The 144179-nt window shown below is 43.3% G+C and overlaps 4 protein-coding genes and 1 long non-coding RNA gene across 15 annotated transcripts in view; 1 reads left to right on the top strand and 4 right to left on the bottom strand.

Moving 5' to 3' along the window:
- CDC42BPA (CDC42 binding protein kinase alpha) overlaps positions 1–283 on the bottom strand; it is a 153650-nt gene extending 153367 nt beyond the window's left edge. For all 6 annotated transcript variants that reach the window (XR_014524283.1, XR_014524284.1, XM_083496013.1 and 3 more), the window contains exon 1: positions 1–283. This exon is cut by the window's left edge and continues 1467 nt beyond it. The gene's annotated coding sequence lies outside the window, so the exon portion shown is untranslated.
- Positions 284–49268: 48985 nt separating this feature from the next.
- Positions 49269–115841, top strand: XDH (xanthine dehydrogenase). Of its 3 annotated transcripts, none has more exons than XM_083496033.1 (37): positions 49269–50055; positions 59692–59749; positions 61155–61251; positions 65413–65521; positions 66273–66399; positions 67135–67196; positions 68837–68905; positions 70324–70386; positions 70979–71065; positions 72811–72952; positions 74115–74207; positions 75332–75483; positions 76464–76557; positions 77825–77934; positions 80591–80775; positions 81760–81934; positions 82753–82842; positions 83191–83360; positions 83726–83849; positions 85075–85194; positions 86674–86770; positions 87743–87867; positions 89656–89789; positions 93575–93662; positions 94489–94575; positions 95319–95510; positions 96638–96783; positions 97144–97225; positions 97997–98092; positions 98814–98942; positions 99818–99892; positions 101112–101164; positions 109768–109882; positions 110746–110811; positions 111870–112058; positions 112762–112929; positions 113812–115841. In XM_083496033.1, exons 1-37 carry the CDS (start codon positions 50014–50016, stop codon positions 113860–113862), a joined length of 4062 nt encoding a protein of 1353 aa, XP_083352159.1. In that variant the 5' UTR covers positions 49269–50013; the 3' UTR covers positions 113863–115841. The 3 variants fall into 3 exon arrangements, 1 of the variants encoding a protein (XP_083352159.1); XR_014524285.1 differs by having other exon boundaries at positions 49782–50055; positions 98814–99059; positions 99725–99892; XR_014524286.1 differs by having other exon boundaries at positions 49782–50055; positions 98814–99113; positions 99725–99892.
- A 1949-nt stretch (positions 115842–117790) lies between these two features.
- Positions 117791–119899, bottom strand: LOC310703567 (carbohydrate sulfotransferase 8-like). Of its 3 annotated transcripts, none has more exons than XM_083495939.1 (2): positions 119523–119899; positions 117791–119281 (listed from the first exon to the last, which is right to left on the bottom strand). In XM_083495939.1, the coding sequence occupies exon 2, from the start codon at positions 118702–118704 to the stop codon at positions 117907–117909; it is 798 nt and encodes a 265-aa protein (XP_083352065.1). In that variant the 5' UTR covers positions 118705–119281; positions 119523–119899; the 3' UTR covers positions 117791–117906. The 3 variants fall into 3 exon arrangements, with proteins under 3 accessions (XP_083352065.1, XP_083352064.1, XP_083352066.1); XM_083495938.1 differs by having other exon boundaries at positions 117791–118715; positions 119744–119899; XM_083495940.1 differs by having other exon boundaries at positions 117791–118711; positions 119744–119899.
- A 1108-nt stretch (positions 119900–121007) lies between these two features.
- Positions 121008–122700, bottom strand: LOC310703716. The gene is made up of 2 exons (XR_014524329.1): positions 121803–122700; positions 121008–121753 (listed from the first exon to the last, which is right to left on the bottom strand). It is a non-coding gene; the product is annotated as an uncharacterized lncRNA (long non-coding RNA).
- Positions 122701–123023: 323 nt separating this feature from the next.
- EHD3 (EH domain containing 3) lies at positions 123024–143578 on the bottom strand. Of its 2 annotated transcripts, XM_083496107.1 has the most exons (7): positions 142723–143578; positions 134604–134780; positions 130618–130715; positions 129381–129425; positions 127210–127622; positions 125276–125440; positions 123024–124271 (listed from the first exon to the last, which is right to left on the bottom strand). In XM_083496107.1, exons 1-7 carry the CDS (start codon positions 142947–142949, stop codon positions 123744–123746), a joined length of 1653 nt encoding a protein of 550 aa, XP_083352233.1. In that variant the 5' UTR covers positions 142950–143578; the 3' UTR covers positions 123024–123743. The 2 variants fall into 2 exon arrangements, with proteins under 2 accessions (XP_083352233.1, XP_083352234.1); XM_083496108.1 differs by lacking the exon at positions 129381–129425 and having other exon boundaries at positions 142723–143576.
- Between the last annotated feature and the right edge of the window lie 601 nt (positions 143579–144179).

Here is a 144179-nt window from a genome sequence, read left to right as displayed (position 1 = left end):
GCGGCTGCTCCTGACGCCCTCACGCACAAACTGCCGCCGCCGCCGCTACAGAAGTCTCGGGATCCAACATGGCGGCCTCTTCCCCTCACCCCCCCCTTCTCTCTCGCTCCCCAGCAACTGAGCCAGCAGCGGAGAGGACAAGCCGCGGCTGTTGGGAACGAGAGAGAGCGAGGGGATAGAAGGGAGGGAGAGAGGGAGAGACGAGCTGGCTTCGGAATGGCCGAGCCTGGGAGGGATGATGCTGCTGCTGCCGCTGCCGTCGCCGCCGCTTCTCTCGCAGCACGGAATGCAGGGATACAGGCGGACTGAGGGGAGGGGACGGCAAGCGCGGAAACGCCCTGCGGGCTGCTGCAGGACCAGGTTGCTAAGCAGAGCTGGGAGATTGTCTTGCTGCCTCTTGGTCACCTCGCGAAACTGGCCCCCTGCTTTTTCTTGTCTCATGGATCTCCCCAATCTGCCTTTCCATCCCCCCTCTCTCTCTCACACACACATATACAAACACAGTCGCTTAGGGCTATGAACCCCCATTCCTAGTTTGCATTGTATGCTCCCACCTCTTAAAAAGGGCACCCTCCCGGGTTGGGGGCGCTCTCTGTCCCAGAGTATTTAATAGCCCCCTTTTTATTACTTAAAAACGAACAGGAAAATCTTAGTTCATTTTTTTAGGAAAAGGCACTTGGGTGAGGAGAGCACTCATTATTTCAGAACTACAGCTATTCACTTTTTTTTTAACGAATCAGTTAAAAAGGAGAATTAAAAAAACTAGGATGGCCTTGATTCACCTACATTAAAGGTGTAATTATACCCATTTCCCCAAGAGAAAGTCCCATTGAATTCAGTGGGACTTTCTGAGTAGACATATTTAGCATTGTGCTGTTAATGTTTTCACACGGTGTCATCCACACAACCTTATTTTCCTTATTCCCTTATTTTCAAAGTGCCCGCAGAGGATCACTACTCAAAATGCAGGGTTGCCAAAGTAACTGCCCCATCACACTGATTTGGCACTTCCATCACACACACTGAAGCTTTTGTTGTAGGTCCTTCCAGCACTTTCCATTTTTAGGTAGTCCTCTTTCTATTGTATGTGTATTTTCTCCCCTACTTGCCCATATTCACCCTTACATTTATTTCTAGATCCTGCTACCTCTTCCTCCCCTGTGTCTGCTGCATATGCATGGACGTGGGCAGGGGGGGGGAGCTAATAAATAAAAATACTTAACTAGCTGACCAATCACATCACAGACAGCTCGGTTCTGCCCCCCAATACAAATCCTGCCCCCTCCAACATAAATCCTGGCTACTCCCATGTGCATAGGCACACAGTCTGCAAACACAGTAGTATGGTGGGGACATCATTTTTTAATATAAAGGAAGACAAAGGTGTCTTAACAAAGGCCAACATTTCTAAACAACTTGCACTTTTAGAATTACTATAATTTCACAACTTCTTGCTGAAACACATTTTTCCATATTTTCTCATCCAGGGCAATAGACTGTCTTTACAGCCAAAGCTGCAGTTTGGGGAAAAGGCAGGGTTCGTAATAGAAATTGTCTGAAACTTAAATATAAAAAGGGCTAATGGATTTCCATTATGCTAGCATGTCATGCCAAGGTACACAAAGGTATAAATAAAATCAACACATATTAAGCCCATAAAACTTAGTGTTTTATTCCAGATGTCTTGCATGATAATATCACCCCATCGTAAAGCATCATCCCATTTCAAAAGTTCTAAGAAAATAATGAACTAACAAATCTAAGTTGTGGGAGATAACATTGGCATGGAAGATTATTTCTACACCCAGTGGAGTTTTGCTTTCCTGCAAAGTTTAAATTTTTTTAATGTTATAAAGATTTATGTTGCTATGAAACAACAAAATGAAACCTTTAAAATATTTTGGAGGATTTATGAAAAGATAGTACAAAAGAGGAATGATGTATTTTAAAAATGAGGAATGGTAAGTTGATATTAATAGCACAATTGGAGACATGTCTACGCAGAACCAAGTTCCATTGAGCTCAATGTGATTTACTCCCAGAGGGTTTCTGCTTAATCCTTGGAAGACAAGTATGGGTTTAAAAATATTTTTTCCCTGAGTCAAGCTTTGCATATTTGTGCAGGGAAAGAAAGAAATGGTTGATGCTCTAAATTTATCTAATGGTATGCATTAATTAAGCACTGGTGCTCTGTTTAAGCCCTAATCTTCAAACAGATTCATTTCAGTAGACATTGTCAGTGACACTCATATAATTTAGCCCCTATTTTCAAATCCCACATCTCCCATTAACATTTACTTGAAAGTCCAAAGAACATGGTCCCACTAATTTATTTTTATTTTTGTCGTTGTTGCAGCTTATTGTTTTACATGAGCTGGATCACAACTGATTTTATTATAAGACTCAGCATCCAGTCATATAAACAGCAATAGTCGGAATCTCTTGACTATACTTACTACTTCTAAAGACCATTTCCCAGCTTCCCCACTTCATAAGCATGAGATCTCACTCTGTTTAGAATGCAACAGTGTAATCTAAAGCAGGGCTGTTCTCAACTCTAGTTAAAGTAATTGATTGTAGTTGATTAACCATGTGCGTTTTACATCACAATCCTAACTATGTCTACTGAGAAGTCCTACGGAATTACCCGCGCTCCCCAGGTTTCGGGCTGCAGGCTGCTGTCCATAAGAACTCCCGCGGGCTCCCAAGGCTTGCGGATAGCTTCCTGAAGCCTGGAGAGCAAGAGGGGTCAGTGCGCACCGACCCCTCTCGCTCTCCAGGCTTCAGCGAAAGCCTGCATTCGCCCCATAGGACACACCCAGATTTCCCCTTCATTTTTGGAGGGGAAAAATGCGTCCTATAGGGCGAAAAATACGGTAAATGGTCTCACCCCCAGGTAAGTAGGGTTACGATTGCAGCCTTTAGTCAATAACTATTGACTGTGCCACTGACAGCAGAGGTTAGCAAAGCAGCAGGGCTGCCACTTCATCCACTGCCCTGCCAGCCAGGCATTCCAGCTGGTAAAGAAACTATGGGATAACCAGCCTCATACAACCAACTTGCTTAAGTCTACCTGAGAAGTTCAACTCTTACAAGCTATTCTTGAGTTCCTATACCAATTAATTAGGAACTTACACCACTTTGGAACTAAACTAAGTTTTACTGCATGTGCAACTTTTTCTGAATGCTGTATGGAAAAGCACATGAACCTGACCTTTGGGGAGTTTGTATGTAAACTATTTTTAACTTACCAATTGTGTAGCCTTTTTCTGTGCTAGAAGAAGAGGGGGAACTTTGCAATAAACTTAGAAGGGCATATTTTAAAAGTCTAACAGCCTATATTTCCATGCTTTGCATTGCCGCATATTTTGGGATTACACATTTATTTTATATCCTGGGTAAAGATTAGTGATTTTGGCCCCCTTTGAACAATGGCTTTGGACAAGTCATTATCACCTAGCCTCAGTTCCTTGGTGCATAAAAATGGAATAAACATCTATTTCACAGGTTTATTGCATGGTTGAAAAGACTAAAAATCAGAAAGCAATGTGCAAAAAACCCTATATAAATTGCAACCAAGGGAGTCAGCTCCTAGAGGCTGTATTGAGGGGGGGCTGGGTTTTTTTTTTAGGGGACCAGGCCCCCTCAATGTTGAAAGGGTCCTGCACATGACATTCTGACTTTGTGCGACGTCATGTACATTGGTCCCTCGATCCTCCAGAGAAGGTGGCACCTCTGCTAACAACAAACTGCAAAAGAATACAGTAATGTTTGCTGGTTTGTCTGTCATGATTAACTGTTACTGAATAAGGAAAGGAAAATGGTAACAATGTATTTGTTGGGACAAACCAAGATTAGAGCTTTTTATGTAGAGCTCTTTTAAGTCTGAAGTTTTACTCTGAAGTCACATCAATCAACTGCTTTGCCAACAATGCAAATATCCTCTGTACGACACAGAAGATAAAAGGTGTGTCGCGTGACTTAAAATATCTGTTAAGAATAGCGCGTTTATGTATGTAGATAGCTATCTCAGCTGTGCAGCTGTAGTTAAGTATCTGTCAGTCTATCCATTACATTTGTATATCATATGATATATGTAAATGAATATGTGCTTGTATCATAGCTATTTATGGACATATGCACAGATAGTATGGCAATGTATGCATAGATAGGCATGATATAAGCACATATTAATGCAGAGAATTTAAATATAGATAAAAGTGCTGCGCTGAAAAATACATGCCATCTGTTTTCAATCAAAGCATCCTATTTTAGATGAACAGTGGGATCCTGAGTTTGGATTCTTGGATTCCATCCCTGTTTCCGCAAGGGAGATACTGCGCCATGTGTGTGCCTTCCATGCCCCATGCAACTTTTTTTTCACTATTTGCACAGAATTATAGAAAAGCTAAGAGGAGCACTGAGCATAGAGGCTGTCTGGCAAACGGTAATATGGAAATTGATTTTGAACGTTCCATATTTCCATTTTAATACAAGCAGAGAAAACTTGCATGCTGGTAGACTGTAGTCAACAGAAGCAAGACAAATCTCTTGTCTTGTGTTGGAGTTTGGACTTTCCCCAGAGATGACAGGAAAGGGAGCATGAGTGACACACATGCCACCCCCAACATATTTCTGTTTGAAGGGGGGAAGATACGTGTGTTTTTTTCCCACATTGGGGGAAGAGTCATCTTTTGCTTTCAAATCTGACTCGTAAGTGTGAAGATGGGAAAAGAGACTGAATCCAAAGACATTTGAAGCGGCACTAATTTTGTTTGAAGATTTGGTGTCACTAAACCCACCGAATTGACAAAGGTCATCAGATGTAGACCAATAGTTAACACTTAGTGATATTTATTCACAGTAATGATAAATACTGGACCCAAGTAGAAATGAATTCCTTCAGAATCTCTGCTTACTCCCAAAGGAACAGAATTTCTAACATGGATAACACAGAAACCCAAAGATATCACTGTAGATCAGGATTAAAATGAAATCAAATTTTGGAACACAGATAAGTAACTTAAGTTACATTACAATGGCCTCTCTTAAACAAAACAACAGACAGTGGAGAATTCTGCCTCCACACCTAGAACAATTCCACCACTGGTCCATCCTGTGTCCTATTCTCACTAAGTTTTGGGAGAAAGTGTTTGACTGTATAAATATGACTATATGGGAAAACTTTAAAAATTCAGAGGAAAATATTATTCTGAATTATATACTGTTAAATGGAAGCTGACAACTGAAAAATGAAAATGGACGCTAGCTATGAACCCTGCAGCCAAGAGACTTGTACTGATGAACTGGAAGAACAAAATTATGGTCCTCTTTAATCAATGGATTGAAGACATGGCAGCACTCACAACATATGAACAGATTGCTTGTAGATGTAGACTTACTTTGGGTAAATATATTGAAATTTGGAATGTGTTTACACAGAATATAGTAGGTTCTTATTAATAATATATGTATAAGCAGTGCTTTTTTCTAAAAATGTTTAGGGGTGCTCTCATTTTCCTACTCATATTGAAATGAGGCCAAACTTAGATTCACAAAATGTTTAGGGGTATGCATACTCCTGCGTCTCTCCAGAAAAAAGCACCTTGTATAAGCATATACAGTCAAACTTTGGTTCTTGAACGGCTCCATTTTTGAACATTTCGGTTCCTGAACACTGAAAACCTGGAAGTAAATGCCCCAGTTTTCGAATGTTGCTCGGAACTCGGAACGTCCAACGCGGCTTCCGCTTGAGTGCAAGAAGCTCTAGCAAACCAATCAGAAGCTGCATCTCAGTTGTTGAACGTTTTGGAAGTTGAACGGTCTTCTGGAACGGATTACGTTCGACAACCGAGGTTTGACTGTATAAGAACCATATATGTATTAACTTATATTGCACTTTTTCTTTTTTTATTTTTCTTTCCTTTATTTTGTACAACTGAAAAAGAAAATAAATAAATAAATAAGAATATATTAATCAACTCTGCATTTTTTTTAAAGCACACCAGTATCCTATTGCACTAGTCTTCTTATTCATTTCCTGAACCTTTTAAACCTAACACCAAAATTTAGCAGGATGTAGGCACAAGTGTATGTGCTGAGGAAAACTCAGTGGGCTTTGAGGAAACACATATAGGATCAGGATGCATGGTAACCAAAACAGCAATTCTGCACATAGAAGACAAGACATGAACGCATCTTGACAACTGGGGTTGGGGATGCAGAGTCCTGCAATATGCAGCCAGGTAGAGGAGCAAGTCAAAGTGCAAGTAGATAAATAGGTACCACTCCGGCGGGAAGGTACACGGTGTTTCTGTGCACTGCTCTGGTTTGCCAGAAGCAGCTTAGTCATGCTGGCCACATGACCCAGAAGCTGTACACCAGCTCCCTTAGCCAATAAAGCGAGATGAGCGCCGCAACCCCAGAGTCGGCCACGACTGGACCTAATGGTCAGGGATCCCTTTACCTTTACCTAGAGGAGCAAGTACTGTCTCTAGGGCCACCTCCATTTTCCCTAGTCTAGAATCTAATACCAAGCAGTCATACAGAAAAGTGCCTTTAGAAAGCACCTGCGTGAGAACCCACAGGGAATAAGGGAGGGGAAGCACAGAGGCAAGAGAAATTGCTTTATTGCACTGTTTCCTTTCAGCCATGGCTGTTCAATTCACTGTTTACCAACTGTAAAACTTCATATAGGATAGGCTAGTGGCTCTCAGACATTTCAAGGCCAGAGAATCCTCTCCACATCCACTTGCATGCTGAAGAACCCCTGTGCACTGCAAAGAATTCTAGGGCATTTTCTAGAAAGCACAGACTGCTTATGAAGATGATCTGCCAGGGCTTTTCTGCCTCATCATTGCTTCCTTGCAAACTGGGAGTGTGCCTTAGAACACACCCAGCGCTGCCCCAGAGCGGTGCATTGCACAAGAAGATCAGGAGTGGTGACTGAGCAAGGAGGTTTTTCTGCTTTTACGGATTTTCTCTCTGAGAAACACCTGGTGAATCTTAGAGTTCCCTAGAACAGTTTGGTTACCATTGGGATAGGCCATTGTTTTCCATTCATGTTAGTAGGAGTGTTTAATGTAGATATTATATACTAAATTTAGATACCATCCTTCCTCTTAAAGGAGACCAGGAGAGCAAACATCAGGTGATAAAACAATAAAAACTTATTTTAATTTTTTAAAATAAATTCTGTACAGATGCAGACCGGAAAAGATTTAAACTTAAAAGGCTTCAACTTAGGAGGCACTGAAAAGACAGCAAAGGTGATGCCTGTCTAACATGCAAAAAGAGGGAATTCCAAAGGGTAGGAGCCACAGCAGTGATTCATCCATTGTATACAATAGACCTCGTGATAAGGTGTTATCTGCAGGAGGTCCTCACCCACAGGTTACCAATTCAGTATATAATGGGTTCGCCAATTGTTCAGGTATGCTAGTCCCAGGCTACAGCCAAACCAGCACCTTGAACATAGCCTAGCAGCTAATTGGCAGCCAGTAAAATGCTTCCAATAGCAGCTGACCTAAGACACTTTGTTGCTTGACATGAAGGTAAATACAGTGATACCTCGGGTTACATACGCTTCAGGTTACAGACTCCGCTAACCCAGAAATAGTACCTCGGGTTAAGAACTTTGCTTCAGGATGAGAACAGAAATTGTGCTTTGGCAGCATGGCAGCAGCAGGAGGCCTCAATAGCTAAAGTGGTACTTCAGGTTAAGAACAGTTTCAGGTTAAGAACAGACCTCCAGAACGAATTAAGTTCTTAACCCGATGTACCACTGTATGCAGAAGCCAGCCAAATGATCCTCACTGTAACACTGGTGATTGGCAGCCTCTTCCGCTGTTCTTGAGGGCAGCAGCCTAGGTCAGGGGTCGCAGGGCAGGCCATGTGTCATACATTGTTCTGTCTTCCACTACCTCGCTGCTGCTCCCCACCCACCAGCACTGGCTGTCTGAGGCAGCCATTTCACTCTGCCTATTGGTAGGGCCGGCCCTGAGCCTAGCTAATCCGGAGGCTTCATACCGCATGTGAGACACAGAGGCTGATGTTGTATACTTTGTATACACGTTTGTGCCTGAAGAGAGCGCTGAGGTTTGAGAACCACTTTGTTCAAGGCAGCTCCCCAGGCTAGGTCCCATCCTCACGCCGCAAGTTTTTTGGTTCAAATACCGAGCACCCTGGCAACATCAGACAGAGAGAGCAGTTTGCTGTTATTATAAATCAATGTATGATTAAATGTCTGCATATTCCAAACCACAGTCTTCCTAACATCCTCATTGTTCCAAGTTTGATGAGGATCCAGATGCCAAGGAAATTTTCCAAAAAACAAAATGAAAAAGGTGGAGCGGGGAGTGAGATTTGGCTCTGCTTATTGAAACCTGCAAGGAATCTAATACAGTTCCTCAACGTTTTCTTTGAGGACATTTTCCATCCCTCTGCTTAATGGATCATATTTACTTTTTCCATTTTGTTCATAGCTGCTGCTATGACTATTTTCATAGTCAAGATTAGATGCAGGAGTTCTGTTTTCTCCCTTACCCTCCAACTAATCTCATAATCCTCGCCCAAGTTGTCGACAGAAGCCAAGATGTAACATGTAATTTGAATACTAATTCCTGCTCTTTCTTTGCACTTTTCCTTGTGCATTTATTAGATTAGCTAAAAAATCCTGATGGCTGTTTTTAGCAACACTGGGAAACGGGGAGCCGTGAGAGTACCAAGGGCTGGCTTAGACGACGGAAAATGAAACCTTTTATCTCCACGTGTGGGTTTGAGTCTGGTCTAGGTCAGTAATAAGTCAGAAGCAACCACAATCCAACATCTGGGTGGTGATACATGTGGAAAGAGCCTGTCACAAAGAAAACTCCAGCCAAATGACAGACTGCCATTAAGCTGACGTCTTTGCTATAATTCATTTAAATAATCGAAGGCAGCCATTCCTAAGCAGAATGCCAAGAGAGTACTGCTAGTGTGCTTTGAGGAATAAGTTAAGTGAAATGAGGAAAAGTTCCTGGGATTCCAGAGTGTAAGCCCTCAAAAGAGGCTCCCCATTGCCTCTCTGCAATGATTCACAGCTTTGGCCTTGTTTCCTGAAGCTGCAGGTATGCAATTTTGTTGTGAGTTTGGGGCAGGTGTGAAAGGAGCGTTCAACCACTTTTTATGTACAGAGGCAGCAGAATTATCCGGCCTCTTAGTGTGAGTCAGTACTAATTAGGACATACACCCTGGACAATGAGTCCACATTCGTGGTGACACTTGGCTCAGATGTCTTCAGTCTCTCTTTCTTTCTCCCTCTCTCATTCTCAATTGGAGAGCCAGTGTGGTGTAGTGGTAAAGAGTGGTAGACTCGTAATCTGGGGAACCGGGTTCACTTCCCTGCTCCTCCACATGCAGTTGCTGGGTGACCTTGGGCTAGTCACACTTCTCTGAAGTCTCTCAGCCCCACTCACCTCACAGAGTGTTTGTTGTGGGGGAGGAAGGGAAAGGAGAATGTTAGCCGCTTTGAGACTCCTTCGGGTAGTGATAAAGCGGGATATCAAATCCAGACTCTTCTTCAATGGAATCCAGTGACTGAAGCATGCAGCTGTATTGAGACAGTACTGGGTGTTGACATTTTGTGACCCTAACAATTCTGCACCCAGGGCAACTGCGTCCCTGCCTCCAATGCTACACCACTGCCTCCAGACAGGTCATCTCTTAAGGGGCCTTTGAAAATTACAAGAACCTCAACTTCCTGCCTTCTGACTGCACTAGACATCTAGCTGGGCAGAACTTGGAAAGTGTCTGCAGTATGCAATATGCAATATGCAAAGAGTTGAGAATGGCTGATGCCTTGCTCCATGCTGTATTGTAAACACAGACTGGCCAGAAGTGACTCAACATGGCAGGTGGCAGTCCAACACACTGCCTCACCTGCAGCAATATTAAGGGGAGGTTCGGTTGGCAGAGGAGATAGAGGGTGATACTGGAAGTTCTTAAAGAAATGCAAACAGGATGTCCTTGTCTTGATGAGCACATTCTGTTAGCAATAGTTCCTTGCCTTGCTCAAAGGGCTTGGACTTCACAAGAAAGGCAAAAGCATTATTTGATTTCATAACAGTAAGTAATGCATCCCGGCTGATAATAATTTATTCCCAGTGGGAATTGTTTGCTGAATTAAGGGTGCTGTTTACATTAGATGTGGTGTTGGATTCTGGAATTAGTTGGGTGCTGTAACTCACATGAGCTGGGTATTATCAATGACTCTCACACGTTATCACTTCCTCAGTCCACCACTGTGATATTCTTATGAATCAAGCAAAAAAATTAAAAAATAATATAGTCATGGGGCATGTGCAGAATTCCAGCTGAACTAAGCTACCTGGTTACAGGATATGGCAGAACCCTAAGCAGGAATGGGTTGCTCTGTGGGTTCCAATGTTGAGCTTGGTGTCTGAACTCTGACTAAAAGTAGCAAGGACCCTCTGTCACTCCTCTGAAGTAAGAGGTCATGCCGGAGCCCAATGCACTTTTCAAATCCCCCATCCCAGCCTTCTCACACAGTCATCACTTTTGCTAAAGAAGCAGCTTTCCTCACCAACCACTGCTTGAGTTACCTTTGTATTGATTTCATCTTGGATTTCCATATACCTGAAAGAGCATCTCCATCCCCATCGTTCAGCCAGGGCACTGAGGTCCAGCTCCGAGGGCCTTCTGGCGGTTCCCTCGCTGTGAGAAGTGAGGTTACAGGGAACCAGGCAGAGGGCCTTCTTGGTAGTGGCGTCCACCCTGTGGAATGCCCTCCTACCAGATGTCAAGGAAATAAACAACTATCTGACTTTAGAAGTCATTTGAAGGCAGCCCTGTTTGGGGAATTTTAATATCTAATGTTTTATTGTGCTTTAAATATTCTGTCGGGGTATAAATAAATTATTCTTATTCTTATTCTATGTTATTGTATGTTTTCTTTCACCACCGGACTTTTCCCTACAGAACAAGCCAAGGCTTCATTGGACCGAAAAGAAAGAAAGAAAGAAAGAAAGAAAGAAAGAAAGAAAGAAAGAAAGAAACCACTTACGGTACATCAATAATCAGACTATCCAGAGCTTTGGTATGCAAGATCTGGATGAGGAATCTGTGCTTCCCTGCAATGTTGCTGGACTACAGCTTCTGATCATTGGTCGGACTGGCTGGGGCTCTTGATAGCTAGAGTTCAACAACATCTGGGTGCGGGGAGCAAAGCTCCTCTGTAATGCTATTAAATAGTTTGCCAGCTATATTTGTATATATGCTAAAATAAGTTTCAACTAATATGATACGTGACCCCCATAACATTGTATTATTTCTTTTTACCTTTCTCTACAGTGTTCTAAAAGGCTGCAAGAGAAAGAGAAAGGCACACCAGGAGAGGGAGGGATAAGCTTCAAGCTGAATCCTCACATTTTATGCTCGAGTAGGACAGAAGTCCTTTCTTCTTGCCGCAGACCTACTCTGTGGGCATCTAACTGTGACTGTTGGAAAATAAAAGCCAGCGACCTCGTGTCATAGGATTGCCAGCAAATTCGGGGACGGACGGACTGGAAGTTTGGCAACAGATGCTGGGGTCCAACTGAGCTGAACATACCACTTAATTTGGATGGGAACAAGACAGTAGGAACTGTCTTGGCCTAGAATAGTGCTCTGTCATGCCAAGTTGTACTGAGACGCATAAAGGGTCTTATAGCTCAAGAGTACTACAGCTTCCACTGACTCCTGTTACACAATGTATGCGTGGAACCAACCAGATGCCCCTTGTCTTCTGCACATGGCTGCAAATCGCCCCTTATTTGGCGGGAAAGTCCCTTATCCCAGCACCGTGTCCCGCTGCTGTCCCTTACTGATGATGTCCCTTAAATTTCCCGGGTTTCAAAGGAAGCAGCTCCTCTCCCTCCCTCCCTGCCAGCCAAGGAGGAGGGAGGCTCCAGCTGTGTTGCTTGGCTGCGTTGCTCACCCAATAAGGACTCTAAGAACGACTGGGGGGTGGAGCTTGCATGCCTTGTGCCGATCAAATCGGCCACGTTGCCTGCGGACTCACCTTTGCTCAGCGCTTCCCAGAGGAAAGGTGACAGTGGTTTTCCTTGCTGCATCCTTTGCCGGGTTGCTGCGCTGTGGGACCCACCGCTTGAGGCTTCATTTGGCTGCTGGCTGGGCTTTCTGCCTTTGGCTCGGAGGGGCTCAGAAGCTGAACATACCTGTGCTCTGAAAATCCCTTATTTTGGCTGCTGATCCCTTATTTTCGAGGCTGCTGGTCCCTTATTTTCAAATCTGTAAGTTGACAGCTATGCTTCTGCAACCTACACAACACCAACCTGGACCTTCCCTGGTCCCTGAGGTGACTATACTGTAGGAGCAGCAGGGAGGGTGAACTTTATTCACAGGTTACACCAAGCAGTCCCTGGTGCTGCTCATCAGCCATGCACACCAGAGCCTAGAGGAGTCTGGGAAGGCCCGGCATTTCCTTGCATAAAAGAAGAGATACAGCAGAGCCTAGCAGGAGTGAATAAGAGGCACCTTTCTGGCACCATTGCATTCACTGAAACTGTGGATGGGGCAGTGTGAGACAGCAGTGAGGTCCGGGGAGCACTGTATTGGTGTCTGCATCTTGCAAGTGTGCACGGAAGTGCAGGCCATCACTGCTGCCAATCTACAGCTCCCTTGACCTCTCCTGTGTCTCACCCTGCCCTGTCCCCATGAAGATAGCTGCTTGCCGCTGAGAGGATGCCCCTGCTGCTCCCTCCTTATGCGCAAACCCCAATAATTACCCAGTCTTGGAGTACCAGATGGGTTCGAAAAGTGCACCTGTTGTGAGAGAGAAGGAACTTCCTTATATTTTGCGATTGCTTGCAACAGAGGTGGAAGTTTTCTAAAATATGGATGCTGGGCTCTATGACTAAACATGGTGCAACACGCCTCTCTTCCTCAACACTTGGGCAACCTACAAGAACAAGACTTACTGGATCGCTCGGGATTAAACACACAGTAGGTGTTGTCACCCATGTTATGGTCTGAGTGTTTGGGGAAGCTACCACAGCTGGCGTTTCCATAAAAACTGGGGGGAAATGAAATGAATGCTAATCAAAGAAATAGCTTTAATCCAGTCTCCTTTTTGAAATGAAATCTCCACATCATGTTTATGTACCATAAAAGTCAAGGGAGTGCAGTGCCCTATTCAAACAGGGAGGAGTTCCCCGTAGGCATTTAAGCAATCTTAAATGGAACAATTGCTTTCTTTCCTCTTGAGTTTCCTCCAGGCATTTTATAAGTAAGAGCTCTATAGTTTCTGTTGACTACAGCAGGAAACCAGGGAGATGTCTGTCCAGCAAACCGAAGCCAGACTTCAACAGAAAAGCTGATTAACTCTGGGAAAACAGTAATGTAAATCTCCCCCCCTCCTCCCTGATTTAATTCCCCAGCCTTCCTCAACATGTCATTGTATTGCACCACAGCTTCAGTCTGATATTATCAGGCCCTATAGCGCACTAACCATTTTTTCATCATTAATGAAAGATTTCTGAGTTGCCAGACACAGTGCAAAGGTTTACGGGCTGATATTTCTCTGCGTCCAGAAGGCTAGCACGAGGCCTACAAACCTCTTAAACCACTTAAGCCCTTAAGTGGAGTTAAGTAATACAAGGGACATGCTCTGGCCCTCAGCAGAGAGAGGAATTTAGAGCTGGTCAAATAAGGATTCTTGGATTTATTTATTTTTCTTCTTCTTTTAAAAAACCCTATTTTCTTTGTATTAATATTTTCCAAACGCCATGCATGGGTACTTCTAGGGTCACCAGACAACGGCCAAATTGGCCAGGCTGGTTGTTTTGCTTTCCAGCCAGAAAAGCAAGGGACAATGTTGTTGTTTTCCCCTCACCATTTTTTCCATGTTCTATATTTCTGTATTGCATTGTCATGCATTTGGGGGTGGGTCTGGATGATCTCCCAAAGAGTCTCACTCCTACCCCAGCCGCCCTGTGAGTCGATAGCAGCCTTTCTCAATGTGGTACCCTCCAAACGTTTATTGAACTCCGACTCCCATCAGCCGCAATCAGCATGACCAATGGCTTGGAATGCTGGGAGTTGTATTCAAAAAATCTGACAGGTTGTGGACGGCTGGTTTATGTGTGCCCAGATCTTGCCTGGGCATGTCCCTGTGTTCACTGATGGTTATGTTATGGTTATCGGATAACTATTGTGAATGGGCCAGAAAGGTGGGAAGATGACTCATCCTTTAGTCATCTACCTGGTCAGCAGTTTTGAATTCAGATTGAGTCATTCAGAGCCAAGGGTCAGAGCTGTAGGTTTTCTTGGAAGTTCTGAAGGACCTGAGTGTCCCTACAGAAACCTAATGGGGGATCAGGATCTGTTGGAGTGCCAGTGCTGTGAGACCTTCCATCTTCTGCTCAGACATGGAGCTTTAAAGTATGGACCTGTGCCTGGAAAGAGACGGGCAGAAGGTAAAGTAAGCCCAAATATGCAATCCTATGCCTAAATCCAACTGCTCAGTGGGGCTTACTCTTTGGAAAGTGTGGATAGGGTTGTAGCCTTAGGCTATCATTCTATGCAGACTTTGCTTTCAGGAAAATGTGAACATGCGAGGATTGCTCCATTAGCCTGGAATCCTATGAACATTTACTTTGGAATAAGCTCATTTGAATTCAGTAAGCATTATATCAGAGTAAACTATACAGTCAAACCTTGGTTTTCAAACGTCTCAGTTGCCGAATGTTTTGGAAGCCAAATGCCAAAACCCCGAAAGTGAATTCTTCTGTTTTCGAATGCGTTTCTCAATTTCCCCCATTGAACTTGCTGACAGCCCTTTGATCCTTGGTTTTAGAATGTTTTGGAAGTCAAACGGACTTCCGGAACGGATTACGTTCGAAAACCAAGGTTCCACTGCACATGGATTGCACTATTAGCAAGTTTTCAATTTTGCAATTCTCCATAATCATTAATAAATTTCAGTATGCAGTATAATAAGGATTCCCTTTTTGGACACATTTTTAAAATGCCAAAGAATTCCAGGGAGGAAAGAAAAAACCCAGATGTCAAGGGAGCTAATTATTCTCGATCTTTCCCAATTAGAATATTTGTTTTTGTTTTATTGCTTTCTCTTCAAAGTAGACTACTTTATAAATCAATTCTCCATTTTGTCGACTATTTGAAACACCCCTGGTATTGAAATACCCTGGAAGCTATGAAACATCTTCCATGAATAATCTGACATCACTTACATCCTGTACACAGTTGGGAATCACCTAAATCACTCCTCTTTTAATAATGTTTGCTTTTTGTTTGCTTATCGGTTTATTCATTCATTTGATTTATAAGTGATATCTTTCCCCTCCTCACGCTTGTGAACATAGGCAGGTAACAACAGTTTTTAAAGAAAACTATAACAAAAGTTAAAATGTCACAATTTCCCCAGGAGGACACCATATAGAACAGCAGGCTGCAACAGTTATCAATACCTTCCCTGACAAAATTATATCAATCAGCACCAAAACTTTCCTCAGCAACATTATAGCAGCTACATCCCATAGAATATATTCGACCAGTCCACTCTAAAAGCCTGGGAGAGTAAACGTTGTTTGAACTGGCATTGAGTTGCATCGAACTCCATTAACGGTCCATCAGTGCAAGGATTCCTGCTTGCACAACAGAATGTTCCCTGGCCTCGTGTTCCAGTTTTTCTAGGGGTTTCCCTAACCCTCAGGAGCAGATTTGTGGAGGTCATTGGGGCAAGACCTTGTGCCAGTGGGATGTGTTAGTTGAATACGCGGCAGCTAAAAAAGCCAATGCAATTCTGGGCTGCATCAATAGGAGTATAGCATCTAGATCAAGGGAAGTAATAGTGCCACTGTATTCTGCTCTGGTCAGACCTCACCTGGAGTACTGTGTCCAGTTCTGGGCACCACAATTCAAGAAGGACACTGACAAACTGGAACATGTCCAGAGCAGGGCAACCAAAATGGTCAAAGGCCTGGAAACAATGCCTTATGAGGAACGGCTAAGGGAGCTGGGCATGTTTAGCCTGGAGAAGAGGAGGTTAGGGGGTGATATGATAGCCATGTTCAAATATATAAAAGGATGTCACATAGAGGAGGGAGAAAGGTTGTTTTCTGCTGCTCCAGAGAAGCGGACACAGAGCAATGGATCCAAACTACAAGAAAGAAGATTCCACCTAAACGTTAGGAAGAACTTCCTGACAGTAAGAGCTGTTCGACAGTGGAATTTGCTGCCAAGGAGTGTGGTGGAGTCTCCTACTTTGGAGGTCTTTAAGCGCAGGCTTGACAACCATATGTCAGGAGTGCTCTGATGGTGTTTCCTGCTTGGCAGGGGGTTGGACTCGATGGCCCTTGTGGTCTCTTCCAACTCTATGATTCTATGAATACCGCCTGTCAAAAGGTGGACAAAGGTGGCAGCAATCGTGCTTCAGAATGGGACGGAGTTCCATATCTGTGGTCCTGTCACAGAAAATCTCCTACCTCAGTTTTTTCTTAATTCACTCAAATGGTAAAAGTCTCTTTTTAACGGGGATGCAACTTCTGTCAAATCAGCAAATCCTGGGAACTCTTGTTATTCTGTTCATGTGCAACCAGATGCTGGGAAAAGGATGATGTCTCATTTCCCTCAACATTCTGGTTATTTGTGCGTTTCCTTTTTTCTGTCTGACTTTTTTTTTTAAGCAAAAAGGATGTGTGAGAAAATTGAGCACTGATAGAACTGAAGCCTTTCATCATGGACTAGTCATGTCTCTGAAAGGTTCAGGTGACTGATAATAAGTGGACAGAGCTGATTTGCTTATTCTGTCTTCCTAGCTGGAATATAGCTTTATGACCAAAGTAAAAAAACCAAAACAACCTTGCTTAATAAGGATGCAATCCTGAAATCACTTATGCATGTATCTTAATTTTGGGGAGTGGTGGCGGTGGTGATTTATGAATGCAGGGTTTTAGCACAGGAAAATCAAGTGCACAGAACAGTTCAGCTGGATTATTTTCTAAATGTGCAGTGCCCACAGCCACTGGCGAAGGAAGAGGAGTGCGGGGGGAGCGCACCGGCCCTGGCAGCACAATCACGGCAGGGTGCCATCGCGGCTCCCCCCCATGCTGGGCGCCCCACCCCTGCAAGCGGCGCTACACCCCCAGGACGCGTGTCAGTCCTGCCCCCGCCTGCTCTCCGCACCCCAGTGCAGGAGCATGAAGCTCCGCCACTGCCTACGGCACTGTTTCCCAACTGGTGGTCTGCAGACCCCAGGTGAACTGCATAAACTACCGGGAGGGGGGAGGGGGGATTGTGGCACCAGTCACATACACCAAAAACTACTACAGTGGTACCTCGGGTTAAGAACTTAATTTGTTCCGGAGGTACATTCTTAACCTGAAACTGTTCTTAATCTGAGGTACCACTTTAGCTAATGGGGCCTCCTGTTGCTGCTACGCTGCTGTCTCGCGATTTCTGTTCTCATCCTGAAGCAAAGTTCTTAACCCAAGGTACTATTTCTGGGTTAGTGGAGTCTGTAACCTGAAGCGTATGTAACCTGAAGCGTATGTAACCCGAGGTACCACTGTATAACAAAGCAAGTATCTGCTTCACAAAAAAGCTAAAGGACTTTGGGTACTTTTGGTACTTTGTTCTACCTCCACTCTCAGAGGCAGTGGGCATCTGGATATCAGTTGCAGGTAGACAGAGTGCTGTTGTGCTCAAGACCTGCATGTAAGCTTCCTAAGGGTATCTGGCGGACCACTGTGCGAACAGGATGTTGGACTAGATGGGCCAGTGGCCTGATTCAGCAGGCTCCCCATATGCTCTCCTGTACCTCATTTTGTAATCTGTAGAGAAGGTAAGGCAGCACAATGCCATAGATACGAATGCCAAGACTCCCCATGTCAACGCTCTGAAATCTCAACTACCATTTCCATCAACTCAGTGGGAAGATAATTAACCTATCTACTATACCTGCCAACAGATGAAAATGGAAATTAAGTCGGTGAAACTAGGTCAGGTGTATTAATAACTCCCTTCATTTAGACAGCATTTCAACATTACATGTTAAAAAAAATGAAAGCCTTAGTAGCCTGATTAAATGAGCCACAATACTGGAAAATGAGGGCATAATCCAGGAAAACATTTTGACTTTTAAACACGTGCTTAACTTCCAATTGGACTGTCCAAATACTTTGGATGGGACACAACTCTGGCCCCAGTGTGCCATCTTAACATGCGACATGGTGCTGGTGTCATCAATTGATCCAGGATGGATTAATGCTGATACTACACCAGCATCAATCACTATGGCTGCCTGCATGCACAGAGACTTGGGTAACAGTGGCTAATGAATGGGCATGGGTGAGGCAACGGCAGTGAGGCCAGGGATGCTCTGGGGCTGTGGCCCTGCACGACTGTCACCAAGCTAGAGCTCCCCTGTTGCTGTGTCCTCACATCCCTGTTCTGAGGAGTGCAATGCTGCTGGGGATGCTGAAAGGACACCCTTGGACTCCCACCCCCAAGGAACCACCACTGGAGCTGGGTGACCATAGAACCATGGAATTGTAGAGTTGGAAGGGACCATAAGGACCATCTGGTCTAACCACCTGTGATTCGGGAATCTTTTGACCAATGTAGGACTCAAATCCACAATCCTGAGATTAAGAGTCTCATGCTTTTCCGACTGAACTATCTCTGATGACTGTTTCTTAACCCGTGTGCAATCTGACAAGTAAGAGTTTATTTCTGGTTTAACAACATTTAAAAAAGGACACCCCACACCCATGCTTTATTATTTCCTGCATTCATCACCAGACCTTTTTACCATGGGAAGTGTTACTTTTGCAGCATTCCAGCGGCTGTTTCCTTGGCTCGACACAGTCACCCCCCTCCTTTACCTGTAAACTTTGCCTACATCTTCTTGGCAAATGTGGTATGACATAGTATTACACTTAATATTCATATTTCAGATGTACTTGTCGCTGTATCCCACAATCTCAGGTTGTACATTTTTTTTTAAAAAAAGAAGAATGTACAAATGTAACTAAATATATAATCTCTGTTGACTCAACTCAGAGTTTGCCTGACATAATGTTTTTTTGTGGTTTCATCCTCATGGAAAGTGGGAGTAAGAGCAGCTTGTGGTGTCTCATGTTTTCATGAATTCCAGAAGAGTGTTAGTCTGTTATAAGGGAAACGGTACCAAGTCCTTTGGCACCAAGACTGATACATGTATTATGGCTCGAGCTTATGCAGGCTTGAGCTCACATCATCAAAAGCAGCTTGCATCTGATGAAGAAGGCTCTATTCCAGTCTATTAAACCTTATGTTACAGTCAACATCAGTCTATCACAGGCCTGTAGTAGTTCCCACCCATTGTCACCAATCTTGGGCTAGCTTCATTGGGGGGGGGGGCTTCTAGGAACATAGGAAGCTGCCTTATACTCCATCAGACCATCTGTCCACCTTGCTCTTTATTGTCCACTCCACCTGTCAGTAGCTCTCCAGGGTTTCAGGCAGGAGCTTTTCCCGGCTGTACCTGGAGACAACAGAGATTGAAACTGGGATCTTCTGTGGAAGATTTGCGGTCCAACATAAGTGTGCATGATTTGCTAGTTAGTATATGAAGGGGTTAAGGACCACAGAGTCCTAACTGCTAGAGTAGGCTCAGTGGGGTCATGCCTCCTTATCTCTGTGAGGAAGTGGTGTTTTTCCCCTCTTCCTTTCCTCACTCTCTTCTTCACAATGCAAGCCATGGAGGAGGGCGTGCCTCACAATACCTCCCAGCTTCAGGCACAGGTCTGAAGTTATCTTTCTGTATTTATATCCAAGAACCTGTGTTGCTTTTGCTGCTGCAATGAATAACACATGCAGCAGATCTTGGATTATGTAAGTAAATTATTTTAAAACTTACTTTGCAGTGTGTGGTTTTATCATTGCAGAGACAGGTAGAAAAAGGTTTAACAGTGTATTTAAAGTCTTTAAGGGGTGTCTCCCATCGTAGAGTCTGTTTGGCCCCACACTTTGAATACAGGCAGTAAGCTGACTATTTCTTTGCCCCCACAGTTGGGTATCTAGAATTAAATATTACCTACGATTTATTCCCCATCACCTTCTGTGTGCAAGGCAGATGCTGTACCACTAAGCTATGGTCATTCCCCGAGAGAGATGGCTCCAGGCTTCCACTGAAAAATTGCCACCCTTCACCTGGAAAGTACGAGGTTGTGTGGGTGGGAATCTTTTTTAGGGGTGTGGCTTTGATAAAAACTGGGCCCCTGTAGTTTCTTTACCCTGCAAAGGCCATAGCTTCCTGTCCAGGGCTATTGCCTCTCAGTCCCTTGGGGCCCCCACCTATAAAGAGTGACCACCATGCTCTACCCTCAGGGCACCACTTTACCTCTCCAGACAAGCCTGGCCTCCACTATCTCTTCCTAGCCCTGTCCCTTCTTTTACTAGTATCAGCATCATCACACTGTGGATGTCACTTCTGAGTACCACCTGCCAGCTTGGATGTTGTAGGGGACCTCTGATTTGAAGAATATTTGGAGAAAAATCAACAAAGTGGTCTTCTGTCTCTAGATGAGCAAAAAAAGTGGGGACAGGAGATTTCCAGCCAAGAAAATGTCTTCTGAGAAACAAGTTGCTCTATGATGAGTAGAAGCAGCTTCTGAGATGGCTACAGTACAAAGGAAAGCATAAATGATTCCCTGGGTTACTGATGAACTGCTGAGTCAACAGGGATCAGCCTGAGTGTGGCAGACTTAAGGCTGGCTGTGTCTGCAGTACCTCCTTTGGCCAGCTGCCCCAGTGGTGCTCAAAAGCAGCAGCTAACTAGCTTGATGGACTTGTAGCTTCCCTTTATGGCAAGCCGCCTTTTGTGGCACAGAGAATAAGATGTTGGGAGTCTCCCTGGTTACTCAGCTCACCCGTTCAAGTCTTACAGAGCCTTACTGGGAAAGATCATTTGGATGTAGTTGTCTGTGGGTCCCCCCCCCCCCTGCGCCCTCCATACAGAAAAGTGTGGCTGTACTTTTAGACCTATAATTTATTACCAAGGGAAATATGTGTACAGTGTTATGTAAGAATTTACTGCTGCCTTTTTTTTAACTCAGCCACTTGTCTAGCTCTTGAGGCATTCAGCATTCCATTATAACAAGCACTTGTTTTTCCAAGCAGAGGGTGACAATTGTTTCTGCCTTCACTCATTCACTGGCACTCCTGACTGAAATATCCACCTCCTGAAAAGGAGAAGCCAGCCCTGAGACTTGGTCTCAACTTTCTTCTTGGAACTGAAAAAACAACCAAGAGTCATGCAACACCTTGGACAAATCTATTGTGGCATAGGCTGCAAACCTCCCAGGGGGCTTACTTGATAAAAATGTAATGAATAAAACAAACAAAACAAATGAGCTTTGGTGCATCTGATATGTGGGCAAATGTGTACGCCACATTATATAATCTGTGGGTCTTTCAAAGCACTGCAAGACTCTTTGTGATTTCTGCTGCCGTAAGAGATTTTGTTCGGAAATGGCATCCTTGACAATCTGTCTGAATAGAAATAAACATCAGGAGGAAAAAGCAATAAAGAAGAATGGTGTTGCGGCAGCCTGAGTCACAGCAGGTACGGGACAATCATTGCCAGCCATCATGGTTGAAAGAATCTGCCACAAAGCCAAAACCTAGAAAAAGAGCAAGTGAAATATTGCAGTGTGGAGCGCTCCTGTCCAGGGTGCCAGCCAGCCACACCCTTTCTAAGCACACTCCATTCTATTTGCCCTCCCCACTGGATTTCCATCTCTCCCCCTCCAACAGCCAGTTAGCATTCCATGCTCACTTAGCATTCTCAGTGCTCACTGGCCGGTCCTGAATCCCATTATGGTTCCCACCCAAACCCTCCCATTCTGCCCCCGCCCCCCAAAATACTGAGTTTTCCTCAGACATGCTGATGCTTATCTCTTGTGCATGGATAGTGCCATTTTGGTTACATGCCTATGGCACTCCTTCTAACCATTAGTAGAATATCCAACCTTCCTTAATGTTCTAGGAACATCTGCAGCGCTGGTCAACCCTTTTGTAGGACAGATTCAGACAGCTGGCTTGCAGCCTCTTTGTACAGAGTTAAGGGCATGGAGTTGGACCCTTCTTCAAAGGGCTGATATTTATGGAAGACCCTGGAAATGGAATTTCACACTGTGTGAGGGTAATCAATTTCTGCACAGAACAGGTAGCCTGGAAGCAGTTGCCCTTGGAAGCATCATTGATTTATTGATGATTGAATATTCCCTTCCAGTTATAATTAACATATCATGAGCAAAACGGCCAAGAGAGAAATAACCCCACCTCTTAAGAGCTGCATTTTATTATAGGGCAACCATTCACTATAGCTGTAGGTAATATGAACCATCATTACATTTAAAGAAGGGGGGGGGGGGAGATTCACATTTCACCACAGTGTCATATGTAACCAAGGCAGCAAAACCCAAATCTTCAACACCTGATGGTGATAATGATCTGTCACTTGCCCTTCCCCATGAGGTGCCAGGGCAAGTTGCAACAATTTAAAAGCAAGATATTAAAAATATTTAAAATAAACTACAGTCAGGGTCAGTCCTAAAAGTATACCTCTCAGCTATCAAAGGCCACCAGAGATATAGTGTTTAAGTCTCTTGACTGTACAGTGGTACCTTGGGTTAAGAACTTAATTTGTTCTGGAGGTCCATTTTTAACCTGAAACTGTTCTTAACCTGAGGTACCACTTTAGCTAATGGGGCCTCCCGCTGCCACCGCGTGGTTTCTGTTCTCATCCTGAAGCAAAGTTCTTAACCTGAGGTACTATTTCTGGGTTAGCAGAGTTTGTAACCTGAAGTGTCTGTAACCTGAAGCTTTGTAACCTGAGGTACCATTGTATAACCAAAAAGTATTTGGATCTGTAGACTCTGTCATATTTGGTAGACTGAGAAGTGTTGAACATACAGCTGTCCCCCAAGAGAAATATGAATGGATACTGTCTATTCTTTATGATAAATGATTAAGTTAAAGGGAAATCCTCACAATGTTCTACTGCTCTAAAATTATGGTTACAACTTCCAAACATTCAATCCATAGAAAGGTTGTTAAAGTATGTGTGTCAGGGGGTGATGTAAGAAGGCATCATTTTCCACTCTGCCCTGTAATCATTGCATGCAGCACTGTTTCTCTTCGGCTGCAGCTCACCATATGTCAAACACTACATAATAATAATAACAGTTTTATTATTTATGCCCTGCCTATCTGGCTGGGTTGCCCCAGCCACTCTGGGCAGCTTCCAATACACATAAAACCATAATAAAGCACCAAACATTAAAACCTTCCCAATAAAGGGCTGCCTTCAGATGTCTTCTAAAAGTTGTATAGTTATTTATCTCCTTGACATGTGATGGGAGGGAATTCCACTTTGTTCGTCTTGCTATCCACTGCGGATGCACACATATAATGTCATTGCATTATTCCACCCCATTGATTTCAATGCAAAGGAAACACAATGCAGATGAGGGAAAACTGTAATCAACTACATATCATCTGCAGACGGAAAGAAACTTATCAGTAAATACGAATCATATTCGCTGCATTGATTTCCATTCCATAAATGTGACAAATAAGCCAAAACAGGCAATTTCCTATCCTGTTTTCATTAGAATTCTCTTACATCTCTAGAATTGCCTCCCATATTGCTTTGGGATAAATAGGCAGTTTTTTGTGAGTTCCATGTGATGAACGCTTCAAATGACCCTGCTATCATGTGATAAATTTATCAAGCATGTGAATAATCTGGTACCCTTACTTTCATTTGGATTGGTAAGTATTTGTTCCTCTGCAACTAGCAACTTGAAAAACAGCAATACTGTTTCATTTTTTTGATCTATTTACAAGGTGGGTGGTTGCAATGCCTGTATTAAGGACAAATTCCTTAATTTTTTTTCTTCATTACTTTTTTGTGTATATAGAGCTTCCACACTGTGTCTGAAGATGTGCCATGGTTGCAACAATCATGATGTGGTACATTTTGAGCACGTAAAGACAATAATGGGTCTCCAGATAACTAAATAATTTTTGTTCATTAAACATTTGCCTTTTACCTATTCATAATAAAGCTGAAATACATCTGTACATTTCCAAAACCTTGATGTAGGTACCTTTAAAATACTGAAAGAAAGTAAAGATGACTTACAATGTAAAAAGTACAAGCTACCTCTTGTTGTTTTGACACTTGTTATTTTATCTTTATCCCCGATGGTATAACAGACAAGAACTTAAACTAACCTGAATAAATAAATCACTATTCACTTAACAAACTGTCCATCCTATTAAGATTTGCCCTCACAAAACTTTTCCCACTGCTGATAAATCAACTAAAGCTTTAGTTGATTAATCTACCAATTTAAGTTCTTATAGCTTGAAGCCTTTAATTAGGACAAGAAAAACAAAGTTCTAAACCAATTATTAATCTGTTCTTTATTTTTTATTTTTGTTCTGTTGAAATTGATAAAACTTTGCAGTGCTAGAATGTTTTGTGTCCCACACCTTGAACAATTGTTTGCTTTCTGTCTCCTGACGTTTAGTAGTTCTCATGTTAGGCCATTCGCAAATGCAATGATCTGTATGTTTCAATCTGAAAGGCAGATGCTGACGAATAAACACAAGAGCACACAGACAGCTTCTCTGTGGTGGCGATCTTTGAAATTTGTAACTGCTTTTTTACCTCACCAGGGTATTAACGATCGGGGGATTCCCTTGAAGTTAATAATTTTTTTTATTAAGGCCCGAAAACATACATTCATACTTCTGAACAAAGTTATATGTTCACCAGTGCTTACAGCAAACACTTAAATGTGTGTGGTCTGATTAGCAATTCACATCCTATGTGCAAATGTTATTTTGATGTGGGAAAAGAAAGACAGAACTGAGTCATGAGTGGTAATTTTGAAGTCATTGCTATGCCAATAAAACAGCTGTGATTATCTATGCTTCATGGAAAGAAAGGCTCTGTGAAGCCCACTGTCACCGGTCAATGAGACAATTTGAAGATCTAGGAATATCTGGCTTGTTACTCTGGCTTGTGATCTGAATTTCAGGATCATGGCTGAGGTAAAAATCTTGCCCTTCAGGTGAATCAAACTTGGGTTTTATGCCAGGAACACTGGGTGGTAACTGGGAATGTTTACAGCTGTTGAGATAAAGGTAGCTCAGGAAGAACTTTGTGAGTTTGGTCAGGGAGGAGAAGGAGGCGTATGTAAAAACATAAGATGAGCCTGATAGATTATGCCAACAGTTCTTCTGTTTCCACATCCTGTTCTCACAGTGGCTGAACAGATACCTGTGAGAAGCCTACAAGCTGGACATGATGAGTGCAACAGCACTCTGCCCACCTGCGATTCCCAGAGACTGGTATTCAGAGGCATGATGCCTCTGTAGTGGAAGTAGAAACCAAGCCTAGAGAGGGTTGAGCCGTAGAGACCTGTGAGATCATTGCAGTTGTTGGAAGATGCCTTGCTGACTGTGTCCCAATATACAATATAGCTGGTGGCAACATGGCGGCCAGCATTCTCCACGGTGCTACCCACTTCCTGGTAAGGGGACAAGCAATACCTAGCCAGAGAAGACTCCTCCTTGCACCAATAGGATAGAGAGGATCAGCTGATACTTTCTGTCCATCATAAAAGGTTCCAGGCCAGGCTTCCTTGCTGATATGAGCAACAAAGTGACCAGCCCTGGGTGTCTGCATGTCACCTCCATCACATATCCCTTTACCTGACCTTATTCTCCTCTCCCTTTGTATTGCTCTGCCACAAATGCACAGGTACTGGGTCTAGCAAGGAGGTGGAAGGAAAAAAATAGTATACACAGACCTGCCATTCCAGTTTAAAACTGAAGCTCATTCTACACCAGGAAGGCCTTTGTGGTAGAGAAACTTGTCTCCTCTCCAAGATTTGTACGTTACTCACGAACACCTCTCTGTCTCTTTCTAGCATGACTTTTATGAGACTGATGGTACCAGCAGTGAAATCTGGATTTTTACCGTTACAAGAATTTTCACAGAAGGACACATGAAATTTTAGACACCCCCCTTTCTTTTGGCTTTTTAATCAAAACTTAAAACCAAGGGGAATTATATTGTAATATTCTGTGTATAGTCAGGACTTCCTTGATAAACCAGACTGGGAACCATGCTAGGAAAAAACAAGTGACAATCCTGTGGTACCTTAAAGACCAACAAATTTCATACGGCGCAAGTTTTCATTTGCCAAAGCCATGCATCTGAAGAAGTGAGCTCTGGCCCATGAAAGATTATGCCACAAGACTCTTGGTTATGATTGCTTAAGTTTGCACTGCAGGTGATCCAGAGAGTCCATATCAATCATTATCTGCTAGGAAGTTTGCCGAACAGGCAAACAGGCAGGGTACATCAAAGGAGTTCTTTAAACAATGAGGTGTGATGAGAGATTATTTGCATTCGTTGGCACATAACACTTAGCCAACTCTCATGTCTATAACTAAGGGAATTGAAGTCTATAATTTTGATACACAGCAGCATCATAAACAAACACACACTTTATAAATGTAGGGAATCCTTTTGTCACAGATGTTGAGCTAAACATATCATCACAAGCTATGACACAAAACCGGTAGTGAGCAGCAAAGTACTGTGTATGTTTTAAAAATGTTTATCGTATAGCTAGGGAAAAGATGCATGTCTTTACTCACAGAAATCCTAAAATAAGCTTTTGAGCTGATTTTTTTTTTAAATAAAAAAATACATGCTGAATATTACCTTTTTCTCCAACATGGGGCATAGCTTATTTACTCGATGTTGGGTGGGCATATATGATATGATACGATAATCTTTATTGTCATTGTCCCATACAAAACAACGAAATTGAAAAAATCTACAGAAGAAGAAGAAGAAGAGTTTGGATTTGATATCCCGCCTTTCACTCCCTTTTTTTTAAGGAGTCTCAAAGCGGCTAACATTCTCCTTTCCCTTCCTCCCCCACAACAAACACTCTGTGAGGTGAGTGGGCCTGAGAGACTTCAAAGAAGTGTGACTGGCCCAAGGTCACCCAGCAGCTGCATGTGGAGGAGCGGAGACGCGAACCCGGTTTCCCAGATAACGAGACTACCGCTCTTAACCACTACACCACACTGGTCATCAGACATTCAAAAACCAACAGGCCTGCTATCCCAGCTTATCCCAGCCTGGTTAGCCCCCTAAAAACTCTGATACCCCATAATTAAATACAATATACTCCCATACAGACTACCTTACACTGTGTTTAAAACCAAAATCGCATTTGGATAGAAGCTGTTTCTCAGGCGGCTAGTCCTAGTCTTTATAACCCTGTACCTTCTTCCAGAAGGCAGAAGCTGAAAGAGATCATTTCCGGGGTGTGCACTATATGGGTTAAGGTGATCCTGCAAGTAAACTGGTTGCAAGCTGTTATTACCACAATAAGAATTGTACTTCAACACAGCAAAAACTGAAGAGCCAGAGGTTTCTCACCCCAGGTTTAACCCCTTCAGGAGCTGTTGCCCAAGGAGTCAACTCTCCAGCCAATATTTCACACTATTGGGAATCTGCATTCTTCTTCTTCAGAAAGTCTGATGCTAATTCCAGTTTGCTGCTGGGATTTGAACTCAAACTGCAGTGGGAAAGGCCTCATATGCCTTTGGTGGTTTATGGTGCAGAGCTCCTCCATTCAGCCAGAGCCCAGGTCTTTATTACAACCAGATGGACAAACAGTAGTCTTGCTGCCAAGTGTATGCTCAGTCTTTCAAGAAACATTTTATCCCTGAAGTGGATTAGTGTCAGTGCTGCCAGGGGCAGATTTCGGGAGACATATCAGGAGCACAGAGACCTTCACTTGTATGCAACCTCAACAAACCAAGATGGATTTAGTTTTGGAAAAGGCCTTCTTATAAGTATATAGTTAAAAATTCCAGAAGGGTGAAGCAAACGATGGAAGAAAAGACAGCAGAGCGACTGGAGCCAAGCTGAGACTAGGAACTAGTAAAAATGTTCTGTGTAACTCACCAGCAGATGACTTGTTAAGCATTCAAGGAAGGCCATGTGGAAAATACAGCTGTGGTCTGGACTACAGCTCATTTGCATACTTCATTGGCTTGTAATAGGCGCAGTACGCTTATCATTTCCAGGAGCACAATAGATGCCAAGACATGTTGCACTTATTTTAAGATTTATATCTTCTGGAATTGTTTACCTTATTGGCAAACTCCCACTCCACCCAACACTACTTTAGATTGTCTACCCTCTGGCAAAGATGCATGTCACATCTGGGATAGCATGTATTGTTGCGGCTAAATTAATGCCAAATACACTACGCTTGTGGGGGAGGGGAGTACAGCTGATTTCACAGCTCAGCGTTTTAGGTGGGAAAGGATCACATAATCAGCTCTGGCCTCAGAGCAGCTGCTTGGGTTGGGAACCACAAAGTAATGGTTCCCATGGAGCTTGTGGACAGTGCTATTTTTCTAGAAAAAGAGGTGCTGGAACTCACCTTTGTTCTCTTCGAATGGCAATGGTGCCCACCTGAGAGGTGCCAGAACTGAGTTCCAGTGTGTTCCGGCCGGAAAAAAAGCCCTGCTTGTGGGAATGTGTGTGAAGTGAGTCTTTCAGTGTTTGCAAGTGACCATTCCAGCATGTATTTTGTGACTCCTCTGTGTCTCCTGACTGCTTGGTAGGATGACGCAGAGGAGCCCAGTTTACTGGGCTTGCTCAAGAAGTTGTGTTGCCTTGAGGTGAAGGACAAGATGGTGCCCCTCCCATTCCATACACAAAACTTGACATAACTGGTAATTAAATCTCATTTCGGTTGGTGATGGTTTACTATCCTCCAAAGCACCTGAGGGCAGGAGGCTGGCTGGGAGGTCACAGGGCAAGCTGTGAGGCATAGACAGTGGGATGTTCTCCCAGCAACTGACGGCTACTCCCTGTCCTTCAGCACCTGCTGCACTTCACTCAGCTTAATAGTAAGGCTATCCCTGCTAGTTTTCTTGCCCTTATGAACTTTTTTGCCATGCAGTGTACTGACATGCTCAGAGAGTGTCAAGTGGACATAGTGATAAGTGGATTGCTCAGACTGCATAAGTCAGACTCGATATCTTCTTCCATCCCTCAAACCACCTACAAGCAAACTTTCACCATCCTTTAGTGAATTTTAGCACAATTGTCAAGTGTTTCCTTACCACTAGAGGGCAGACCAAAACAGGCACACAGAAAGTCTTCCACAAATGAGATGTGGTTATTATTATTATTATTATTATTAAAGATTTTCTTGGTTTACAAAAGCATGAGCAATGTCTCTCTTTCCCCCCCGTTACATTTTTACAGATCAGTTTCATTTGTTGAGACATTAGTGTTACATTAGGAAGAAAAAGGGGGAAAGAGGTGGAGGGGGGAAAGGTGAGTGGGGCGGGTGCGGGTGGTGATGTTTCTATTTTACTTAATATATGTGTGGGGTTTTGTGTCAGCGTCGCTTGTGCAGGTTCTCTGCTATTTGCTTGTGTTCCTTTGGTGGTGAGAGAGGTTGGGGTTGGACTAGGGTGTGGTTGTTCGTTTGTGATTGGCTGTGGTGAGCTTTCTTTTCATGTGTGAGTGGGGTGGGTCCCTCAGGAACCTCACCTAAATGCTGGAGAGGGCGCACCTCCACAGGCACATACCTCCACGTATGGTGGGAATGCCCCAACATTCAACTATTCTGGACAACAGCCATACAAGAAATATGTAAAATAACTAAGCAAGTACTAGAAATCACCCCAGAATTGGGCCTACTAAACATCTTCCAAGACAATAACATCCATTTACATCACAAAGAACTCATAACCCACCTACTTTCAGCAGCCAGAAACATCATAACCAGACACAAATGAGATGTTAATCCACAGCAAGGGTCAGCAAACCTTTTCAGCAGGGGGCCGGTCCCCTGTCCCTCAGACTTTGTGAGGGGCTGGACTATTTTTTTTTGGGGGGGGATGAACGAATTCCTATGCTCCACAAAGAACCCAGCGATGCATTTTAAATAAACACACACATTCTACTCACGTAAAAACAAGCTGATTCCCGGAATGTCGGCGGGCTGGATTAAGAAGGCGATTGGGCCGGATCTGGCCCCTGGGCCTTAGTTTGCCTACCCATGATCCAATGCAATAGTAGTAATTGTCACCCATAAATCTAAACAACAACAAATCTAGGAAGAAGGAGGTCAGAGCAATCCAATGATGCTTGTGAACTTCGGAATCCGCCTTGAGAACAATAGCAAGAGCTATCAAGATTTGCCCTTCTGAGCAGGGCGGGAATATATTTTCAGGGATTTGAGGAGGCTGGGCAATTATACTTTTTGAAAATAGATGGGTCAGCCTAGAATCACATGGGCATGATCTCATATGCTGTTATTTCTTCCAACACCCCACCAGGTCAGAAGTAAGTGGTGCTTTGTTCAGTGGGACGGAGTAAAAATGGTGCTAATGGATTGGGGCAGGGAGAGCCAATCACCATAGCTGGCATATTTGGAGTCACCACCAAGCCTGTGGGTTTTATAGCTATAAGATGTGATTATGTAGGAAAAGGGACTGCTAAAGTGGTCCGACTAGTGAGTCCAACCTTCCTGGCTGGAAACGATGCTGCCAGCGAGCATAAGAGAACAACAGGTGAGGGGCCATCTTGTCTTGTAACTGGGCTAGGGAGAGACTCGACTCGCTCTCTACGCTGTCCCTATGTTGTTGGTTTAAGGAAAAGAATAGGTGCGGAAGGAGAATTCCTGGATGCCAAGTTCCAAGTACTCTTTAGGGAGAGAACCCCAGCAGATATTTAAAATACGCATCAAAGTAAAGCATGAAAATATAGGCCATTAGACCTTTAAAATGTGCCCTTGCGGATTCCAAAACCTCTCTGTTCCCCTAGCCTAGAAAAAGACTGGTAAGTCAAAAATGGTTTAAATACAAATGTCAATTTAGAACATAAGAAGAGCATAAGAAGAATGTCCCATCGAGTCCAGCATCTTGTTCTTGCCGTGACCAACCAGGTGCTTGAGCGAAGCCCCAAGCACAAAAGCACTCTCTCCTCCTGCAGCTGATATTCTTCTGGGATTGTGTGGGTGCAAAACTGGGGGTAAGGCCTATTATATATATCTTTCCTGTCATATGCACCCTGAGGTCATGGTTCTATTCTCGATGATAACTGGACAAAGCTGGCTACAGAAAGAAAGGAACTGCATTCTCCCTTGTCTCGAGCTGTCTGCCCTCATCTTCATTTCTCATATAGTCATCGTGTTAGCAATGTAAAGAATGTGCCAACGGCTGTGGTAGTATTCAATATTTACTTAAGCTGGGAGCAACTTCCTGTGTCCACTTTTAGTCATCCACCTCCCTCTGAAGTGAAATTCTGGACATGGTTCCCATATGAAATATCCCCTCACCCCCCCCCCCCCTGCAAAGTAGTTTGTCACCAATTGCTGGCCCTGACATAAGATCCCACTGCTCCCATGGGATTCGTGAATAATTGCTGTTATGCACTGGCCAGGTCACTCCAATTTTAACAAGAACTGTGCTTCTAATTAAGGCGGCAGGCTCAAGCAGAGCATGTCATTTTCTGGAGTCAGCAGCAGGAAATGTCTCAAGCAGCTGAGGCCATCGTGTGGGTCTTGAATGAACTACAACCAACCTGCCAAATGGAGACAGGAACAGCAAATGCGTTGTGCTGAGCACACCCAGCCAAGGAGGACCAATTCAGATTTGCCTGAGAATGCAGACGTTTCTTTTTGACTCTAGATTCTGATTCGAGAACCGTGTCAGCTGATAAGTGATAAGAGTTATCTGTCAATCCTTAAAGCTAAGGTCCAAACCAGATGTTAAATACATCTTTGCATTTAAAATACAGTAAAAAATAAAATAAAAATGCAAATAGTATCAGCCAGGGAGGAGAAGGGTAATATCTATAAGGATTGCAGCAGGCGGGGAATACAGTTTAACCCAGTCCTATTCTGCACTAATCCTGAGAAGTATCTCTCTCTAATGAAGTTACTTGCACTTATAGAGCAGTGCTTTGCAGATGATAGGTGTAGATCACTGACAACCTTGTGCATGTTTTTTGAAGACTGACAAGGCAACATTACAAGACTCAAAAGGCAACCAGCAGCAGAAACGAGCCCACGGGGCTGGCAAAGTGCAATGGAAAACTTGGGCCATGGCCTAATCTATATTGTGGTATTGCCATTACAGGGTTGGGAGACATCCCCTGTAGAGCTTTGTCCTTGAGAAACAGGAATCATGAGATCAGTCCTTGGTGAAAGCAAAGGGTTCTTCCTGATGGCTGCTATTTGAAGTGGGAATCAACCACATACTGGCAAATTCAGGTTGTGCAATTGTAGTTTTACTAGCTTTTACACAACAAACCCAATTACCCCCAAAGTGGACTGTTTGCGATAAGGAAAGTGACAGGAAAATGTGCAGGAAAGTGTGTGTTAACCCTTGCTTGAACACAGCATCCTCTAACCTCCCTGTAAATAAATGGGTCACCTGGAAGCAGCTGCAGTGGTGGAACCTTCTTGTTCCTTTTTATTAAAGCTACTTTTTTCTATCACAAAACCAGCTCAACTTGTTCTTTTGTTGTTTCCTCATCCTTCTCGGCCACCCTTTGCTTCACTGCACAGTACTTCTTCCAACCAAAACAAAGCAGCTACAAGCTTACCTTCAACTTTCTTACTAGAGCATACATGCTCATTACTATAGTGCGCATGCTTATTAACAGCTTCCGTTATTGGGGGAAATTCAGTGTAAAACGATTCCTTACATAACACCTTGATGTTTACAGATCACCTTAATGACATAGCTTGCTCCAGCTTTGAGTTCTTTCACAACACAGGATATATGTGATAAAAGTTGGTAATAGCTTAGTAAACAAAGCAGAGCCATTAAAACATTAGATGAGATGACTATGGTGCGGGCTTCAAATCCCTGCTGAATAAAATATCTCCTAGGGAATTCTTGGGAAGAGTTATGAGTTCTTTCAGCCTAATCTACTTTATAGGATTAGAATCATGGAATCATACAATCTTAGAGCTGGAAGGGACCCCAAGGGTCATCTAGCCCAACCCCCTGCAATGCAGGAATCTCAGCTAAAGCATCCATGACAGACGGCCATCCAACCTCTGTTTAAAAACCTCCAAGAAAGGAGAGTCCACCACCTCTCATGGGAGTCTGTTCCACTGCTGAACAGCTCTTACCGTCAGAAGGTTTTTTTGAATGTTTAGTAGAAATCTCATTTCTTGCAACTTGAAGACATTGGTTCGAGTCCTACCCTCTGGAGCAGGAGAAAACAAGCATGCTCCCTCCTCCATGTAACAGCCCGTAAGATATTTGAAGATGGCTATCATATCTCCTCTCAGTCTCCTCTTTTCCAGGCTAAACATACCCAGCTCCTTCAAGCGCTCCACATAAGGCTTAGTTTCCAGACCCTTGGTCATCTTGGTTGCCCTCCTCTGCACACTTCCAGCTTGTCAACATCCATTTTAAACTGTGGTACCCAGAATTGGACACAATATTCCAAGTGTGGTTTGACTAAGGCAGAATAGACTGGGACTATTCCTTCACTTGATCTGGACACTATACTTCTGTTGATGCAACCTAGAAAAGCATTAGCTTTTTTGCTGCTGCATCACACTGTTGACTCATGTTAAGCTTGTGGTCCACCAAGACCCCTAGATTCTTTCCACATGTACTGCTAGTAAGTCAGGTGTCCCCCATCCTATATTTGTGCATCTGGTTCTTGCCTAAGTGCAGAACCTTACATTTGTCCCTATTGAAATAGATTTTGTTAGCTTGTGCCCAGTTCTTCAATCAGTTAAGATCATTTTGAATTCTGTTTCTGTTTTCTGCAGCATTAGCTACCCCTCCCAGTTTGGTGTCATCTCCAAATTTGATGAGCATCCCCTCAATTCCTTCTTCCAAGTCATTTATAAAGACATTGAACAACAATGGGCCCAAGACAATAAAGGCCATGGGTTTAGTGGACATAAGATGAGCTTCAGGTGCATACAGAGTATCTTTCCCAAGTAACCAGAAACAGGTATACGATGTAAGGCATTCTAGGAGGTAACTTGGTCCGAACTTGTTAGAGCAATATGCCGCTGTTTCAGTTAATGTTGTAATTTATTTCAAGTATGCTCTGTCTCAAAAGTAGTACCAGCAATGGATAGATGAGATGTCTTTAAAGTGTCTGAGTTTGAGACGTTTAACAGCCAACTTCTCTTGATTTCTCAATGGCTTCATTGCACAATGTAGGTTTCCAAGGACATTCTTTTTTAACTTTTCAGGACATCTAGTGAAACCGCAGTTGCAGTATTAGATCAGCAGAAATGGCCAGACAACCATCTCTTCCAAAGACCATGAACAACGGTTGCACGTGGCCCCGATAAACACTGCCAAAGTGCACAAATTCAGCTGACCCTGTTTTGAAAGTCTCTCCCCCTCCCTTACAAAGCTGTTTTCCCACACCAATCAATTCCTAGGTTCACTGGAGGTGTGTCCCTTGCCCTCGCAGCTGCGGCTTCTTCATGGGAATCTTGCATTGGCAGGCACTGTGCAAATAACTAACTCATCCAGAGTTTCATAACATGGCTGTTGTTCACAGTTCAGTTTGCCTGTCAGTCGCTGTCTCAAGTTACACGGTGCGGCAATTTCCTGCAAGCAGCCACTAGATGGCCGAGTGGAATTCTGTGGCCCAGGAACACACTTTTCAGTTCTGTGGAAGATGCCATCATTCTTGTTGTTTTTGATACAGATATAGACATTAGGGTCTAGCTAAATATGTTCATATTGTTCATAACTTTAGCCCTTGAGTGGCTGCCCCCTCAGATAAGTAGCCAGTGTGCCTCTGCCCCATTTTGAGTGGAAGAGTGGCATAGGGTGAGGGGGCATTTACCCTTTGTCCTTGCTGCAATCCTGTCCCGTTCAGGGCCTCCTATGTTTGATAAATGAAATGGGAAAAAAATATCATTGCCATCATTGGGAGCTTTCTTCCCCTGGCAAATAGCAGACCCACCTCCAATTTAGGGGTGCAAAGGGTTAAAGCCCTCTCAATATGGCCCTGGTGCTTGTTCCCCCCCCCCACACCAATTTGGTTTTTAGAGTGATGCGCATACATTTAAAACACCCTGCTCCCTGAATCTTGGGATCTGTAGTTGGTGAGGGATGCTGGGAATTTTACCTTTGTGATGGGTCAGCTACCGTCTCCAGGTTTCTGGGGGGGGGGGGGAGGAGAGTGCTTTGAAAGTATGGTGTGTATTCACCCACCACCTCCCACTGTTCAATTCCTTGGACTCTGATGCAAACTCTGCAAGAACAATTGTATTTTATGCAGACCCTAAGGCTTTGAAAGGGTACGAATAGAAAAGGAAAGAGGGTATGTTTTATCATATGTGGTGGTCATGTGGGGTGGTAAAAGCTTTCTGTGAAATGATATATAATGAGTTGAAAAAAATGTTCAAGATAACTTTTGTTAAAAAAAACCCAGAGGCTTTTTTGTTAGGCATTATAGGTGTGGAACTACCAAAAGAAAATAAAAGACTGTTTATGTATGCAATGGCAGCAGCAAGGATGCTTCTTGCCCAGAGATGGAAAGAAGAAGAAGTACCAACCAGAGAAGAGTGGCAGACCAAGCTGATGGAATATGCAGAAATGGCAAGACTGACGGGAAATATAAGAAATCAGGAAGACCAAGTATTTTTAAAAAGACTGGAATAACTTTCTAACGTATTTGAGAGATCACTGTAAACAGCTGAAATCATTGGCAGGAATACAATTAAATTTGTAATGTAACATGGATTTTGGATACTATGGTTATATAACAGACAGATGACAGTAAAAGATGCAGGAATAAAATTTAGAATTTGAACCCATGGGGGGAAGGAAGGAGGTCCCAAGGTTTGAAAGAACCCTTTTCTTTTGTGTGTGTGAAAATGTTATTTTTATGGTGTATAAGTTTTATGTAAAACTAATAAAAAATGACATATATAAAAGAGTGCAAATAGGATCACACACAACTCCTATCCATTTCAAAAGGGTTTGTGAAAAGACACCCCCCCCCGGCTGAGCTGTGCTTGACTAGGGCTTGTAGTCAGTGCCAGATTTACGTATAAGCTAAACAAGCTATAGCTTAGGGCCCTACTTTCTTGGGGGGCCCAAAAAATTTTAAAGAAAAAAATTTGGGTGTACATTTCCACAATATAAGATAAAAAACAAATAAACTAAAACCTGTGCAAATGGCTTTAGATACCTCTTAGGTCCATAAACTGCCATATAGCATATATTCAAAACAAAAGCAGTGACAATTTGTTGTTGACAAAGGACAGCTGGACCTATAAAGGGCCCCATTACCTTCAGTAGCTTAGGGCCTCATCAAACCTAAATCTGGCCCTGCTTGTGGTTGCTGTGTTTAGACACTTGATGAGTCCCAGGCAGTTTTGGAAGGGGGATTGTGGCACCCTCTCTTACTATGTGCAGAACCGCCAAGCAGGGCTAAGCATAGCACCAGTGGATTCTGCCGCAATTTTTAGACCACATTCACAATCCATATCTTTTATTATGTTCATCTTCATGGCTATGCCATGATGCAGATGGAAAAACATGCTGAAAAAAAATGCCCCTACTAAATTCTGGTCTACACATGTTGCTGAATGAGATGATAAAATCCTGAGGAACTGGATCAACGCCCATGCTACTTGACACTGTTCCCCCCCCCTTGTTGTAAGTTGCCTCGAGCATGGTATGAATTGTGAAAAGGTGGCATACAAACAAAATTATGTACGTGCGTATGTACTGTATAAAGGTATCTTTGTCTTGGGAGAACTGCGATGGACAAACCTTTTAGAAAGTCAATAAAATCTCACAATGCTGCCAAGATCTTCTCATCAGATGCAAAGGGCAGGAGGGTGGAGGCAGGAAGACGTTTAAAGGTAAATGTCCCAAGTCCATTAATACGGATTTGATATTAAAAGGCCAGTACCAAAGTTAATTGTTAAAATTCAAGGAAAGCGGTTGAACTTTGTGTCTGATACTAAAATGAAATGGGTCGAGTTGCTTGAGCATAAAGCTTGATGGAACTTGGTCGGACTATCAGCTATCATGCAATATTAAGAATTGAGGTCAGAGACATGTGGTTATTAATCTGATTCAGTCTTGTTTTGATCACTGCCAATTTATTCAACAGGAATAATAAATAAATAAATAAATAAGTATCATATCTGAAAAACAGAAGAGTTTATGTCTTAGTTCTTCTGCAAAGAGCTGTGCAAAATTTGTAACCACAGAGAATTTTCATAACGATAATAAATTTTATTTACACAAAAGGGCTTGATTCACAGTAAGGCTCTGTGGCTAACAGGACATTGGATATGGTATCAGATGCTTCCATGCTTTGGCACATACCACTCAGTCTCAAAAACTTGCCAGAAATTGTCCATTCTAAAAATGAGTAGGAAGGGTATGAACAATAGATGAGTACACCAAAGTGTTAAGTTGTGAGTGAACATATCAGACGACACAGCGATTCTTCAAACAGCTCTTGCTTATTCACAGGCCAGAACAGAACTGAACTGAAGGGTTCAGCCAGCCTGCTTATATAGAGCTCTAATACAACACAACAGTAACAACTTTCTGTAACTATCCGATCACTGAACATCACTTTCAATTCCTTATTTGCCTATGTGGAACTGAGTGAAAACTATCTACAGTATTCCCCCTGCTGGCCCAGGGTGAGAACTTCAGTACATAACACAAAGGGCACAGGAAGATTTTGGAGACATACAGAAGATTTTGGAGACATACAGAAGACTACTGCTTTTTAGCCACAGCCAAGAAGAAATCTGAATATGTCCATCAGTATCACTATGGCTTTGGAAAGTTAGAGGAGAAGTCTTTTCCCATTGGCAGCAGAAGCTGTGTGAATTTTGGTTGTGTACACAGTCCTGTTTACTCTGGCTCCAGTACACTTCTACCACTAATTTGTGAAGTGTTGTACGCACAATGTTCAACCACAATGCACATCTATCCTGTAGGTTCTTGAGAAATGCTGCATTTTGATGTGCTTTCCCCCAAACCAGCTTTGATCCGATTTGAAAATCCAAGCAGTATATAGACATCCATGCCCCTTGACCATCCACTGGTGTGGACACAGAGTAGGCAACTTGTTTTCCCCTACTGCAGATACTCCTGATTAAGAAAAACAATGGACTATTAACATATCCACACCTGCAGAGTGTGTTCTTTATTGCTATTTTCCCTTCCTTTTTTTAATTTTAAGGCTCCTCCTGTCAACCCCCCCCCCATGCTTAACCAATTACTTCTTCTTTCTACCACAGCTAATCTGATTTCAGGGCTCCTCCTGCTTGCCTGTTGGTTTAATTACAGTCTACCACACCGTACATTCAAAGCACCTGGCTTCCCCTAAAGCATTCTGGGAGCTGTAGTTTACCAGGCACAGAGCTACAATCCTCTCCACCCTTTACAAACTCAACTTCCCAGGATTCTTTGTGGGCAAACACATGCTCTTGAAAAGGATGGGCTGCAAAGAGGGAAGGAAGGAAATGAGTTGCAACGGTTTTAGATGGGCAGAATCTGATTTTTTCAAAAAAAATGTATTAAAGCACACAAAATATTTAACAGCTAGAAGAAAAGGTCCTCTATGCAGATCCCATTACTGTTTCATGCTGAGAATACGTAAGTAACTGTGAGGGGTTGGGGCCCATGCCCACTATGTTGTAGACTGGACATAAAGACATGTACATGGAAAAGCCCTGCACTAGCATAGGTGCTCTATTGTAAATTTTGGTTGCACCATAAAATGGAAAAGCGGCAACTAGACATTGCTGAGCCCTCCCAATTAGAAGACTTGAGAGAAACAGTTTACCAGTTTTAACTAGTTCACTAACTGTAGGCTTTACTTTAAATAATAGAAAGTAGCTTTAGATACTCATTGTAAGGCTCCAGAAGACCTGAACTGGGAAATCTGGCAGCAGATTTCTCTGTACCAGTAAAATGGTTTTGGGCAGAGAAAGTGATTGCTCTGTTCTGCTGTGTTGGCCAGAGAGGGGTATTGTAGCTATTTGGCCCAGGTGATAGGGAGAGCTTACTGGGGTCTGGTTAGCCTTATTTAACTGTTGCCTTGTTCTTGGTTTCTCTTAACAACTTGTCATGTGGTGTATTTGCCCCAGAGACCTCTGTGCATTGCATTGTTTACCTTACCGGGAATTGCGTACTCACCATTCGTCCTTCAAACTGATATCTTGCAGAGCTGATGTTGCAGGGCTGTGACACTCCTGCTCCAATTATGTCCATATCTATTAAGATGTCTTGGAAACTGCAACTGGTCTAAAAGGTGGGTGCCAGAATAATCCCAACATCAATTACAGTGATTCCTTTTCCCCCCTGGGTTCCATTTAATATGCTGGTGCCAACCCTGGAAGCCCTCAACAGCCTTGGTAGGACCAGGTTCCTTTAAGGCTCAGCTTATGAACCTGCCCAAGCCCTAAGACTGACTGCAAAGAGTCTGCTCTCTCTCTCATTATTGCTGGAGGAAGAACAAGTAATAGGGCCTTTTTAATGGCAATGCCGAAACTTAGAAATGCCCTCCCTGAGTATATCCATTGGTTTCTCTTTCTGCCTTTGTTTAGGTGGCTTTGGAAAATGATCTGTTTAAACAGGCATTTATTGTGCTTAGTGATTTGCTGTCTTAAGTTCCTTTTTGTTTAATCCTACTCCTAATAGTTTTTAATGGTAGGATTTATTTCTTGGGGTAGGATTAAGCAATCAATAAAACCTATCCTTTGCCTATGTATTTATTAAATGAAGAAACACTGTCAATATGTAATCTAAATTTATGATCAAGTGTATGTTTACTATGGATATTTTTCTGGCATTCAAATCGGTTTCTTTGTGTTCCAGCATTTGGATATTTTAGGTTTCATCTTCATTCTTATCCCCCCTTCTCCTTTGATCACCATAGTTTACACAGATTCTATGGAATAAACTGAGATGAGATTTTTCTAAACCATTTTTAATGGCTGGTGTGGGTGCACTGATGGCCTTTGGGAAAGCCAGTACAGATCATTTGGAAGATTATTTGTGGTTCTACCTCGCAAAGATTTTGATGTGGCCAACCAAAATGTTTCCTCTTTTTAGGAAATGATTTTATCCTTCTCAGAGCAGTTTTCACGTAAGGGCTCTTAATTAATCTTGGGGGAAATCCCAGGTACTTTAGGCAAAGACCTTTTGTGAGCAGTTTTGACAGTGAAGCCGAGCCAAGGCATTCAGTGCCTGCCTTTCAGGCCACCCAGTTAAAGACTGTTGTTATGCTGGTGCCTGCAGATGTGTCTTTTTTATCAAAGAAGCTTGCGTCTCCCCCTTATTGGGTACAGGACCCCACAAACTGGAAGGAACTCGAGGGATCATGCAGACTGAACCCCCAACTCAAAACAATGTTTTTTTGTGGGATGGGCTACAGAGATGTTTTCCCTTTCACTTCCTCTCCTCGATGTTCCAAGAATACCTGGGGATGGCAGAAGGCTCTTTCACTTCCCCTTCAGCACACCCAGGAAATGCAGATTGAGCAAGGCTGATGGCTTAATCCTCAACAGTCCCACCAGCGGCAAAGCGACAATCCCATCTTTCAGGGATCAAGCTGTCTCCTAGAAGTAGTTCTGTGTTGTGTCTAAGTGAGGAAAGTACTATTTCCAGGTTCCTCAAAATAGTGCAATGACTTCAAAAGTGAACTTGCATCAACTTTCAGAACCATGTGATTCTCACCACACGATGACTGAAAACCTAGACCAGGCGTGTCCAAAGTCTGTTTCGGGGGCCTAATTCGGCCTGCCGGTTGGTTTAATCTGGCCCCTGTGGCAGTTTATTTCCTGGGGTAAAATCACAAAAAAGGTAAACAACTTCAATCCTAACAACAGGTCAACAACTTTGGTTGGCCCTTTGGTCGGCCCTCACAGCCCTTCACTTCATCAAATCTGGCCCTCTTTGAAAAAAATTGGACACCACTGACCTAGACCTTGGGCCATTATAAAGAGATTTAGTGGTTCTTAATTGATTGGTGATGTGGTAATGTTGTATTGTATTATTTATGCAAATTGATTTTCTCTGGAGTTAAAGATCTGTCTGGGACAAACCTTGTTATGTTGAGCTCGTATTTTGCGCAATTTGTATACGGTGTCTGTTTGATAATGTGTGGTTTGCTATGCCTAATAAAGGATATATTTATTTAATAATAGGAAATTGGTGGCCACCTAAAGCTACAAAGGAGGAAAGAGGGGTCAGGCTTGAAGGAAGTGCAGCAATAAGATTTTGCATCTAGCGATGTGGAGCTTGCCTACCTGTCTTGCTAGGTGCTGAATGCGCATACAATATCTGAAGAGTCAAAATGTAGTGCTAGCAAATAGCTTTTGCTGTTTCATTCAGCTCCCTTGGCTCCACCCTTATTCTAATAGGAAGCAGAGCAAGTTCATCTAGAATGAGCTTCTTTGAGAGAGCTGGAATTGCTTGAGAGATGGAGAGAGCAGGTGAGAACACCCACCCCACTGGCCCAGAAAGGAAGGGAAAGAATCAATTGACTTGACCTGGATGATACTGTACCTGTCTACACCTACTGGCTTCCACTAAATGCCTTAATGGGAGCAGCTGCACGTATGCCAGGAGAACAGGACTACGTGCATCATCTTTATCTCAAATTCAGCCCCTCCCTTTCCTCCCCCATCCACTCGCTGCCTGTCATTTTCCTGTGGTGTGTACATTCCATTCTCAAGCAAGGCACAGGGATGTCTTGTGTTTCTGCATATGTGTATCCATCTTCATTTTTAAGGGCTCAAGTCCAAGAAGGGTTTTCCCCCTGTTCCATCCCTTTTCCTGGGAAAACCCACTGTTTACATCAATGAGGGACTCAGCTGCGTTAGTCATAAAACAGTGTTTTGAATGCATTATAAACTTGTAACACTAGATGGTGCTGAAGTGCAAATTTTTTTTTTTGCGGTTTTCCATAGCGGATTTTTTTCTTTTGTTATAACGATTTAGCTTCTGACTGATTTACATTTGTTCCAATTTAATGATATACAATCGGTTTTCCTGGGGAAAGGGGCAGGATGGGGGGAGGGAAACTTCTTGGTCCCATGCCTACAAATCACAAGTCCTGTGCCTAGAAATTGCAGCACAAACAGAAGTGTGGATGAGCCCTATCACTCAAAATGCGGCCATTAGTGGTATTAGGTGCAAGCTCTTGGGATGGGGTGAAGGACTTTTGGCCCATGGCTCTCAGCCAGCCAGTTATTAGGTAGACAGGCAAATCAGTTTAGTTTAACTGTTTTTGGTCTCTACTTTTTATTTCAAATCACGGATAACACTGTGTTAAATGCAGGCCCCATCTGCACGGTACAGTGGTACCTCGGGTTAAGTACTTAATTCATTCCAGAGGTCCGTTCTTAACCTGAAACTGTTCTTAACCTGAAGCACCACTTTAGCTAATGGAGGCTCCCGCTGCTGTTGCGCCACTGCCGCACGATTTCTGTTCTCATCCTAAAGCAAAGTTCTTAACCTGAGGTACTATTTCTGGGTTAGCAGAGTCTGTAACCTGAAGCGTATGTAACCCGAGGTACCACTGTACATTTAAAGCAGTATCATAGCCTTTCTCCTGAGAGTTGCTAGGAGACCCCTAGTCCCCTACAGAGCTATAATTCTTGGAGAGATTTAACAGTCAATGCCTCTTCCCAGGGAACTCTGAAAACTGTAACTCTGTGAGTGAAGTAGGTGCCCCACAACAACTGTCAGCGCCCTTAACAAGCTGGGCTTCCCAGGGGGAAGACATGGCTGCTTAAAGCGGTATGATACTGCTTTAAATGTACAGGGCAGATGGGGCCTTAGTAAGAGCTGATGTAGTAATTGGGCTGGTGGCGGATAGTTGGTAAGGAGCCTTTATTATGCTTATGCAGTGAAGTTTTCTCCAGACAGTTCAGTGGGAGACTGCCCTGTGCATTCAAAGAGTGTGCACAGCGAACTCTCCTTTCCTAAGCCACACAGAGCATATCTGAGTCCCTGCAGAACTTTGGACTGATCTAACTCACCTCTTCCTGCTCCTGTTGTTGTATTGAAACAGGAGTCGCCAGCTCTTGAACTCCTGCCTGCAAAGTTTGTCCCTTAGTACTGAACTACCCACCTTCCCTTTGCCTCCTATGATGCTGCTGCACTCCCCAAAGATCCCACCCCTAATGACTTGTCTCCCTGTCCTTATGCTGTGTTGCTATTTCATGGCAGAGGAACCTCATTTAGAACCAGGAGTTGGCGACATCTTTGCTGGGAGACATATTCCTACTTGGTGAAAAGGGATTACAGAAATGGCCTGTGGGTGGCCTGAAAAGAACACCTAAAAGGATTGCAAAATTTGAAAAAGCTTGGTTATGGGGAGTTGGCATCCATTAGTGATTAGGCCTCTTAATCTGGAATTTGAGTAATGTGGGTTCTGCATCCTGTTTTCCCCATCTCCCCTTGTGATTCTGGGCTACCCAGAATGCAGCCACATGACTGCATGCATTGATGGTTATTAGCCATGCTGCAGCATGTGCTCAGCTCATGTGCTGTGTGGGTTTTAAGTAGGACCAGATACTGTTTGGTAATAGCGGGGGGGATGTGAATGCCATGAATAAATAAAAACCGAGGCCTGCTTCAGTACTGAATGGGTGTGCAGCTGCACCTTCAACCATGCTCCAAATGTCATCCTTGCAACTGCGAGTAAGCAAGGTCATGCCGCCATCCTGCTTTCTCCCTATTGCTTCAGTTTCTTCTTTAGTGTGTTGATGACTGCATTGTCCTGGTTCAGAGCAATGATGTAATGACAACCACAATAAATTTTGTGTGAAGCTGAGACAGTATAGTAATGCCACCATATCATGCAGCCTTGTAATTATATCTGCATTATACAGGTGCGCACTGATACTGCTTGCTCAACGCAGCAGCTGGTGCTTGTGACTAAGATAGGCATTAAGTATTAACAATGGGCATTGCAAAACTGTTAAGAAATACCGTAATCGATGCAGAGAACACAGAGGGTGATGTGGGAAGAACAGAGGAAAAATGAATATAGTTCAGTAAATACTTAAACATCACTTGCATATCATTTGTGGAGAAAGCCCTGCAGTCACTACTGATCAAGTCCACCAGATTGATACCTATTATGGGCATGAGACAAATGTGTGGATGTTAGCAATTTCTGCTTCTGTTTCTATCTTTGTTGGACTGCTGACACCCCTAGTTACTTCTGAGTAAGCCTGCATTAGATTGTACTGTGAGTACCCGTCCTGAACAATTCCTGGTCTTGAGGGTATGCAAAGGTGGAAGGCTGTTCTCTATGCTCGTATGTTTCTTGAAGGCATTTGACTGGTGACTCCTAAGACCCTGGACCCGAGGGACCCTTGATTTAGTAAGACAGGAACCTGGGAATTGCATCACTGTCTGCCTCGCTCAGTATTGTCTACACAGACTTGCAGTGGCCCTCCCAGCCCTTCCTGGAGGAAGTTGGGGATTGAACCTGCCACCTTCTTTCACATTCTTAAGGGTGTGTTTATTGGAACGCTGGCATTTCTTAGATGATCATTATATTTGAAAAAAAAACTTCCTGAGAAGCTGTGTGAATTGCTTTTAATTCTCAGACATTGCTGGGCAGACAGCACCACAGTCACCATCAGAAAAAGAGGACCCATTTTTGACTGGGTATGCAAGTTTCAGCACTTGGACAGATGCCATGGTTTCAAAAAGCAAGCACTGACTGAGGCGACTCACAGTCAGCAGTGGCACCTGCCTGAGAACCTGCTGGAATGTGCCATCTTCTGCATAGACCTAATGTAAACGAAGCCCCGAGAGAGAGGAGCACAGAAGAAACCATGCAGACAAACCAGAGGGGATAGCGACTGCATTCCTAACCAGTGCTTGCACCAACTTTGTTTCACTTTACACCCAACCCCCACAAAATATTGCAAGAAATAAAACCAGGGGCAAGGACACAGTTTTGCATAATTTTGTTTCCACCCAGCAAAGAAAGTTTGAAATGTGGCTCTCATTCCAGTTGTGGCCAATGTGCAGACTTGGGAGTCAGCCCTGCTGAACTCTGGGAGTTGTCTGTGAATCAACATGCACAGGATGCGATAGGACATATATTAATAGTCACAGTAGCTTCAGTTGAGATGCTTGCACAATTGCAGTTTGACTTGAAATACAGAAGTACTGTACAAGAACAGGATTCCTCCCCCCTGCCTCTGTCCGTGAATGGCGTCCGTCAACTCATCAAGAAGCTCAGTTATGCCAGAGATGGTGTTTGGCACAATATTACAGATGTACAAAGCAGAAGCTCAGCAGAATAGAATTCTGGACTAACATTACCTGGGTTTGTAGAGCAGAAGAGAAGCACCCTTGCCACTCACCAAGTGACCTAGGGCCACTGAGACACAACATTTCCTACCTCCTAGGAAGAACACCCATGACAAGGAAGCCAGTGTGGTATAATGGTTAGAGTGTTGGACTCAGACCTGGGAGACCAGAGTTCAGTCTCCACTCAGCTACGAAGCTCTCTAGGTGGCCTTGGCCCCTCACTGTCTCTTAGCTTAGCCTTCCTCACAGGGTTGTTTTAAAAATAAAACAGAGAGGGAGAGAACCATGTTCGCCACCGCTTTGGAGGAAAGGTAGGCTACAAATGTGACAACTGAAAGTAATAAAGAGGATAAGCCAGAGAAGATCCATAAACCAGAAAAAAAACTTCAGAGAGCTCTTTTTCCCCTGCTCACTGAAAAAACCAACAAACAGCCCCTCTCATCTGTTCCAAATGCTAGTTGCTCTAGGACTGCAGAAATTAAGGGAGCAAATTTTGATTTCTGCTACCTGTCAGGACATTGAGAGCACATGGGAGGCTGCACACCAGCCTGTCAGGAAGATCATCACAGTAAAGGGGAGACAGCTGGATGTGGTGTGGGTTCAATTCAGGTACAACAGAAAGTATTTTGTAGCACAGGAAAGAATTCTTGAGTTTACCCTGCCAGCACAGATGGAGGCAAGTAAGCGTCTGATGGTAGGAAACTGATAACACCCAAACTTCAGAGCACATTTATACAGTTCCTAAGAATCTTATCATAAGAAGATAATTACTCACTGCCTAATTTGTGAGCCTAATTTGTCTTACTGCTTCTAAGCAATCCCTACAGTTTTACAATGTGTAAGGGTTTGCCCATGCTCACTGAATTATTTCCCCTAAACATTCCTAAAAGACACATACATGGAGACATGTATATATCTTCTAGTTAAGGAAAGTTCTATGTTTCCTTCAGCAAGTCAGCAAGTGAATCCTAACTAATGCATCAACTGTAGGCTATTCTTCAAAAAATTAATTATAGCTTGATATATACATAACATGTCATCCTAACTTACAATTCTACAGCCATTAAAACGCCAGTCAACCAAAACCAACACAGATTGTCAATTAGTACTCCTCTGTCTTACCCATTCTTCAGTAGGGGAAAATAAACTTTGGTTATATTGGTAGCATATGACTTAGTCCTATATTGGTGGTATCCAACTTTCTTTTAATATGGTACTGTTGGTATCCAATTGGTCTTTTCCTGTTTGCTATCAAATTTATAATCTCTAATTGTTCTTAGTAGTGATGTATGGAAGTGTGAGCTGGACTATCAAGAAGGCTGATCGCCGAAGAATTGATGCTTTTGAATTATGGTGCTGGAGGAGACTCTTGAGAGTCCCATGGACTGCAAGAAGATCAAACATATCCATTCTTAAGGAAATCAGCCCTGAGTGCTCACTGGAAGGACAGATTGTGAAGCTGAGGCTCCAATACTTTGGCCACCTCATGAGAAGAGAAGACTCCCTGGAGAAGACCCTGATGTTGGGAAAGATGGAGGGCACAAGGAGAAGGGGACGACAGAGGACGAGATGGTTGGACAGTGTTCTCGAAGCTACGAACATGAGTCTGACCAAACTGCGGGAGGCAGTGGAAGACAGGAGTGCCTGGCATGCTCTGGTCCATGGGGTCACGAAGAGTCGGACACGACTAAACGACTAAACAACAAATTGTTCCTAGATTTTCCTGACACTTTCCCATTTGCTTGGGTTCCTACTGTTTCCAGCTCATGGCAAAGAATATCTTGGCAATGGTCACATAGAAAATTTGCATCTGGTATTCCTTTATAACTCATCAGCCTTGTTTATAATTTAACAGGAATAGTTATGGTTCTGCCACCATCAGGATCTTTAAAATCTCCCAGACCATCTCCTGTACATTTTCCAAAAGCATTGCACTTTATTACAAGCCTACCACACATGTTAAGAGTCTTACTTTAATTCTTGACATGTCTAGCCATTTCCATCTGCTAACTTGTTGACCACCTTTTTCATGGAGTCCAGTGCCATTGGGCTGCCATCTTAGTATAATTCTCTTTATAAGATACTGCAGTTGAGTAGTTTGAACACATTTGAAACAAATGCTCATACTATGCTTGGAATCTTGCTGTTCAGATCCTCTTTCCATTTTGCCATTCCTCATTCCATTTTGCCATCTATCTTTAGGTTGTTATCTTGCGTATCTTGCTAATTATTGTATACAGTTTTGATAAATACCTGGACTTGTCAGCCTCTAGTAATAATGCTTCAAACATGGTCTGTTTTCTCCAAATATCTTGGCTTCTATCTAAGCTATTCAGGAACTAATTGATTTGTATGTACTTGAATCTGTCAGGTTCGAACCCTAATTTATCTCTTACTTGTCTCACTGACCTTTCCAGTCCTGAAATGTTTCCAACTTATTATCATTCCCAAACTCTTAAGTTGCAAGGCTGCCCATCTCCATGAGTATTTCTATCTTGACATCCATGTACCCAGCTTATCTTGTTTACACATTCCACAATCCAGATTTATTGACCATTAATTGATGAAGAAAACGTTGCCTTTATTACCTTAAATGATGGATCGAGCATTTCCCAAACATCAGTTAAACCTTTAACCTCAAATATTAGTTTTATGGTCCAAAATTAATGTATGTCTATAAAACCGACCATTCCAGCTTGTGAATTAAGCTGATATCTGTCACCCACGATTTATTCTGAGCTTGCTTTGAGTTAGTGTCCTTCCTTCATAATGTCACAGATCCAGGGTACCAGAGTCTGTTAGTGAATGGTAGAAATTACTGTAATAAATGGTAGTATTTAGATAATACAGTGGCACCTTGGGTTACATACGCTTCAGGTTATATACACGTCACGTTACAGACTCCACTAACCCAGAAATAGTACCTAGGCTTAAGAACTTTGCTTCAGGATGAGAGCAGAAATCTGGCTCCTGGTGGAGTACAGGATCAGGTTTAAGGTGCTGGTTTTAACCTTTAAAGCCCTATACGGCCTAGGACCCTTGTACCTAAGGGGCCTCCTCTCCTGGTATGTCCCACAGAGGTCTACAAACAAAAACATCTTGGAGGTCCTAGGCCAGAGGGAGGTTAGGCTGGCTTCAACCAGAGCCAGGGCTTTTTCGGCCCCAATCTGGTGGAACGCTCTGTCACAAGAGACTAGGGCCCTCTGGGACTTGACATCTTTCCGCAGGGCCTGCAAGATGGAGCTGTTCCACCAGGCCTTTGGCCAAGGCACAGCTTGGTAATCCTCACAGAACTCTAGCCCAATGGTTGCCATTAATTTGATTTTGAATTGATTTTAGAATGTATTGATTTTAGAACGCTGTATTACTTTTACTGTTGTTAGCCACTCTGAGCCCGGCTTTGGCTGGGGAGGGCGGGATACAAATAAAATTTTATTTATTATTATTATTAAAAGGGTATCATTGGCTACTAACCATAGTGACTGTGCTCTGCCTCCATAGTTCCTGAAGGCCACAGGTTGTGGGAGTGCTCTTGCACTCAGACTGTACTTGCAGGCTTTTTATAGGCACCTGGTTAGCCACTCTGAGAAAAGACTGGTAGCTAGATGAGCTACTGACCTGATCCTGCAGGTTCTTCTTATGTTCATAATAGTTTTTAACAGAGTTGAAGGTCATACGATGGACCACTTTCTATCATGTTATTTTGTCCAGCTGTTGATGCTTGTCACATTTTGAAATACTGCACTGCAAAACCTACTAAACCTATAGCTGGAGAAGATAATCAGATGGGTGTGCGCTTGACAGATACTTGTGGGGTAGGCACTCCTGGATCCAGCCTTAAGCTACCTTCTAACTCAGGCTTCTCCAAACTTGGGTCCCCAGCTATTTTTTGGACTACAACTCCCATCATCCCTAGCTAGCAGGACCAGTGGTCAGGGATGATGAGAATTGTAGTCCAAAAACAGCCGGAGACCAAAGTTTGGGGAACCCTGTTCTAACTGTGCAAATCACTAACCAAGGGGTCCCACGATCAACATGCTTTTTTTAAAGTTAGTAAAATCTGCTATGAAGCTATAGCTAGGTGGGTGGCATAATGGGGTGGCAGAGACAGCAGGTGTGGTGAGAAAATCTACCCGGGAGCTGAAAGAACAGGAGCACGACTTGTTGGCAAACTTTCTTGTGCCAGGTTCTGGGTGCCCTGATCTATTGAAACAGCAATGTACTTGAAGAGTGATTCAGTCTAATCTTGTGCCATAGAAAGGGGCGGTGACTTTGTTTTGTTCAGCTTCTCCTGTGCTATCATTAGAGGGGGGGGGGGAGAAAAGAGAAGGCACAGCCAAGTGCAGCTGGCACGCCTCCGGGTGGCTCTTATATAACCTGGGCTCTCCCAGGGCACTACCGTTGGAATAAGGTGAAAGATTCTTAAGGAACTCCTTCTATTGCTTGGGCTGCCATTGCAGGGATTCAGATTGCTGTGGCGCTGGGACTGTTCGGAAAAGTGTGATCTGGGATCCTGCTCTGCTCTTGGATCAAGTTAGGAAGCTGAAGAGGATGGCTTCAGATGAGCTGGTCTTCTTTGTCAATGGCAAGAAGGTAGGGGAGATCCCTCACATTTAATTTTCTTTTATTTGTATCTCAACCCTTGGATTAACTTCACAAGTTGCAGATTGCACTTGAGAACTGTGCTCCACATGCAGCTAAACAGCCTTGAACATTTATGAAACTGAAAAACCATCATTTCTAAAACAAGCAAACTTTATTGAACTACTAAAACTTTTTTCAGCGTAGAGTAAGGGAGACACGTTAATCAAATGACCAAGTTTGCTGCTATTGCCCTCTCTCTCTTTTAGAAAGATAGTATCCAACTTTCTTTCAGCCAAAAAATAATAATGATCTGTAATGCTTTTCAGCCTTTTTCTTCCAGAGAATGCTTCTGTTTCATTGCTGAAATAGTTACGTTTGAAAAAAGATAGACCCCAATTCAATAAACACCCACATTTCCTAAACTTACATTGAATAAAGCAGCGTGGAAGAAGGCTACTGAAAGATGCCCAGTGAATGAAGTACATGCAAGGAAAACCATCCTGCGTTTGCTTTCTATGTCATTTTAAAAATATGACTACCTGTCGGATAACATAACTATTCTCAACACCCTCTGCCTGTAGCTTGTCCAGCCAGCAACAAACAACTGAGTGACAGCGCTGGGCAGTTGCTGTTGGACTGATACCCTCCCTAAATTAAATTACAGAAGCAAGCACAATGATTGCTACAAACCCACAGCGATTTCCACCTCTCCTTAAAGAGATCAAATGCTAGCGATTACCAGCGAAGCAGCTGCTTGCCAGGGGTGAGGTGGCAGGTTGTTCCGTTCCTGATGCATTTGAGAGAGAGAGAGAGCATTGCGCCTAGTCGTTCTGTCTGACCCAGCAAGGCTATGCTTAGGTTAATTTAGCCGGAGCTGCCTGACTGTGTGGAGATTTTGCTCCGGCCACGAGACTGCAGTACGCAGACTGAAACGAATCAGCACCTCCCCTCTATAAATAGTGGTATTAATCTGATTCAGCATGGTGGAATTCTGTTCCTCTGCCCGGGGCTGGAGCTGACCTTCCCGAGCAAACAGATGGCTCTATGTTGCTACTGCCCAGTGGTGTCAACCAGGGCGCACCTTTGTGCGCTGGGAGCTCCAGAGAGCTTCCATATGGGTTGCACGGTTGGGAAGGGCCAGGGGTGGAGACGGGGGTTGAGTTGCATCAGCAAATCACAGAGCAAATTGACTTGTCCGCCCTGCGCTTTGTCCTTTAGTGGCAGCAAGGCTGGACCTAGGAAAGCAGAGTGCTGACATCTGACTGCCCTAATATTTGGGCAGGAATCTGGCCCTCTCTGCAGTGCGTGTCCTACAAGTGTCACTGTAGAAAGCAGCAATAATGGAAGGCTTAACAGGAGTCAGCAGCTTTTCCAGAAGCCACCAGGGCACAGCTGGGACCTCATTTACACACTTGTTTCTGAGATGAATTGTGCACCTGCAACTCATAGGGTTGAAGGCTGCATATACCTTGTCCTACCCCTACCTCCCCCCACCCAGCACCTCTTGCTAAAAGGATATTGGGTGGGAAGGCAGGGCATAGGACCTCCAGCCAATGTGGTGTAATGGTTAGAGTGTTGGGCTCGGACCTGAAGGACCAGGGTTCAAATCCCCACTCGGCCAGGAAGCTCACTGGGTGACCTTTGACCAGGCACTCACTGTCAGACCAGCCCACCTCACAGGGTTGTTATGAGGACAAAAGGGGGAGGGAGGAGAACTAGGTACATCGCCTTGAGCACCTTGGAGCGAAGGTGGGATATAAATGTAAAAAATACATCTCTTAACAGCTAAATTGGATCAGGCAATGCTGGGCTAGGTGGACCTGTGGTTTGACTCCGCACAGGGCATAGGAAGCTGCCTTACACAGTTGCACCATTGGTCAAGGTAGCTCAGTATTGTCTGCACTGGCTGGCAGCAGCTCTGCAGGGCTTTGGACAGGAGCCTTTCCCAGCCCTCCCTGGAGATGCCAGGGATTGAGCCTGAGACCTTCCGCATGCCAAGCAGATGCTCTGCTTCGGAGCCGCAGCCTTTTGTACTTGCGCCACTGCCTCCCTCTGCCATTTCCACTTGGGTTAGGGCTGCTTCACACATTGTATATTTAAACCGCATTTAGACTGACGGCAAGCGCTGTTTGGCAGTGGAACGGTCTCCCTTGGGAGGTTGTGGATTTTCCTTCCTTGGAGGTTTTTAAGCAGAGGTTGGGTGGCCATCTGTCACGGATGCTTTAGCTGAGATTCCTGCATTCCAGGGGGTTGGGCTAGATGACCCTTGGGTCCCATCCAACTCTAAGATTCTATGATTCTAAGTGCACACTTGCATTTCACAAATCCAGGAAATTGCCTAAGGTTAGTACCTCCAGATAGGCTGGTATTTTACCCATCAGCCCATCCATAAGGATAACTTACAGTAGAACCTCAAGTAAGAGTGGTGGACTCGTAATCTGGTGAACTGGGTTCACGTCTCTGCTCCTCCACATGCAGCTGCTGGGTGACCTTGGGCCAGTCACACTTCTTTGAAGTCTGTCAGCCCCACTCACCTCACAGAGTGTTTGTTGTGGGGGAGGAAGGAAAAGGAGAATGTTAGCTGCTTTGAGACTCCTTCGGGTAGTGATAAAGTGGGATATCAAATCCAAACGCCTCGTCTTCTTCTTACCACAGCCCCATTCGCAAACAATCCAATTCACGACTGTGGCAAACCTGGAAGTAAATACTGGGTTTGCTGCGATTCCTGCATGCGCAGAAGCAGCATCTGCCGACTGCACATGCGCAGAAGCAGCTGCTGATGTCTGCACATGCGCAGAACGCCGCTGCCACCGAATGTGCACACACAGAATGGCGCCTCTCACAGCAACCCGGATCGACTCACGAACAGACCTCTGGAATGTTTTCCATACCTGAGTAGAGTTTCCACTGTATTTAGCACCATGCATGTGCTAAATAAAGCTGACCAAACCTGCAAGAGGTGTAGTGGTTAGAGTGATAGACCTGAGGGGCCAGGGTACTCAGCCAGGAAGCTCCTTCGACCAGCCATTTACTGTCAGCCCAGGCTACCTCACAGGGTTGTTGTGAGGATAAAACGGGGAGGAGGAGACCATAACCTGGAAGCTCTGAAGATTGAGCTCTGTTCCAAACCGTTTGTTCAGATCCTTGCTAACACGGCAGCAAGCAAAGGCCCGTCATTATGCAATGCTTGAAGTACATATGGGTGGAGCATTGCAACACACCCCCTGGGAATGTTGACCGAGAGCCTGGAACAGAACATGATACCTTGTCCTGCAGCTGGTGAGAAAGGTTACTTCGTCTCTGTTGCCGATAGCCTGACATCGCAAAAATAACCAGTGCTGTATTGTGCTGCGTGTGACTTCAAGGCTATGGGGCCGGGCGATAAGGGACAAACGATAAGATACGGCTTTTGCAGAGGCACACAAGCTACAATGAAACTTCACCAGCCAACTCTTATTTCACAGGCAAATCTGCTGGTGTGTCTTTAAGCACCTGTTTCATTTCTGCTATGTATCGGCTGCTAAGATAACGTCCCTTGACCGCTTATGAGAGTGCAGCATGATTGTAGCTGGAAACTGTTTTTTCTTCTTCTTTTTTAAACATCTTGCTCTTGGGGAAATAGGTGTGTTTACATGTTAACCACATAAAGATAAAGAGCAGTAGCATGGGGAAGGCTTGTAAACCATTCATTTATTCATTTACACACTGCTGCCCGGACAAAATGAATTTACCTACTAAAGCTGCTAGCGCTATCTGAGGGGGAAGCTGCTATGGGAGCTCTGAAGGGGACTTTCCTTGGGATAACAGCACCAAAAAAACTCCACCCGCTCCTATGCTGTAGCTCCAATCCTGATGCCCCTCTCCCTTGCTTCAATTTCAAAACATGCCCTCAAAACATGTACAGGGCCAAACTATATGGTGCCTTAGGGAAGCCCCCAAGCTAGGCTCTGAGGTTAATAGCTCTTTGTTGGTTTTCTGCTCTTCCCCAGCTTGTGTTCAGTGGTATACGGCCTCTGCATATGGAGGTTCCATATGAATAATCAATCCACCATTACAGCGAATAGCTGCTGCCATCCATATATTTGTCTAACTCACAATGAAAGCTGAATGAGTAGGTGTCTCCATGTCTCGTGGCATATATGAGTTCTGCGTATGATTCAAAACTTGACTGAACCCAGTGACCATGAAATATACTCGGAGTCGAGAGTGGATTTCATGCTCTTTTTTCAGCTCATAGTGGTGAGGAGGAATGGAAGTTCCCCCAGAGTGTCTGCTTTATATACATTATTTACACAATGGGCCCCATGTGATTGGCTAATTCCAGGATTCTCCTGTACGCCAATCAGGTTGCGGATTCACTTCCACCTGGAGCTGGATTGGGTGGCTCCTGTGGACCAATCAGACTGCTGCATTTTGGATCCTATTCAACTCAGTACATAACAGAGCAGGATTAAGAAAGGAAGGGAGAAATAAAAAAAAACCCTGAAGCACTTTATCCTAAAGCGTATAATAGAACTGAGATGGCTCAGTTGGTTAGAGCATGTGGCTCTTAATCTCAGGGTTGTGGGTTCAAACCCCACATTGGGCAAAAGATTCCTGCATTGCAGGGGGTTGGACTAGATGACCCTGGTGGTCCTTCCATCTCTACAGTTCTATGATTCTAGGGTAAAATAAGATGAAGAATTCCCATAGATCTCAGTAGAAAGGGTAATGCAGGAATCATAGAAATTGTAGAGTTGGAAGGGACCATGAGGGTCATCTAGCTCAACCCCCTGCAATGCAGGAATCTTTTGCCCAACGTGGGGCTCAAACCCACAACCCTGACCTACACGAGCCACAGATTCCATAGATAAATTATGTGTTATGTTTGTCTGCCCTGAGTCTTCTGCCCATCTAGGTGATGTAAACATCGAATAAACACTTTTCAGTCGCCTGTGCAGTGGCAAGAGCTAGGAGCACATGATCACCTTATTGCGCATGACTAGGAAATGTGCTTAGATAATCTGTTAATAATAATCACAACAGAGACTCCATGCCCTACGGCCAGGAAGAGAAATGCAAAGGAATGTTCTCCTTCTGACCCTAAGGGCAAAGTCTTTGAAATAAAACCTAAGTGTCTAGCTAATAAGGGCAGATAAAAGTGAGCAGTGTTGCTAACAACAGAGGCTGATCTGGCTGGGTTGTTTCTGATTAATAGTTCTCCAGAACCAGCTCTCGCCTTTAGAGGTTCTGAATGAATTAAATTAATCAGGGGTCAGCAGACTTTTTCAGCAGGGGGCTGGTCCACTGTTCCTCAGATCTTGTGGGGGGCCAGACTATATTTTTATTGGGGAAAAATGAACAAATTCCTATGCCCCACATATAACCCAGAGATACATTTTAAATAAAAGCACACATCCTACTCATGTAAACACATACTGATTCTTGGACGTCCGCCGGATTTAGAAGGCTATTGGGCCGGATCCGGCCCCCAGGCCTTAGTTTGCCTACCCATGAATTAAAAGGTAATAAGGAGTTGCGTCAAATTGTGCTCCTTGGCCGGAGCAACATTTTGGCCTCAGGAGGCTGTGTTGTGGGGACATTTGCCCTCGTTCTGACTGGTCATTATTAAGTCAATCAGACCTGAAGTCAATGCTTCCTGCACTCACTCTGCAGTCTCGTTGTGAGGGAAGAGGATCTCCCAGAGGCACTGTCACCACTAAAAGGTAAAGGGACCCCTGACCATTAGGTCCAGTCGTGGCCGACTCTGGGGTTGTGGCGCTTATCTCCCTTTATTGGCTGAGAGAGCCGGCGTACAGTTTCCGGGTCATGTGGCCAGCATGACTAAGCAGCTCCTGGCGAACCAGAGCAGCACACGGTAACGCCATTTACCTTCCCACCGGAGCGGTACCTATTTATCTACTTGCACTTTGATGTGCTTTCAAACTGCTAGGTTGTCACCACTGCCAGGTTGATAAAACAGGTGACAGCAGCTTAAAGTTGGCAGGGCAGTTTTGTGAAACTTTCCGCCTTTCCCAAGGGATTTCAGTTTCAAAAGACAATGTGAGAAGTCAGAACAAAGAAACTGCAAATTTTTACTAAAATATACAAAATGGGACAAACTATAACAATGAATGCAGTCGAGAGGCGGATTAGCTGCAAATTTACAGCCTAATGCAGCCAAATATCAAAATGAACAGGCTTCTAAGCACCATAAAGACATACATTGTATACAGAAAGATGGGAAAAAACGGCCCAGGAAGCTATCCTAGATAAACCACCACCTTCAGTTTGCCACAACAGTCAGCAGGCAAATGGAACTTTCAATGGCCAAATGTGTTTCTTCAGTAGCACAGCTTGAAACATTAAGTCCTAGAATAGGCAGTGGATACTTTCCCCCCCTGAAGGTGGATGGATACTCTAGTGCTGCTTTTAATCATGCCTGTAAAGCAGCTTGCATATACAACAATAACATGCAATTCTTTCTGTTTTAGTATAATTTGTAATTTTATTAAAAAATATGGAAGGGCTTGATGGAGGCCAAGCGTTGGAAGGAAAGAAGGGGTTCTGTTTCCAAAGAGGAAAGAGATGTCAGGAATCCTGCCTAGCAAACTGCAACAGTTACGACGGTTGGGTAAATTGTTAGGTGTGCAGGGCATGGAATACCAGGGCATAGCAGGAAAGGATTAAAAAAGAAGTTGTAGAGCAAGTCAAACCAAATGAGAGACAAGTGGTTATTGTCTTGACACGTTTGGAAAATCAATCTCTTCATTGGGGAATTTCCTTCAGTGTTCCTTAAGAAGCTGCTTGGCACACCTTCTCTTCCTGCTAGAATTCTCAGAATGCACTGGGACAGCAACAACTTGTACGTAACTGAGCACCCCGAAGAACACAAAGAAGACCCTGTGGGATCAGACCAAAGGCCCATCTGGGCCAGCATCCTTTCCTCACAGTAGACAACCAGATGCCTGTGGGAAGCAGGAGCAAAGCACAACAGGGCTCTCTCTACCCAGCAATTGGTATTTGGAGGCTTTACTGCCTCTGGCAGTTAATGGAGCATGTCGCCATTTTGGCTACTAGCCACTGACAGCTTTGCCATTCATGGATTTTTGTCTAATCCTATTTTAAAACCAGACAAGTTGGTGGCCATACCTTCCTCCTGTGGGATTGAGTTCTATTGCTATAAACCCTGTAAATTAATAAATGGTAGGATTTTGATTATTTGGAGTATTGAAGGGAAGATTGGAGGTCAGCGGAAAAATACAGGCTAAGCTTCCTTTCCAAGCCAGGGCCTCAGCTGGGATAAGAGGCATCCTCGAAGCTACTAACATGAGTTTGACCAAACTGCGGGAGGCAGTGGAAGACAGGAGTGCCTGGCGTGTTCTGGTCCATGGGGTCATGAAGAGTCGGACATGACTAAACAACTAAACAGCAACAACAACATGACAAAAGGTGTTGATGGCCACTGTGAGAGGAATCTTGGGCCTGGGCAGACTGAGGTTGCCATGGTGAAGAGGTGTGTGTGAGAGAAGTGGCAGGAAAAGACTGCTTTTGAGCAAGGTGTGTGGGGAAGAAGGGAGAGAATAAAGACTGGACTCCAGGTTAGGCAGGCTGGCTGAAGGCTGGCTGGGGGAGATGCCATTGAATTCTGAGCTGCACTTCTGTGGGGAACAAGCCTTGCTTGAGATGACCATGCTGTATGATCTGGACTCCTTTCATGCAAACTGAAGGTGTAAAAAGGTGAATAAATCATATTTCTTAAAGCTAGGACAGTCTCTGCTGCGTCTTCAATTCTCCAAAGGAGCACAGACCCTGGAAGCTTTCTACCACTCGGCAGAGAGTGAGGGGTGGCACCCAACTTCTGTAACACTACGAACCATGTGGAGAAGTCCTTAGTTCGTCCTGATTCTTTCAATATTCAGCTTCACTGAATGTCCCTGAATGTACTATGAGAGAGGGAGAAAAACATCTCTTCCTCCACCCCGTGCATAATTTTATGGAGCTCTAAAAGTAAAAAGCCCCCCCCCCCCGGCTGCCATAATCCCCAAGACTGTATGCTTTGGAGGAAGTTGCAGCCATACCTAGCAAAGCTGGGGATTAAATCTGGGACCGCCTGCCAAACCACTGTGCTATGACCCATACATATGTGTACAACACATGGCTTGTAGGTACGTACTTTGGATTAGCCTACTGAGAAAGCCAGCAACGGTCATATGCAAGCAGCTATTGCACAAGAGCTGTTTTGTTGCAAGGAAATGGTTAATTTGGCTGAAGGCCGGGAGAGGAATTGGCAAGGCCAAAAGTGTTAAGCCAAGACTGTAGGAATGGAGGGCAACTTGAGGTGCAACGAAGTCTGCTTTGCAGTAATAAATATGCGTGCTTCCTCATGCCTGCCTTCTACATGTAGGAAGAAAACTGTGCCATTTTGATCCTGACAAAAAGTCCTGTCCTGATCCTGTGGGCTTGTGATAGTTGCAGCGGCAGGAACAAAGGTTTGTGCTGCCACAGGCATCTGAAGTTCCATCTAGAACCTGAGAGGCAAGGTAAACAAAGGAAAAAAAAGCACTTCAGATGTTGTCAGGCAGATTTTAAGCTTTTACTGCAGGGGTCAGCAGCAGGGCATCCATGAGCATCAGTTTGCTTGCCAGTACCTCCTATGGCACCCATGGAGAGGTGTCAGTCAAAATCCCCTCAAAAAATCACAATGCATGAAAGTGCCCATAGCTTAACTGCTATTATTATCAATTACTATTTTATTTTATTTCACTTATAAAGTGCCCAAAATTACCTGCCCTCCAACCACCATACATATTTTGAAAGACAAGTGGTACCTGCCCCTGTATATTTTGTACACACACAAAAGGAAAAGCAAATGGGGAGGGAAGAGGAAAGCAAGCACCGGAGTGGCTGCTCTTTCACTGGCTAATGGATAAGACAATGCTGGTCTTCCCTTTGCCTTTCCGCTAGAGAATACAGTACACATGGTAGTTAGCAAAACTTTTATAAAAACGAGTAGAGTGTGGTGCTGATAATGCTCAGGTTGCAGGTTCAATCCCCTGCATATTCCTGCATTCCAGGGGGGGCTGGACTCAAGGTCCCATCCAGTTTTAAAATTCCATGATTCAACAAAATAGAAAGGGGGAAAGGCACTTGGAGCTTCTAAAACAAAACAAAACACTGCATAGGACAGAAATACCACAATATAGTTAGTGTCATACTATTATTTATTCTATTTTTTTAATAAAAATAATTTTTATTAAAGATTTCTTAGTTTACAGTCACCCAATAAGAATAGCTCTCCGGACGATGTACAAAATTAAACAGGTTGAAAATCACAATTCCCATAAAACAAGAATCTATCAAGCAGCAAATAAATAACAAACAACCTTTCCAACGAAAAGATCCATCAAGTCAAACACCATAATACAATCGCCTAGAAAACCAAAGGCATAAATTCTGCAGTGCTAAAATACGCATGCCATAACCATAGCATAATGCAGAGAGCTCTTTTGTTTGTTTGCTTGTTTAAAATGATGGTTTGGGAGATTTACTGACAATCATCAGAATTTTCTGACCTCCCAAAATACTTTCTGATGCTGGTGACTCACTGACTATAGCGCATGCATGAACACACATCTTAAGAAAATCATGTTTCTTGTCTTCCAGGTGGTGGAGAAGAATGTGGACCCGGAAACTACTTTGCTAACCTACCTTCGAAGGAAATGTATCTGATGTCAGCTGGCACATTCTGCGTGCAATTTTAAAATGGCCAAGGCATAGTTGTATAGATGGTCCTGCAGAATTTGAGCGTCACTTGAATTTAGAACTGGGCATCTGCTAATACTGTTTCTCCTGTTATTCCTACACCTACCATTCCCAGTCTCGGTGATGCTTAACGTAGTTCAAGACTGAGAGCAATAGCTTAATATGTGGAGATGGGCAGTCTCTCTGTTGTACCCCCCCTTTTTTGGCTTCTGTCAGATTGGCTCTGAAATTCGTTGAGCCACCTACTCCCATGACCCACAACTGAAAAACAGCTCGACCTATTTCTGAGTGAATTTGACTTCGTAAACGAGTCGGTCTCCCTCACAGACTTGGAAGCCTCCTGTTTGCAGTAGTTGACAGGAAGCCATGGGTAGAGGGGAGGGTAGTCTCTCCCATTCCTGTCTCTGATGCCAGGGAATGAAGTTAACTACTTTCCTCAAGGCCTCATGGTCCAGTGCATGGCAACACACCATGCCAGGTGCAGAAATATGTCCCTCCCTCTCCCCGTTTTCCTCATGGTTTGGTCCTGCTGGAATACTGGTTTGGTCCTGTTGGATATTGGTTTGGGAGGGGAGTTGTATAATCAACAGATTGGAGAGAGAATGGCTGGTTGGGTGGTTTGGAGGAAATACCTCTCTGGTTTGGATTAAAATTGAAGCAAATTCTGCAGTGCTGGGGGTTCATATGTGGTAACATAACTGATTTTTAGGGCCCAACTATTTGTTTTTTCCACAAAAAAGGGCTGGCCTCTATTTTCATGGACAAGTGGCCACGTAGTGCTAACTAGATTAAGAATACTTTTAAGGCAAATATCATGCATTTTTATCATCCAAAGATATACGCTAACATCCATAATAATCTTTGTTGGAACTGAACATCTATGAACTATGTTGGGGAAGTGATGCCTAAATCTGATGTTTCTTTAGCTGGTCATGTGTTGTTAAGAAGTAAATATAGCATGTGTTTGTAAACACAATTCTACATTTCTTTTTCACTGGCTGATCCACTCCAGCAATTAAAAAGGGATAATTCATATCTAGATATTTAAGACCATTCTTCTGTACTTTTGTATCAGCTGATACATTTATTTGCACAAGCAAAAATAAATGAATTACCAGTAACCTTGGGCCTGTAGGAAACCAGGAAACAGAAATGATTTGGTGGAAGGATGATGAAAAACCCTAGGCCGCAATATGTTTTTGTTGTGTCCTAAGAAAGTGTTGGCTAGTCCTAGACAAATAGGATAACTTTTATTTACTCTGTGCATCTGGAAACTCAGCCTGCTGTAAGAAGCAGTGGCTGTAGATATATTTAAGAATTTCTTGCTCGGTTGGTATGTTTTTCCTTAGCTGCCATACTGTTAGTGGGGTTATGTGGAACCAAGCTGGGCTGTGGAGAAGGTGGATGTGGTGCCTGTACTGTTATGATTTCCAAGTTCGACAGATCCCAGAAGAAAACCATGTATCCTTTGAATGGCAAGTGATGAGATGGGTGAATGGGTTTCTAATGCAGGTATCGGCAGTACGGTGGACAGATTCTCAGTGGATGGAAAAATGTAATTGTGTAAAGCCAGTTCCTCCCATAAATTTTCAAATGTATTTGATAACTTTGTTTGCTCTGTTCCTTTGATGGGTGGCAGAAAGTTTGCCTATGATTGGGAACCTGCAGCCCTCCAGAAATTCTCGGATGCCAACTTCCATCAGCGCCAGCCAGTGTAGCCAATGGTCAGAGATAATGCGAGTTGTACTTGAGCAGTTTCTGGAGGGTCGAAGGTTCCCCATCTCTGAGCGATAGTCATCTAGGACAAAATGCAATTTATTTTAAAAATATTTGCCAAAGTAGCTGCTTGGCACTACATTCAAGCCTCATGCAGCTCCACAATATGTCAGCTGGGTCTTCCTTTATGTAATCATTTGGGCTGCAAGTATATCGTCATTCATGTGGGAGTAAGCCCCACTTACTTGATGTTGGGAAAGATGGAGGGCACAAGGAGAAGGGGACGACAGAGGACGAGATGGTTGGCCAGTGTTCTCGAAGCTACAAACATGAGCCTGACCAAACTGCGGGAGGCAGTGGAAGACAGAAGTGCCTGGCGTGCTCTGGTCCATGGGGTCACGAAGAGTCGGACACGACTAAACGACTAAACAACAACAACAAGCCCCACTGAGGACTTGCGTCTGAACAGACACGGTGCTTAGCATGGTGCTGTTAGTCTTCCTTTTAAAATGCCAAGAATTGGGGCTGGCTCACACAACAATCTCACTGTATAGAGTAGGGGGAACCAACCTGGTGCCTCCAGGTATGGTTTGGCTCTCAACTCCCATCAGTCCCAGCCAGCATGGCCAATGATCAGGGATGATGGGAGCTGGAGTCAAGCAACTTCTGGGGGATGGCAGCGTCATCACCCCTGGCCTGTGCAATCCTTTTGGTTTCCTAGAAATGGCAAAGCACATGATTACCGTGTGTTACGGCACATCCAAATGTTTTGCCCCCTGCTGTTATCTTGATTTCCTAGCTTTAGCATCTGATAAGGGTGCTTATTAAAACCCATTGGCCTTTCCCAGATTTGTTTGCTTAGTAAGATTAATGTTTGCTTTAATGTAATGGACAGTTTTGTGCCAAAGTTCAGTATCAGTATACTGAGTGAATCTACTCTTCTCTTGGTCTCTTCTTAGCGCATCTTCCCTGCTTTGCTTCCCTTTGTCCTGTTTCTCTTCACAGCAGCACAAACTTAATTTAAATCTTTAGGAGTTCATAGCCCACCCTTTTTATCAAACTCACCCATTTTCAGAATGTTGGCTTTAGTAGTTTGTATGGGCTTGCTTTGGAAATGATTGTTCGGCATTTTGGGGGCTGGGGACCTGGGAAACTTTATTGGGTTTCCTGTGAAATTCTAAGCATGAATTCCTTTACTGGGTTGGGAACCATGTGCTCAAATGGAACGTGGATGTATATCTGTGCGCACATCCAATGTGATACCTGCCTGTAGCGCTTGAGGAGTGTGTGTGGTATCTTCCCATCCATCTCACAACACAAGAGGCACAGCAATCACTTCCATCCTATGTCTTGAGCTTCTAGTTGCATAGAATACCTTGCAGCCCATGACTCTATCTGGGTCGGAGCCCATGTTGGATTTATATCATTAAGGCTATGTACAGTACACCTTCCTGGCTTAAAACAAGCTCCTTTCGAATCCTTGGGTGCAGCTCATCAGGCCCTGGAGATTTGAATTCCTTTACTGTAAAGTAACTTGCCACTTCTTTGCCTATCTCAGGCTGCAGCTCTCTCCTTGCATCATTTATCCTGTTATCACCAGGTTGGTCACTGCTTTCATTTTGGGTGAAGACAAAGGCAAAGTAGGTATTGAGCAGCTCCACCCTCTCTCTGTCGCCCAATCACATTTCTCTATCTTATCCATGCAGAGGGCTTGCAACTGTTGATTACTCCTGTGTACTCTCCCTTTGTGATTTCCGCTTTCTTTCCTTATGCATGCCCTTCTTGCATCTCAGCTCATCTGTAAGCTGCTTATGCAGCCACACTGATTTCTTTAAATGCCTCCCATTTTTCTTTCTTGTTGGAATTGTCTGCCTTGTGTCTTCAGTATTTCACCTTTAAGAAACTCTCATCCATCTTGGACTCCCTTCTCTTTGAGTGTTTCGGAACATGAGATCTCACTCAGTTGTTTCTTAAGCTTCTTGAAATCAGCCTTCTTAAAGTTCAGAGTGTATGTCCAACTACACTCAGTTTTCCCTTGCCTCTGTATCATGAAACTCAAGAGGACATGATCACTTCCTCCCAAGGTTCCCAGTACTTCCACTTCATCAATCAGTTCCTCCCTATTGGTGAGGACCAGGTCCTAGATAGATGATCCCCTTGTTGCTTCTTCTACTTTCTGGGAAATGTAATTGTCAGTGAAGCAATGGAGAAATTTGTTGGACCTTGCATTCTTGGTAGAGTTTGAGTTCCAACTGATATTGGGGCAGTTGAGGTATCCCGTGACTACTATATCTCTCCTTTTTTGAATGTTTGGTAATTTGCTGTAGGAAGGCATCATCCAAGTCTTCAGTCTGGCTTAGAGGTCTATAGCAGACGCCTATAGTAAGGTCACTGTTGTTTCCCTCTCCTAAAATTTTACCCATATATTCTCAATCTGCCTTCCATGTTCCAGGTCATGGATCTCTTCATAAGTATACATATCCTCTACATATAATGCTGAAGCCAGGGGAAATGGCAATGTGTACACAGCCTAATTTGCATACCCTTCTGTAATATTTGCTTGCTAGGACAACTTGCTTCTGACCAATGTTGTGTATGCAGTTTCAGTACAAGCCACCAGCCCATTGGCTTTCTTTCTTTTTCTTTTTTAAAATAATTTTTATTAAGTTTCCATACACCAAATCAAACATATCATAGCAATTAATCCAAATTATAACAACAGAAATCATAAAATCCAAATATTTTCCAAATTATAAATTTTTGTGGGGGGTACCCATGCTTCTTGATCGGCCGGAGTCCAATCATCAATATTTCTGCTGCTTTCATGTTTACAATGATGTTCCCAGTCCCATCTTCTCACTCCTTGTCGTTACTCATTTTCCTTTTTGGTCACCTCCGAGTTTTCTCCGCAAGTGGATTGAAAGAAACAGTCTTTTTTATATTTCTGTGTGGACGTTGTAATGCTCTCTTGTAGATCACTCCATAAATCTAATAGTCCAGGCATTCCGTTCGAGCAGGCATCTGCCATCTTGTTCCATTCCGATGAAATACAGTCTAGATGTCCGCTCATTAACTTTACCAGACCCGCTGCATCGTTAATTAGTCTCTCCAGGAGGGTTCCTGCCCTTTCAAATTTAGGATCCCATCCTGATAACAGATCGGCAACTCGCCCTCCCTAAGACCATATATCATGCAACGAAGGTCTGCCTGTCCATGTTGGATCTCATTTCTTACTGCGTCACAAAGAGAGCCTCTCTTCTTTCCAAATCTTTCACAGAATAAAACCTTTAATTCTTATTGTTTTCCCCACACAGTTTATTTTTAGTCCCACTTGCAATTGGTCGTTATGGCGGTTCTTCTAAGGGGGAGGGTTGTTAGGTATATCATGTTAAAAAAGTAGAAAGTCCCCCCCCCTTTCCGTTCTGTTCCACATACCAATATGTCTGCGATTCTTTGATGTTATCTCTGTTCCTTCCGTCCAATCTTCATCATCTCAGTGGTGGAATTATTTAGCAGATAAAACACTCCTGACCTCACTTGAAGCATGTGCGTTTACTTCTCCAATTTTTTTTTACTCTTAAGCAACGCAACCAGTTTCGCTCTTGGAAGCAGCGTCGGAGAGTTCCAAAGCCTGCCTGAGGGCTTTCCGCCCGTCCTTCTTCCGAACTCGGGGGTGATTTATGGCAACAGCGGGCGAGGCAGCATCTCCCCATAACCCAGGGAAGACAAGGGAGACTGATTTACTCCCCATAATCAGCCTCTAATTACCTTGTGCAGGCTGGATAGATGGTATTGTCGGCCATCTTCCAAGGCGCCCCTAGCGCCCCCCCCCGCCCATTGGCTTTCATTAGTGTTACCAGCAAGCAATTTTACAAAGTGAACAACTTCCTTAACTCACGGCTCTAGACATTTTTCTGCAAATGCTTGTTTATTCCCTATCTGTGCTCTCCACCATGTAGCAGTAACTACCATTGAAGGCATAGGAAGCACTAAGACAAGGTTGCACCCAGTGCAGGTAAGGTGTGGAGTTGAACCTACATTCTAACAGTCCCTGGCCTTCCATATTACCTTGCCCAAGGCACAATGAATTGCTAAGCCTTATGTGTTTTGTAAGCCCTTTCCCAATCAATTCAGGCATTGTATGGCAGCCAAGGAGCTGGCTAAAGGAAAGAGGAGGATGCTCTCTAGTTGGAGAAAAGTGTATGTTTCACCAAGAGTAGATACAGTTCATCAAGATGAAGTCATTGCACCCTTCTGCGCTATTTTGTAGTCATCTTGGGAGCAAAGCAGGAGTCTGCTTATTACATTTACTGATGGAACCAAGTTGAAAAGTTATTGCAACTATGTATTGACAAACTATGCAGGGTGAATTGGGAAGTCTCACAGGAAAAATGCACGAAACCCATAGCAACAGTACCGAGATTGTGCTCTTGTGCACATGGGTAGGAGAATGAATGTGTTTTTTTCTTCAAAGTTTCAACCGCTGAAAGAAGAAATATTATAGTGATTATGACTGAGTACATCACTACTGGCAGTGAATCCTCAAATGAAGAATGTGTATGTTTTAGGCACGTGTTTAAGCTTGGTGTTTCCATTAAGGATAAAGCACAATTACACACATACCACAGCAGATGTGGTTAGAGATTACTTAAGAAATTAGGCCTCTGAACTCTGTGCTTTCTTCGGCAAGACCTTGTTCAGTCCTGGATCAACTAAGGGGACCATTGTCATACTAATAAGAGCCTTCTGTCCTTGCCTTCTTCCAGGAAAGAATAGCCAAAAGCCATGGGTCTCAGTGTGGTTTCTGCACTCCTGGCATTGTTATGTCCATGTACACGCTCCTTCGCAATCAGCCTGAACCCAAAATGGAAGCAATTGAAGATGCTTTCCAAGGTGAAAGGTTTTTGAATCTTACTAACTTTTGTCCAACCCCCACGACACAACTTGATTTTTTGGGGAGGGGACTGCATATATGATTGGAGAAGTGATGAGCTGTTACATGTTCAACCTTACACCTTGGATATTAAGAAAAGAAAGCCAGCTGCCTTCAGCTGCTTTGCCATCCTTGGCGGTGGTGGGAATGGCCCTGTCATTGTGACTCAGCAGAGTATGTGTGCCTTTTTAAAATAAAAAGTTAACATACCCCCTCATGCATTCCAATTAGACTGTCCTTGCTGATAGAATCAGATCATTGCAGGGTGGAGGTGGGCAAATCATCTTATTTTTTAAAAAAGATTGCTAGGGAAACTGCACAAAAGTTATTCATCTCTTTTACCATCTGGCCCTCAGATAATCCTTGTAAGGTAGAGAGCTTACAAGGCAAAATTTATTAACTAGTAATGTAGCAGCAAAGCTGGGCAAACATTTGGAAAGGAAGTTTGGCAAACAGTTCAGGTCAATTCTGTGTTACCTGGAGGTTATGGTTGTGGTGCCATTTGAGATTAGAACCCCATTTTCAAAGTTATATAGAACCACAATGATACTTACTCATTTCTCTGGGGGTGAATTTTGGATATCCTCAGAAAGTTTAATGTCCTCCATGGTAGAGCAGAGCCAGAATAAATATCATTTTTTTCTTGTACATCCTTAAGTGACTCCTAACCTCTGTAACTTGATTTGGTGATTCAGGAAATCTCTGCCGCTGTACTGGATACAGGCCCATTCTGGAGGGTTACCGGACATTTGCAAAGGTAAGAAGCCAGAGATCAAAAGCATTCCATAGAGTTAGGCTAGCTTTTGATCAATGCCAATGGATTATACACCTAAAATAGAAAAGGTTAGTCTGCTGTGTCCAATGTTAGTCCTACTCAGACCAGACCCATTCGTATTAATGGTTGTACATTAGTCATGTCTTTGAATTTCAGTGGGCCTACTCTGAACAGGACTAACACTGGATACAAACCAATTTGCTTTCACTTCTCCAGTGCCTCTTCCATTTTTAGCAATCTTGCCACAAATGTTGTTACAACAAAGGTAGCGAACATGGCATCCTCCAGATGTTGTGGGACTCCAAGTCCCATCCATCTGCGGTCTAGCAACATATGGAAGGCACATTCCACATTGCCTACCTCTGCTTTACAGAGCTAGCACTTCTAATGGGGGCGGAACAGATCATGATTCTTGGAGGAGTTCTGGTGCAAACTCTATTGAAATTAATATGGGATGTGAAAGAACACTCTGCCCTTCCATGGCTCCCATTCATTTATGTAGGACTGGTACAAGAAAACATCCTTGAAGATGATATCCCATGTTGGCAAATTTATTTCAAACTGGTGTTCACTTCATTAATTTAAGTCTGTTTAGGGAAAGGGATACTCTAGAAAGGAGATGGTATGAGAAAATCTGGATTAAGGGAGGAGAAAGTATATTTAGGCAGTGATTTGCATGATCCGCAGTTCCCTAGTGGATAATAAACACACAGATACAAATATTTAGGGTTATGGGTTCAAATAGGCCACAACTTTATTGGTTACAGATGTGAGCGGTTTAGCTTAGACATTGGGTGAAGCCAGGCTATATCTCGACTCCTGCCCATCTGCAGGGAATCCATCTAAGAGCAAACCACCAATAGGGGGAGCCCTATGACTTAAATCAAATACGGGCATCCTGAGGGGTCCCCGTTGGGGTTGTGGCATGGCCCTAGCCCATGTCTGGGCATCAGACAGAATCCACACCCCCGGATCCCTTTAACAGGATACCCTTAATGAGGAGGGGCAGGCGGAGGCTACAACCCCCCTCCATCCAAACAAAGGCTTACCCAGTGCCTAATCTCACAGAGTTGTGATGATTGCTATAAGGTAGGTGAAAGCCAAATGACTGGTGCCAATTTGCCGAGTGGGAAAAATTCCCACTTGGCCCCAACAATATGGCGGCTGACGTTTGTCCATAGCAAGGTTGTGTCATAGAAAAGCATAAAAAGAGGGTGGATGGGGTGGGAGATCCGGGGAAGGGCACGAAAGGAGGGTTCCCCGTGGCCACGCCTCCCACAGTTGCTGATTGGTCAGCAGGGCCACCCATGGGCGGGGCCCTGCCCAGCACCAGTGACACAGCCTGGACAGTGACATGGAGGGTGCCAATTCCAGCCCCCCACCGGATCACTGCAGGGCCCTGGATGCCTGGCTGCAACGCCGCCCACCTGGAAAAGGTGAGCGGACTTGTAGCAGAAATCCATACGGACTATGGAGAATTAATGGAGGTATGGGAACCTTACTTTCCACTTTTAATGAATGAATGAGCCCTAAATCTGTATGGTTAAATGGTTTCATTAGCAAATGTGTTAAATTAATATAGCTTTGATGGAGCTTCTTTTGAAACATTTCTTTCCATCTAGGATGGGGGATGCTGTGGGAATAAAGTTAATGGTCTTGGTTGCTGCATGGCTGGAAAGCAAAATAATGTGGTAAGTTGGTTAATGGTTTAAGGTTGGTTGTCTCTTAAACCCGTCATACATTTCCAAGAGGAGAAACTTATTATTATTTTGTGTGATGTACTTTAAATCACTGCAATTAGGATATTTCATACCTGTCTTTCCCCAAATCACTATTGCAGGTTGCTGAGGGTACAGAGAATTCTGTTGAAAATTTTCCTAGCCCCCTCAAAACTACTAGGATTCTCTCGGGGAAAGGAGAATGGTTTTAAAGTTTGTCGGTTATATTCTGAGATTCCCATGTCAGGTTTCAGGAAATAGTAGTTACTGTAGTATTGGGATTTCAGGAGCTTTTAGACTGCAATTCTGTGCACACTTAACTTGAGACTAAGCACCACTAAACGTACCCAGATTTACTTTCAAGTAAACTTGCAAATGATTATGCTCTTAATATGCTATATGATTATATATTATGCACCAACCATCACAGCTCTGACTTCACTCATTGGCTAAAAACACTGAAAGGTGGGAGCAGCCAGGCAGGGTCATCTCACAAAAATAACTTGGAAGGTTGCTTGAACATTTTGCTTCATAACTTTCTTTCTAGAAGGGTCAGAGACTTAGGGATGAATTCAGCAACGTGCACAAGCTTTTATGCTTGTCAGATGGACTGATCCCCCTTTCATTCTCTTTTGGGGGTACTTCTGACCCTTCAGAGTGGAATGTGAAAGGGATCCGGGGGAAGGACGGGGAAAGCTGTGCTGTGCTGGTATCCCCTAGTAAACCTTATTAGTTGAGTCTTGGCCTTACTTTTAAAAAAGAAAAAGAAAAGAAAGCCCAGAGTCTGGGGTACCTGCTGACTATGGGTCTGGTATACCAGTACCCCAGAACTTGCCTCTTGGCACTCCTGGATATAAACATAAGTCTGCAACCATGTTCACACCTGCCTGGGAGTTTGCTCTACAGTGGTACCTCGGGTTACAAACACCTTGGGTTACAAACACTTCAGGTTACAGACTCCGCTAACCCGGAAGTAGTACCTCGGGTTAAGAACTTTACCTCAGGATGAGAACAGAAATCACACAACGGCGGTGCAGTGGCAGCAGGAGGCCCCAGTAGCTAAAGTGGTACCTCAGGTTAAGAACAGTTTCAGGTTAAGAACGGACCTCCAGAATGAATTATGTTCATAACCAGAGGTACCACTGTATTTAAAACATACTTATTTCAGTGCGGCTTATTCTCAAGTAAGTAGGGTAAGGACAGCTGTATTTGTTAGGATTTTCTCTGTTCGTAATCATCTGAAATAGTGCGTGTCCTTTTAAATCTTTTATGTGTGTGCCTTATATCTTAGTAGTTGCTGTTTTAAATGGAAAGAGAGAACAAATGACATTCCATCTCCATGTAAGAAAGTTCCTGATTCCCATGTTGCTCTTTCTCTCCCCTCCAAATAGGGTCAGGGTTGCTGTGGAGAAAAAGTGAATGGCTGTTGCATGAATGGAAAAGAGAACAATACTGTAAGTTCCTATTACTGTAGTTCTCTTCTTCCATCTTCTTTTGTTGAAATAAATATATAGAATATCAAGCCATGCTTAAGCAAAGTACAGATAAAGCTATACCTCTATTTTTTGGTCTTGAAATGGTGTGCCCAGCAGCCTTTGGAACATAGTGAGTGATGTCTGAGGGAGGGAGGCGAACAATGAGCTGAGCCCCTTCCTGGATCTTGTTGGGAGAACAGGTTGTGAATGGGAGTTAGCAGAAGCAGTGCACAATTTAATTCAACTGCAGTTGTTCTTGTTAGGTCATGGAGGTCCTCTGTGGACCAAGGTGCTTCCATGCTATTGATGGAATGTGTATCTATATAGCTATTTAAACCATGTTAAGTATATTAAAAAGTTAAATGTTCATTATTAAACAAATATTGTGATTGTTTCAAGTCCTTTCATCACAAGGATTTTAATTATTTTTTAAAGTATCACTACGAGGATTTTACTACTGCTCTGTGTTGGGCTAGTAATATTGATATGCTTTGTATAAGACATACAAATAGTAATCTTCTTTAACAGTGAGAAAAAATATATATGCACTAACCAATGACAATTTCTTCAGGGATTGATCTCCTCAGAGCTGTTCAATCCATCTGAGTTCCAGCCTTTAGATCCTACCCAGGAGCCGATATTCCCACCAGAGTTATTGGTAAGAACGTTCTCTTCTCATGACTTTCTTGTGGTGTTCCTCCTGCATGGAAGATTTACCTATCCATTGACTTCTGTGCATGGGCTGAGAACATGTTGAGATGATGCACTGTCTTGGGACAATAGACCATGAATTCACTTCAGCCTCTGTAGTTTAAGCAGTGAGTCACTTAAACACAAGTAGGGAGAGGGAGAATCAAAAACCATAGGCAGGATTGAGCCACTGGTCTTTCAGCTTTGGGAAAATATAGTTGTACACAACAGAAGGGCTGTTATCTCTGGGAGTTTACAGTTCCATAGGGAAAAGCACTTCCTATGACCCAAGATATGAAGCAATGGAGAACAGAACAACTTGTTATTCCATGTTTGTGTAGACTGGAGTTGTTGCATCGGTATAGCAATCCTAGGATAGCCTTGGCACAGAGATATACAACTTCTTAACTGCCTTTGTGTCTTGGTCTTTCCTCATGAAGTTCCTGGAGATGGACATATGATTGTCCCATATTATCATTCCAACTGGCCTGTGGGGTAGGATATTCTGAGGTAGTGAGTGGCTGATGGCCGTCCATTGACCTTGAGCGATGGTTGTTAAGCTCTGCTGGTCCCCTGGTCATTCATTGTCCTTGCCTTGGTGGAGGACCCTTATTTGTGTCCAGATAATTGTCTTCAACCAGACACTGAGCACAGCCAGGAGAAGAGGCAAAGCTCAGTGGTAGAAGACCCCAGGTTTAGTCTCTGGCACTTCCAGGTAGGACTGGGAGAGAACCCTGTCTGAAATCTTGGAGAGCTTCTGCCAATATGTGTAGATGACACTGAGTTGGATGGACCAATGGTTTGATTCAGAACAAGGCAGCTTTCTATGTTCCTACATGACAGGTGCGGGCTACTGCCAGTTCACACCCACACCTAGGGGGTGGGACCAACCTGTGCATTCAGTATGATGTCAGTTGATTTGACAGGTGCATGGTCTGGCCCACTTTTCAAAGTTGGTCCAGCAGGGTGGGGGAGATCGAGATCAGGCCTGCCACATCATAAAGGTTCCTCAGCCCTGACCTATGAGGATAGGGACATCTGAACATGAGGCTGGCACATGCATCCCATCCAAACTTCATTCCTCCAGCTGCTCTAGGTATGCTTCTGACAAAACTCATCTAAGGGCAGTGCTATTTTTCTAGAAAAAAGAGGTGCCGGAACTCACCACGAATATATAGCTTGTTCTCTTATAATGGCAAAGGTGCCCACCTGAGAGGTGCTGGAACTGAGTTCCATGTGAGTACCGGCAGAAAAACACCTGCTTAAGGGTCAAACTACACATGGCAATCACACTCCCCCCCTCCTTAAGCAAGTTTGAAAGGTCTCGCTTTCTTTATGAAGGTACATGGAATAAAAAGTGGCTGAGGTTCATAATCATAATGATCTGCCCAAAGCATTGGAAGGTTAAACTTCAATGACTTTTAGAAGGCTGTTTGCTACATGTATATTGAAGGACAAAGTTACCTTGTGGTGTTGCTTTCACCTAAGATATGGTTTTGTTTCGCCTATGAAAACTTTGCAAGGCACCCTATAAAGGTGTGACACACCAAAGCACAACAGTAACAGTTGACTACTTCTAACTTTTCTGTTTCTTGTCATAGCTTTATGGTTTCAGTCTTGCTTCGCCATAGGAAGAATCAAACAGAGCCTAGATTTCTTGCTCCTGTGCCAATGTATTGTGATTTGAAGCTAAATCTGGTGTTGTTTCCTCAGACTCACACTGATCAGCCTCAGAAGCAACTGTGCTTCAAAGGGGAGCGAGTGATGTGGTTTCAACCCTCAAGCCTCAAGGAACTGTTGGTGCTCAAAGCTCAGTACCCAACTGCCAAGCTTGTGGTGGGGAACACTGAAGTAGGTAAGGAAAGAACTCGGTTTCTGTTTGAGTTTTTTGTCAGTACAATGCAAAGGCTAAGGGTTTGTCCACACTTTTGCTTGTTTCAGGCCCAGAAAGCATGGGTCTGAGTGGTTTGCTATTTGCCCCACTGCTTTCCCTGGGGAAAAAAACCCTCTAAATCAGAGTAAATGTCAATCTATGGAAAATCTGACTGACATTTGCTCCGATTCAGCTGTAAAGAGCAGGTTTTCTCTGGAGGAAAGTGGCGGCACAAACAGAAGTATGGACAAGGCCTTAAATTGCCTGCCTGGTTAAGAATCTACCTATACCTTTCTTTAAACCATCTTAAGAGATTGCCCTGCCTTCATTGTAACAGTTGAGATTTTTAATAGTTGAGCTTTGAGGTATAATTGATGTGCTCCATCTGGAACATAGGGAACTGTCTTATACTAAGCTGTACCATTAGTCCATCTAGCTCAATCTTGTCTGACACTCCCTGGCAGCAGCTCTCAAGAGTGTCAGTCCTTCCCAGCCATGCCTGGAGATGCCAGGGATTCATTCTGGAACCTTCTTCATGCAAAGCATGTAGTGCCTGAGATTGACATGAAGAATCTGAGCATGCCCCACTCTTGGCCAGGCTCCTGGCAAACTGCACCTTCCAGTGCAGATGTTGGGGCTTCCAGAATCTAATGGCAAGTTGGTTTTGTTACCCTCTGAGAGTCAGAGGTGACCTTTACATATTTGAAAACAATGCACAGTTTAGGTAAGGAGTGGAAAGCAGCCAGACTATTTAAATTTCCCGAAAACCATCCTTTCTAAGTCTCTATTGTCCCCATTCTTGATGTTTACCCTCGTGGTTTCCTAATGCCATGTTAGCTAGAATCTTGTAATTTCCCGTAGAAATCAAACTGTGTGTGCTGAGGCAGTGTTTGTTAACTTTGCTAGCTGCAGTGGAGAGTCCCTTTGGCCCTTGACCTTAAACTTCCATGGCAAGACAGTGCAAATGCTTTGTGGAGAGATTGTTCAGGCGAAAGCTCTAAGAGTCACTATAGATATCATCACAGAAACAGGCTTTGGTGGGCTGGGCCTGTTAAGTAACAGCCCTGCTCTTTCATTGGTAAACCTGTTAAGTCTGGCCGGCTGCCATGTCTGCATTGACCTCATTGGATTGTGTTTCCTTGAGGTATTGAAATGCGGTTAAAGAACATGCTGTACCCTGTGATCATAGCACCAACTTGGATCCCTGAAATGAACTCTGTTCAGCACACAGAGGAGGGTAAGTAGCAACATGCTTATCGCCTCAGGAGACAGGCCGTGGGCCTGAGGAATGTGCAAGGAAAGACTTCTAAGCAATGCAAAGGATTCTGGATGTTGATTTGTCACTAATTAGGTCCACAGGCCTGTCTCCCGCCCACTACTGATCTAGTGAGTAGGTGGATCCCCTGCTCTGATGCCTTCTTTGTTCCTGAGGCCAAGGTGTACCGCTTGCATTTATGTAGGCAGTTCCAAAATGAAAATAATTGTCTACTTTGCATACTATTAGTGAGCATGCTGCTGAACAAACCGCCTCATTTTTTTCTTTAAGGGAGTGAACCCCCATGTTGTAGTGTGTCTGTGTCTGTCTGCGCTGATAATACACCCAGCACAGCATAGATTCAGTCACTCCTTGCCTTTCTCGCAAAAAATGGCACATCTGAAATAGTTTCCTGCCTCTGCATCCTCTAAATGTGGCAACTGGCTCAGTGGTGGCTGATGCCCATTGGGGCTGGTGGAGAAGAAGGCAGGGAGACCAGCACAGGTTGGGCACTGCCTCATATGGCCAAATTGACCCGTCTCCATTGAACTTGACATTCTGACAGCTTTAACATCCTTTAACTGTGCTTAGAGTTCCTGGTGCCCCAGGAACTCCCAAGATATAAGCTGAAGGTAATAAAATGCTTCCAAGAAGCCACAGCCTCTTGGTTTAGAGGTCTTAAAATACTACCAAGGCCCAGGGGCGAAGGAAGGTGTCGTGACACCTGGGGCAGGCGTCACTACGTAGGGTGCACGTGCGGCATCGCTACATATGACGCATGCGTATATGCTGTATAGCGGTTTGCCGCTGGCGCCGCTCCAGTGCCTTACGGATGGTGCCGGGATCCTCTGCTTGAGGCTGCAGCCGCAAACGGAGGATCCTCCAAAGGTGGATGCAGCGGCACGATGGCTGCTTGCACCGCCACGAGCCCCTGCGGGGTGGCTTCTTGTCACCCCTGTAGACATGGAACCCAGGGCATACCGCCCCCCACCCCCCCATTGCGACACCACTGCCAAGGCTTGCCAATGCCTCCGGGCAGCTCTTTCATCTTGAGAGACTACGTTATAGCTACCAGCCAAATCCCTCTCGTGTCTCTGTTTTTCCAGGAATTAGTTTTGGAGCCTCATGCACTCTGAGCCACATGGAAGAGGTTCTGCAAAAAGCGGTGGCTCACCTTCCTCCTTACAAATCAGAGGTGTTTCAAGCGGTCCTAGAACAACTGAGGTGGTTTGCAGGGCCTCAGATCCGAAATGTTGCTGTAAGTGCTCTCAAGACCTTTTTTTCCTTTTGATGTGAGCAAAGGCAGCTTTCAGGACAGTTGTTCCTTGAGACTTCATGCCAATACATTTGCACAAACTTGCACAAGATTATACGGTGCCTGTGCCTGTTGCTCATTCATCCTGACGTGTTTGCATGGAGGTTATATGATACTGACAGCTATCAGTTGCTATGCTGCAGTTTCCAGTGCAATTTTCTGTCACTTTTTTTTTTTGTCAGATGACTCACAGTCAGAAAAGTGGAACAATAATTGCACTGAAGTGCAGGCTAGTAATTTGTTGTTATTTGTTGTTAAAAAATAAATAAACAGCCTATCTGGAAGTGCGGAAAGACTCAAATGAGAAAATAGCAGGCCTTTCCTTTGAATCTTGCCTTGCTTTGCAGTTTTACTTCCAGTTTGACTCTAGGCCCTTTGCACATTACTCACATGAAGGGGCATTATAGGTGAGAAGTGCTGGTGTTGGGGAAAGGCACTGAGCAAGAGAGCTCTAGAGTAGGGCTGGGGAACCTCAAAAAAGCCCTGATGGATCAGCTCATAGGTCCATCTGGTCCAGCAGCCCGTTTTCACAGTGGCCGACCAGATGCCCTGGGCAAGCCTGCGAGCAGGACCTGAATGCAGTCTCCTCACTAGTAATTCACAGCAGTTGGTATCCAGACATATATTGTCTCTGATACCACGCTCTCCTCACCCCTGATTGTTGTCTGGATCTGATGGGAGCTGAGATCCAATGGCATATGGAGTATACAGTAGGCAGAGAGAGGCTTAGATTGGGTCCCGTTCCTGCAAGTGGACTGGCTTGGGCTCCAGCAGATCCCTCACTCATGTTGCTCCACCCCTGTGTTGGGTGCTGCCCCCGCCCGGATTTGATAATTCAGTAACAGTGTTTAAAGGAAAGAAGTATTCTCACAATGTCTTTCCAGCTGCTTTCTAACCCAACCATGTTCTGTATTTGGTTTCAGGCTCTTGGGGGAAATATAATGACTGCAAGTCCAATATCTGACCTAAATCCAGTGTTTATGGCAAGTGGGAGCAAACTGACCTTGGCATCAAATGGTAAGCTTTAAGTAAGAATGGCAGATGGTGCATCACCAACCATCTTCTGGCTCACTTAGGACAATGATAACAGCCCAGGGAATTTTGTACCTCGGTTCTTTCTGGGGTGAATCAGGTAGCACTGCAGCGCCTGTTGTTTCCATCAGCTTTGGTGGACAACACTTGGTAGCATTGCTCTAGTAGATCCTTCTTTTGCTTTGTTGATTTTGATGGTGAGTCTTTTCCAGGTCACTCTGAATGCACAGATAGTCTCTAAATGCCCTCCAGATATTTTCATTGATATCAATGTTTGAAATTTTGCAGTGTTTGGGAGTTGATATGAGGCAGTATTTTGTATTTGGCAGTATTGGTAGCTCATATGCAATGGTGTATCCAAGTGGTCAAAAAATGTTTACACTGTTCGCAGATCAATGTCTGTCAAGGAACCTCTGCATTCCTGTCACAGAATCTTTGACCATTAAAGAGGATTGTTGGACCAGTTCATGGGTGCACACTCAGTTCACATGGAATAGTGTTGGGCAACTGTACTTGTGAGCTTAAGTGTGTTCCCTAACACACCCACACCACCCCTCTGTGGTTGTGCTTTGGCAAGCTGGGTTTGATCATATATGAGAAGGTGCTCAGACAAAACCCTCTCATTAAAGCTTGCAGGGTGCAACTCTCCTGTTGACAATCATCTCCTTCCCTGTTGCCTCTCACGCCAGATTCCCACTGAAGCCATCACATAACCACAAACACTTAGGGTGTATATATGAAACCAACCTGCCTCTCAAATGTGGCTACCCCACCCAACATCCCTCCCTCCTTGGCTCTCACCCAGAGAGAAAAATCAACGCTAATACAACCAAGAGAATCCCCACCCCTTGCTCCTCCCTAAAGGATGTTACTCCTTTGGGGTCTCCCCATGCTGGGGATGCCCCCTGCCACAACAGTGCCTCCTTTTAGCCTCTGACTTGATACCAATTTCTGCCTGTCCTGGGTTCATGATTTTGACTTCCCAAGTTTTGTCAGCAAGGATGTCCTGCTTAACCCATTTAGAGTGGTCTTCGGGAGACCCTAACCATGCAAAAAGATGCTGATGCCAGTCAGTACCTGACAGTACACAAGAGAAAAAGCACACACATTATGGGAATATACTTTACAGCATGACTGTAGCTGCTAGAATATATTCTTCCATTAAGTATAGCTCCATAGTAAGAATGAATGAAATGGAATATGATTTCCCTACACATTCCACCCACTATGTACTGTCTTTTTTTTTTTGCAGAGGGAAGGAGGACTATAAGGATGGACGAGACATTCTTCACTGGTTATAGGAAGACTAAGCTTAAACCTCAGGAAATATTGCTCTCGGTTGAGATTCCCTTCAGCAGGAAGGTGAGGTGATTGGAATACAGTATAGCATTGCTTTGAAAGCTAGGTAGAGAGCAACAGTTACTTTAATGGGAAGGCAAAATCTCTCTTGGTTCTACTGATCCATCCTTGAAGGAAAGGTGGGTATGTTATGATTCCTCAGGAATGCAGGAAGATTACAAAAATGAAAGGAAAATGAAGGAAAGACTAGTTCCTAGAAAATAACCAATATACTCCCCAGCTACTTCAAGTGAAGTGCAACCCTGGGACATTTTGAAATATGCACAAGAAGGAGTATGTATGTAACACACACACAGAGAGAAAGAGATTACCACATTATCCAGCTCCCATTGCTTCTCAGGCCCTACTTCTGGGAAAAGAGCCCATTGATTAATATTTTTTGATAGTTGCTCAGGATCAGCCCTTATATTTAAAATGGTATTATTTATTCATGTATTTATTTATTTATTTGGGGGGGAAGTTAGCCTAATTTTCAAGGAAACTCAAGGCAGCTAGTTAAAGGAACCAAGTTTGTTCCTCTTTTTGACTGAAGTGAAAGCATTTGTTTGGGAATAAATTGTAAGGGTTAGTTGAGGACAAGTCCCTCTTGAACTCCTCCAGCATACAGTAGTTTTCCAGCAATGGAATTCCATTGATTTTAAGTGAGGTCATGTAATATTTATTTTAGGTTTTCTTTGTTCTCAAGGATTCAGCACTTGTTCCAATAGAGTATACCGTTATTAAGTTGGCATGGAATAACTGTTTCTGTGCCACAAATGAGGGACCAGAATGAACCTGTAATTCAGGGGTGAGGAACTCACATTCCTCCTCCCAACAGGCACACTCAATAGTCAGGGATGTTGGGAGTTACAGTACAATGCCTGGAGGGCCAGAGATTCCCCACCTCTACTCTAAATGGAAGGCAGGCATATCCCCTTCCCCTGCTGAGTCCTTTGCTTTCCAATATATTAATCAGAGCCAAGTGGCTTTGTTACCACCTACCTGTAGAAATGTAACTCGGTCAGAGTTGCTGTCCTGGGAAAAGATGGGCAAAGATTGTGACCTCCTCTCTCAGTGAATCAGGCTGATTTGCACTTCATGAATTTAGGTGTACATGTAAAAATAAATAAATTAAAGCATGGCTGAGATAGACATGGAGGATATGGACACACTTGTGAGAGAGTCAATCAATCAATCAATCAATCAATCAATCATAAGCCTGGGTTTGCTGTCACAAAAGTCTATTCATGGATATATAGTCAGAGTCTGTTATGTAGTGACTGTGCAGGAGTCCTGTTGCCTTTAACAATTGACCCCCCCCCCCCCGCCAAGTTCACTGACTGGTCTGGTTTGGTCCTGCCCCTCTGTAATCACTGGAGGATTAAGGGAAGAAGCTGAGAAGTAAGTGCCCTAAAGCCTATCCTCTGAAATACAACAAACAGAAGAACTACATTCAGTGGAAAGTTTGAAAAACAACTACTCCATGCTCTAAAGTGATATGTCCTTGCATTATTTTTCAGGGCAGAGCAATATGGACCCCAGAGGTGCTGTGTCTCATAGTGCAAGATAGAAACTGGCACTGACTGCATGAAACCGTTGATTAGATTTCCCTTTTCCAGTGTTATATCAGCCTTGGGAGGAATCTCTTGCCTGCTTTGCAGGAACGTGCAGCAGTGTAGTTTGAGACTCAGTACAAATAGTGCAAAGGACGACCCAAACACTTATGTTTTGAATTGTTGCAGTGGGGTGGTTTAATCCAGGGATGAGGCATCTGTGGTCCTCCAGCTATTGTGAGAGTACAGCTCCCCTGATCCCTGACCCTTAGGCATGCTTGCTGGGGTAGATGGGAGTTGAAGTTTCACAACATCTGTCCACAGGTTCCCCATGTCTGGTTTAACCTCCTTCCTATTTCTACAGTTCTGTGATTCTGTCTGCCAGTTAGTGAATTTTGCTTTTTAGAAATATAGCTCACAGCACCCTCTGCTGTGCATACATAAAACAACATTAAATCCTGCTCGTTTGAAGAAGTCTCATTTGGAAGTAACCTTGTCCAAGACTGCAGCTTTTTCTGCCATCTTACATGTGGTAGTGCCACTTGACTGCATGGCAAACTGGGCACGAAACACTAAATTCTGATACTAGAGGTAATGGATAGTCAGCTAGCCCGGGGCTACTTTAACCCACTCAAAACTTTGCTATCCAAAACCCACTCAAAACTTTGCTAACTTTTCTGTTAGTGACCAGTGTTCATAGAGAAGGAAGTACGTGAACAACTAGCCTTACACATTAATTTTATGCGCTGTTTAGTGAAGAGGTCTAAGTTGCAGAATGAATTTAGTGTGTGATGTTGTCTTGTGTTTTTACTATTTTTTTGTGGGGAGCTGCCCAGAGTGGCTGGGGCAACCCAGTCAGATGGGCAGCAAACAAACAAACGAACAAATGAACAAACAAATGAACGAGCAAATGAACAAATGAATGGCTAATATTGTTGATATGCATTAACAGCTGCTTTTTTTGCACTTGCTGCCCTGGGTTGAAAATGAAGTACATATTTTTGGGAACTTTCTGGTTTTTAGTTCTGGGTATAGAAATGGACTATGAACCTGTCCATTCTCTTGATCCCACTTGTGCTCAAAGAGAACAAATTGAGGCCAACATTTGTTTCCTTTTCTTCTCCTAGGGTGAATATTTCTCAGCATTCAAGCAAGCTTCAAGGCGGGAGGATGACATTGCTATAGTGACCTGTGGGATGAGAGTCCTCTTTCAAGAAGGAACTGATCAAGTGCAAGATATTAAGCTGAGCTATGGAGGAATGGCTCCCACAACTGTATTGGCTGTCAAAACGTGTCAGGAGCTCATTGGAAGGTAGGAGAATTAGACCCTGGTGTTGTGTAACAGAGGAAATTATTGTTGCACACCACCCCAATCTCCACGTGGTGCAAGGCTCCAGGAGTTCCCAGCATTCCCAGGGTTTACATTTTCTTCAGAATGTGGCCCAGTGGAGACTGTGGTGTCTTTATGATATATGGTTTATTGACACATATATACAACCTTGAGCCTACAATGGAGAGGTTCACAGCATTAACACCCCAAAAAGGGCCTTGCTTCGTCCATCTTGCAGCCTCGGATTCAAACAGTTTCTCTATCTCTCTTTCCAGCTTGCTGCTTTTTCTTCTGGCTCACATCACTTCACTCTTCAACTCTCACATTGTCTTTCTAACTATCCGTGAGCTGAGGGCACATTTGCCATCTCACACAGACCCCCTTTTCATTATTCCCCTTCATGGCCCATCGCCTGGGTGATCACCTCATCAGGAAGCTGGTGTGGCTTATATTTCAAAGCATGCTGGATCCAGGGGTTAGAAGGGTCTTTGCATATGTCCTACCCCTTCAAGGAAAAAAAACCAACCTAATAACATCATGTACCTGCAAGAGAGTCTTGGATGCCAAACCCCTTGCTGACAGTTTCTGCTACCGTGTTTTTATTTATTTTGTATTTCTTAGATTTGTATACCACCCTTCATCAAAAGATCTTGGGGCAGTTCACAAGATGAAAATACAAGATAAATACAAGATAAATGTTGACACCGCTGGTTCTTTTTGCCCTTACCCCATCAGCGATGCAGATGCATTGGAGATAAACATAGTCTAAGTTAGCAATGGGGAACCTGTTCCTATCCTTATGTTGTTAGACTACAACTCCCATCATTCCTGACCATGCTGACTAGAGTTGATGGGACCTGGAGAACCCCACATAATCCGGAGGGTTACAACTCCCCTGACCTGGCCTAAAGACTGTGGAACAAATGAAATGAGTTTTGGGTTAATTCATGGTTTATGCTCCTACAGGGAGTGGAAGGAAAAGCTCTTGCAGGAAGCCTGTTGCCTGCTGGCTGGCGAGATGAACCTGTCCCCTTCAGCCCCGGGTGGCATGGTGGACTTCCGACGGACCCTTGTCCTCAGCTTCTTCTTCAAGTTCTATCTCACGGTGCTTCAGAAATTAGGCAGGGAACTCAATGGCAACGTGAGTGGTTCCATCCTCTAGCTGGGTTGAGGGTTCAGCAGGAATCCATAGTGTGTAGAGACAGATTCTATTGAGTTCTAGGGGTTCCTTTAGAAATTGGCATACGAGAAGGCTGGAATGGGGTACCTGTGGTTCTTTCAATATTGTTGGACTCCCATCAGCCCCAGCAGGCATAGCCAATTAACAAGAATGATGGGACTGGTAGTCCAACAATACGTGGAAAGCCACAAGTTGCCCATCTCCATAACAGAGGAAATGTCTTTTGTGGTAGGTGTTTTGCACTGTAGGTTCTGGGTCCTTGAAGCTTTCTGGCATGGTCTATAGTAGGCAGTTGTCATAACAGACTAAAAGAGGAGGAGGAGGGAAAGGGGGAAATCTGGAAAGGAAAAGGGGACTTGCTCCTTACTCAAATCACTCCTCTAACAGTTAGTGATGGACCAAAACTGGAACTTTGGGTGATTTGATTTTTTACACAAGTCACAAAGAGGGAAAGTTGCATAGGTAGTATTAGCTGTTCATAAGTTTTTGGTTACAGATAGGTAGCCGTGTTGGTCTGCCATAGTCAAAACAAAAAAATTCCTTCCAGTAGCACCTTAAAGACCAACTAAGTTAGTTCTTGGTATGAGCTTTCGTGTGTATCTGAAGAAGTGTGCTTGTACACGAAAGCTCATACCAAGAACTAACTTAGTTGGTCTTTAAGGTGCTACTGGAAGGAATTTTTTTGTTTTGCATAAGTTTTTGGGTTTGTTTGTTTTTAAAAATAAGATGCAAGAGGCATATGAGTAGACTTACACTGGATTTCAAATATGTTTTTACAGAATAATCTTGCTGATACGGTCCCTGCTAGGTATGCCAGTGCTACTCAATTATTTCACAAGGATCCTGTTAAAAATGTACAGTTTTTCCAGGTGAGTAAGAGGAACCAAATGAGCATGACTTCCAGTTCCCAGCTCTATAAAATGTGCTACTCTTTGTCTCAGTTCCCCAGGTCTCATTGATCAAGAACTTATTCCCATTCTTACTTTGGCTTTCTTTCCTCTTATTTATTTGTGTAAATGAGCACTTCTTCCTGCATAGAACAAGCTCTCCATGAGGCTGAATGTGATGATGATGATTGCTCTAAGCATCCTCATGGCCCCACTGCCAGTACTGGAATTTTAGACTTTGGAGAAGTTACTATATTTGCCAGCAATATTAGCATCAACATTTGACCACTAGTCCTGGGCATGTATGACCAGCCTTTGGTTTTGTTACAGGAAGTGCCTCCTGGACAGTCTGTTGAAGACATGGTGGGGAGACCCCTTGTGCATCTTTCAGCTGCCAAGCAAGCAAGTGGGGAGGCAGTCTATTGTGATGACATTCCTCACTACGAGAATGAGCTGTACCTAACACTAGTTACCAGCACCAAAGCCCATGCCAAGATTGTGTACGTATTGCTTCTGCAACAGATATATTTCCTTACACTAGTGATAGCCGAGTGCCCACCACTCTGGCAGTTAGAGGATCACTTCAGAGGCACCAGGCACCTCTGCCTCCTCCACTCTCAAGAATATTACAAAACAACAACAACATGTAGCCAGTTTCCATCACTGAGAGTAGCTTGCAAGATGATGGGCTGGAAGAGTCAAACTGTGCTATGACTCCAGTCTGCCACATGGCAGCTGGGCAACTTAGGCTTTGGGACTTTGGCCAAACTTTCTCTAGGGAATCCTTTCTTCAGAGACTGCTTATGTGAGCTGTGGGGCTAGATAACATAGAGTAATGCTTCTCTGTGCTGTTCTGTTTCCTCAGTTCTATTGACACCACAGAGGCCCAGAATGTCCCTGGTTTTGTCTGTTTTGTCTCCGCTAAGGATGTTCCAGGGAGTAACGTCACTGGGATTGCTAATGATGAAACCGTCTTTGCAAAGGACACTGTATGTAGTTACCTTTTTTCCTTCCTTTTGTAAAATGTGCAAAGCTGTAGCTAAGGCAAGAGTGGGTAACCCTCAGACTCTGGGCCAGATTTGGCCTACCAGCCCCAACTGCTTTCTAAGATCTCCTGATCTGTAAATAAAGCACAAAGTACCACAAATCTCCTCCTCCTTCTCCTCGGATATTGATATTGTATCTTTAAACAGCAACAACACCCCTCTCCAAACAATACCCCAGACCAAGAGTCTGTTCAGCCACCTCAGCTTTTGTAGTTGGAGTCAGTCAGGGCCTTGCTTTCCCATGCCAGGTGGAAAAGGCCTGCAAGGCAGGGAGCAGGTCTTCCAGGACTTGCAGCCAAGACTGGAGATAAGATAGGAGACACACAGAGAGTACCCTGAATCTCCACTTCAAGTCAGCATTTCAGACTGCATTAACTGCTGAGTTGGTGGGGGGATGCTGGTTTTTTTTACCCTTGAAGAGGAGGCAGAGGTCTTTCTCTCCAAGCTTAATGCTATAATGCTTGAGATCAGGAGATAAAATCCATCTGCCTGTTCTTTAGAAAGGATATTCCCAAATATTTGCTTGTTTCCTACCTAAAGGCTTCCAGTACCTTTTCACCCCCGTACTCCCCTTCAGAAATTAATAGAAGAAATTCTGTAGTGAATTAGTAGATTTATGCATGTTCAAAAAAAGAAAAGAAAAGAAAAAATTGAAGAGAACCTCTACTAATGAAGGAGGATACGTGGGACAAGGGCTGGAATTAAAATAATTGCACAGATAACCTGCAAACTAATTGCAAGATGTTGATGCCTCCCTGATGAAGTATTAACAGTTATTCATGTCAGGAACTTGTTAGTAGAATTCTAAGCATGGGAATGAATGGCAGAAAATAGGATAAGGCACAAACTTGCTGTACTTGAAATGATAATCAAGGGGAATCGAGCTGGTGCAGACATATTGTGCAAGGCTTCCATCTTGTCTACTGTTATGTGAAAAACAAGTACTTCCACTTGAACTCAGTGGGTCACTTCTGATTGTGTGCATTGAAGTTTTACCTCCTACTGTTATTTAACTGCATATCTTAATTCAAAATCCTGCCCCACCCCCTTTAAATGAATATGCATTTCAAAGATACTGTGTCCAAAATTAAACGCCACAGCACAAAGAACAAAACAGAACTGAGATTCCCAGAAGTCAGTGAATAAACTGAAGTCTTTTGACTTGTAGGTCACATGCGTTGGCCACATCATTGGTGGAATATTGGCAGACACACAAGAACATTCCCGAAGAGCTGCCAGAGCAGTGAAGATCACATATGAAGACCTTACGCCGATTGTCACCATTGAGGTAAGGTGACACTAATGCAATCCCCTTCTGTTGGGTTGAAATAACCGACAGACGAGTAGCAAGTGTCATGTGGGAGGCATCTTTTGAGCAAGTCTCGAGGAGTCCCTTTTATTGAATATTACAGCAATTGCCACGTATGTGCTTATTGCTGATTGGTTAACACAAGTACAAAGCAAAGGCATTAATCACCAATAGATTAAAGGCTGGGAAAGGGAGCACAGAACTAGACAGGCATGAAAACCTCCTAATTAAATTATAACTAGTGATTGAATATCAAGACTTAAACTGTTACTAATGATTGATATTGCATGACATGACAGAACATAACAACTGCATTCCGTAGATGTGGTCAACAATGCATTAAGAACAGGTCAGGGTACTGAACTCAATGTGAACTGATCAGAACATTCTCAGACTCATGTGCAGAGGCAAAAACTTCCCAGCACCCTTCTAAATGATTAGTCGAGATTTTTTAAAAAATCCTTTGGAGGCAGCTATTTGAGTTTTTACTACTATGATTCTGATATGGATGGGTGAAAATAGAAAGAGAGAATTAAGACACAGAATATTCCTTTTATTTAATAATTTATTTAGATCCATACAACTACTGTCTCTGTGCTATATGTGTATAGCCTGTCTTCTGTCCATAGGGGGCAGTCTTTTTCTGCTCTTGGGCCCCTTCTGACATACAGATGTTGGCCCCTATTCCATTGTGTTGTCCTACATGCATAAAGCCCATTCCTTATAGGCCAGAGCCATACAACCTATATCCCTGAGCTGATGGTCCTAGATTGTCTCCTATCCAAGCGTTGGCTGGACCCAGACTTGCTTAGCTCCAGCAGGGACACCGCTTGTCATTTTATCCAGTTTATATCCAATGCTGGGCAGGTGGACTTCTGCACAGTATCTAGAGGTCCACTTCCTCTTCTCCATCTTGCAACCCACCATACACCCTCAAAACCTGCCCTGGAGGTCCTGCAAACCTCTGGAGAAGATTTTGAGGGCATGCTAGAGGCTGCACTGTGGAAGTGAGTAAAGGGAAGTCCTGTCATGTGAGTGGAAGTCTGTTGCACTTATTTCAGCAGCAGGGTTAGATACTGATGTTAATCCTGATGAATAGGAGATCCAAGTAGGGTGACTGCATCCAATAAAGAGATGGATCTTGAAGCTCTGGGAGTTGTGAAGAACGGAATTGGGTTGTGTGCTGCTTTTTTCACCCCTCAACACTTACACTGCTTCACCAAAGTGTTTTTTCTTCCACACAACTGTCAAAAGTAGAGGATCTCTGTTCTGTATTGCCCCTAATCCCAGATGCAAAATAGGTGAGGTTATGATTTAGAAGTGACCCAACCATGGCTAAGTTATGCAGCACTTTATCAAGCAGAATGGAAAGGCAGAGATTCGAGGGCATCTATACACAGCAAGCCAAGCTGTCTGTTGCACTTCCAAATATCCATCATTTTCCTGTAATTTTCCCAGGAAGCCATTGAAAAACAGTCCTTCTTTGAGCTTGTGAGGAAGATTGAGAAAGGGAACATCCAGAAAGGATTTGAAGAGGCTGATCATATTGTAGAAGGTGAGATCCCTTTTTCTTCTTTGTAAGGTTATGTGCATCTAAGAAAATCATTAATGTTATGCAATCTTCACATGAATCATACTAGCGTAACAAGCTTGAGATTCCAATTCTGGAAAAATGGTTAGAAATGGGAGAACCATCAGTAGAACACATTGGTTTGGTCCACGGTTTAGCCCAAGCTCTTCCCATTTCCCAGAATTGGGTGAAACTTGGCAACATTTCCTTGAGCAAACTGGTTGGTTGGAGGATCCCAACTTGTCTGAGGGCTCCTCCAGGTTTTATCCTGATTTGCTTGCACAAAGCTTATCTCGTGGAGGTTGGAGTGTATCTGATCTTCAGATATCTATGTGGGGAAGTTCTGTGACAAGGAGTTTTCATCCTGCTTGAAGAGTGTTTATACATCTCCCCATTATCATTCGTTCATTCCACACTTTTCAATTCATCCCCCCATCAACTTCTTAACTGCAAAAAGTCCATTTCTTCTTAAAAGTAGTTTTGTTGCACTTGAATGGTGTGCAAATCTAAATGTCCTGGTATGCGCTTGAAACCCACCCACCTACAAAATACCGACAGTTGGCTGTTGCTCTGGCTAAGAGCACAATGGAGTGGTCTCTACTCTGGGAGGTGTGGCTCGTTTGAGGGCTCTTGTGATGGGAGACTGTAGACCCTGATCTCTGAGCGGTGTGAAAGTCCAGGGAATCCAGTTTCTTCCTGTTAAGAAGAAATTAAAGAGAAGAGGGAAGGAAGAGAGACTGTTTGGGAACTGGGAGAAGTTCCGCAGGTGGTGCTGTAGGTGGCAGCAAGGTGATGAAGGCAAGAGATAGACACAGGATCTTCAATTCCTCCCGAGCTCTTAGATTTTGAGCACTCAAAAGAAGAAATTTGGTGGCTGGAAGGCTCATTTAAGTCCCAAATAATCCTTTGGATTTAGATAGTTACCACATTGGGAGGTTTCTTCTTTCCCCCTTCCAGGTGAGATATATATCGGTGGACAGGAGCATTTTTATCTGGAGTCTCACTGTACTATTGCTGTGCCAAAGAGAGAAGATGGAGAAATGGAGCTCTTTGTATCTACTCAGAACCTAACAAAGACACAGGTGAGGCAATCCCTTGTGAAAGCGTTAAGCTGGCGAATGAAGCCGTGAAATTGAAGTACAAAACCTGTGCGATATTGCTGAACAAAAACCTACCTGGTTTGCATAAGTGCTTTGCGATTATGTTTGTCTCCTTTTATAAATACTGGATGCTTATGAAGAAGCCACAGGGCAGTGCTGGAGTAAAGGCATCCTGTGGTTTTTGTGGAGTACCATCTTTTGTTGTTCTGTGATTTGAGGTTGCCCAGAGTGTGATATTCAGTCTCCCTGGCCAGCTTGGTTAGCAGGAATTTATGGCCTGGCCTTCTATGAATTTGTGTGATTTCAGTTTATTTGCGGCACACCCATTTCCACCTCAGAAGATGTGGAGCCATCTGCTGGTTGGGACAAACTACACATGTTGTTAAACTCATATTTGCATCTAACATGCAGGCTTTTAAAAGCGCATTAGCATCAGTGCAGGATGGGCTGAAAATTAATGGAATCAGAGAAACAGAATGTAACATTTCCCTCCTCCACTATAGACCTTTGTACCAGTGAGGAATCCACCAATACAGATGTTAATTTCAGTAGAGGAATTCTCCTCAGCCTATGTTTTACTTGAATATTAGCTGCAATGCGCTCTACGTGGGGCTACCTTTGAAGGTGACCCAGAAACTACAACTAATCCAGAATGCAGCAGCCAGACTGGTGACTGGGAACGGCCGCCGAGACCATATAACACCGGTCTTGAAAGACCTACATTGGCTCCCAGTACGTTTCCGAGCACAATTCAAAGTGTTGGTGCTGACCTTTAAAGCCCTAAACGGCCTCGGTCCAGTATACCTGAAGGAGCGTCTCCACCTCCATCGTTCTACCCGGACACTGAGGTCCAGCACCGAGGGCCTTCTGGCGGTTCCCTCCCTGCGAGAAGCCAAGTTACAGGGAACCAGGCAGAGGGCCTTCTCGGTAGTGGCGCCCTCCCTGTGGAATGCCCTCCCACCAGATGTCAGAGAGAACAACAACTACCAAACTTTTAGAAAACATCTGAAGGCAGCCCTGTTTAGGGAAGCTTTTAATGTTTGATGTATCATAGTATTTTAATATTCTTTTGGAAGCCGCCCAGAGTGGCTGGGGAAACCCAGCCAGATGGGCGGGGTATAAATAATAAATTATTATTATTATTATTACTGCTGAGAATCATTAGTGGGGAGAGTGCTATTGCATTCGGGTCCCTTCCATGGGCGTCTGGCTTGGCTGCTTTGAGAACAGGTGTTGGACTAGATTCCCAGGGCTCTTCTCATGTTTTTAGGACAGCAGCCGAGGAAATAAAGCATTCAAAATAAATTTCTGCTAGCCTGCCTGCCTGCCCTGAAACCACAACTTGTCAGCACCTCCCCTGATGATGCTATTTGCACTTGAAAAACAAAAACAAAACTCTGCATGCTAGATTTGCACCTTCAAAAAGCTGCATGTTTGTGGAGAAATGGAGGCATTTATATTTTATTCTTCAAAGCTACCAGTCCTTCTTTCCCACTCAACTTTGTAAAAAGTCCTGTGTAAATAAATAGACACCAAAGAGACTTGGACTTCGTGCTTCTTTGTGCTATTAATTACAGGTGAGCCAGTAAGCTAGCCAAAGATGTTTCAGAGCAGTACTAGAAGTTCCAGTGAGACGCTCATTAATTGGTGACACTGTATTGTAGTGTATATATAAATGTCTTTTCAAGAGTAGGATTGCTCTTGTGTCTTGTTCTCAGTGACTCTATTGTTGCCTGTAGGCTGATGTGGTTTTTTGTTTTTTGGTACCAGGAATTTGTTGCCAATGCCTTAGGGGTCCCGTCAAATCGAATTGTGGTTCGAGTCAAGAGAATGGGAGGAGGATTTGGAGGCAAAGAGACAAGAAACACCATTGTCTCTACAGTTGTAGCAGTGGCTGCAGATAAGTAAGTTGTGACGAATGGCCACATTGGGATAACCTGAAGTTGAATATTAGGATAACTCTTGGTTGTTTATAAGAGGATCAAGATAATGGACTTGTTTCAGAGCCTCATCAATAGGAGTATAGCATCTAGATCAAGGGACGTAATAGTGACACTGTATTCTGCTTTGGTCAGACCTCACCTGGAGTACTGTGTCCAGTTCTGGGCGCCACAATTCAAGAAGGACACTGACAAACTGGAACGTGTCCAGAGGAGGGCAACCAAAATGGTCAAAGGCCTGAAAACGATGCCTTATGAGGAACGGCTAAGGGAGCTGGGCATGTTTAGCCTGGAGAAGAGGAGGTTAAGGGGTGATATGATAGCCATGTTCAAATATATAAAAGGATGTCACATAGAGGAGGGAGAAAGGTTGTTTTCTGCTGCTCCAGAGAAGCGGACACGGAGCAATGGAGCCAAACTACAAGAAAGAAGATTCCACCTAAACATTAGGAAGAACTTCCTGGCAGTAAGAGCTGTTTGACAGTGGAATTTGCTGCCAAGGAGTGTGGTGGAGTCTCCTACTTTGGAGGTCTTTAAGCAGAGGCTTGACAACCATATGTCAGGAGTGCTCTGATGGTGTTTCCTGCTTGGCAGGGGGTTGGACTCGATGGTCCTTGTGGTCTCTTCCAACTCTATGATTCTATGATTCTATGATTCTATGATTCAGACCTAGAACATCTGCATTTACTTTGGCAGGATGGTTACCCTGCCCCTTTCACCACTTAGGAGTTCATAACTCAGTGATTCTGAGAACATCGCATAAGAACCTAAGAAGAGCCCACTGGATCAGGCCAATGGCCCGTCTAGTCCAGCATCCTGCTCTCAGTGGCCACCCAGTTGTCTATGGGAAACCCACAAGCAGGATTAAAAGCACAATAGCACCCTCCCCTCCTGAGGTTTCCAGCAATTGTTATTCAGAAGCATTACCACCTCTGACTGCGCGGGCAGAGCAATAGCCATCATAGCTAGCAGGCACTGATATACTTTTCCTCCATTAATTCATCTAATCCTCTTTTAAAGCCATCCTAGATGATACTGGAGAAGACCTCCATTTTCTGTCATGCATATAGCCTCCTATTTGACAGGGGTCTTCCGCATGAATGCTCGAAGGCAAGGGAAATTTGTGAAAAAATTTCCATTCCTTTGTGTGAGAGAGAAACAGTGTGAACTAGACATCCACATAACTGAGCATCTTTATTTGTGTTGCTCTACGCATGATGGGGGCCTACTCTTCTCCAGCATGGGGAAGAGCAGCAGCCTCCACTGCTGTGAAGGAACATGATGGAAACCAGTTTACGGTGTGATTTGACTTATGACTTGTTTGCTGTTGATTATAAATGTGGTGAGGTATTGTAAATGGTCAGCCCACCCACATCTTGTATCTTTAGAGAAGGTCACTCGTTTAACAAGGACTAAGTTTTGCAGCCACTAGACTCCTGGATCAACAGGCTAAAGGGATTCCCCCTCCCCAACACAGCTTTGATATTCAGAACTATTTATATCTTCCCTGGGATAGCCTGCCCCTCTCCCTACTCCACAACAGAACATGTTTTTCTGAGTTTTAGATGTTAGCCCCAGTTCAAAAGCAGGCCTTCGATGTGGTTGAAACTAAATTCAGAAACAAAGATTTTCCCTTTTTTTGTTCGTGAGCTTTTTTTGCTTGGGGGGGGGTTTGGTACTTTTTTATATATCTCCTTTTTGTTAAATTTGTGAAATTTGAATAAGACTTTTAATAAAAGACTTCGGTTTTTAAAAAAATGAAATGAAATGAAATAATGAAATGAAATGAAATGAAATGAAATGAAATGAAATGAAATGAAATGAAATACTATACTGTACTGTACTGTACTGTACTGTACTGTACTGCACTGTACTGCACTGCACTGCACTGCACTGCACTGCACTGCAAGGGTGAAGGACCAGCATTGGCTGGTACAATTGGGAGGTGAAGGAGTAAGTGCAGAATCCTATTGGAGGTGGCATGGGGTTGGGGTGGGGTGTAGTGACTTCAAAGCTGTTGTGGGGCAGGGGAGCAGAGCTGGACAGTAATAGGTCACTGGCGGACAAATCAGAAAAACTCAAGCCAAATTTAACTTGATCTAGCATGTTCATCTTCAGGAGACTCTAGGAAAAGTAGATGAAAAGTATCTTCATGGTTCATTGCAAAAGAAGAATTCTTCCTTCTAAGGCAAGCAAAAAACAAAAACAAGCTTAATTATTAAAGTGAGACTGTTAATTTTCAACACAGTTAGTTCTGCCAACAGACTAGTTCTGCATCACAGAAGCTACCAGAACCACCTGGAACCCACTGGATTCCTGTAAGTTCAATGGTGGACAGAGCAGCTGTGGTCCTCCAGATGTTATTGGACTAAACGCCCACCATCCCTGAGCATTGGCCACGCTGGGCCAAGGGACATCTCAAATTTGTGTTTTCAGGATCAACACTGTTATTTTGACTGTAGCCTGTTTTAACTGTTTTTAATCTAAATATTAAACTGTTGTAATCGGCCCTGGGTCATGCCGATGAGGAGCAGGCAATAAATTTAATAATGACAATGACAATAGGATTTGGAGTTCAACATCTGGGAGACCATAGTTTTGCCGCCACTGATGCAGAACTTCTGGATTTCAAAACAGGCTCTGGAAGGTGTGGGGGGATCCAACCTTCTAGTTAGAACTATAGAATAAGATAATTAGTATTGGGTACTTTAGGCAGAGAAAAGAGCAGAGCCTTTAAAAGCAAGTCCTACAATAATTTATTTTAAAGTGGCAACTCCAATTCAGTGGCATTGCCCAAATTCAGAAATTCTGGAAATGGATCAGTGAGTAAGATTCATGAAATAACAGGGATTTGGGAGGCTATAGCATTACTTCCCGTGCCTTTGAAATAACTTGGAACAGGACAGGAAATTGCCATTTGCTGATGGAAGCAAAGTGATTGATTAAAAAAACTGGGAATTGAAAGATCTGCCATTAATTAAAATATGGAGAAATAAATGTTAGGATGTTTTCAGCTGTCCACAGTAGACTTATTGGATAAAGAGGAAGGATGATAAAATACACAGGATTCCTCAGTGAATTTTTCAATATTGTAGCAGACACACTGGAAATATTAATTACAGCTTTGTCAATGAGACACTGCACAAATTGATGAACTGGGCACCAGGCAAGAACATTTTAAAATTTTTCCCAGGCCTTCTAACTTATGTTGTAGCTTCGTATTGCTTTAGCCCTGTGACATTTAAATTTCTCTGCCTTTTAGTTTTGATTCATTAAGGCTGCCCTCCTGTGTGCATTTATCTGGGAATAAGCTACACTGAACACAGTATGATTTACTTCTGAATAAATATGCCTAGGATTGTGTTGTTAGTGCTGCAAAATCTTTCCTCCTTTACTCTGTTTCAAAATCATTTTTATAGTGATGCTTTATAATCAGTTACCTTGTCTCACCTGCATTTTATTAACTTATCGTTAGTTTGTTTTTGTTTTTTAAATCCCTGTAAGTTATTCAAATTCGGTTTTTGGGATGGCCTCTAAATTGTACATATGTATGTATGAAAATCTTAGTCATGCTGGCCACATGACCTGGAAGCTGTACACCGGCTCCCTTGGCCAATAAAGCAACCCAGAGTCGGTCACGACTGGACCTAATGGTCAGGGGTCCCTTTACCTTTACCTATGTATGAAAATAAATTGTGTCAATTATATGACACAGGCTCATTCTCAGCCTGATTTTGGTGCCCTTACAGGACTGGTCGCCCAGTAAGATGCATGCTGGATCGAGATGAAGATATGCTGATTTCTGGTGGAAGACATCCCTTTTTGGGGCAGTATAAGGTAAATTGAAATGTTGGCTGTTGTTGTTTTAAGAGAAGTAGGTCATCTTGGGAAGGTCACATTAAAAAATGTAAGGGGATCTTTAGGTCCAATGCATTGTTCATTCCTACACAACAGGGATGGTCAACTTTTTTTCAGCTGACGGCCATAGTCACCCATTGCCAACCCTATGGGGGCTGCATGTCAAAGATGCGTGTGGCCAAAGTGGTTGATTTGGAGTATAGAGCATTTGGAGATATATGGACTGCCGGCATTAGCAGTACAGTCGTACCTTGGATCTTAAATGTCTTGGCTTCTGAACAAATCAGCTCCCAAACGATCAAAACCCGGAAGTGAGTGTTCCATTTTTTTAATGTTCTTTTGGAAGCCGAACTTCCAATGGGGCTTCTGCAGCTTCCGATTGGCTGCAGGAGCTTCCTGCAGCCAATCAGAAGCCGCGCTTTGGTTTCTGAATGTTTTGGTAGTCGAACGGACTTCTGGAACGGATTCTGTTCGACTTCCAAGGTATGACTGTATGTGGAATGCTGCAGATAGGAAGAAGAACACCACTAAACAGGGCTGCTGGAATCTACCAATAGCTATCTTTTAGACTTTGGGTTTATGGAGCATGAGGTATAAGACTGTAGCTCAGTGGCAGAGCACATGTTTCGCATACATCAAATAAATCCTGCGTCAATAAATCCTGAAGAGCCACTGCCACTCAGTGTAGACGGTAGTGAGCTAGATAGACCAAAGGGTCTGACAGCTTCCTAGATTCGTTTCTTCCTAAAACATCTGTAATTGTAACAGGTGAATTCTGTATTCCTCCATCCTTTGTTTCTTCCAGGTTGGCTTTAAGAAGAATGGAAGGATTACTAGTCTAGATGTGACATATTACAGCAATGGAGGGAATTCTATTGATCTTTCTCATGGCGTGAGTCAAGGATACATTCTGCTCTGTTTCATTTCTGATTCTAAGAGGGAGAAAAAGTAGTTTGGGGTGACTGGTTGAGAAGCATACCCAAGCCTCTGTATGTGTACACACACACACACACACACACACACACACACACACACACTGCACCTACCTCCTTCAGTCAAAATGGTCCCATCCTGAAATTGTGCTTCATTAAACAAAGATCAGTTGTCCCCAAGCCTTCTCTAATGGGGACAGTTTTAATGTTTGATGCAACATCTTGACCACTACTTAACCTGCAATTTCAGTTAGGGATTTAAATAGAAAGATGACAGTATTGTTGTAAAAATTCAGTGCTCCCAATAGTTATTTATTTATTGTGTCTATACTACATCTTTGCCTCCAAGGGGCTAATAGGTCTACCTATTCTTTAATTAGTTGCCACAACCACCCTGTGTGATAGGCTAGGCTGAGAGGCAGTGACTGACTCAAGGTCACTTACTGAACTTCATGGCCAAGTGGAGATTTGAAATTTCATCTCCCAGGTTCTAGTCTAATCACTGCACCACGCAATATATGAGGATGAGCATACATTTGCTGCAGTTGGTGTGTGGGTGAAAAAAACATGTAAATGATAACTTGTTAGTTAGTGCAACTTATGATTGTAGAGTCAGAAGAACAAAAGAATTGTTCGTAGATTAAGTCTTTCTTTTAAAGTTCATAAGTCTATTTTTGACCTGCTTTTTATTGGTGGTCACCAGGTTATGGACAGAGCATTGTTTCACATGGACAACTCGTACAACATTCCAAACATCAGAGGCATAGGCAAAGTCTGCAGAACCAACTTGTCCTCCAACACAGCATTCCGTGGGTTTGGGGGTCCCCAGGGAATGATGGTTACCGAGTGCTGGATGAGCGACATTGCCATGAAGTGTGGGCTGCCAGCAGAAGAGGTATGTGCAGTGCTGGATTTAGGTTTGATGAGGCCCTAAGCTACTGAAGGTAAGGGGGCCCTTTATATGTCCAGCTGTCCTTTGTCAACAACAAATTGTCACTGTTTTTTGTGTTGAATATATGCTATATGGTAATTTATGTACCTAATAGATATCTAAAGCCATTTGCACGTGTTGCCATGTAACCAACCAGTCCATGCAGAATGTAGGCACCCTATATATAGAAATGAGCAAACCGGTGATATTTTAGGGAGCCGGCTAGCCCATTACTTAGCATAGGAGCCTACACAACACAAAACATTGTTGCTATATGTAAGTTTTATTTTATTTGTTTTTATCATATATTTTGGAAATGTACATCCAGGGTTTTCCCCCCTTTAATTTTTTGGGGGGCCTCCAAAAGAGTGGGGCCCTAAGCTATAGCTTGTTTAGCTTATACTGTATGTAAATCAGGCACTGGATATATGCTCTTAGAGGAAAAGGCTGGACATTTCCATAAACCCTGCATGCTTCGGCCAAAGGATGTTAAAGAAATGAGATGTCACCAGTTCGATACCCGTGAGCAGCTTTACATTGGGTAATGTAATCTCAGCGTTGACACTGATTGTTAGAATCCTTTATGGGTTGGATATCTAAATGATATTACATATCAAGGGTGTTGTGTGTCATTCCTTTATACTCCAGTGGGAAGTGGTCGTTAGCCTCCTTCAGCACAACACTTCACCCAGCCGGAAGAGTGAAAGAGAGAAAGAGAACAAATGGGTGAAGTGGAGAGAGGATGGGTGTCTGTGTGTTTCTGCTTTTTATGAATGGATGCATGTGTATGTTTGTGTGGATGGATGGATGTGTGTGTTTGTGAGATGGATGAAGTGTGTGTGTGGGATGTCCCTCTGTCTACTTTTTGGTTTCGCTGTACTGAGCACCATTGCTGTGTAGCCCCCTTCTCTAAAAGGAATGCAACCCTTGACCCTGAAATGGTTGCCCACTACAGAATTTTGGGGGAGCTGACCTCCATGTTTAGGAAGGCGTGTTTAAGATCAAGATACCCAGCATTCCACATTCTGTTAAAGTCATTCTTCCAAAAGACTCGTTGGTGACCTTGACCATGTGGGTTTTGCTTTGGAAAGGTTCGAAAACTCAATCTCTATAATGAAGGAGACCTGACTCACTTCAATCAGAAGCTAGAAGGATTCACCTTGCGAAGATGTTGGGACGAGTGCCTTGCAAATTCAGACTATCACTCCAGAAGGAAACTTATTGATGAGTTTAACCGGTAGGTATCTTGCTTTTCAGAGTGATATCAAATATACTTAAATATTCTATAAAGGCCTAATTAGTAAGCCTGGAACTAAAGTCTGAATCAAATTTCTCCCCCATCCATACAAATCATCTTTGCAGAAGGTGTAATCATTTTGGGAAAACATTAACCCATTGTGTTTTAAAAGAGAAGCTCAAAATCAATGAAAAGTGCAATGTTGATTTGTTGATTTCAGTTCCCTTCCTGGACCCATTCCTATGAAGTCTTGTTCTGATGCAAAATTGTGTAGGAAAAGAGAGCATGCCAGAGAAAGAAGTTTAGGAATGGGTGCATGCTGCAAGGGAACAACAGTCTGACATCATTCTGTTTCCCCAGGAAGAATCGCTGGAAGAAGAGAGGCATGGCCATTATTCCAACCAAGTTTGGGATCAGCTTCACAGTTCCCTTTCTGAATCAGGTTGGCAAGCACCCTTAACTTTTACAGCTGGGCAGCAAGGTTCTGTGGCAAAACGCTTCTTCAAGATTCTCCAGTAATGGGAATGTTTGAAGCGATACATCCAAGGCACATTTTAGTTCCAATCTTGTGTTAGATCATGACACTGTCCCAGCCTTGGTTATGTTGTATGTCATCCACCAGTCCGCCTTCATTCTTGTGCATCCTTTGTGACTCTTGTTTTGCTAATGTTGTGTGGGGGGGGATACCAGCCCCCACCCTAGTCAGTGAATACATGGGCTGAAGAGAAATGAAGTAGTGCTTTCTTAAGTATTGAATCCATCAAAAGTTAATTTTTAGGCTTATTGGATCATATATGTCTTCTCTCTCTCTCTCTCTCTCTCTCTCTCTCTCTCTCTCACACACACACACACACACACACACACACACACACACACACGTCTATCCAAAGTAGCATTCAATCTCTTGTTCTAATAGAGCAAGTATTTGCCCTTGCACAGTGGAACTCCGCCCCCCTTCCAAATCTGCTCTGGGGTTTCTTGCAACCCTCCAGAGCAGAATTGAGGAGGGCACAGGGCATGCACAGAGGGAGGAGAAGCGGAAGCAGTACAGTAGCATAAATGTAAATCCTTGCGCCAATGGAACAAAGGCCTTGGATACTGCCTGAAGCAAGGAATGTTGATTTGTATGTAGACGATGCCTGTGAAGTGTGCTTCAGAGAGCTCGTGTGTCAAAACAGTCTTTGACAGCCTGTCTCTCCGATTTCTGTTGTAGGCTGGTGCCCTGGTACATGTGTACACGGATGGTTCAGTGCTGCTCACGCATGGTGGGACTGAGATGGGCCAGGGCCTCCATACCAAGATGATCCAGGTAAACTATGAATGCATTAATTGTCTGGTGCTGTTTTGATTAACATTATCCATTAAGCAGCCCTGCTTAGGGAAGTTTTTAATGTTTGATGTTTTATTCTATTTTTAATATATTGGGAGCCGCCCAGAGTGGCTAGGGAAACCCAGCTGGATGGGTGGGGTAGTAGTAGTAGTAGTAATAATAATAATAATAATAATAATAATAATAATAATAATAATATATTATCCATTAAATGTAATAAAAATGTACTGCAGCATTCGTTTTCAGAATGTTATCTTATAGATGTTGCAATTTCACCCCACATCCATTCTAATTTAAATGTGGATATGTAGGATGAAATCCAAGAATGGGTTCTTGTGGGAAGAATTTAATAATAAACAAACTTTTACTCAGAGCAGTCATGGCCATTAATGTCTACCCTGAGTAAGAGTTGATTAACTACAACCCTTACTTTCTCACAAGGTATGGAGGATGTGTAGCAGGATTACAAAGCAGCATTCTTCAGAAGTGTAGCAACTTTCCTATGTGGGTTCGATTTTACTTGCAAATATAAATTAAGATGGATCAGGAAAATATCCCACAGGACAGAATACAGGACTATTCAAAAGTCTTTGGAGCTTTGTGGACTTGGAATAAGAAGAACTGTTTCAAGTCCTATGAATTTCATCGGTGGTGATGACAACTGCGGTGAAGTTCATGTTTGGGCATTGTCTCTCTGCAGGTTGCCAGCAGGACTCTTGGAATTCCCACCTCCAAGATCTACATCAGTGAGACAAGCACCAACACAGTGCCAAATGCATCTCCAACAGCTGCTTCTGTTAGTGCTGATATCAATGGGATGGCCGTCTTGGTAAGGGATAGAACTCAACACACTGCTCTACAAGGGATGCTACCGATTCTGTCTGCAGTGCACTGCATTTTCACCCCAGAAAGAATCTGTCTCGTTGCCTCTATGAAGATAGGCCTTGTGGGAGGCTTCTAGCAGACTTTGCTTTAGGAGGAAAGCACACTATCAGCATGTGTGCTGCTTAAAAGTGCCCTGTGTGATGACTTTAACAGTAAAGGAGCCAACTACAGTGGTACCTCCGGTTACATACGCTTCAGGTTACAAACTCCGCTAACCCAGAAATATTGCCTCAGGTTAAGAACTTTGCTTCAGGATGAGAACAGAAATTGTGCTCTGGCGGCGCAGCAGCAGCAGGAGGCCTCATTAGCTAAAGTGGTGCTTCAGGTTAAGAACAGTTTCAGGTTAAGAACGGACCTCCGGAACGAACTAAGTACTTAACCCGAGGTACCACTGTATGTGTATTCTCTGGTGATGTGGCGAATGTTAGGTTGTTTCCAAATTGAACAATGGTATTAACTTTGGAAATACGTTAATGCTACATCAGAAGCTCTCATCTACTGTGTCAATCCACTGGTGCGTCTAACTCAGTGTTGTTGACATTGATGAGCAGCAGCTCTCTGGGACTTCAGGTGATAATTGGTCCCAGGCATCTCTGGGGATGCTGTGGATTGAACCTTGGACCTTGCCCATTTCTAGCCAGAGCCTTCCGTTAAAAGCATAATTAGTCAAAAGAGTACAGGACGTTCTGAAGCCTGTGATATGTGGACACCTGTTGTCACATCTAGATTGATGAAAATGAGAATACCTGGTGGCGATTTGCTGTGATATCAAAAGATGCATTCTGTTTGCTTTGAACTGTTTTTCTTTCTTTCTTTTAGAATGCTTGCCAGACCATCCTGAAGAGATTGGAGCCAATCAAACTTGCTAAGCCAAAAGGTTCCTGGGAAGACTGGGTATGTTTGTGTCTGCTGCAGTTTGGAAGCATGGTGTGGATTTGCTATCATTAGGAAAATCTCAATTATCTATTAATTCATTGTGGTGTGACAGGGGCTAAAGGAGCTAGTAGAGAACTGGCTGATATTCTTGCAACTCTTCCAGCAGTTCTGTAAGCCCCAAACAAGTATGACTTCAACAAGAGAAACTTGGGGTTCTATATACCCAAGGTGGTGATGCAATTGATACACCTCTGAATTGTGATGGTTTGTGAATCTTAAGCAGCTTCCCCTCCTTGCTCCTTCCTTTAGCTTGGTCCCTGTCCCAATTTATCTTATCATCTTGTGCCTACACCATCCTACACTGACTTTCTGTGTTGCGGTTTCAACGGGTTGTTGCTGGCACTCTGTTCTGCAGTGACCTCTGCTATAGGATGGGGTGTTTTCTTTACACACACACACCAGAAAACAGTCTGTCCATAGAGCCAGTGTGGTGTAGTGGTTAAGAGCGATGGACTCGTAATCTGGTGAACCGGGTTCGATTCCTCGCTCCTCCACATGCAGCTGCCGGTCACACTTTTCTGAAGCCTCTCAGCCCCACTCACCTCACAGAGTGTTTGTTGTGGGGGAGGAAGGGACAGGAGAATGTTAGCCGCTTTGAGACTCCTTCGGGTAGTGATAAAGCGGGATATCAAATCCAAACTCCTCCTCCTCCTTCTCCTTCTTCTTCATATGAGTTGGTGAGCATAATTTTGACGTGATTAGTTCTTGTGATCTATTTTATTTGGGGCTTTAGTTTTTCTGTTGTAAATTGTATTTAGTGTTTTGTGATGCATGTAAATCCCTCCATGAACTTGAGTGGCATTTCTGATGTTGATTTATATGACGATGATAACAGATGATGATGATGGACTAGGCTTCTGAAAGTTGCCCTTAGATTTTTTTCTCTTTATAATTTGGAATGAAGATATCTCTCAAGAGTGGAATCTGTTTAACAGCTCCATTTGTGCACTATTTCACAAAGTTGGGTTTGATGGGTCTAGAGGTGTTAAATGTAAGGTTTGATGATAGTGGTGCTCCCCTTTTTGCATATGGATAGAGTGCACTCATTTGTATTTTGTTAAAAAAACACACCCATTGCTAGCTTTTCCAGAATGCATTGTAGCTATTCTAGTTCAGCAGAACTAACTAAAAAAACAAACAAACCCCAGACACAAAGAACTCTGTGTGTTTTCATTAGGTGTCAACAGCCTACTGTGATTGTGTGAGTTTGTCGGCTACAGGATTTTACAGGTGAGTCGGAACAGGACCCAAGTGGGATTCCAAGTAATGCTTCTAAATGTTATTGAGTGCTCTTTATCTCTACTAGTCCGATACTTCAACTAATTTCATGAAGTGTGCATATATTAAAAATATATGATCTAGTAATCAAAGGCATGCAGATCTCCAAACTTTGGCTAATCATGATTACTGGTCTGATCCTCAAAACTCCCCGAATTCTTGTTGAGTGCAGTAACTTACATTTTTGCTCATCATGAAGTGATTCAGTGGGGTAAGAAAAAGAACTTTCTGGGATCATGGGAAGATGCTTCTGTCGTGCTGATACCAAAACAAGGACAAGACCAGATGCTAATTAAAAACTATAGGCCCATATCACCGCTGAACAGTGATTACAAAATATTTGCTGGCATTCTAGCCAACAGATTGAAAAAATCATTAAACGAAACTATACACAAAGATCAAGCTGGCTTTCTGCCAGGTAGATACATACACAGCAACAGATTTACTAGAGTACCTAGAGGAAAGATCAGACAAAAAGGCTGCTTTAATATCAACAGATGCGGAAAAGACATTTGACCAGGTGTCGTGGGACGTCATGAAAAGGGTCATAAAGGAAATGAAACTGGGGGAAGATTATATTAAAGCTATAGAGGCAATATATAGGAAATAAAAAGCCAAACTTATTCTTAATAATGAAATAACAGAAGAATTTTGTATAGAGAGGGGGTCAAGACAAGGTTGCCCCTTATCACCACTACTATTTATTATGGTACTGGAATTATTGATGAATGCCATAAGAAATGATAATAAAATAAAAGGTATCTCATTAGGGAAAAAGGAATATAAGATCAAAGCATTTGCGGACAACCTGATTCTGACTGTTGAAAACCCCAAAGAAAGTATAATACAGATAATTGAAAGAATATTAGAATTTGAGAAAGTAGCCGGCTTTAAGTTGAACAAGAATAAAACTAACATGATAGTAAAAAATATGACCAAGCACGAAAAGGAAGAACTACAGGAGATATCAGGATTAACAATTGTAAATAAGACCAAGTATTTGGGAATTTAGCTGACGAATAATAATAGTAATCTACTCAAAGATAATTACACAAACACCTGGAATGGAATCAAAAGAGATTTAGAAATCTGGAATAAGTTAAGATTATCACCTGTTGGCAGAATATCAGTGGTTAAAATGAACGTATTGCCGAAAATGATGTATCTATTCCAAATGATACCGATAATTGGAGGAGTGGGAAGTCTTAGATTATGGCAAAAAGAGATATCCAAATTCATATGGCAGTATAAAAAATCAAGAATTAATCACAAACTTCTATTAGATAAAAAACACAGAGGTGGACTGGCGCTACCTGACCTAAATTTATATTACGACACTGTCTAAATTGGCTAAAAGAGTGGATTGTATTAAAAGATAGTGATTTGTTAGATCTAGAACGATTTAACAGTCGTTATGGTTGGCATGCGTATTTAGCTTATGAAAAAGGGAAAGTACACAGGGGATTTATGAACCATGTCATTAGGAAATCATGTTTCTGAAACGAACCTTCATTATTAGAAAAAGTGTTATTACAAAACCAAACCAAGGTAATATCAAAAATATATGATACATTATTGGAGTGGGAGGTCAAATACGAACAGGTCAAGGAGGTAATGATCAAGTGGGCTTTAGATATTGGGAAAACTGTTAACTTAACAGCATGGGAAGAATTATGGAGAAAGGACTTCCGGTCGGTGCCAGCGCTTAATGGCGGTCCTAGCTCCGAGCTCCGGAGAAGGACTGCTTCGCAAGTTCGGGTCCTACCCGCTACGGCAAGTGGGGGACCCCTAAAATCCCAGGCGCTGAAGCCTGAGAACAAGGAGACTCGGTGGGCACCTTTGCGCCCCCCGGTACCGTGAAAGAGCCTTTTTAAAGGCTACGGATCGACATCGGGAGTGAGCGCGGTGCTGAGAGTCGCTACCCAGCCTGCGAAGTGAAGCCACGTCGCCATAAGCGGAGAGCGCCGATTCCTTCCTGAAAAGAAAATTTGGACTGAATCCCCGTGAGTAAGAGCTGAAAGACAATCGGGACCCTTTAAATCTTAAAAATTGGGCTAAAAACGGGGGAGATCTAAACAAAGGAATTCTGCCTCCCCCCGACTGCATGAAAGCGAAAGCAACGGAGCGCTAAACCTGCATCCGTTTAAACCTGCTCTTTGACCAGCTAAACCGGACATTTAGACCTTTGATCTCCCCTCTAGCTAGCAGGGCAGAGGGGAGGTGAATGTGAACAATAACTGCATGATCTATTGGAAGTAAAAAACCTCTGCTGTCTCACCCATCTGAAAGCATGAAACGGTCTGCCTTTTTAGCACACTGAACTGACTTTTCCCTGTGAAGTGATACTTTGATACAAAGTTTCCACAGTGCCTGGCTACTGTATAATACAAGAAGAAATAGCATAAATTGGGCAACTGTGGCAATTTGAAGTAACAAGTTCTCAGTAACATTGACTTTGACTGTGTTAATCTCCCTTTTTACATTTTGGACAGTCTCCTTTGTTTTTATACTTGGAAACTTTGCTCTATGGTCATTTTGATTTGCTCCCTCTAGAGGACAAAGTGAAGTCCGGCACGGCCTAAGATAGTGGAATTTTCCAAGGGAGAATAAATCCCGTGGGAACTGACCTTGACATGAGTGGCGCACAAGAAGAGATAGTCACAAGAGCCAAGACCAAGCAACAACAACAACAGCTGCAGCAGCAACAGGTAAAGAAAAGAGGCTCAATCTCAGGCGCAACAGTCGGATCAGTAGGAACAACAGGACAAGACAAAGGAGCAGCCGTCTCTATGGAAGCTGTGACAGACGCCCTGCTCAAGATTAACCAAACTTTGGAATCTTTGACAAAACAGACTTCAGAGAATACACTAAAATTAACAGAAATTTCAGCAAGATTAAACCAGAACACAGAATCTATAAATAAATTGGTGGAGGAAAACGCCACTACGCGCCAAATTGCGGAAGATGCCAAAGCCACTGCGGGAGAGACACAGGAGAAATTAGAGCCGATCGCCAAGAAGGTCTATGAGCATGACGCAACCTTGGCCTTGTGGGAGTTACAGAGGAAAGAGAGAAACTTAAAAATAAGACTGATTCCGGAGAATGAAAGAGACAACCTTGTGGAATATTTGACACGGGAGTTTGTGGACTGCTGGGACCTTGAGGAAGACGAATTCAAAATTACGACTGCCTTTAGATTGGGTAAAAAGCAAAACAGAAAGACCCCGAGAGACTGTTTGATCACACTCAGATCCAAGGAGGAAAGAGATAAAATATTAGGACTACACTTTGAAAAGGCCTTGCAAATTGGAAATTCAGCTGTACAGATCTTCAAAGACATCCCAAAATACATTCTGGACTTAAGAAACTTCTACAAGGACTTAGCCCTTTTATTAAAGAAAAACTCTATCCGCTTCAGGTGGGAATTCCCACAAGGGCTGTCATTTGACTATAAGGCAAACAAGGTGAAAATAAAGACAATTCAAGATAAAGACAAATTTTTGGCAAGATACCAGGAGGACCTACAGAAGGGGACTGTGGACGTACTCGCAGAACAGAGGAGAGCACTGGACATCCTGAATCTCTCGATTGGACAAAAACCACCACCATCAGAAGAAGAGCAACAACTGGGAGCTGTTGGAGGAGCCTCAGAAAAATAGCAAGATGGCTCTGCAATTCCTTAGTTGGAATTGTAATGGGCTCAATGGGCCTTTGAAGAGAAGACAAGTATTTCATGTATTAAATAGAGAACAACTGGACTTGATATGCCTACAAGAAACTCACATAACCAGAGCCCACAGGAGATTACTTATAAATAAAAGGTTAGGACAAGAATTTATCTCATTAGACAAAGTTAAGAAGAGAGGAGTTGTAATATATGTGAAGGAGAAATGGGCTCCAAAAATGATATTCAAGGACGAACAAGGGAGATATCTGGCAGTGGAGATACAAATACAAGGAGAAAAATTTCTAGTGGTTGGAATTTATGCACCAAATGAAGGCAAATCTGACTTCTTTAAGAGACTCCATGAAACCCTCATTGACTATCTGGACTATAATATGATAATCATGGGAGACATGAATGGCGTGGTCTCCACTAATATGGACAAGGCACAGGGACTAACAGTTAGCAAGGAAGGGAGACTCCCTAAGACTTTTTTTGAAATGACAGAAAATATGGATCTGATAGACATATGGAGAACAAGGAACCCTCTGGAGAGAGAGGGAACTTTCTTCTCCCAAGCAATGATGACCTGGACCAGAATCGATCAAATCTGGGTTACTAGTGGAATGGCTCCAAAGATTAAGAAAGTGGAAATCTGCCCAAAAACCTGCTCCGACCATAACGCCGTGAAGATGGAGATGAAACTCACAATAACTGGTCAATTTAGATGGAAAATGAATGACACCCTCTTTCGAGACAAGGAGATTCTCACGAAGGCCCAAAAGACCCTAAAAGACTATTTTGAAATAAATCTGAGGACCGACGTGGAGAAAAGAGTGATCTGGGACGCAAGTAAAGCGGTTATGAGAGGATTTTTGATTCAACAAAACTCAATAAAGAGGAAAAAACAAAATGAGAAAAAAGAGAGGATTTTGGAAATGATAAAGGAAGGAGAGAGAAAATTAAGAACAAAACCAAAATCTCAGGACATTTTAAGAGAGATCAAGTTATATCAAACACAATACATGGAATTGATGAACCAAGAGATTGAATGGAAGATAAAGCAAATGAAGCAAAAGACTTTTGAATCAGCAAATAAATGTGGCAAACTTTTGGCATGGCAACTGAAGAAAAGACAGAAACTAAATATAGTTACAAGCCTAGAGGTGGATGGAAAGAATATATCCAAACCTAATGAAATTAGAAATTGCTTTTTAAGTTATTTTAAAAAACTCTATACTCAAGGCCCGCAAAATGAAGAAGATATAGACAAATTCCTTGGAAAATATGGATTACAAAACATCTCTCATCAAAGTAAGATGGACTTGAACCAGAGAATCTCAGAACAAGAGATAGAGGCTGCCATTCAGAATATGCAACTGGGCAAATCTCCGGGACCAGATGGACTGACTTCCAGATACTACAAATCGCTGAAGGAATGGTTGACTCAACCACTAAGAGAAGTTTGTAATGAGATCCTTGAGGGAAAAAGGGCACCTGAATCGTGGAAAGAGGCATATATTTCACTCATACCAAAGTCAGAGACTGAAAAGACCCAACTTAAGAACTACCGCCCAATATCACTCCTTAATGTGGATTACAAAATTTTTGCAGACATTTTGGCAAAAAGATTTAAAAGAGTTTTGATGGAGAAGATTCATAAGGACCAGGCAGGTTTTCTCCCTAAAAGACACCTGGCAGACAATGTAAGGAATGTAATAGACATTCTGGAAAAGCTAGAGGTGAATATAAACACTAAAGCAGTATTGATCTTTGTGGACGCGGAGAAAGCCTTTGACAATATTTCTTGGAGTTTTATGAGGAAGAATCTTCATGGGATGGGGGTAGGCCAGGGTTTTGAGAATGGTATGGCTGCTATATATTTTGAACAAAAAGCTAAACTGATTGTAAACAACGTTGTGACTGAGGAACTCAAGATAGAAAAAGGAACACGACAGGGGTGCCCGATTTCCCCACTACTTTTTATTTCAGTTCTGGAGGTGTTGCTGAACATGATAAGAAATGACCAGCAGGTCAAGGGTGTGCAGGTCGGAGCCAAACATTATAAGTTAAGAGCGTTTGCAGATGACCTAGTATTGACTTTGCAAGAGCCAAACACTAGTACGAAAAAGGTTTTAGAAATAATACAACAGTTTGACCAGGTAGCTGGATTTAAGTTGAACAAGCAAAAAACCAAAGTTTTAGGGAAAAACTTAACAGATAGGGAAAAGGAGAAATTTCAAGAGGAAACAGGTTTGACTGTGGTAAAGAAGGTGAAATACCTAGGGGTTTATTTAACATCTAAGAATCTGAATCTGTACAAGGACAACTATGAAAAATGTTGGTCAGAAATTAAAAAAGATCTAGAAATATGGTCAAATTTGAAATTGTCAATGTTAGGCCGAATTGCAGTAATCAAAATGAATGTATTGCCTAGAATGTTATTTTTGTTTCAGACCTTGCAGATTCTTGACAAGATGGAATGTTTTAAGAGGTGGCACAAAGACATTTCGAAATTTGTCTGGCAGGGCAAAAAGCCCCGAATTAAATTTAAGATATTGACAGATGCTAAAGAAAGAGGGGGTTTTGCCCTGCCGGACTTAAAATTGTACTATGAGGCAGCAGCTTTTTGCTGGCTGAAAGAATGGATGCTCCTCGAGAACACGGACATCTTGGATCTGGAAGGTTTTAATAATGCTTTTGGTTGGCATGCATATCTTTGGTATGATAAAGTTAACAGTGCCTTTAAAAATCACATTGTTAGAAAAGCATTGTTTAATGTTTGGATAAGATATAAAGATCTATTGGAAAACAAAACCCCTAGATGGGTCTCACCAGTGGAGGCTAAAGCAGTGAAGAAACTCAATATGGAGGTCGGATGGCCGAAGTATTGGGAAATTTTAGAACAAGATGGAGATAAGTTCAAACTACAAAGTCAGGAGAAATTGAAGCACAAGGTAGAAAATTGGTTCCAATATCGTCAAATAATGGAATTTTTTAAACAGGACAGGAAAATCGGTTTCCAGGTGGAAAAATCAAAATTAGAAACCGAACTGTTAGAACCCAATACTAAGAATTTATCTAGAATGTACAACTTGCTGTTGAAATGGAGCACACAGGATGAAACAGTTAAATCGGCTATGATTAAGTGGGCTCAGGATGTTGGACACAACATTATGTCAGCTGACTGGGAATGGTTATGGAACACCGGTATTAAATTTACGGCATGTAATGCCTTAAAGGAAAACATTATGAAAATGGTATACAGGTGGTACATGACCCCAGTCAAGCTGGCAAAAATCTATCATTTGCCCGATAATAAATGCTGGAAGTGTAAAGAGACTGAAGGTTCCTTTTATCACCTTTGGTGGACATGCCCGAAGATTAAGGCCTTCTGGGAAATGATCTACAATGAAATGAAAAAGGTACTTAAATGTACCTTTCCTAAAAAACCAGAGGCCTTTCTCTTGGGCATTGTCGGCCAATTGGTGACAAAGAAAGATAGAATCTTTTTTATGTATGCCACAACAGCAGCAAGAATACTCATCGCAAAGTATTGGAAGACACAAGATTTACCCACTGTGGAAGAATGGCAGATGAAAGTGATGGACTATATGACATTGGCCGAGATGACAGGCAGAATCCGTGATCAACGAAAAGAGACGGTGGAAGAAGAATGGAGAAAATTTAAAAGCTATCTTAAGGACTACTATAAACTTAATGAATGCTAAAATGTTGTGGTTTCTAGAAGCAAAAGGGTACAGGGATACAAGGCTAGACTATAAAAGAGGACTAAGAAGATAGAGATTGGAAAGTAACAATTGGGAGTTGCTAGTTGAATTATGGACATTGGGATGCAGAGAGGGGGGGTATGGGGAAGTCCAAGAAAAGAGGTTTATGAAAATATGTTTGAAACTATACGTGTATGTTTGTCATTTTTTGTGTTTGTTTGTTTTTCCTAAAAATGTTGTAAAATCAATAAAAAATTTATAAAAAAAAAAAAAGAATTATGGAGAAAGAACTGGAAATTTACAGCCTGTGAAGTATTGAGGGAAAATCTAATCAAGATCTTTTATAGATGGTACTTAACACCTACCAAAATAGCTAAAATGTATAAGACAAAAACAAATCTGTGCTGGAGGTGTGGTAAAACAGAGGGGACACTTATACATGTTTGGTGGGACCTGTGAAAAAATCAAAAGCTTCTGGAACATAGTATATGACAAGCTTAAAAAAATGTTTACGTATAACTTTATAAAAAAATACAGAAGCTTTTCTACTAGGGATAACGGACGCGGGTATAGCAAGAGAAGATCAGAAAATATTCCTCCATGCCACAGGAGTGGCAAGGATCCTAATTGCTAAAAACTGGAAAAAAGAAATTGTGCCAACAAAAATGGAATGGCAAGACAAACTGTTAGAGTATATTGAACTGGCTAGATTAACAGAGGCAATTAGAGATCACACTAGACAAGAATTTCAAAAAGCATGGGGAAAATGCAGAGAATATTTCACAGAACAGTGCCCTAAAATTCATACCTGGACTTGTTTCGATTAATGTCTGCAGGAGACTTTGTGGATATTTAAGTTATAATTAGAAAAATCTTAATAATTATTCATAAAGGAAACAGCTTATAAGAAGTAAATAAGGATGCCAGAAATAGGATAAAGGAAGTCTTTTATTTGGTTGTTTGTATTGTTGTATATTATGCTTGTTGTTTGTTACGTTTGTGTCTGATGGGGGTGGATTTCTGTGTTGGGGGTGGTGGGTTTGTGTTATGTTGTAAATAAAATTTCCAATAATTTTTTTTTTAAAGACCTTTCTTTTAGTCAAGTGATGAGTAAAATTCTTGCAGATTTCATTTTTTCCTTCTTTCTTGCCACCCTTAAGAATTCCAGACCTTGGGTATGACTATGAGAAAAATGAAGGAAAGCCCTTCTGCTACTTCTCTTATGGTGTGGCTTGTTCTGAGGTTGAGATTGACTGTCTGACAGGTGACCATAAGGTAAGTAGGCTAGGCAGATTTGTCAAAAGTATTTCTTTGTTCTGGTGGACTGGGAAAGTACCTAATAACCTGAGTATATTTGATAAGGAAGTTTATTTCCAGCTCTGGTTTTCGTTGAGTGAAATACCTGACTTCTCTGTGTATATCAGGGATGGGCCACCTGTGGCCAACCAGAGGCAGTTGAACTCCAACTCCCATCAGCCCCAGCCAGCATGGCCAGGCATGATGGGAGATATAGTCTGAACTTCTGGAGGAAACACATATAATTGGGCAATTCTATACTTCACAGTGATTATGTTCTGAGAATGGTTTCCACACAAGCCACTAGCTATGAAGACTTATGCCCAAGTTTCAAAGGCTCCAGATATTTGACTTCCATCCAAGAGCCAACACCTTTTTGCTGAAGTACTCTTCACATCTATTTCCCCATTGATCTTTGCAATAATCGTGTAACTTAGGCCACTTCTCTTAGCTCAGGCTAGGTTATTAAATAGCGGCTTCTCCCAGACAACATGGCACATTCCTGGCTGAGCTGAGAGTTCATCTCTTCCAAGTCAAAGCTCAGGCTCAGAGCTACTATGTGACAATTCAGGTTCAAGTGAGACTTGGGGAAAAGGCACATCTTAGTGGTAGAGCATCTGCTATGCCTGGAGCAGGTACTGTACTGAATCCTTAGCTTCTCCAGGTAGAGCTGACGAAAAACTCCTGCCTGAAAAGCTGGAGAACAGATTAAACAGTACTGAACTAGATGGGCCAGTGGCCTGACTCTAAGGTAGCCTCTTGATGTTCATATGTTCCCCTTTTAATTCATTGCATAAAGTGAGTCCTGTACTTACTCAGCCTTTGCTTTTGCCGATATTTAGAATGTCCGCACAGACATCGTGATGGATGTTGGCACCAGCTTGAACCCGGCTATAGATATAGGACAGGTAAGCAATACAACACGATCCTGTTCTGTGGCGCTGTAGCATGTCTGCATGCTAGCTGGATTATTAAATTGGTCAATGAGCAGCAACAGGCCTGATAAACAGCAGCATGAACTGTTGTGGCAGGAGAGATGGTTAATTGCTAATTTATTATTAGCTTGTTTTTGCTCATCAAGATTTTGGCAAATGATTCATTTCTGCACAATGAAACAGGGGAAAGAATAGATCTAGTGTTCACTGCACTGTTTCCAAGCTTTTGTTTTGCATTCTCCAAGTCAGTTACTCTAGAGTAATTCTATTTACTTCAATAGCCCTATTGCAGCAAATAGTCAAAGGAGTCTTGTTTTAGAGAGACTAAACCTCATATTTTCGGGTTCATTTTTCATTTTAACCTGCATACCGACCAGAACCCTTAAAACTAGATATACTAGCCTAAACTTGAGGCTTCCTGTACTAGCAACTAAATACTGAAATTGGGCAGATACAGATAAATTTGTTTATGAATCATCACTCATGATGACCATATGCCACAAGGTCATTCTGCTATTATCCCATAAATATTTGGACTACCAATATTTATTACTAATACCAGCAGTGGCAGCACTCCTGCCACTCCTGCATGATGTTCATTTAGCATCAAGCATGTCCTAGCCAATGAGAAAAATTAACTGAAAAGTTCCACATGGCTATGGGATGAAAACTGCCTTACTCATTTTGGAGGACTCCTACTTCTCAATTCAGTTCTGATTGGGGCTTCCCCAGGAGATATCAGTGGCCTTGGGTGGCATTCAAATATGTTTTACTCAGAGTAGACTAGTTGAAATTAATGAGCATGACTGAGTTAGGTCCATTTATTCCAGTGGGTCTTCTCTAAGTAAAATTTAGTTGAATACCACACCATGAGTGCTCTCTGCCAGCTTTGGTTGGAGTGGGATGGTCTTGCTGTAGTGATTTGGTCATGTCCAAACAAGACTACTGTAATGTGCTCTGTTTGGGGCTGACTTTTGAGGCTGACTTTTTATTTTGTGTCTAATTTGATTTTTGTGTGTTTACATTTACAGATAGAAGGAGCCTTTGTCCAAGGAGTTGGGCTTTTTACCTTGGAGGAGCTGCGTTATTCCCCAGAAGGCAACCTGTACACCCGTGGGCCTGGAATGTACAAAATCCCTGCATTCGGTGACATCCCGACAGAGTTTCATGTGTCTCTTCTCCGGGACTGTCCAAACAGCAAAGCCATCTATTCATCCAAGGTACAGTACCATCTGGAGTTGCAGGTTTTCCCACAGACATTGCACATTTTGACACAAAATAAACAGCAGTGATGGAATGAGGAATGCTATTTTGCCTTATATTTCTTAGAGCAGGGGCTCCCAAACTCTGATCCATGAGATTCATTCAACTGGCCCATGGCATATCTGGGTTTGTTTCTGGGATACAACCCATGTACTAAAGAGACCAATGGACTATAATAATGTGGCTTGATCTTTACACAATATTGCCTTCTTCTGGACCTACCAGGTTCAATCCCTGGCATCTCCATATAAGGCAGGGAGAGAACGCTTCCTGAAACCCTGGAGAGCCAATGGCAGTCAGTGTAGGCCATGGACCAATGGTGTGAGGTGGTCTAAGGCAGCTTACTATGTTCCCAGTACGGTGGTACCTCGGGTTGCGAACACCTTGGGTTACAAACACCTTGGGTTACAGATTACTAACCTGGAAGTAGTACCTCAGGTTAAGAACTTTACCTCAGGATGAGAACAGAAATCGTGTGGCGGCAGTGCGAGGCCCCATTAGCTAAAGTGGTACCTCTGGTTAAGAACGGTTTCAGGTTAAGAACAGCCCTCCGGAACAAATTAAGTTCGTAACCAGAGGTACTGGCCATGGGTACTGCATACTATGAGCTGTGAATTAGTAGTGGCTGGAGCAACGCTTAATGCTATTCAATCTCTCTAGGCTGTCGGTGAACCTCCCTTGTTCCTGTCAGCCTCCGTGTTTTATGCCATCAAAGATGCCATCGTCTCTGCCAGGGAAGAATCGGGACTGAAGGAGCCATTCCGACTAGACAGCCCAGCCACCCCAGAGAGAATACGCAATGGTTGTGTGGATAACTTCACCAAACTGGTAGGTTAACTGGCCTCCTTTCTCACGATTTCATCTTCTGTAATGAAATTCAGTAACCATTCCTTGGTTGTCCGCAGCTTTCATTTCAGTGGGTTCCCCTAACACTAATTAATGAATGCTTCATTAATTCAAGTGTGCCATACAAATGCGTTGCTTATTGCATTCCTTAACAATAAACCCATGAGGTAAGTCAAAATTATTATTAGGAACAGGGGACAAATTTGATTCAGTTGGCATTTAAAGGCAAACTTACTTAATTTACAGTTTCCAAAGCAATGGGTGAACAGAAATGTAGCCATCCGTTGAATGCCTCCCAACTTGCACTTTGCCAAATTTTGCAGAGAAGTTCTGCAGCCAAACAATGTGTACAAAAATTCACGTGGGACTGAACCAGATATGCCTACTTCCTTATCATGTAGTCATTGCTTCTAGAAAAAGAGATGCTAGAACTCACTATGAACGCCTCCCTTGTTATCTTAGAATGGCAATGGTGCCCACCTGAAAGGTGCCAGAACTGAGTTCTGGTGAGTTCTGGCTGAGAAAGAGCTCTGCATGTAGGAAATGCCAGTCAGCCAAATTAAGTGCTCAGCTTGGCAATCTTGTTCTGTTTGGCTACCCCTGATTTACACAATGTGGTTGTCCTCTAGCTGTTGTTGGATACCTAACTCTCATCAGTCCCAGTGTGGTGAAGGGACAGGGATTATGGGAGTTGTAGTCCATCAGCCCCTGGTGTAGAAGATAAGTAAATCTGAAAATGGTTACATTCTGTAGTTGCCCAGCAAAGACCATGCCAACTTTGGGACATGGTCTAGACATTTCAGATGAAGACAACTGTTTATCATCCTTCTCTTTCAATTATTTCACTCTTATTTTTTTATCCAGTGTCCATCTGCTGAGCCGGGCACCTTTAAGCCTTGGTCTGTGAGAGTATGAATGAAGTAACCTCTAGGAACCATCTCCACTCATCAAGCTGGTTTCACCTCAGGGGACCAAAAGGAAGCAATGACTCACTGCTGAAAACAGATCTGTGTTCCTGCACCTGCCCTGCAGATTCATGAAGCTTTATAATTTAATAGCTGAATCGTCCATTGCCTAAGGAAAGGGTTCCTGTTGGTGGAATACAGCTGGCGTGAAATGTAACAAAGAGGGGGGAAATGTATGGTTTTGCTCTCTGTGAAATCTGAAATCCTTACGTAGTTCATTTAAGCTCATGGCAAAGATCAGCAAAACTCATTTGCTAATACGTTCACTTTTACAGTGTAATCACGACATTCAATGAAATGCTAATTTGAATTGATTATGATGCAGCCATTCCCCCCTTTTCAGTTTTCCATTCTTCCTCTTTTGGATGTATGATTGCAAGCAACAATGAGGGCAGGACCCCATTGCATCCTTTCTCTGAATCATAACGATGTGGGAAGTTCATTAACATTTAATTAATGAGATCCCAGCCTCCACTCCCACCTTCTACTTTGCTTTTGTATGCTGAGGATATGAGATAACACTGGAAGCAAATGCACAAGGGTTGGCTAATGTCATGATCCTCAGTATAGTTACTGAGTAGGTAGATATGTTGATTTCAGTGCCACTTACTCCAAGTGTGATTGGAGCTGATGTTTAAGAGTTAGGGGGAAATAGCTATTACCTAGGTGGTTATGAATTATGGAGAGCCAGTTTGCATCCCATAATTAAGAGGGCCAGGTCCAAAAGTGGCCAGGATTCCTGTATCTTTTATTGACTGTGCAGAACAGATGACAAGCTCTGCCTGATGAAATCCTCTCTTCTATGCAACTATTAGAAGAGCAAAAATCTTGCCCAGTTTGTGCATCCGGCCACCTCACTTATGGTGCATTCCCCTCATTTGGTTTTGCTGAAGGTAGACCAGGGTAAATTTGTTAGGTTGCAAAAATATGAATGTGTTGAGGCTCACAAGGGACTGCTTTCGCACATTACTTGGCCATACAGAGGGGTTATGAAAAACACTCCACCAGAAAGATATTTAGCTAGGCTTTCCTTTATATTCTCCATGAGCTATGATGCTTTGTGCAGCAGGCACTAAATCCCATTTGCTAGCCGTTTGCAAATCTCCAAGAGTTACTATTCTATCATTCCGCAAACTTGTCGTCAAAGTTTCAGGTGAACCCCTCCGAGTGAACTGAAGCAAATTGTACAGTTATATCTGAAATTTCATGCAGATTGTTGTGATCAGTTGACAAAAGAATAGTCCTCAAACAATGGTACAATGCAGAGAGTCTTGCCAGTTGGACAGGTTTGCTCCGAGATTAACCTGTGTTTCCCAAAGGTGTATCAGTTCATAACAGAGCTGTTTGAATGAAAAGTCTGCACTCCATTTTCCCAGGCCGCACAATGTTGTATTTCCTATGCTAAACACCTCCTTTTCATATCAAAACAAAACAACCTTATGGGAACTAGCTCTCAGAGAGAATTAAACATGAACTTATCCACGAAATGTTCAGGAATCAGTGCATTGCATCGTTCAAGGAAATGAATTTGCATCATGCCTTTGGGATAGAGTTGTCTTGTTGACATTGGATGTGCTATTTGAAAGCAGAGTGCTTTCTGGAACTTCTGAGACAGAAGCATACTCAACATCCACGGATGCTTCATTTTCTTGATTGCCGCTAGTAAATGGCGTTCTCACAATGTAAGAAAATAGCCTGCCAGAAGCAAATATGTGCATGAGCCAATGACAATTGAAACACTTGCTGCTTTTCTAAGGGTTTGCTTAGTACGCTAATATGCCCATCTTGACTTAGGGGCATTAAATGCTCTTCTGGAACTGTTTAATAATTATGAGCTGACACTATTGCCATTTACCAAAATGACTCCTAGCTGTTGATAGAGAACAATTTCTGTTCTGTTGAAATAAACAGATCAATCATGTCTCCCGCGCTGGTGTTAACTCTCCTGACTTTTGTGGTTTGTGTAATACTTGTGGAGTGGGCATATTCAGAGTCCATCCCCAGTGCAATAATTCTGTACTGCAGCTTAAAGTGTGACTTTCTCTCATCGAAGAAGATCCATCCTTGACATTTGCTCTCATAAACCAACCCATGGCTTTTCTACAGGTTTCTGACCTATAAAAGGTTCTTTTTAACAGTACCTTTTGTAGGACAAAGGCTGAGGTTTCTCTCCCTAGTATCCATAATATCTTGCCAAGCATAGAAGCAAACTGAAAACCTGTAGTACGATATTCTGGAAAATATGAAGCAATAGCAATAGTAACGCTGACCTACAATTGTTAGTCCATGGTAATAACGATAAGTTACCAGGAAGCACGTAGTTTTGCTGAAACTGAGGACTTTATAGAATCTTTTAAATGAACTCTCTCATGAATTAGTGTCTTTGTGATCTGAATGTATAAGAAACACTGCTTGAAATGAACTATTGGGGGGGGGGGAATAAATGTGATTTGAAAAGCACTTTGTAAGTTTGCTAAATTACTCACTAGGAAAATACTGTCATTATTATGGGGGCTCTACACTGTGGATGGCTGTGCCTGGCTGTGCCACAAAATGTTGATATGGAGGGTAGAAGATTTTCTTGCCCTTTGCATTGGCATTCCCTATTCTAAACACAGTCATTTATAACACTACCCAATTTATAACATGAGAAGAATGTACACATATGGGAGAAAAAAAAGGGGGGCACATATCAAAATGAGGTAGACAGGAGGCCAAATCTGCTCCCGACTCCTGATTACCGTACCTCAGAATCGATCCTTATTGCTTCCTGCATCGCTCCATCGTGGGTCCTGGTCACTTATAAAGCAGGGATAGAGAACCTGATTTAAGTCCCTGCTCTTAAGTCACTACTACTAATTGGATGGTTTAGTTCCATTCCATTTAGTCGAAGGCCTTTACTAGGAACTGCAGGGGAACACAGTGCTGTTGTGCTCATGTCCTGGTTCCGGGCTTCCCACAGGCATCTGGCTGGCCACTGTGAGAACAGAATGCAGGACTAGATGAGCCATTGGCCTGATCCAGCAGGCCTGTCTTATGTTGCCTCCCACATGCTGTTAGACAAGCTCCCATCAGCCCCATCATGCGTGGCCCAATGGTTGGGGATGATAGGAGTTGTTATCCAGCAACCTTTTAAGGGCTGCAGATTCCTTTCTCATGCTCTAGGGCAGTGTTCCCCAACCTTGGGCCTCCAGCTGTTTTTGGACTACAACTCCCATCATCCCTCGCTAGCAAGACCAGTGGTCAAGGATGATGGGAATTGTAGTCCAAAAACAGCTGGAGGCCCAAGGTTGGGGAACACTGCTCTAGGGCATGTAATAGCAGTTCAATTTCTATGGAAGCAATTACCTAGAGTGGGGTGGACTCTTCCCCGCTAGAGGTCTTGAAGCAAAGGCTACACAGCCAGTTGGGGGGTGTTTCAGCTCTGGCTTTCCTGCATCCAGCAGAGAGTTGGCCTATATGGTTTACTGGACATCTCACATTGATGGTTCTATGCCAGAATCTTGGAGCAGAATATCGTGTGCCATGTGTGGGAAGAACATGTGCACAAAAACAGTTCCAAAAACTAGTGTTAATAGTGCCTTAAACTCCCATAGCGTTTCTCTGTTGGGAGCCGCCCAGAGTGGCTGGGGAAACCCAGCTGGATGGGTGGTGTATAAATCATCATCATCATCATCATCATCATCATCATCAAAGTATTCCAAAAACAACCATGAACTTACTGCCCTTTAAGCACTGATTAAAAAAGGAATACAGTGTTACCAAAACCAAAGCGTTCCAAAAGCAAGGTTTTCAGCGTTTGAGAACCAAGGCATTTGAGAAGCAAGGTGTTTTGGAACCAAGGTACCACTGTATGGAAGGAGGGGTTCTCAAAAGAGTAATGTAGATCCCCATTCTGTATACAAAAGAGGCTGTCACTAGACCAGCTAATTTCTACTGCATTTGTCCTTGATCACAGTAAAGGCCTTTCTCTGTTCTTCCAGCCAAAACAACCCTAACCGCTTCCTGGAATGCAAGTGAGGTTCCAGAGCAAACTGCGGGGAAAGCGAAATGCGTGATAGTCAAACCGGAAAAAGTGGCACAGACCTTTCCTCTCCCTGAGGGACAGTTGGCTGAGCATCTGCTCTTCTAGCCAGCGATAGGTCCACCGGATTTTGGAGTCTATGAACTCGGGGATCCGGATATTCTCCGGAAGCCCAGCCCGGAGCATTAAATGGCGCACCTCGTTGTCAAGGAACCCAAACATTATTACGTAGTCATATCGCACGAGGCACGGTCTGCACAGACTGACCGATGGTGTCCACTCCATGCTGCGATTCCTGGACCCGCTGTATAAGATGTACTGAACGAACTCCTTGAAGTTTAGGCCGTCTGCCATCCCATGCATGTAAGCGGAGATAAGTCTCTGGAAAGGCTCCCTGACAAACATCACTTTGGTGTAGGACTGCATTATAGCCTCCATGGAGGTCCGGTTATACTCACTCAGTGCCTTTTGGCTGCCAAACTGCTGGTGGTGAGGAATTGGCAGCTGCAGGCTAACATTTTTCTCCAGAAGCATCTCCAACAGCAGCTCCCAGCCTTCCACCCCAGTGGCTGGGGTTTTGCAATACAAGAAGTGCAGTTTGTGGTCCACCATAATTGAAGACAGGGCCTGGGAAGCTTCCTGTTGGGTAGGTGGGAGTCGGGTGATTTTACCTCTTTCGCTGCAGAAGGACCTCAGCGCCTTTTTCCTGACCTGCTGAATATGCAGGAGACTGTCAAATGTCTGTGGGACATCTTCCGCATCCTCCATGGCCAATCTGCCTGCAAAATAGGATTGGAGGAGGGAGGGGAGTTTGTCTGTGCAAGGGGAAGGGTGCTAAGGACTGTGGACCCGGGATTAAATTATTCTCACTGGCTTGCACAGCAGCAGAATTACTATTCAGTTGTTTTATTGCCTATTACTAATCAAAATGGAGTCCCCTTGGATGTGCTTTGTTTTTTAGATGCCATGCATGAATCTGTCAAATGCTTTCAAATTATTATTTAGTTATCTTATTGCATTTATATCCCATCTTTCCCTCCAAGGAGCTCGAGGTGGTGTACCTGGCTCTCCCGTCCCCATTTTATCCTCACAACAACCCTGTGAGGTAAGTTAGGTGGAGAGGCAGTGACTGGCCCAAGGTCACCCAGTGAGCCTCATGATTGAATGAGGATTCAAACATTGGTCTCCCAGTTCCTAGTCTGGTACAATAACCACTATACTACATTGGCTCTCCCGTCAAAGTGAATGTTAAATAGAAGAGTAAAAGCAAATATAATTTACTTGAGTAAACAGGACCAAGGAATGGGCATTTATGACTATCTCACCATATGAGATACAGTGGTACCTCGGGTTAAGTACTTAATTCGTTCCGGAGGTCCGTTCTTAACCTAAAACTGTTCTTAACCTGAAGCACCACTTTAGCTAATGGGGCCTCCTGCTGCCACCGCGCCGCCGGAGCACAATTTCTGTTCTCATCCTGAAGCAAAGTTCTTAACCTGAAGCACTATTTCTGGGTTAGCGGAGTCTGTAACCTGAAGCGTATGTAACCTGAAGCGTATGTAACCCAAGGTACCACTGTATTTTACAGAACTACCACAATTACTGCAGCAAAAGGCTACAGAAGTGCGAAAAACTTCCTCTGTCAGAATCCTTCATTCTAAATAATTATTAAAAGTACAACCCCTGTTCTCTAGTATGCTTGATGACTGAACTCAGAGGCACTTGGCGGAACGAGAATACATTGCTGGACTGCATTGGGCTATAATTGTTTCTCAGATTGTCTTCTTATGGTGGCGGTGAATCCTACCTTGGTTCTGTGCTGTGTTTCTCCAGAGAAGGTGGCTCCACCACAAGAGGGAAATGAAACCCAGAAAAGCTAAGGTGAAGAGTCGAGCGAGGAAGCGCATGATCTTGTCTGCGCTATCAAAGTGAACGGCTGCTAATGGAAGCAGAGGAAGCAACCTGAAGCGATGTCAGCAGGAGTTCCCTTGACTGTTTACTCTGGGATGAAGCAACTGCGAGGGTCAGGTTAAAGTACTGTTTGTACATTCGTGGGCATTGCCTGCTTATCTGACTCTCAGGGAAACTGGGACTGATCGAAGAGCCCCAAAGCATAGTTGTGCTTCCAACATACATAAGGATGATACAACATGGGAAACAACAAACAGCTTCAGGTGTCTGTGGGGAATGGCCAAGGCTGGCATCTTAATCTAAATGGAGCCATTTATCCTCTTAATACATGGTTGTAAATAAAGCCTATGAATATCCTAACTAGACATTTGGGGTGCTTTGGGGGAAACCACACGCTTTAAATAGATGTGAATGGCTCTCCGGTTGCTTTCTTCTGCAGAATATTTGTTATTGTTTCTAATAAAGCATTTGTAGCCACCCTTCAGGGTTAATACCTTTGTAAGGCGGCTTACAATACAATAAAAAACTATCTTTAATGCAACATTTTGATAACCCCAGCTAAAAAGAAGGAAGATACTTCAATTACTTTCATTTCCCCACTGCACCCTTCTATTTCCATCAAAGGGTGCTCAAACCATGATACTTTTTAAAAGCTGTGGATGCCCAAGCATCAAAAATTGTGGATTGTCTAAAAGAGGTATTGCCCATTTCCTCTCCTACAGGCATGTCTATGTGTGTTTTTAAACATAGCTTCAGTATGTGAAGATTTTGATGGAAACAAATCTTACATTCAAGAACAAGGAAAGGAAAGGAAAGGAAAGGAAAGGAAAGGAAAGGAAAGGAAAGGAAAGGAAAGGAAAGGAAAGGCTTGCCTGCTGAAATTACCTTCAGAAGACTCAGGACCTCACACTGAGCTTCATACTTTCTGGCTAAAAACGGAAGATCCACCAAAGAGGCTTACATGGAAAGGTGGAATTCACTGATTTTATAGGCAAAATCAGGGGCGTTCTGGCTAGCCTGCAGACTTTTGCAGTTTAGTAGCATGGCACAGAGTGGGTAATGGGAATTGTCCCAAATTTATCCAGTTCACACTTTAGAGCTACCACTTAGGCACTGCCGAAGAAGAGGACACAGATCTGTATAAAAACTGCAACTGCTAATTTATAGGGCACAGATACAGATTTATTTCTCAGTTCAAATACAGAGTACATCTCACCAAGGTGGAGAATAAGACTGTGATCAGGATGAATGCATAAACATAAGTCGTGATAAATGCATTGCAATAAGGTTGTTTTTACACACTGAATATTTATTGTTAATTTTATTATAGTTATATAGCCAACTATCAACACATCTCCCCTGGGTGGCGTACAGGACAAAGCCTAAAATACAATATTGACATACAATGCAATCAATGAAAACAATAAAACGCAGCAAATAACTTTCATTATTGTCAGAGAGAAATGCAATCATTCAACAAACAGCTGGATAAAATAAAAACACAGGCTGCAAAATCAAAGCCCAGGTTTTAGTTGCTTTAAAAAGCTAGTTGCTTAAAGTCCCGTGTGAATAAGTTTCACTTGACAATGGAAAGACCATAGAGAAGGCACCAGCAAGAGGGTCCTCTGCTTAGTAGCCCCCACCTCATCTCAATTGGGGAGGCACACAAAGCAGGGGCTTTGAAGAGAATCTTGTTTGCCTATAGAATATTAGTGCAGGTATAAAACAAGTTATTTTGTTCTGTCTTCATCCACCTTCTCAGCATCAACAAAACCCACATAGACTCGAACCTCTACCCAGACACCAGCTAAATAATGGGGTGGAGAAAAAGGAATGATTTGAAATAAGGCTGAGAAAGAGCAGCAGAAAATACCTTGGCTATTCTGTCTGGACAAGGTTCAGAATACTTATCCTAGGGTTAAGTCAAAGATGAAAGTTGCAGGTGGGAAGAGGACAGAACAGAAGAGGCCTGCTGGGTCAGATGAAAGCTCTATGCAATGCAGCATTCAGTACAGTGACCAACCAAATACCTATGGGAAGCCCACAAGCAACAGCAAGATCACCGTCCTCTGACTGATGTGCAAATGGGGGTTCTGGGGACAGATGTCTTACATCGGCTGAACAGACAATGAAAGAGTAGAGATTTTTCATTTCGGTTGTAACATCAATATCTGCGATGGAATGTAAACACACTAAATGATATTAGTCCAAAACCATGCTTGACCATAATTCAAAGTGATGTCAAATGCACTGTCCTGCTTTAGGGATAGGAAATGCGAGGAAGAGTTGCTCCCCTTGTCAAAAACCTTGATCCCCTGCCTCTGATCTTGCCATCATTACCTTGCAAGGGATCACTTGAACTCCTAACCTCTCACTCTTTTTACCCCATTCTCCCAGCTGCACCACTGTTCTCAGACTAAAGTCACAGAAGTACTGCGGCACAGACTTACAAACTGGCACCCCGTTAACTAGAAAAGGATTTAAGGCTCTTGGTTCAAAACCAACGTTTCCAAAGCACTGGAATGATGTGGCATTTTCAGTGCAGGTTTCTCACCAAGAACCTATAAGAAAATGCAGGTGCCTAGGGGGGTGATTTTCCTGTGGACTGGTTCTCCAGAGATATTCTGCAGACAAATGTGTACAGCAGTCACGAAATTAAAAGACGCCTGCTCCTTGGGAGAAAGGCGATGGCAAACCTAGACAGCATCTTAAAAAGCAGAGACGTCACCTTGCCAACAAAGGTCCGTATAGTCAAAGCCATGGTTTTCCTAGTAGTGATGTATGGAAGTGAGAGCTGGACCATCAAGAAGGCTGATTGCCGAAGAATTGATGCTTTTGAATTATGGTGCTGGAGGAGACTCTTGAGAGTCCCATGGACTGCAAGAAGATCAAACGTATCCATTCTTAAGGAAATCAGCCCTGACTGCTCACTGGAAGGACAGATCCTGAAGCTGAGGCTCCAATAGTTTGGCCACATCATGAGAAGAGAAGACTCCCTGGAAAAGACCCTAATGTTGGAAAAGATGGAGGGCACAAGGAGAAGGGGACGACAGAGGACGAGATGGTTGGACAGTGTTCTCGAAGCTACAAACATGAGACTGACCAAACTGCGGGATGCAGTGGAAGACAGAAATGCCTGGCGTGCTCTGGTCCATGGGGTCACGAAGAGTCGGACACGACTAAACGACTAAACAACAACAAGCCCGCAACATACATGCATTTAATCTGTGCACATTCAGCTTTAAGTGGTTGGCAAAACAAAACAAAACAAAAAATTTAAAAGGGCATAGAAAGGGGGCAGGTATCGGGGGGGGGGGAGACTTTGGCAATTCCACTTGCCATTGAACCCACTATGTCTTGACTATACACGCTTTTGGCTTTCCAGAAAGAAACCCCCTTGTAAACTGTAGGCTTCCTGTACTCAATAAAAATTGTTAAAGGCACAACAGACAGGAAGGCTGAACATAAAGTAAAGACTATTTCACAAAAATACTTAAGATCTAGGTAAGTTTTAAGCACAACTCCCATCCAGAGTTTTGGGGTCTATCAGGGATTAGAATGCTTTTCTAAAGCATCGGGGATATATGCAACAGGAATTTCAGACATTGCTTGACTGAACAGTGACAGAAACTATCACAAAGCTTTCCAGATCCCAGCCAACTTTGCACCTTCAATCTGTATCAGTTCTTATCAACAAATACACAGAAGCCTGGAAGATAGCAGGACAGAGCTAGTTGCATCTCATCATGAGAAAGTACTGGGGCTTTGCTTCACATCAGTTTCCTCTTCACATCTGAAAACAGTTCTAAGCCAAAAGGTGACCTAGCATCACTGCAGGCACAACTTTGGTACATTCCCTTCCCTTCTCTGTTCCCCATTTTCTTTCTGGTGGCTTCTCACCCAGCTAGATTCCTCTTAGATGGGGGGATGAGATGGGATGGGAGATTCCCAGGAAGCTCATGACCTTCCAGCTTCACTTTTATAAGATGATTCGCCAAAGCAAATTCCTCATCGTCCAGCATCCCATCCTCATCGATATCAGAGAGTTTCCATATCTTGCCCAGCACTGAGTTAGGCAGCTTGGACTTCACCATCTCCCTTTTGGCATTGGCCCCCGTTATTTTCCCATCAATGGGTGACAGCGTGTAGAAGATCTCGTCGTACAGGGGCTTATCTTTGGCCACCACCCAATCTGCGTCATCAATTCCTTCTCCTGCCCCTTCCCCATAGCCATGTCCAAATGGGCCGTGGAGGGTGCCTTCAAAGGCTCCCCCTTTCACCATCTGAGCAGGCCTCCGGGACTCCTCCTGACGCACCAGGACCATGAGCTGAGCGATGTCATTGGTCAGCATATCCTCTACTGCATCCAGCAACTTGGTCTTTAGGGGCTGGAACTTGCTGAAATCCTGAGCTTGAAGCTGCTCCTGAAAAGAACGTCACAAACAGAAAAGAGGGGCGGTGAGGACTGTTTTATTGTTCAGTGTACCATTCAACATAGGAGGAGTGGCTACAACAATCTAGGCAGATCCCCTCTTCATTTGCTATCAGCTGCTTATTGAATACTTTCATATTTCAGTCAGCCGTATGGTGTGTGTTTTAAAATGCTACTGACCTTGGCTTTTTACAGCTTTTGATTCTAACGTCGGGATCCTTTCAATTTTGTTTGCTGATCGCTATTTATAGATCTGTGCTCATTTCTATTTTTATACTGCTTCAGTGTTTGCAATCGTCTATTCTGTAAGCCACTGTGAATAACTTTGTGGGAAAGTGGAGGAAAAGTAATAAACTAAACCAAGCCTATTGCTATTGTTAGCCTCACACTATATAAATCTGCCTACTTAGAAGACACCTCATGCTTTTGACAAAGTGAGATTTGGCCAGCGAAAGCTTTTCCTGCATTGTGTGTGCTGTCTTTTGGGTGCCATGGGGCACTTATGTTTTGACTACGACAGACTAAGATGTCTGTCATTCTGGCTTTTAGAAGCACAGCGGCTCTTCCCCCTCACAATAATATTCTAAACGAAAAACTAGGTTGTCTTTCAGGTTAAAACATTCCTTTTGAACCAAAATGCCCCAACAGAGCAGAGGTTGGTGAAACCAGCCTCTGATGGGGGCACACCAAAATCACCTATCAAACTACGGAGTGTATGACATATCTCTGTGTGGTGATGCGCCACTGTGATCGTGGCAAGATCAAACATGAAAGTAGCTTCCAGCCCTTCTTGCATTGTGGCTCAAAGGTGATTTTTTGGGGTGTGTATGTGTGTACATGTGCCAATACAGCTCCTTTCCACGGGTGCAAGGGACCCTAGGTATGCCTCTGCAACAGACACAGCAGCAGTGTTCATCTTTGCTCCAAACCTATTCTGTGCAATTGAAATGGAGCAAATTCTGCCATGATTCTTGGATTATTGTTTCTGGCCCTCACCTGCATCTTCTTCAGATTAGGAAAGTCTCCTGGTGAAATCTGATGCTCCTGTACGATCCGTCCATAGATCTCCCTCAAATTGTTCACGAGTTCTTTCTTCTTATTGTCTTTGCCAAACACCGATGGCATTTCCTTCTTAAGTGAGCTAATGATGTACGCATGAACCTAAGGGCATTTCAGAGGGTGGATACATATTTTATGCATTTGCAACAACGGGATCACCAGAACACAGCTAACATAATGTACCCTCCCAACGGATCATCTGCGCTTCATTCTCATTTTCTTCTCCCTTCTTTTTCCTTTCCTACAGCATTTCATAGTTACAAATTGCTTTATATTTTTTCTGCCTCATTCATTCTCACTATGACTCTGAGGGTTGTTTGGGCTGAGAGGCTGTGATGTGCCCATCAAATATGTATCAACAATCAACAATGACCAGCTAGCCAACCAACCATTGTGAGAGCTGCCATGAAATCGTTGATACTGTTGGAGATAGATGTGGTGGTCTGGATTCAAACCTCCATTCTGCTGTGGAAATGCATTGGGTCTGTCAGTCACACTTTCTCAGATTCTGAACGTGAAGAAAACCCACCCCATGTAAGATCCCCATGGCAATTTTGTAGGATCACTCAACATCCTGCCTCCGTTTGCGGTACTTCTCTGTGGCTCAGACAGGGATAAACTGCCCTCAAGGATAAAATTGAGGCCCCTGAGATTTCTCACTTTCAAATCTAGAATTTTGCATAGGATCCCAGTCTGATCTTTATTCACTTTTCATTGGGTACTACTACAGCAGTATTATTACTATTGCTACAAGGGAAGACCAATGACTATGAACAGTGGTTCTTTTCTGCCCCAGGGCATTAAGTGGGCATTGTGCCTGCATTGCTTGTGCATCTCATGCCATGCTTTGAACTGACCTAATCTAGTTACGCCCGGGATCTAGCTCCACTATAAATCCACCCTATGGGCATATTTTGTCATCCACACTTGCGCAATAATGGCATGCAGAGGATTTATAGATTTCGAATTCTGTGCAATTTTGGGACTGATTTCTTCCTTGCTAATTCCTCCATGATGGTGATGAACTTACTGCCAGCCTCCCTATAGAAAACTTCCTTCTGTGTCCAAATACCAAACTACCTCAAGAAATCAAAAAGAATTACAGATCTCAATTTGGACCACATAGGTGGGAAACTGTTTTAACAGCTATAACAAGTCTCTGGATCTTAGACTGAGGCTCATACAACAAAAAATAATATTTAGAATATGCTGGACCCCATTACGTTTGTTTAAAAAAGGGCTATCTAAGGTATCTAACTGTTGGAGATACAATAGGGACAATGCTTCTCTGAAACATATGTTTTTTCACTGTCCTATATTGAAAGATTATTGGCAGAAGGTAACTGAAACCATCAACAGAACTGTATGGAACAGCCTTACATTTACAGAGCAAAATATCCTCTTGAATTATATACCCAGCACATGGAACCTTACAAAAGGACAATACCACAGCAAAAAGACACATATTGATGAACTGGGGAAATAAAAATGCGGCTCCCTTCTACAATTGGATTGAAGACATATAAACTCACAGCATATAAACAACTCACATATAACCGCAGACTTGCCATGGACAAATTCAATGATATTTGGAATCCATTCTTACAATACTGTAATAGGTTAAGATCTGGTGAAGTACAACAACAACCTTGTAAAATATACAGTTTTGGGTTCCCCCCTCCCCCCTTTGTTTTCCCTTCTGCATGGGTTCTGTTTCTCTTTTTCATTTTCTCTTTTTTGTTTGCATCTCACCATGTCTGGTGCACATATAGCTATGTACTTTTTGAACTTTCAGTAAAGATGTTTTAAAATAATAATAATAAAAGAAATCAAAAAGTAAAACCTGGGCAGAGCCACTTGGAGAGACTCACCTTGGCTAGCCGTGCCCGTTTAATGAGATCATTCAGTTTCCGAAGAGCAGCATTGCGGGGCAAACTTTGGATATCTTTGAAGAGGTCTTGCTCCTCTGCCTCAAAAAGCTTGCGGTTATCTGGGATGAGCAACTGGTGTGACCAGAAGGAACCGATATAGACTCTGACTACCTCAGGCGTGTTGACAATCTTCCCCAGAGACCACATGAGAGCGCCATAAACCCTCATAAGCTGTTGGGTCTCGATCTGGTCTGCTTTGTTGAGCACGACCCTCATTTTATCTTCATGGTTCTTCAGGGCTTTGATGACTTCCGAGAACTCGTCCGAGATGTCTAGCTTGTGGGCGTCAAAGAGGAGAATGATGCGGTCCACCCGCTCGGCAAACCACTCAAGGACAGCAGCAAAGTCATAACCTTTTGGGAAAAGAAGACATCCCCATAAGAACAGAGACAAGGCCGTATGGCAGGGGCACCTTCTGCAGTCTGAGGGCCACATTCCTTTCTGAGCAGCTCTCTGGGGGCCACATTCAGTTATTTAATATAATCTTGCAAGGTGGTGCAGATCTGGTAACATGGTTTACAGCTAGAATCATAGTTATTCCAACACCTGGGGAAAGATAGGCAAATGGTGGGCGCTAACTGGTCCATCATTTTGCTTAGATCATAAAATTGTAGAGTTGGGGGTCATCTAGTCCAACCCTCTGCAATGCAGCAATCTTTTGCCTAACATGGGGCTGAAACCCATAACCCTGAGATTAAGAATCTCATGCTCTACTGGCTGAGCTATCCCAGGGTCTTAGCCAAGACCAGAGGCTCTTCACTTCTATTTTGGCAGCTAGGCTGAACGGGATAATTTCTATTCTTTAAGCCCCCTTAACAAACTATTGTTCCCAGAATTCTTGGGAGGGGGGGAGCTACACACTTTAAACATATACTGTGGATGTGACCATAGCCCAAGGCTACATTTTAAAGGTCCTAGCATCACATTTTAAATTAGCAGTTAGAAACAAGCTCTCCAGTGCTGTGATAGTAAGAAGCTGCAAGTGAGTTGCTGCTGTTAAAAGTATGGCTTGATCTAGGAGTGTGGCACAGGTGTGGCGACAGTTGCCTAGGTTACACTAGGCCAGAAGGCCTGACCATTTCCCCTCACTTCCTGTGAACATACCAGGAAGCCTTAATCTGCACATGCTGGCGTTGCCTCTGTTATGTAAGCCACTCAATATCAGAAGCTAAATTTGGTGAAAAGTCTTTATTTGATTTCATCATTAAATTTATATCCCACCTTCCCTCAAAGGAGCTCAAGGTGGCATACATGGTCCCCCCTCCCCATTTAATCCTCACAACAATCCTGTGAGCTAAGTTAAACTAAGAGACCGTGACTGGCCCCAAGGTCACCCAGTGAAGAAGAAGAGTTTGGATTTGATATCCCGCCTTTCACTCCCTTTAAGGAGTCTCAAAGCGGCTAACAATCTCCTTTCCCTTCCTCCCCCACAACAAACACTCTGTGAGGTGAGTGGGGCTGAGAGACTTCAAAGAAGTGTGGCTGGCCCAAGGTCACCCAGCAGCTGCATGTGGAGGAGCGGAGACGCGAACCCGGTTCCCCAGATTACGAGACTACCGCTCTTAACCACTACACCACACTGTGAGCTGTGTAGGGATTTGAACTCTGATCTCCCAGGTTCTAGTCCAATACTCTATCCACTAAGCCACGCTGGCTCTCTACTTCAGCCAAGTCTTGTGACTAAAGTCTCTGCTTTCATTTAATGCACGATCAAGTTTTCAGATTCCATTAAGGAAAGTATCTCAGCAGGCCAAAATTCTCAAGAGCAATCTAAATGTGCAATTAAGCATGCTTGAATTGCTATTAAACAATCACAGGGTGTTGTGGGGCCAATGAAGTTGAAGAATTCCACCATTTTAGTTAGGCCTGGACCATTTGGCGATTTTACCTTCTAGATTGACCCTACGTTTTCTTTGACTAGACTGAAGCCAAACCCACAATCCCAAATATTTAGTAACGGCAACCCTGTTTAAAAGACTCTGATGCAGTGCGTATGGTGAGGATTAGTTTGCTACATGCCTGAATAGCTCATTGCTCTTTTCAAAGCATTTAGCTTTATGAACAAAATAGCCAAGGCTATAGAAAGCAGGTGGCTGCTCTGATGTAAATACCTCCATATGGGCATCTGTGCAGACCGCTATAACCCATTTCTTTGGCTGGAGGAAAATGAAATCAGACACTTGTTAAATGAAGAAACCTGGACAATGGAAATCTGGATAACAAACAGCCCATCTAGGGGTGCTTGAAGGAATAATGGCCTAAGCGAGCAGGCCTGGTGTCCCAAAAGGACAACAGCTATTTCCTCAAAATAAAAAAATTCTTTCCAGTAGCACCTTAAAGACCAACTAAGTTAGTTCTTGGTATGAGCTTTCGTGTGCATGCACACTTCTTCAGATACCAATGTGCATGCACACGAAAGCTCATACCAAGAACTAACTTAGTTGGTCTTTAAGGTGCTACTGGAAAGAATTTTTTTATTTTGACTATGGCAGACCAACACGGCTACCTATCTGTAGCTATTTCCTCATAGCTCATAGAACTGTAGAGTTGGAAAGGACCACAAGAGTAATCAAATCCTGATAAAAGCTGATTTCTAGTTGAGGAAATATTTGTGCAGAAATTTATAGAAAATATTTTATTTCTGGTTATTTTTTTTTAACATGGCAAACAAACTCAGGAGAACTGAAAGAAGAAAATGATGTAAATCAAACAAAATAATAATTACACACACTTACTTTAAGCTTGTAACATACAATGGACACATTCATTGAAGTTAATTGGTGCAGACTACTGGGCCTGAGAGGGAAGCATCTCAAGTTTGAGTGATCTCCCATTTTGAAAAAACATGCCTACACACAGAAGTGAAGTATAAGGTTCCAGGTGTTGTTGGACTACAATTCCCATCATTCCCATCTAGCTTGGCCAATGGTCAAGGATGATGGGAGTTGTAGTCCAGCAACATCTAAGGGCACCACATTGTCTACCCCGAGTGAGGTTAAGACTCTTTCCCCTCAACAGCGCATGACTTTTCTCTGTGTTGAGGATTTTTCATATTGTGGAAAGCACTCAAAACATGAGCTATTCTGACCTTCTGAGCTATTCTGCACCTTCTGCTGCAGTGGTGCAGTAAATTTTACCAAGGAGATGCAGAAAGTCTGTCCCATTTTCCCCCTCTGAGATCCATTTTAAAGCTTTCTAGAACATTCCAAATCAGTGATCAAATAAAGAGTATTGTAAGGCCGCCATCTTGACTTGTGCATTTTGAAACAAGTCATAAGCTGAAACCAAAAGAACTGCACCTATGTTAATCCGCCCCCTCCAAAATAAGAAGCTGCACCTTTACCTTACCTCGGCTTATTCTTTGTTTCTCCCCTGAAAGGATCCCTGGTGTATCAATAATACTGATACTCTCCAATACAGGATTTGGCAGCTGAGCACACATAAATCTACGGAGAGAGGTGAAAGGAGGGGAAAAACACAATAAAACGTTACAGCAAGTACAATAATTGGGCGGAGTGGGGAAGATAACAGATTTTAACAATGTGAATTTTAACGATGACTGCTTAGATGCCTACTTTGGCATTTCATGACATATAAACACACACATACGGTAAATAAATAAAAAACGAGTGTCTACCTGCCAAATATTTTTTGGAAGCTGGACATTTTATATAAGATGCCTGTCAAAATCCAGACAAAACCAAGTGCTTGCTCATTGGGGATCAGCTCTTTATTCACAACCCTACATTTTTGAGGTATGAAACGTCTTCAGCAGGACTAGAATGCTTATTCATGCAAAATGTTGCATGTCAGTCTTCAGATTTATGTGCAAATACAAGGGCAGAAGAGGTCCACTGGTCCAGGCCCCTGCATCCAGGCAGGAGCTGTCAAAGCTGACAGTCAGAAAAAGAGATCAGTCCATGCCACCCAAATTATAGAATGCTAAGCACGAGTTCCCATTATTTAATGTGCAGAGAAAAAGATAATGAAGATTCTTTAGCAGGTTACCACAATATGAAAATATATCAAGATTTTAAAATTTAGTATGATGATTAAAAAAACAACAACCAGAGCTAGAGAAAAAAAAGGTAGGATTTCTGAATAAGAATCTGGTAAGTGTTTGGGATATGAAGCTTCATATGCACATACTGCTACATTAAAAGATATAAATAGTAGGAGTGACTAGTATAATTTACATCGTGTTTCAAGCACGTATGTGTATTTCCGGCACAATCCTTGGTGAGGTATTCAAGTTCTTCACTCTAGCTATTTGAATCATATTAAACATAAATCTTTTTGCATGAACAAACAAAGCATCTTCTTTCAAAACCCATCTTCCCACATCAAGTGGCATGCAGTCCTGTTCATCGCCTACCTTCATTCTACCACATTTATATGCAGCACCCCAATCTATTCATTACTGACAAATCAGCAGAAAAACAGTACTAAAATTTCAACACTGAAGCATAACACTATCCCTTGATCGAGGGACGTGGGTGGCACTGTGGTCTAAACCACTGAGTGTCTTGGGCTTGCCGATCGGAAGGTCGGCGGTTCAAATCCCCGCAATGGGGTGGGCTCCCGTTGCTCTGTCACAGCTCCTGCCAACCTAGCAGTTCGAAAGCATGCCAGTGCAAGTAGATAGATCGGTACTGCTGTGGTGGGAAGGTAAATGGCACTTGCGTGGACTCTGGTTTCTGTCACGGTCCTCTGTGCGCCAGTAGCGGTTTATTCATGCTGGCCACATGACCCGGAAAGCTGTCTGTGGACAAATGCCTGCTCCCTCGGCCTGAAGTGAGATGAGCGCCGCAACCCCATTGTCACCTTTGACTGGACTTAACCATCCAGGGGTCCTTCACCTTTACCTTTTACCAGTGTGGTTAGTGGTTAAGAGTGTGGTGTAGTGGTTAAGAGAAGTAGACCCGTAATCTGGGGAACCGGGTTCGCGTCTCCGCTCCTCCACATGCAGCTGCTGGGTGACCTTGGTCTAGACACACTTCTCTGAAGTCTCTCAGCCCCACTCACCTCACAGAGTGTTTGTTGTGGGGGAGGAAGGGAAAGGAGAATGTTAGCCGCTTTGAGACTCCTTTGGGTAGTAATAAAGCGGGATATCAAATCCAAACTCCTCTTCTTCTCTTCTTCTCCCTTGATCTGCAGTGGGCTTACTTCAATTATCTGCACAACTGGGTGAACAGAAACAGGAACCCACGGAGGCTACTGTACATTCAGAAGGTAGAACAGATGTGAGAGCGGCTGAGTCACGGGGAAAGGAAAGAGTGGCCATGCATGTCTGAAGGAGCATGTTGCCAGTTGCCATCCTCAACTGGGTGCCCTCCAGCTGCTATTGGACTACAACTTGCAGCAGCCCCAGTCACTGTGCTCAGTGATTATGGATGAAGGAGAGGTGCGAGTCCCACAATCTCTGGTGAGATAGGAGGAGGGCGAGTTATGATTATGATATATTTATTTGTACCCTACCCTCTCCCCCGGACAAGACTAAGGCCAAAAATAAGAACTGCTAGAAACTTGGGGGGGGGGGGAGACAATCATTAGAAAACAAGTAAGCATTGATAGAATTAAAACTATGTGTGTGTGTGTGTGTGTGTGTGTGTATGATCTATTACAAACCATATAAATAATTACAATAAAAACAGAATAGCACCAAGTTAGAGCTACAGCTGCTGCCTGCATCCAAAGACTTTTGTTCTTCCATTCTGTTCCGCTCTGTCAGGCAAGAAGGAACAAGAACTTTCAAGAACAACGCGCAGAGATTTCTAGGGAACAGGAAAAACATTTTAGCCATTTCTAATCTGGCTGCTTGTTCCGCATACCATACATCTTAAAGAACTGGGTGGGAGGGGGAGGGAACTCGTTAAATCATCCAGAATCCACTGTCTGCCAGAGGTTCTTCCTTCTTCCTAAACCACTAGAGTAATGCATATCTCTAGAGTATTCAAGTCATGACTCACGTTGTACAGTTTAACCCATTTCCCCAGCAAAGAGCAGGACGAACTGGGTGAGTGGCAGAAACTTTGCAGAATACCAGCTTCATTGCAGCATGGTCATTTGTTGACTTTGACGATAAGAAGAACCAAAGGACCATGTAGACCAGCATCCAGATAGCACATAATTCTAATTAGCATACTTTTCTCTGTATAAGACTTGGTTTCGTTTGCTAAAAAGTTGGGGTCGTCTTATACATGGATAGTGCATAGGGTGGACGTTTGATTGGTTGCTGCCGTGGCTGTCAGCAGCTATTGGGCATGTAATTGGTTGCTGCGTCAATGGTTGGCACTGATTGGCTGACGCTGCGGCAACTGGGCAGACGATTAACAGCTTCTGCCGGCGAGGAGACAATAGATGAAATTTGTGTCACGTGTGGGGTGTGCGATTTTTTGGCACCCCCCTAAAGAAAACTCAGCAACCCTGGGTAATTCCCCCCCCCCATTTTTTAAAATCTGAGTCCCCCCAAAATAGGGAGCGTCTTATTCATGGGGGCATCTTATACATGGAAAAGTGACAATAAGAATTCCCCCACTCTGTTATTGTCGTTTCTCTCATTCACTTTGGCCTGTGTCTCACCCCTTCAGAATTCTTTAACTATGAAGAGTTTTAAATTAATCTCCAGAACCAAAGCACACAGTTTGCCACAGCTTTCAGCCCCCTCTCTGTTTTTTCTTTTCCTGCTCCCATTTAATTGTTCATTAACAAAAACACAGCAAGCTAGCAATTCTGATGCAGAAATTGCATTATGCGACTTGTGCGGCATTTTACCAATAGCGCACACAGTGACATCAATGCTGTTTTGTTTTGTTTTTTGGTTGCTGTCGTATTTAATAATGCATAGGAGCTCAGAGGCAAACGAACAGTAAGCTGCAGCAAAGAGCAGACTGCTATATAAACTTTGAAAATCAAAAAACTGACTAGTGGAAAACTCCTGCTATATTGGCTCCACACTGAAGACAGGGTTAGCTATTAAATCCAGCAAGAAATTTGCATTTTGTATTGTTTATATATTGTATTGTATTGTTTTCTCTTTTGCTTTTTTTTTTGCTTTTTTCTCTTCTTTTCTTTCTTCTTTTCTCTTTTTTCTCTTTGTAAGGTATAAAAGCAATAAATATTAAAAATAATAATAATAAAAAAATAAATCCAGCAAGAAATTTGGAAGAGGATTTCTGAAGTATACTTAGAAGTAGATAGATTACAGGTTACTTCAGAGACTGGGGTCGCCGGGTACAGATTTTTATCCACAACACCCAAATTTGATCCAATTCAAGCCCAATATTTTTCTGTCATGGCAGTAGCATTGCAAAGCATCTTGATATCATACTAACCTGTTCAAGAAGGCATTGCCAAAGGCATTAAGTTTCCTGAAGGGCTTTTTGGGATCCACTACCAATGCATTTCCAGGAATGATGCCCTCCGTATCGCCCTGCATCACAGCAATGAAGCAGTCAGTTGTAGGTTCTGGCCCAATCCTCATCCCAGGGAAATCTTGTTCAAGAAGGTACCTAGAAATAAACAAGAAGCACAGGATGTGTCATTGGTTCAGCTTAGATGTGGAGATATAGAATGCTCAGAGGCTTGTTAGTGGTTGCAGGTGTGGAGCTAGATTCTTTCAAAATTGTTGCACAGTACCAGATTTGTGATATTAAAACGATTTCATTTTGTTATAGGGTTGGGGGGACGTGTGTCAATCCGCTGGATATCCATGGGTCCCTTCCAGGGCTGCGATTTTGTATCAAGGGAAACTTAGCATCTAGTAGAAGGGGCTGCGGAACCAGGAAGACCAGTTTCTTTTCCCACCTCACCTGGTTGGATGGAAAATATTAGGCCAAAGGGGGACTGTGTGGGAGACAGTTTTTGGCTGATGCTGGAAGCTGGAGACACAGAGGCTTGTCCTGCTCTGGGCTAGACCCAAAAGTATGACTTGGGGTTCTCCCTGGGAACCTAAGGGAGAGGCAAGATCTATCAGATGTTCATACACTCATAGAGTATAAAGGGACACGAGGGTCGTCTAGTCCAACCCTCTGCAATGAGGGAATCTTTTGCCCAACGTGGGGCTCAAACCCACAACCTTGAGATTAAGAGTCTCCTGCTCTGCCAACTGAGCTATTGTGCTGTGGATCTGCAAAGCCTCTTGTGTTTGGAGGGTCAGGGGAGTTAACTTCCAAAAATAATAAAAGCCTTTCAGTATATTTCCTGCCAAAAGGCAACCATAAACCATCAATTACACAACACTTTCCCTATCACTCACTTCTGTGTCTTCCTGAAGACACTCAGAGGAACAGGGTGGGGAACGGCTTATCGTATATAAGCAATCTCCATACATCACAAGCAAGCATGTGATATATGGAGGCAGGCAGCAGCTGCGTGGACAGCCTGTCTGCTGGCTCGTGTCATGAGGCAAACTGAACATGATCATTCTTTTGCAGACAGCAGAAAATCCAGGGGGAGCAGGATGTGGATCCAGACAGCTAGGAATATCACAAAGCAAGCGACAGTCGGATGCAGGCTCTGCCAAACCTCTGGAGAAAGGAAGGCCCAGAGCCATTTCAACAGCAAAGGTTCAGCATCACAGCAAGCCTCCCTAAAAGAACCATCTTCTTCACCCACAGCAGTTTTTAGCAAGTTTGCAGACTGCTGCCTGGAAGTGCTTTCTATTGCGAGCTATTTGTCTCCTGGAAGAGGATTAAAAAAGAAGCAGGGAGTAAGGTCAAGATAAGAGCCTTTGGAAATCTTAAGGACAGCTCAATTGGAGAAGTATCCACACTTATTTCCAGCACCAACCACTTATGCTTCGCATTAATCAGAAGAGGGGTCTGGGAATCTGGTGGTCTGCCTTCTGGACCAACCGAGAAGGTCAGGTCTCCACTGGGAGGGCAACCTCAGGCTTTAAGAGCCCTTGGGTTTGAAAGCATCTCTTATTTTTTTGCCAATTCCCCCCCAGCACGTTTGATACAGCCATTCAAAGCAGGCAATGTTAGTCTAATTTCTTGCAGATGCTAAATAATCCAGAGTCCCATCATCCAATTATCCAGTTTTCCAGAGTCCCTGAGATCATTAGTACTGTAGGATGCTGTCCCTTCATTCAAATGTTTTCACAAATAAGGGGGAAAGGAACACGTCTCTGAAGACATAACATTCAGTGAGGCACGTAGACTCAAATTTCCAAGAATTTTTAAAAAATTGCTTATTATAAGTAATTTCTTTAACCTATGTGGACATATACAGCCTAAAATCTACAGGTAGAATTCAGCATCACACCATTACAAATATTCTGTTTGCAAGGTGGACTTATTTCCCTGTGCTTCTCCTGATCACCCCCAAGCATTTTTTTTGGGGGGGGGGGTATTGCAGGGGAGAAAAGCCCCATTTCACAAACAGAAGTCCTTGCACAGGGTTTCCACAGGGCTGTTTATGTGAATGAATCCTGCTGAATATCATGAAATGAGGATGGTTAGGATATTTGTATTGTTGATGTTAGTTGGCAATGTTTGCATTTTGTTTCCTCTTTGTTATATTTACATTTTAAAAAAATAGTGGGCAGTGATGGATGGATATATAAAAATATTAATGGGGTGATGTGCTCCAGGAAATATGCTGGCTTGACGAAACAGAAGGAGGTGTTGCCACTGCTGCGCTTAGTAACAACTTCTTTTCAAGTTGTTCATTAAGGAAAAGCACTAAATTATGAGAAGATTCAACACTGTCCGGGAGCATCAGAGTTGATTCCACTTCTGCAACGATGGCTATTGCTCTAGAAACCAATGCTCACGGTTCAGTGAGTACCATAAGGTCAGAAGGAAATCTGCATATCTGAACCACTGAGTGGACATGTGCCAGGAATGGCTAGGCATGGCTCTCCTTACCTCTTGTCCACTGCGTGTCCAAGTGTGTGGAGGGTTGTGTCTTCCCTGCAAATCATGAGTATGACGGCAAAGCATTTCTTTGTGGCATGTACAGTGGTACCTCGGGTTACATACGCTTCAGGTTACATACGCTTCAGGTTACAGACTCCTATAACCCAGAAATAGTGCTTCAGGTTAAGAACTTTGCTTCAGGATGAGAACAGAAATCATGCTCCGGCGGTGCGGCGGCAGCAGCAGCAGCAGCAGGAAGCCCCATTAGCTAAAGTGGTGCTTCAGGTTAAGAACAGTTTCAGGTTAAGAACGGACCTCCGGAACGAATTAAGTACTTAACCCGAGGTACCACTGTACATAAATGTAACAATTTGTGCAGGCGAATCAGCCCACAGTCAAATTAGCCAAAACACAGTCCAATCTAGACGTGGTGTTGTTGATGTTGTTTGGTCTTGTATAGTTATAGTTTGCAGGGTGTGGGGCAGAGATGGATCAGGACTGTGGTGCGCGGGGTGTGTGGCTTTAATCCTTTGCCTCTGCTGCATGCCCAGTGTGAATAATCTCCTCCCCCCCATCCCACTATTTGCAAAGAGCAGAAAGGATTGTGTTTTCAATCAGCAATGGGTGCTTTCTTCCCATAGCAAATAACAGCCCCCACCTGTCTTGCACAGTGCTAATCTGGGTCCACACACACGTAATCTCTCTGGAGTGTGTGTCTGTAAGGGGGGGGGTACACACAAGGCTGAAATGATGTGAACAGCATCACATCTAGTCTGGCTCTAACTGGGACTTTTCAGAAGAATCTGATGTTGCATGAAGTACCGAAGAAAAACGGAGAGCCAGTTAGGTCAAATGGCAGCAAAACCTAGCCAGCAACATTTGCCCAAGGAGAGCCGAGGAAATGGTGCAACAAGAATTCAGCAGAACAAGCATTTTATTATATTCAGAGTGAGGAAGAAGAGAGACAAGGAAGTTGTTGTGAGCAACAGACTGTGCCAGGACATCAAACAACACATCAGTGAAGCATGATGCATTCACTACTGGTGGAAGAATCACATGCTGGCAAGTTGATATTCTTCTCTGTGTTGCTTAAAGAGCAGTGGTGCCTTCAATATTCAGTCTGGTCAAGTGAAACAGAAGCACCTTGGCAACTTTTTCAGTTAGACTATTGCAGTATGTTCTAAGTGGGGCTGCTCTTGAAGACAGCTCAGAAACTTCAGCATTAACTTCCCACCAATAGCATCTTAGTCTTATATAGATTGAGCTTGGGTTTGTTGGCTCTCATCCAGTCCGTTACTGAGGCTAGGCTGACTGAGAAGAGAAGTAGAGTTGTGTGTCATCAGCATATTGATGGCAACACACTCAAGAACTCCAGGTGACCCCATGCAGCAGTTTCATGTAGATATTAAACAACATAAGGAATAAAATTGAACTCTGTGGAACTCCCTTTTTGAAGACATCATGGGGCCAACCATTATCCCCCCACCACCACAAACACAACATCCCGAAACCATCCAAGTAGGCCTGGACTCACAGCAGTGGTGGCCCCTACTCCCAATTCAGACAGTTTCCACAGAAAGATACCATGGTCGATGGAATCATGAGGCTGAGAGATTGCAGAGAATCTTCTGACATAGGTCATCATATGGGGCAACCAAGGCAGTTTTTGTGTCAAAACCAGCATGAACCCTGGTACTACTGGTTGATATAGACCTAAAATATCCATCTTGTTCAAGGCTGTCTGGAGTTGATCCACCCACTCAAGGGCAATGCTCAGGAAGGGGAACAAGCAGGCCTATATTTCTGGATCCAAAGAGGATTTCTTAAGCAGTAGTATCACTGCTGTAACTTTCAGGTGGCCTGGGACCAGAGCTTTTTTCGGTCAGAACTTGACAGAACTCAGTTCTGGCACCTCTCAGGTGGGCACCGTCACCATTCTAAGAGAACAACGGAGGTGTTCGTGGTGAAAAAAAATATCAAGAAAAATAGCACAGCCTGGGACACTTCTCTCAGAGAGATTAATTACCTCCCTGCCAGATGTTATCAGCCATGAGAGCCAAGGGTTGAGAACACACAATACCTGCATCCATCCAAGAACCTTGACCACAGCCTTCAGTCTTAACAAGGGAAACGCACCAATTAACACCTGACCAGGCAGTACTCTGGACAGCCCTGCGTGAACTTGTTGGTTTAATTTGGCCTGCTCTGTTCACAATTTTTATTTCTATAGAGACTTCACAGGCCAGAACCTGAGCTGGTTTTTGTGGTCATTTCTTCTCTGCTGAGACCTGTAGTTCAATGACAGGTGTGTGTGTGTGTGTCTAGATATCTCTAAGAGCACGTTTGCAGCACGTTCTCTAAACTCCAACTCCCAGGATACTTTGAATGAAACCATGACAGCCATATTGGTTTTGTGCTATTTTAAGTTTTATACCATTTTCAGTATTGCAGAGGGTTGGGCAATCCTTTCCAAGTCTACAATTCTAGGGTAGATATGCCCAGTGAAAGGAATGGCACAATGAAAACAAAACAAAACTTTTGGGTGATATTGAGCCATAGAACTGTAGAGCAAGAGTTTCAACTAAATCATACACAACAGATGGACATTAATTTCTGCTTAAAAATCTCCAAGGAAGAAGAGCACATCGCCTCCAAGGCGGAAAGAGTGGTTAAGCTGCAAATAAAAGGAGAAGGTTTTTTAACACAGCCCACATGGGCAGCCAGCACTGCAGTAGTCAGTTTGTGTTTATTTTATTAATAACATTGATATTAGGCAGGTGCCTTGGTTGTACTGCTTTTGACGTCTGCTAAAACCCTTTTCTGCTTAAGCGAGCTTACCCAGGCATGCAATTTCATTAGGTGCATTTGTTTTTAAAACCTATTGATTTCATACATACTTGGATAATTTTATGATGTCTGAAGGATTGTATCCAGCAAAATTGGCCCATTAGTGCAGGGATTTCCACCTGCGCAATAGGACATTTCCTCTCCCCCCCCCATGCACCTCCCCCCCAAAAAAAAACAGACTCAGGGAACATGAGGGGAGAAGAAGTCTAATCACACAGGAAGAAATCCTTGTGTTAATAGGATAACTTTCTTTGGATACAACCCAGTATTTTAAAAGTCTACTTTATGGTTATTTTCAACGGAATAGTTAATACAATTTTTATGTAAGCCACTTGCGATTTCTGTTTTGATTAAGTGGTATAGAAATTTTGCTAAATAAATAAAAAGGAAATTTGTTATGAACGAGGTTAGTGGACTCAAACCAAAGCTTTCTTCTTCTTCTTCTTCTTCTTCTTCTTCTTCTTTGGTAATCACTTCTAGCCGAGTAAGCAGGGATGACAATATACAGAGTACTGTGACTCTACTGTCCCTTCTCGCCTTCTCATTCCCCTGCAAACAATATATAAAGGCTACTGCGTTTAACTACAGTTTGGATCATGCTCATTAGCAGATAGTAATGCACTTAAATTTCAAAGGAAGGTGCAACTGGAGAGTTCAGCTCCAGCAGGCAGTTTGCACACTTTGGAACTCAGAGAAGACAGCCTGGGGTGAGAAAATGAGTACACAGCAGGAAGGATTTTAAGGGAGAGCTGGCAAAAGAGACCATCTCTTGGATCTGCAAAGAAAACGCAGTTGGATTCCCCTGGAACCAGACAGATATACTCCACTGACCTTAAGCACAGCAGGCCTCTTTTTCCTTTTCAGTTTCCAAACCTGTCTAAGAATACCAAAAACCAGCTTTCCCGGCCATGCCTCTGCAACCTCATCCACCGGTTGTGACGCTGACAGTTTTGTTTGACCCTTCGCCTTGATCTAAAGCAGATAGCTCAAGATGTCGGGAGGAAGGCTGAAGACTAAACTGAGGCTCTTCAGCCAATTGTCTTTAGATGCAGCTTAAAGCATTATGGTTTCACGGATAGCCACTAAAGGTTTGTAATCTGTCGGGTCCAAATTTAATCTGGGACTGGATAGCTCAGTTGGTTAGAGCGTGGTGCTGATCATGCCAAGGTTGCTGGTTCACTGCAGGGAATTAGGCTAGAAAGATGATCCTCAGGGTCCCTTCCAACTCTAAACTTTTATGATTTTATATCATGCATCTTTTAATTGCATCTCTAAAGCCCTGCTTAACATTCTGAAGGACTTTAAAGGAGACCATTATGTGCCTGCTATTCCGTTTGGAATAAAAGCAGAAGACAGTGATGAAAGATCAACCATGTACAATCCATTTTGGTACTTACCCCCCAGGTAAAACAGTTTCACATCAGAATAGGCTACATTGATAACAAGGAAGACTGCTGCTAACTAAGCTCCAGAGACAGCACGACCTCACTACAGAACAGGAAGAAACGGGCGGGTCTGGAGTGATGACATGGAAGAGCAAAAGAAGAGGCTGTCAGGATCAGGCCAATGGCCCATCTAGTCCAGCATCTTGTTCTCACAGTGGTCAGCCAGGTGACTGTTGGAAATCCACAAGCCGGACCTGAACACAAGAGCCCTCTCCTCTCCTGTGGTTTCCAGCAGCTGGCATTCAGAAGCATGGTTGCCTCCAATTGTGGAGGCAGAACCTGGCCGTCATGAATCCTCCATGAATTTGCTGAATCCTCTTTTAAAGGATCCAAGTTGATGGCCACCATTGCCTCCTGCAGGAGCAAGCTCCATAGTTTAACTCTGCACTGCGTGAATAAGTACTTTCTTTTATCTGTCCTGAATCTTCAGACATTCAGTTTCATTGGATGTTCACAAATTCTAGTGTCACAAGAGAGGGGGGAAACCTGTCTCCACCCACTTTCTGCATGCTATGCATAATTTTACAAAAATTCCATCATCTCACCTCTTCCTCGCCTTTCCCCTAGACTAAAAAGTCCCAAATGCTGCAACCTTTTCCTCCATCACCTTGATCATCTGTGTTGCTCTTTTCCGAACCTTTCCCCCAGTTATATGCAAAAGGTAACAAATGTACAACAGTGAGTTTCTGTCAAAAACAGAATTAGCACAACTTGTTTCCCAGTGGTGATACACTCATTTGAATAGCCTTTCATTCTTGCATGGATTAATTCATTCATGTTTGCATAGAGGTCTTCTACATTTCACCAGGAGACTATTTACAGAGCTGCTGGAGGGGCTTCCAGACTGCTGCTATTTCCGGGCTAGATTCAGTCACACACCTGCAAATTCAGGTAGTGCAATGATAGTTGATTGGCAGGTCTTGCACAGCAAACCTGCTCCCCCCCCCAAAAAAAAAAACTGGACTGTTTGCAATAAGGAAAGTGATGGGGAAAGGCATAGGAAAAGTGTGGGATAACCATTACTTGAACCCAGCACCCTCTAACCTCCCTGCAAACAAATCATTGCCTGGAAGCTGACATGTGAGATTTTCCTTTGAGCCAGTGTTTTTTGGAATGTGATCAAAGCACAAGCCAGAAGAATAATAACCTTCAAAGTCACAAGCCAGAAACAAAGAACACAATTAGCAGCTAAATATTTATCCTGAAAGATGAACATAGGGATATTTCATACATGCATGCACTTCTATAACAATACACCCTAGTGTACACCTGGAAGGTAAAGAGCTGCCACGTTTTACCTTATGAAGGTGGTCTTCCCGGTGGAATACTGCCCAACAAGAAGGACCATAGGCTTGTTGTCAAAGTCCGCATCTTCCAAGGCAGGTGAATGAAAGGCGTGGAATTTGTAGCATTCTTCCAGAGGGAGAAGCTTGGTTTTGTACAGTTTTTTAAGACCTCCACTCACAGTCTGATACACCTCCGGGTCCTTCCTTCGCCCATCTTCATTACCCAGCCAGCTGAACATTTTTGTAATTTAGCAAGAAATGCTAAATGTTCCTGTCCTGTCTGATCTGCATTAAATGGAAGAAGAAGGTCATTAAAAAAATCAAATCAAATAGATAGCTCTCTAGTGGAAATCTCCAAGGTGCAGAGCTAAATCGATTGCCAGTATTCTTTCCTCCTTATCACTTCATTGCTTGGCCTAGGAGCAATTTTATGATGGTTGAAAATAAGCTCAGAAAGGGGGATGCTTTGATAAATCAATTGAGTTCTGAGCTCCTCTTTTCTGCAGGCTTTCCAGTTGAAGGGCGAGGGCTGATGAGCTAATCTGCAAAGAATAAATTCTTCTGCCGCAGGACCAGCCAGCAGCAATAGCAGCCAGCAGCCTCTCTTGCAAAACAGCTGGCTGTTTAAATGGAAATCGACCGGGAAGCAGAGAACCCGCCGCTGGAAGTGGAGAGCGACGGCAGCGGCCCTCACGGTTGCGCAGACTTGTCACCTCCACCTCTGCATTTTAATAGCTCTATGTCCGCTCTCCCGGAAAGACTTGTCGCTCAGCCGCCAGCAAAAATTCACCGTAGAGATAGAAAGCTATAGAACGCAGCACCGCAGTGGGTGGCGGACTCAGCTACACCCAACGCCAGCCTAGCCAAAGCTTCCTCAGAGGTGCCTGCAAAGCCAAAGACGCGGAGCTGGAGAACGCATTGCGCCACCTAGAGGGCAGAACGAGGATTTGAGCGAGGATTTTAGAAGTCTCTTAAGAAAATACCGTAGGCAGATAGTCTGTCTGGGGGCGCTTCTAGTGATTATACTGCACACCCCAAATAACTGTTCAAGAGAGGCAAAAGAAATGACATCTTTACAAACCAACCACATAACCTGTGGAACTCACTGCCACAAGGTGTGACTTGGCGGCCTTTAAAAGGGATTTCTCAAACCAAAGGAGAATTAAAGGGCATCAAGGGCTACGAGTCAGGAGGAAATGCATGCTAACTCCGGGATAGCTCCGCATAGCTGAAGTGTGGATCTCACTCCCACAGAAGCCAGCCAGAGCCACCAACTTGGATAGCTTTAAAAGAGAATTATGCAAAATCATGGGGGTTAAGGGATCAGTGGTTACTAGCCATTATGACTATGCTCTGTGGAGAAGGGGAAGGCCTTTTTAGTGGTGGCTCCCAGACTTTGGAACTCCCTGCCTAGAGAAGTTAGACTGGCTCCCTCCTTGTTGTCTTTCTTCTGGCAGGTGAATACTTTT

Source organism: Podarcis liolepis, assembly GCF_965112155.1.
Source record: "Podarcis liolepis genome assembly, chromosome: 3".
In the NCBI taxonomy this organism is placed as follows: Eukaryota; Metazoa; Chordata; class Lepidosauria; order Squamata; family Lacertidae; genus Podarcis; species Podarcis liolepis.
The sequence above is the reverse complement of the archived record's forward strand: the minus strand, read 5'-3'. Positions and strand labels throughout refer to the sequence as shown.

What these genes read in the sequence shown, in the direction of transcription:
- XDH (XM_083496033.1), top strand. Translation starts at nt 50,014, where the DNA reads ATGGCTTCAGATGAGCTGGTCTTCTTTGTCAATGGCAAGAAG. An exon ending in AAAATGTACAGTTTTTCCAG is followed by an intron (nt 82,843 to 83,190) that starts GTGAGTAAGAGG and finishes GTTTTGTTACAG; the next exon opens with GAAGTGCCTCCTGGACAGTC. An exon ending in CGGCTATAGATATAGGACAG is followed by an intron (nt 110,812 to 111,869) that starts GTAAGCAATACA and finishes TTACATTTACAG; the next exon opens with ATAGAAGGAGCCTTTGTCCA.
- LOC310703567 (XM_083495938.1), bottom strand. Translation starts at nt 119,843, where the DNA reads ATGCGCTTCCTCGCTCGACTCTTCACCTTAGCTTTTCTGGGTTTCATT. An exon ending in AAACACAGCACAGAACCAAG is followed by an intron (nt 118,716 to 119,743) that starts GTAGGATTCACC and finishes CCTATTTTGCAG; the next exon opens with GCAGATTGGCCATGGAGGAT.
- EHD3 (XM_083496107.1), bottom strand. Translation starts at nt 142,949, where the DNA reads ATGTTCAGCTGGCTGGGTAATGAAGATGGGCGAAGGAAGGACCCGGAG. An exon ending in GGCAATGCCTTCTTGAACAG is followed by an intron (nt 130,716 to 134,603) that starts GTTAGTATGATA and finishes CTCTCTCCGTAG; the next exon opens with ATTTATGTGTGCTCAGCTGC. An exon ending in CTAATCTGAAGAAGATGCAG is followed by an intron (nt 124,272 to 125,275) that starts GTGAGGGCCAGA and finishes CGTTCTTTTCAG; the next exon opens with GAGCAGCTTCAAGCTCAGGA.